The 135301-nt window shown below is 42.0% G+C and overlaps 4 protein-coding genes across 5 annotated transcripts; 2 read left to right on the top strand and 2 right to left on the bottom strand.

Annotated features, from left to right (window-relative positions):
* Positions 1-27080: 27080 nt before the first annotated feature.
* Positions 27081-73278, top strand: LOC125000172. Its single transcript, XM_047575568.1, has 12 exons — positions 27081-27223; positions 27734-28222; positions 32673-32819; positions 38445-38639; positions 40792-40868; positions 42855-42957; positions 50703-50912; positions 64025-64095; positions 64274-64384; positions 64463-64560; positions 70262-70331; positions 71199-73278. Exons 2-12 carry the CDS (start codon positions 27847-27849, stop codon positions 71439-71441), a joined length of 1701 nt encoding a protein of 566 aa, XP_047431524.1. The 5' UTR covers positions 27081-27223; positions 27734-27846; the 3' UTR covers positions 71442-73278.
* A 609-nt stretch (positions 73279-73887) lies between these two features.
* Positions 73888-75958, bottom strand: ascl1a (achaete-scute family bHLH transcription factor 1a). The gene is made up of 2 exons (XM_047575472.1): positions 74905-75958; positions 73888-74787 (listed from the first exon to the last, which is right to left on the bottom strand). The coding sequence occupies exon 1, from the start codon at positions 75526-75528 to the stop codon at positions 74920-74922; it is 609 nt and encodes a 202-aa protein (XP_047431428.1). The 5' UTR covers positions 75529-75958; the 3' UTR covers positions 73888-74787; positions 74905-74919.
* A 2537-nt stretch (positions 75959-78495) lies between these two features.
* Positions 78496-89608, top strand: itfg2 (integrin alpha FG-GAP repeat containing 2). 2 transcript variants are annotated; one of them, XM_047574657.1, is made up of 12 exons: positions 78496-78865; positions 79538-79633; positions 79720-79761; positions 79835-80012; positions 80275-80414; positions 80562-80710; positions 80794-80888; positions 81194-81247; positions 83016-83107; positions 83778-83895; positions 85193-85366; positions 89450-89608. In XM_047574657.1, exons 1-12 carry the CDS (start codon positions 78770-78772, stop codon positions 89515-89517), a joined length of 1302 nt encoding a protein of 433 aa, XP_047430613.1. In that variant the 5' UTR covers positions 78496-78769; the 3' UTR covers positions 89518-89608. The 2 variants fall into 2 exon arrangements, with proteins under 2 accessions (XP_047430613.1, XP_047430612.1); XM_047574656.1 differs by having other exon boundaries at positions 79504-79633.
* Positions 89609-104684: 15076 nt separating this feature from the next.
* On the bottom strand, positions 104685-134757 carry nrip2 (nuclear receptor interacting protein 2). Its single transcript, XM_047575836.1, has 6 exons — positions 134190-134757; positions 117068-117379; positions 112873-112955; positions 111958-112067; positions 109382-109434; positions 104685-107987 (listed from the first exon to the last, which is right to left on the bottom strand). Exons 1-6 carry the CDS (start codon positions 134343-134345, stop codon positions 107871-107873), a joined length of 831 nt encoding a protein of 276 aa, XP_047431792.1. The 5' UTR covers positions 134346-134757; the 3' UTR covers positions 104685-107870.
* Between the last annotated feature and the right edge of the window lie 544 nt (positions 134758-135301).

Raw genomic sequence — 135301 nt, 5'->3', positions numbered from 1 at the left:
TATGAAATCAGACCCTCTCTGTTTCTTACAGACAAAACAATAACAACAACAACAAAAAAAACTGTCAGTAAATCTGAAGACAAATCTCAATCTGCAGTAAAATTCATTTTAATCTCAGAAATAATCGAAACTGATAATGAAACTGACCTCACATCACACCTGAAGCTGATGAGACCCACATGTGCCACATGAGGGCAGTGTAGGTTTGGTTATATGTAGAGAAGAGGAGCAGAGTGACTCCTGTAGAACCCAGTGTAGATTTTCAGCCACCTCCTCCTCTTGTTACAGTAATCACAATATGTAACAGTCGACCTGTAGTGTGTGTGTTTATAATTTGATAACATTAAAATAGTTTTATTTATTTATTTATTTATTTTTTGCATCCATTGAAACTTTTGCTCTAGCGCCATTGTGAGGTTGAAGGTTTGAAATGGGGCGTCTGTTGGATGTTAAACCATTTACAGCCTAAGCAGTAATAGTACTGTACTGTACTGTAATACTCACAATAAGTCATATATTAATATGTACTTACTGGTTCATGAATGAAAAGTCAATGCAAACTATTTTCTTATTCATTTATTATTTTTTCAGTGCATAAAGACGACTGTGAAAGCTACAAGAAATCAAACTCAATTAGATTCAGTGTTGAGTTTTTGAGCTCAATAATTTCACATTTTAAGAATTATGGGTTTGTTTTGACTGAACATGTTTGCTTTTTGGTTACTGAGTACTTTTTTAAGAGGTTAGCCACTTGTTGTGTGCGTTAAAGTCACACGGTTAGCTAGGAGATTACACTACTGTGTAAAAAACCTAAACATCTTTGCTGAAATTTGTCTGAGAGACAAAATAAACCATCATGCAAAATGTCTGATGCCAAGTGATGCGTCTCACTATTTTTTAAGCAATTCTCCTCCTTCATGGCCTATGTCACTGTGACGTCACAGCGTTAGCTGGAGGCGAAACAGAGGGAAGCTTGAGGCGAACACTGTCACTGTCTGCTGTGAAAATGACATTGGGCTGTATTTTTGGGGCCAAAACAGAAAATGCAAAAACACTAACTTGAAGTTTTCCTGCACACCAGCCACTGCCAGTCCTAGACAACTTTGATTGAACACGATTAAAAAGAAAGGACTGGAGTGAGGCAATCATCAACAGCTCTGTTTGCAGCACTCATTTAATATTAGATTAGATTAATATCTAACATATAATAATTTTCAGCCTGGATAATGTTATGGGTTAGACTAAATTATGACTGAAATAACGTAGCGTATTATTTGGAGGATTCTTGACACATGCTAATACTAAAATATCTAATGCTAATGCTAACTGTGAGCTAAGGCTGTGTTAGTTGCACTTACTATGTTACCCTCCACAGTGGTTCCACTTACTTCTTGTAATATGTTTGTAGGAGAGGCTTCACATGATAAAGACAAGACAGGACGTCCCCTCTGTGTCCTCCTTTGGTCAAATCGTCAGAGTCAACTTTTTAAAATAACACTCACGGTCTCAGGGAGTGAGTTTATACGTTTATTCTGTAAAATATGCGTTTTGCTCGTCCTTTCTTGCCGTTGAAATATGCTAACTGTCGTTTACAGGCTATAGTCTTTGAGCTCTTTTGCCTCCAGTTAAGCCCCGCCCCTCAAAAAACATCCCACTGTTTACAAACTGTGAAGGGGTCTATATATCTAAAATGTTTTATTTTACCCAGAATGCATTACACACTATGGTATTTAACTGCAATGAAGGAACGCAGGGAGGTTTTTATACATTTTACACTTTAATATGTTTTCTGAGATAAAGTCGCTGAACACTGACTCATGCACTCATACATTTTTTCTTTATTATAATCAGTTATTCATTTCTTGTATGTATCTGTATCAAATTGCACATTTTGCACACAAACACGTCGTATTTCTGCCAATAACATCCCACAATGGACCTCTGTGTGCGCCTCCGCTGGTCAGCGATTTTGCAGATGAACCCGTCCGATGTCAAGTAAAACTCACATTGTACAGTGGATGGAGAGCTCCCCACTGCGTCATTTACTGTCATTAATGGTGACGGACACAATTGCTCATTTATCACAAGAAGTGGTGCAGTGTTGCGTCCACAAAGGCCTTCTCCAGAGGGCCTCAGTCTCATTCACACACTGAAGATCCATTCTCGGACTAATAATTAGCCAGATGCGAGTCACTTTTACTCGCTGCTAGACTCCCAAAGTAACGGGCTCTTTAATGCGCTGCAGCTGTCCTCACTTTTTTTTCGCTTTAGTCACGATTATGCAACTAATTTTTTCATAACTGTTATAAGAAAGATGGAAATCGGCTTTCAAGCATCGCGGAGCAGGAGGACGAGTAGCAGGGGTGCTTAGAGATGATAATCGGTTATAGAGTTGTGAAGTTCCTAATTGTGCTTTCATGAGACGCCGTTGATTAATGGACTAGTTGACGGACATCCTGTGAATGTTGTCCACATGTGCACTGTCCACAGGGGTGCTGAAGAATCCACTTCAGCCTTCCAGCAGCATTGTGGAGCTCCTTTTCTGAGAGCAGGAGAGCAAGAAAAAAGAGGGAGAAGGAGGGAAGGGGGGGGGAGAGGAGGAAGAATAGAAGTGGGAGCAGAGAAAGGAGAATGAAACTTGGAGGCTTTCGGGCAGTGCTGTTGTAAAAAGGGGAGTGAATGAGAGCGGGGGGCCGTGCAGCCAGCCACATGGGCCGTTCTCACTCGGGATAATGGAGGCCTTTCTGTGGTTCTTAACCCCCTTGTCGCACGCTGGGAACGGGCAGCCGCTCACAACAGACACGCTCAGACACGCTCACCCGCTGGATAATTGAATTTTACACCCAGGAAAGTCACCCCGTACCCCGGCCCGGGTCCCCCGCTACACGTGGCCCTGACAGGAACTCTCCCAGGATCAACATCTCACCCAGGGAATGAGCCTCGGTGCAGGGGAAAAAAAACTGACAGTCAACCAGTGCTACGCTAGATGTGTAGCATTTTGGTCCTGGCTGATTGACTGGTGAATTTTAAGGCCTCAAGCTCTCTGATAGTGCAGGAAAGGAAGATATTTCACATGATGCTTGTTTATATCCATGCTAGCAGCGTAGCAGCGCGTCAACTACACGTCCACCATTGTGGTCCATACCTGAAACTAAACTCTTAGATGGATTGTTGTGCTACGTGATTGGCTCCCCATGCTCCCCTTGGGGTGAAGTGTGCAAAGAATGAACGAAATCTTCTCCAAAGAGTCTGAACTGAAATATTTAAAGGCAACATATGACGCATGTCTTCTGTTTTCAGCTATGCCAACATTAGAGCTCTTTGGATCACAAGTACTACTCTCCTTTTATCCAATGGCCACTGTAAAATATGCATCCCAGTGACATTTTGTTTTGTGGTTTAAGTGGAATAACTGTTTTTAGTTTAGTTTTTACCAGTGGTTATTATGCTTTTTGTTATTTTAGTCTCGTTTGACATGCTAATACGCCTAGCTATGATGGTTAGCATTAGAATTATCATGTTAGAGCATCTTTACACACAATCTAAACAGTGTTGTTACACTTTAGCTTTAGATTTGCGACTCACCTGCTTCTCAGTACTGACATTTCTGCTTTGGGAGTGAAGTTTAACAGGATAAATCAATAATAGAATAGTTGTAAAAAAGGTGTAGTGTTTCCTATAAATACAGCAAAGATGCAGATTAGACTGAGGTTGACACAGGAGTAGATCTGAGGTGTCTTGAGTGATAATGTGAAGGGGGAGTCCTTCCTCCTCGGCCTCAGGCTGATGAGCTTGTCAAAAAGGGTGGAGGGGGGACCGTGGGGGGTTTACCCGGTTCACCGCCCTCCCTCGTCTCTCTCTGGCCAAACATAAAAGGTGTTTCCTTTCCTCAGCTGTGGTCACTTTCACCTGTCACTCAGACTGGCTCCAGGTGAGCGTTCAACTGTGGCTAATGGCTCATCCACTACAACCCCGGCTAACGTCACTGAAACTTCTGAATATCATGATAGTAGCATTACCGGGTTGATGAGTCAAGCAGAAACAACAGTTGTAGGTGTAGCTGTATTCAAATTGCATGCATACATTGTCAGGATATGGATAAACTTGCAGGAATAGAATACAGTATTCACGATTATGTTTTCATTTGCGTGCATTTACCAGTATTTTGGTGGTCTGCCACTGCTTAAGTGCTATATGATTATAGTAATGAATGTCAATTGTGCATATTCAGCCTCCAACATTACAGCCTTTTATTTAACTTTGCTTGGTATTTCACCAAACTGGTAATTAGTTATAGTGGTAGTTAGCTAGTTATTTACTTAAAACTTGATCAACTGTGTAAATAATGTTTGTACCTTTAATGTATTTTGTCCTCTTACCTTATTCTATTTAATGTCTAACTTGTATTTTTGCAGTGTCTTAGCCCCTATCTATCTCATTTTTATAAATGCTTGGAGAGGAAAGGGGTTGAGGGAGGTATATATTCGGTTTACTGCAATATGCAATCTCACCACTAGGTGGTATTAAATCATGCACACTGGTCCTTTAATCTGAATTATTTGTTGTACTGTAGAACTTCTCCATTAAATGATTACAAATCATTTAACACCTTTTAAAAGGTCACACGTGATCTTTTATATTTGCTATAAACTGTATGTGGATTTTATAATTTGCTGTCTCTAATTGAAATGAAACAGTGAGAAGACACAGTGGATTTCTCTTAATGTAACTTAAGCCTCAGGTTGGTCTAATGTGCCTAAATCAATAGAGATAAATAAATAAAAAACTTGGGACTTTAGATGACAGTTAATTAACGTCCTTTCCTGTTGTTAAAACAGTTGGGAAAAAAAAAAAAAAAGTGCTAATCTATCAGATCAAATGCTCACGTCACGGACCCAAAATGTTTCCCCAACAGTGCTGCTTGCTCGCGTGCCCATCGGCTGCATCTGAACTCCTACGTGTTTGCCTTTCAGGCTGTCCTCAGGTCGGTGTTTACCCAGCCGTCACTGCACCGAGCTGTAGGTGGAGGAACAAGGAGACTTAATGAGGAGCCTGTGACTGATCCTCATTGATGCTGCGCTCGTCACACGATACCTGCACGGAGGCACGCACAAAGGGAAAGTAACTCCGCAGCTGCTAATCACGCTCGTGCAAGACATTTCTCCACCTCATACACCGTGTTTGTTTACCACCTGATAAATGACGTGAATTCTCCACTGCATTCAGTTTTTTTTTCTGATTAACACACATGAATAAAATATGATGCAGTGTTTAGTTGTTAAATTATACCATTTATATAGCAAGGTGTTTCTGCATCATGAGTACTTTTTATATTGGGTGGTAATAATTCTGCACCTTTTGAATGAAAAGTGTTTTCCAGGCTGCAGTTTTTCCACTTTTATCTGAGCAAATCATCTGAACCCTTCCTCCAGACACACAAATTCATCATATAAACAAATGAAAAGGAGTCTCTAAAACACAAATTTAAGCAGTTAAAGGTGGAAATCTGCAACCGAGACAAACCTAGACACCAAAGCTAGATGAGAACTGAACTTTTAAAGTTTTCTGGTGTCATTTTTTTTATTTAAAACCGTGTCCAACAAGTAGTTTCTGTACCAGGAGATCCCTCCACTGCATGTTCAGTATCCTGTTGTAACACTCTCCTCCAGTAGAGGGCGACATTTATCTGGCTTCCTGCCCCTTCTATCAACCTTTCCTCTTCCTCTTCTTCCACCTCCTCCTCCTCCTCTCTGTTCCCAGTGACTGCCCCTCCCATCAAAGCCATAACATCTCCTAATCCCCCCCCCCCCCACCCCCCCACCCCTCCACACCCACCCACCACCCCTCGTTGCCCTGGAGACGGCTCAGACGAGCAGGTGATGCATTGACAGGGAGCAGATGGTTCCCTGTGGAGGTAAGCACGGCTGAACAATGCTTCCATATTCATCATAAAGTCTCGCTAAACTCGACCGTGCGCATAACTTCAAAGCTGAACAACACGTGCAGATATTTTTTTTTTTTTTAGGGGGGGGGGGGACAAACCTGAGCGAGGTGAGAAATTTGTGACGGGATAAAAAAAAAAAAAAAAAGCCATTCAGACGGGTTTACAGTATCTGGGATCTGGGAAGGCGAGAAAAAAAAAAGTGGAAGACAAACAAGCTCGTCTTCTGCAGGTGTTTTTTTTTTTTTTTTTTTTTCTCCGCCGCAGTAACTCACTCGTCTAAAGAAGCTCCTTCTTTTAGCCCCTTGTCTCCCCTGGAGATAAAGTACAGACACCCCGCTCTCCCTGCCTCTTTCTTTCAGCTAACTCCTGAATAATCCAGCAACAATGCCCGGCCTTCTGAGGCGGTGTGCAGCGATTCGCCGGAGGCCTGACTCGTTCTGGGGTGCAGCGGTGAGGGTTCGAGGTTCGAGGGGAGGGGGAGGGGGAGGGGAGGAGGGGAGGGGAGGGGGGGGGGGGGGTTATGGAGATCAGCTAATACATGTAAAACACTGCATCCATTTTTTTATTTGTATCTGAACAAGCGGTGGAGAAGAAGAAGAAAAAGCGTGTGGCATAATAGAGAGGAGGCCACGGAGCGCTTACGCTTAACCCACCACACCTGGAGCAACACAACAGGGGGTGAGGGAAAGAGGCACGTCTCCCCCCCATCTCACCCACCTCCTCCTCTGCCTCACCCATCATCACCAGCAAGCACCGCAGCACCTATCAATACAGGCTGTAAGGAGCTTGGCTTTGCTGCAGGAGGAGGGGAGGGGAGGGGAGTGTGGGGGGGGGGGCGCTGGCTGTATTCACGGGCCTGACTATGATAAAGACGCACAGTGAGGAGCCATTGAAGAGCCCTGTGCCCATAATGGAGTCACTAATAGGTGCCTATTCAGCGAGGAAAGTGTTTTCTGGAGGAGGAAAAAAAAAAAAAGTTTCAGGGAAGCAACAATCACTTTGTCTGCTGCCTTGTGTATGTAAAATTTATGCAGCCCTCTGCCCCTCCACCCCTTTTTCCAACTCTTTCTTTTATTTATTTTTTTTTTGCTGTCTTTTTTCTAACCCCACCTCCCCCCCCTCCTCCCTTCCCCTTTTCTTTAAAGAGCGTCACCGGTGAATAGGCGACATGCATAGTTTGGAGTCTTCCTTTCATCCCCGGCTCGAAAATAAACTGAATGGTCTGTTTCTCGAGTGAGTCCGGTCCAGCGGCAGGGATTTAAAAATAACAGGGATACTTCATTTAAAGTGTCGGGGGGGGGGGGGGGGGGGGGGGGCGCAGGCACAGGTGGTCATTATGTTTTGGATGTTTTTTCCGCATGGGATTAGCGGGATACGCACTGAACGTTTCGATTCGAGTTTGTAGTGTGAAGGAGGCAGATGTGTGACGTTAAGGTCGACATCTTTTAAAAACGGCTCAATGCGCATTTGCACAACAATGTTTCCGTTATGTAACTTTTTTTTTTTCCCCATCTCTTGTGTGCGTTGTCAAAACTACTGCAACACTGCAAATCTCATAATATCATAAATAAAACGTTGTTCAGGCCAAGGAGGTATGTGTTCTATATTAAACTCGGCCTAGTACTATTTATAAATACACATTATCCAATTTAAATTAAAAACTATATATGAAAACGTCTAATCAACCAAAGAAAGAAGCATATTTGGCCTCAAGGAAATCTGGAGGGAAACTTAGTTCTTTTTAATGTTTTAACCTTTTGATTCATGCCCAAATAATCAAAATCAAGATCAATTTCTCTTAAAAAACATCAAATTTAGCAAGTTGATACTCTTAAAGCTGTTGCTTGGAAGCCAAATGTGTGTTAAAATGTTCAAGGAACCTATGCCCGTGATAAAAAAACCCATATTATGTCTATGTTTATTGTGATATTTAACAAGCTGCATGCATATTATTGTGTAATGTGGAGCCAATTTAGCTTTTCAGACGTCAGGAAGTCACTGAGGATCATTTCTTTTTCCTGGCGGCAGAAAAGGGTCAAAAAACTTGCACGACTACGATAATGAGCTAAATGGTCGCTCTGTGTCGTGGACTGTTCTTTACATTCATTGATAAAATTGCTGACAGGAACTATTAGAGATCAGCGAAAAAAGAGAGAAAGGGCAAGTGTCCCCTCACGCCTACAACCGCTGTAATTTCATTACTGGCTGGTTTTTCGGGGTGAGCAGCTTCAATATAATCACCGCCGCCTCACCCACCACCACCTCCTCCCACCCCGCGGGTCCCGACGCACCGGGTGAGCCGACCTCGTGGGTGAGCCGGCTAATCTGGAAATGCTGAGGCCATATTGAAGGAGAGGGCATGAACTGAAAAAAATACTGGGACCATATTGTGCTGCGTGTCAAAGGGCTTATCTGACAGATTGATGAGATGAGGAAATAACGGCGCTAACCGGGAGGGGAGGGGAGTCGGGGTGGGGGATTGGGGGGGGGGGGTCCCCAGCATGGCGCAGCAGCCAGGGCTTGGAGTCAGCGCAGGACTCCCCGCAGGCCTCTTGGCCACAGCCGGCGCAGGTCACCGCTCTTTGATTCTGGGTCCCGCGGCCGACAAAGGGCAGCACGCTGTGGGCAGGGCCGCTTTCCTTAGAACAGCGTGAAAAGCCCTTGTAATGGTATTTTTATGTGTTTTGTGAGAGAGGCTTTGTCAGCTTTTGTGTGCTGATGTATGTGTTTATTTGTGTGCGAGAGCATTTGCATATGTGCACCATCCAGCTATTTATCTGGGCTGCGTTTGATCATCTAACAGAGGGACGTGATTCAGCTTTAAGTCACTGGGTTGCTTTTGTGTTCTTCTTGAGGGGAATTTAATTTAATTAGGGTTTTTTAAAGAAATGCCAAAACTTGTGATTTCTCAATGACGTTCGCGTGGGATTAGTTTTACCTGGAGACCTCCAGTAATTTCTAATAATCACAGAGGTCGTCTGTGATCTTAATCCCGTGTGAATCATCCATAACTCTCTTAACACAGAGGCCAACTGATAAAACTAATGCAAACATCTCTGTGATTTACGGGTGAGTTTTTAATTCTTTGCAACTTTTGTTTGATTTGTGGCCTTTTTTTTTTTTTTTTTGCCTCTATTCACTTAAGAATGATGAAGGATAATTCATAGTTTGCACAGATGTTACAGCGCAAACTATTTGCCTGTTTAGACAGATGAAACCATTAGATCAATCATTCATTTGTTCATCTGCAAAGGTGGAGCTGATTTAAAGGCTGACAGATCGTTGGTATCTATTCCTCCGGGATAAATAGTATCGATAACATATTTTTATCATCCATTTATTGGATTAAATTGTAATTAAACCCGTCTCTGACACGCAGTGGAGTGAAAGTAGCAGAGCCACAACAACGGAACCTGAATTTGAGTTAAAGCAGAGTTTGTTTATCTCGTGTGAATGCGCTACGTGAAAAACAGATGTAGGAGGTAATTGAATCACAAGACGCCCTCAGGTAAAACTAATCCCGTGTGAATAGGGCTTTACTATTAGCTGGTCAGTTATCAATGTTGTGTTTTGTCTTGTTTTGTTTTCGAAACCTAAATGAGAGAAAATGAATTCGTCATCTAAGAAGCGTTTTATCAACCTTCTGTATAAAGGTTCAGAGGAATCGATGCACGTCCTATGCTAGCTGTTAAATTAACTAAATGGAAAACGGTGAACATTCATTTATTTATTTTAGTCTAATTGAGATTCACTATTACTCAGGATAAGATGTTACAATCCCTTGTGCCAAGATCCCAGGTAAAACTGAAAACCGACCAGCTGGCTGGCAGTCAGCTACCAACAAGAAGACACCAGCTAACTAGCCTAGCCATCTGCAGTAGGCAGTATGCGGCATGTCATTGGGGTTTTCAAGTGCCACCGAGAGTTAGCTTAGCCCTTTTTACTGCTGTTCATCAAAATACACAATTGTGCCAGTCGGGTGTCCGAGCTACCTCTGTCCCCAGAAGGGAAGGGGTGGGATGAGGATAGAAAATAATAAAAATGGCAAATTATAATGTGACAAATCACAGTATCGACTGACTGCAGTTTTAGCATCTTCCAGCTAGCCTGCATGTCCTTCAGTGTTTTGGTTTTCTTTCACAACAACAAAAACTAAAATATTTTGTGTAGATCAAAAGTTTCGCAATTTCCTCAATAACTTTCTCTTTCTTCATAATATGATGAAATCATCGATATTCACAAGAGCTTCATTCTTTTTATTTCATTTTCTACATTAAGCTACTTGATCGTTAGCTAGCTAAACTATTAGCCAGATGCCAGCAGTTGCATAGTAGCGGTATTGTCACAATTAGCCAACTGAACGCCAAACATTTTGGTCGCATAAACTCGAGATTACGAGTTCCATGTCTGGGCAGCAATAGTTAACTACATGTAGCTCGCATTTATGCTGCCCCCTAGTGGCCACAAAATCAGTTAACCTCCAGAGACACGAGCTTTTATTTTCTCTAAGGTGTTTGGGATCCGTAGGACATAAGATGTTTAAAAACTAAGCATCATCTTTGAACAGGAAGTAGTAGTTTCTGAAAAAAAAAAAAAAGTCCTCATATGTGGACACTGGGATTATTTCATTATTTATATTATAATAAAGTCACCAACGTGTGACAACATGTAAAACTGTTCATTTTAATGAACTAACATAACAATGAAGTCCCATCGTCCTCAAACAAGTACTTGCTAATTAGCGACGTTGTAGCTCGTTGCTATTTATTAAATTTGTGTGTCATATCAAAGTAGAAATGTTAATAAATAAGTAAAATTCAGTCATGTTTTCTACCTCGTCGACTTCTGTCCCGTGATCGTCTGTAGAATGAATCTGCTCTCATGTTTTTACATCTAAAATATTAGTATACATACTAATATATCGGCCCTTTGCTGCCGCTAGATGGCAGACTAAAGCGTCCACTATTGAGGACAACGGGTTTAAATGAAGCAGAATAAGTTGCGATAAATCTGGGAGGTTAGGGCAAATTTGCAGAAGAGGAAACATATCAACGTGGCTCATGTCAATGTAAAGTTGCCAATGGCAGCCGTGCATTATGTTATATTAAACTAACAAATTACAAATAAATAAAAATACGTAACGTAAAACGCAGCTGAACAGCTTGAAGGGCAGGTGGGTGAAGGGAAGTCGACGTTACGAAGTAGCACTCTCTCTGCACAAAAAGTGGCATTCGAGTCGGCAAAAAATGCTGCAATTTCCAAACTTCCCGTCACACAATACATTTTCTGACAGTGTCTTAGCAACTGGCATTGTGGCATCTGGATTACCCAAAGTGCACTGCAGAGCCCCTGCAGGGTTGAACACACAGAGGGAGCTCAGGCAGAGTGTGCTTTTTGAAAGGAAATGTAAAGGAGAGGTCTTGATCTCGGATGGTCCCAAGAAGCTTTAGTACATGTCACAAGTTGGGCTCAGATGGGAAACTTCTCACCCCTTTGCTACTCTGCTCTGAGGAGAAGTGTCTCAGAATTAAGATCCGGAAAGGGAACGGGTTGTGTGTGTCGTCGTCGTCGACGACTGCTTGTGTCACCGCCGCAAGTGTTTGGTCTGGTCACCATGGAAATCACCACTCGCCCTCATCCCCTTGTTAATATTTCACCAAGAACATATTTGCAAGGATTTTCCTCCACTACAAGTCTGAAGATGGAAAGCTTCAGGCCTAAGACACACTCTAGATAATGAGCTTTGATTGCCGTTACAGATAGAGGGCTGTTCAAAACGTGCGCACACACACACACACACACACACACGGATGAACTCTGATTTGTGGAATTGATAGGGCCCATTGTTTCCACAGAGCTTGCCACTATATGCCCCGTAATGTAATTAAGGCCAGGAGATTTGCGCTGCTGTACAGAGGCCCAGAACCTGATCCGTGTTGTGTCTGGAGTCGGGCCGAAAAAAGCCGCCTCTTTCTCTGCGTCCAGCTGGTCCTGATTTCTGCTCTGGCTTCTGTCACTGTGTGGGGCTACAGTGCTGTTTACTCCTTAATTGGAAGCTTTGGTTTATTGCAGCTCGTTGTTTTGTGTCACAATTTTAGCAAAAAAAAAAAAAAAAAGGGGGGGGGTGTGTTGTGCTCAATCTCTTCGCTTTTGTGTTTGTGCCAAGGAACATGCTTGAGAGAGTAGCACCAGTTGAGCTGGATGGTAATTATTAACAAGCATAAGCTATTTGAACGGGCTGCGTTTTTTAAGACTCCCACGGAGAGGAATTTGTCAGCTCCCACTACGACTCCAAGGGGTAAAGGTGTACCTTCAACATTTCCTAGGTAAATGGCGACGTTTGCAAGCCACTTCGGTCGTGCAATTTGAAAATGGGCGAACTGAAACGCTAGAGCTTCTCGGAGATGTCTGCCGTCCAGAGGAGGGGAGCTCCGGAGCCTCGCTGGGGAAACAGACCTTCCAGAAACCGGGATTTCAGGCGTCCTCCGAGGCTTCTGGCCCGGCCCAGTCATCCAGTCAGCGTGAGCACCTGGCCGCCCGACAGCTTCGACTCGTCACGCTGTGCGCACAGGGTGAGTCCGTCCATGCCCACCCAGCTCTTTTCCTAAATCCACAGCTGAGTGGCCTGCTGCCGCCACCGCCCACAACTCCCGATATATCCGAAATGAAAGACACGTCAAACGCTGCAGAATGAGCCCCATGGAGAGGACATGAGAGAGAGGATCCGTAAAGACCAGGAGCATCTGTCCACCTCTCTGACACTAATGAATGTTAAGTAGGTTTGCTGCTGGCGTGCCAGTGTCTCACAGGTCATTGTGACCAGTGGTGGCAGCAGGGCTGTGCTTTTGTCAGGGTGCGCCAACCCCCTGTGAGACGTCTAAAAATGGCTGGACCGCTTTCTCCTGCACACAATCCCAGCACCAATAGTTGCCATATTGATCCTCCTTGCTCGCAGATTAAAGCATAAAGGAAGCTCTGTCCTGCCGGCAGGGGTCCGCACTGACTCCCAGAGCTCATTTCAGGGTCACGGAGCCCTTGCAGCCCCCTGACCCGGACCCCAACGTGAACACACAGGAACACCGGTGCGAGGCAGGACAGAAACCTTTCCAGGGATGAACCCCATTAAACAGGATTGGTCCGATGCTCACATTCATGGCTCATTATAGCTGACCCCGGGCTTTCTCTCTCTCTCAATCAGGTTGTCTCCTATTATATCTCTGGCTCTAACCTGGCCAAAGCCATGCTGAGGTGGTCGCCCTGCGCCTTTTGTTTCCATTGATAGCTCAGCCGTTAACTTGATTGTTTTTCTGAACTGGATCTTCTCTTCCGTTGTGTTGCGCTGCATTGTCGAGTTCCTGTGGTGTGCTTTTAAAGTTTTGCCCCGAGCTTTTGTGGCTCTTTTGTCTCAGTGATAGTTGGTTTATGGGCAAATCCGGTGCCCAATTTATTTGTTATGCTCCCATTTTTACTCTGGTGCACTCATGGTTGAAAACACAGATGTTTGGGACGATCGTAGCGGTCGGTCTCCAAAGATAGTTTGGGTAAAATGTAAGTCGGCCTCAAAACACTTGGTTTTCACTTTGCTGGATTTGACGAAAGCAACATTTCTGTCCAAAGTTTGATTGATATGTCTTTTAAATCATTATTTAAATCATCAAATACCATGTCTGTGACGGTTCTCAGTCATCCAGGACATGGAATATCCAAAAAAACCCTGAAACGAGTACAACTGGATTTGTAGAATATCTTCAATAAACAGTTTTTTGGATTGCAAACACCATGATTTTTCACACTATTAATACCAAGGTATGATAAAAGTACAAGGCTGCAAGCAGTCCAGTAAATAGGCAACGTAGTGATGGCGAGTTTTATAGTGGTTTCTTTAAAAGTTGGTTTAGCTCTCCAACAATCTCTGATTTCTGTGTTTGATTAGCTGGTGACGATATTGGCGCTTCCTTCGAGAGTTGGACCAAAGCCACCACCACAATACCAGTCTGAATACTTCTGTGTGCTACCTGGATTAGTCTGCATAATGTTCGTCCTTGGTGCTGACCTCACCAGGATGCAGTTCTATGCTCCAGTTCCCTGTTCGATGCCTGCTGCCTCAATTACCAGTTGATTAAATGCCTATTAATGTACGCTGACTCACAGACAGGGTGTAATCAGGTGAAACAGAATTAATAAAACATCCAGTGCGGTGCTCAGGGAGAGAAGGGAAGGGCTCCCATGAGAAAGACAGACAGATGGCGTCAGGAATCACCAGAGAGGACAAAGCAGAGTGGGAGAGGGGATAAAGCAAAGACCAGCCACCACTTTGGTGATTAGGTCCAAATTGGTAATTTGATCTACTCCGTACCACCTACTCATTATTGATAAGACTGACCATATTTGACCATATTCCCTCCCCCTCGCTGGCTCCGACCGACTGCACAGCACTTCCTGCCCACTTGAGTCCCTCCATCCCACGCCACGCTGCCCTCAATGGATCCGACAGGAAGAAACCTTGAGGTGGAGTTTGCGTGGAAAAAGGGGGGTACAGTGTTGTCGACACAGTGGAAGTCCCATCTGCCAGTAGTCGCCCTAATCTCATCATCTGAATTGAACAAGGAAAAGAGGAGCAGCAATCACTTTAGACAAACCCTCAGTGGGATTATGTGTTGTACTTGTGATGATGGGTCAAACGATGACATCAAAGGCAAAGAGAGGACACGACTAATGTCGTTTTGTCTGAGCTAATAGAGCACCAGCCTTTGGGATTGGGGCTTTTTGATTTCATTTTGATGCTTTATTCATTCTTCATGTCATAAATAATGGATACGTCAACGATAAACAAGCTGTTGACAGTTAATTCCTGGGACGATTAATTGGTTGGAAAAAGCTCATGAGCGCTTTAAGGACTTCCTTTAAATGGGACTTGTGACTGTGACTTAGTTAACAATTTATGTTCTCGGTTTCCTGTTTGATTGGTCAAATTCGACTGCTAGGCAACTGTCAGTATGCTAACAATTTAGCAAGATTTCATCTTTTCTTATCTTATTTAAATTGAAAACAAAAATTCTTAAAATAAATATCTAACTTGTGGGCTACAGTTAACTAATATTGTACTGTTAAGTTATACAATCTTTGGCTGTTTAGCTTTATGCTTTATGTGGCTATTTTGCAGTTTAAGCTTCTGCTCCCAGCTAATGTTAGGTTAGCACAGTTGAACTCACGGTAAATGGCAAAATACTTAGTTGTGGATTAGGTGTCATGATTGGTAATTTTGAGATTGAGTTGGCTAACGATGTGTTGTTTGTGTTGTTTATTGTTTAGGCTAGTGTTGGCTTGTTAGCAGGGCATGCTGACATTTTTTCAGCTTCTTTTAGCACCGCTTCAGTGTGTAGAGAAATCCAAACAAGTTTAACAGGATTTAAGCTAACGTTAGCAGGGAGTGGAAAACTATGGGTATGTGATAATTGGTATTTTTTTATTCTTTTTTTTTTTTTAAATCAGGAACTTAAGCTAACGTTGCCTCTCCCAGCTAACTTTAGCTTAACATAACTTGAGTGACCTGTAAAGAAAGGAGTTTGAGCTTACGTTTCCACTCCGTTAGCTAGTTAGCAGGGCATTTTCTGGTTAAGGAAACAGGTAAGTTGTCCAGTTACTAATGGTAGAGATAAAAGCAGGTAATTAAAGTGTTTTGTGCTGTGTTTTTTTTTTTTAATACAGATATTTCTCATGAACTCCAGAGGGCCTCACTGGACTAAGCGTTTTCCAAGTTTTTCCCATTTATTTCCGCTTCAGTTAATTTAATTTCTCTACATTTCAGTCATAGCCACCCCCCACCCCCCCCACACCACTTCATCCTCTGCCGTCTGAACAAGTACTTGATTTCACATTCTGCATAATTAGAGACAACAAGGTCACTGGGCCACAAGCATCCGCGATTCACCGGTAAATTGGTTGTTGTTCCCCGCCGGTTCATTATTTGGCTGCAATTAAGGCTTCTATTAAGCATGGAGAGCTCGTGGGGTATTTCTGGCATAATGCGTATAATCATACGCGATGTCCTTTGTTAGGTACAACAGGTACGGCTCAAATGAAGCCAGCAGACAAAGGCGGCGAGATGCCCAGACCTGACGCTGCCCTCTAGCCTCTCACAGCGGCACTGAAGAGCTTTGAGAGTCTGGCACAAGCAGCCAGTGCACTCCACAGCAAAGTGAAGCACGCACATGTACACACATCAGGCTCCATTGTCTTCCCGTCCCGTGAGCCACCTCTTGCCCCCCTGTCACCCTCTCTGGTTGTGAGGTTACGGCCCATGAATGAGGGGTGAATCCTGGGAGGATCTCCTCTCTTGCTCCCCGGAGTGGATCAACTCTGGAGCTGACTCGGTGCTTCTGGGAGCTGCCAGGAGCCGCAAAGAGAGATGGATGAGCTGCTGGGCTTTGGCTGGTGGTGTGTCTCCGATGATTGATGAGCGGCGCTTCTCGCTCCGCGGGGTCAAACTGACCATAAGATCGCCATGCTGTCCCGGGGAAGGCTGGTGTTAAAAGACGTGAGGAACGGGCGTCTTGTGAACTGAGCAGATGTTGGAAAGTGTTTGTGTGGGCGAGTTGACTTCATCATTGAGTCCTCGGCTTCTTAGTGTAGGAGCTCAAACCTCTGGAGGTGTTTGTCATCAGCTCAGTGATCAAGACAGAAGGGTTATTAATGCAGTGATGTAAATATCTCCAGAGAGAACTCTTTATATTTGTTCGACTATGCTTCAGGAGAAAGCAATGATCAATCTGATAGATGTGTTTTTAAATCAACCTGTTCTATATTCTCTTTTTTCTTTCTTGCAGAGACCAATTTACGTGTCTTTCGTCAGCAAGGCCATCTTGTGGGATAGAGGAGTCTGCCATGACACTGTGAGTGACCAAATATTAATAGACAACTCTGGATTTTTAGAAGATTTTTCTTTCACATTCCCATCTGAAATCTTTTTTTTTTTTACCTTTTTACCTCTGTGAGAGTGTTTGAAGCCTCCTGGCTGCACAAATCTTCAGTGGGATTAAGGATTAATATATTAGACTAGAATACATGTAGTTGTGCAATAAAATCATAAGTATTAAGTCTAATTATTGAGATATACCAGAGTTTTTCACTGTGTTGCTTCTAACCTGATTTATGCCACTTGTTCAACAGTACATTAGACTGACATAAACAATGTTCTGCCCCTTTGGGGTCAAGTTTCATTCATAAAAATGTTCCCTAAGTCAAGGGTCTTCAACGGTTTTCAGGCCAAGGACCCCCCCACAAAGAGATTAAGTAGGGACCCCCTACCTACAGTACTATATGTGTTCTATATTAAACTAGTGCTGATTATAAATATACATCATTATTATCGTTTTGCATTCAATATTAAGCTATTCAAACAATAGACAGGTTCAAATATTCTTTTTTTTTTTATTTCAAACGTGCAACAGTAGGGTAGATAGATAGATAGATAGATAGATAGATAGATAGATAGATAGATAGATACCTTAAAGACTTGTGCCCTGGGAAATAAAATTACAGCTCAAAAATATGAAAATATTACTAAACCAGAACTTCATTGTGAATTTTTTTTCTTCTTTTAAAATAATCAACTTTAAATCAGGTTTTTGATGTTAATTAATAATTTCTCACTTTAGCTGAGGCCAATAACTAATTTCTTTTTGACTTGTACTAAAGGGACACTATGTGAACTTTAGTCACTCACCGTTTTCCCCAGAGTTGGATAAGGGAGAAAAAGCGTTTTTTAAGTCCGTCCACGCGTTGTCCTGATCCAGCAGCGCTGCTGTTAGCTTTAGCTTAGCACAGACGCTGTAATGTAGAGTTGCCAATTAGCCAGTTGTTCGCAAAACTGATAAATAAAGTCAGGAATTTTTCTAATTATGTCTTGTGACCTGTACATTCACATCGAGTACCATCAAGTGATATCAATGCACGTGACGTGATTCACGTGATTCTTGCATGAGGCCTGTTCTTCTTCTATTTAGCATTTGATGTGCAGTATGTAAATGTTTGAAAATGGTTTACTACTTTTACTACTAATTTTCTAAGAACCAAGGCTGATGTGAGTCCAATAACCAAATAATCCAGACCTTTAAAGAAGATAAAACCTGCAAATAAATAACTCAACTAACTTCATTATTAAACTGAAATCTTATCTTCCTGTATTCGTGCCTTTCTTCTAACAAGCGTCACAAAACACACAAACACAACGCACACTTCTTCTCCTTCATCTTCTTCTTCTTCTTCTTCTTCTTCTCCTCCGACACTCGCGAGTCCCCACCTCTCTCCCCTCTCCCATGAAAGGAGCCCGCGAGTGGATGCGCCGCAATTAACAGTGGCGTTGCCGTGGCGACCGCGGAGCTGCGTGGGCCGGCTTCCTGTCTTGGCCTCTGGTTAAACAAACAAGTAAAGTTGGCGGACAAAAGGGGCCCGCTGGTCCTTACAGCCTCATTTACATCCTCAACTGCCTTCAGCACTCCTGCATTCAGCGAGTCCATCGGGCCCTGGCACCGACCTCTGCCACTCTCCACTCCCGCAGCCCGCCACAGCTAATAAATCACTCAGGCTTTGTGATGGTAAAAAAAACTGCTCCCGTCATACGGTGGCACAAACTTTTACAATGCGGGTGTCGCTGTCTAAACAGACGGGGGCCGGGCCCACGAGAGCCTGTTGACCCAGCGTCCTGATATTTATACGGGCCGTTGTCGCCCGGGACACGAGCTGCAATGTGAGGATGCAGGTCAGGATGCACAGGTGCCCAAACAAGGCTAATTTAAACCTTAATATATGAGATTTTTTTTTTTTTTTTTTTTTGCATAAGCAGCTTGAGGCGGGTTTTATTGCGAAGTCTGGGGAGCTGTTTTGGAGGAGGTCCCGATACTTTTTGTTGCAAGAGGTCACACATTCAGTTAAAACTTTAAAGAAAGGTTTAAAATCCAACGTCAGGTTCTTAGATACTGGGACACAAATCAACACAATTCTCATCTGTATTCAACCACAATGGATTTGAAATGAAAGTGCTTTAACTGCAGAGTTTCAGCTTTAATTTGAGGGTGTTTGCAGCAAAACGTAAGTGAAATGTTGTGCAATGGTCAAGTGAATCACCTTCAGTGACCTGAATCCAACAGAACTGAAGGGCGTAGAGGTCTGGCAGCATCACCAGGGTTGAAACCCAGCGTCTGGTGATGTCTGTGCATTTCAAACTTCAGGCTGTAAATGCAAAGAATCTGCAACTGAGTAAAAAGTGAAAGTTTTGATTTACGATTGTTAATTTTACTTTTGGGCCCTTAAAAAGCAGGAGGCACATACACAAGCAAACTAATTCCTGCACCGTTCACCTGATTTGGACGTAAATTCCCCTTAACTTCTGCTGGAAGAACGAGGATCCTGCTGTTCTTGTCGATGCTCTTTGACACAAACAACCTCCATAAACATTTTTCCACATCCTAAATGTCTTTGTGCCAGATATCAGAAGTAGAGAAGCTCCTGCCTTTCATTAACCCCTCTCACATCAAGGTTTGGATTGTCCACACCCTTAACTATGGTCAGATTTTAAACGAAGCTACATCCTGATTGGTTCATGGACGTGTGGGACGTTGCCTTTTCCCAAATTAGCCCCTAAAATCATCACAGAGAGCAGAATCATTAACAAAAAGTAGAAAGTTTTCTAGTGATCATGTCTCATTCAAGGTGCACTACCGGTCAAAAGTTTTACTCCGATATTTCTTTCTTTTTTTATTGAAAAGTATGTAAGTTTAATGTCTCATTTTACTCTAAAGTCTAGAGACTGGGCCATGGTCCACTCCATGTTCTCAAGCTTTCCATCTAGTTTTTATCTTGATGTAGTTCCGGTTTAGCTTGGACTAAAGTTTTGTGTCATCATCTTGCTGTAGGATGAATCCCTGACCATCTATACCAGAGGACACTGGTGCTTTTCGTGTACATTGAAGCCGTGTTTGCAGCGGCGTCGAGTCGTTCGGGGACGTGGAGGCGTCAGGCTTGAGGAGCCGCCGGGCCCTCTGGGGGCTGCGTGGGCCCTGCAAAGCGGGGTCATTGTCTAACCGCCGAAAAGTAGAAAGTTGCTCTGAATGCTAAGCTGCATCTGAGCCTGGCTTCTGACACGAGCTGATAATCAGATTTACTCCCCTGAATCCGCCGGACTCCACAAAGCGCCCCACTGTCGTCGTCGTCCCCCACTTCGCCTCTCGCCTCGCCTCCCCCCCCCCTCTCCACTCCCTCCCCCCACAGCAAAGCTAATTACACCCCGCAGAAACACAAATCTCCATGATTTAGAAAGTCACTCTTTTTCAGGGGTTTAACCTTGTTAGGGCCTAAGCCTGGCTTTCTTGTGCATCAGCTCTGTGAAGAATTCTCTGTTCCTGCAGACACTGGGACATAGACACACTTCTGTCTTTGCTCGCGGTCGTCCGCCTGTCAGAGGGTTCACTCGCTGGCAGCGTAATTAAGTGTGCATGTATGTATTCTTGTGTGCATGTGTGTGTGTTGGAGGTGAAGGGGGGGTTTAGGGTGGGGGGGGCGGCGGTGGCGGGATTGAAGGAGCACACGCAAGGCCGTCCTCTGCAGGCCATCTGGGACTCTGACTAACTAATAGACTTCCTACATTCATCGAGCAGCGCTACTTGTACGTCTCAATCAGGGAGCTGTTGACCACAAACAGGCCCGTAATGACATTAGCCAGCTCTGGCTGTGTGAGGACAGCGTGTGGGTTGCTTGACGCCAGGAGGTCAGTCGGTTTCCTGGGGGGGTCTGTAGTAGGGGGGCTCCCCCCCCGGAGGAGCCCACGCGAGTGTCTTATGGGCGTCTGCAGCTTACAGGCCTACCTACTGTCACTGCCGAGCTTTAATTTTCCAGCAGTTTTAGTTTGAGCGCGGCGGATAAAAAACATTTCCATCTGAATTGTGAAAACTTTCGACCTAAATATTAGATTTTTTTTTGCAGCCAAATGATGCGTTTCCTTTACGTCTTTTTCCAACCAGATCTTCCGAGGCTAAGCCGGTGCTTCGTGTTTCAGTTTGCGATAATTTGATTAAGCTTAATTAGGAATATGGGGGAATAGACGTCGTCACAGTTTCCATCTAGAGGACAGAACCGTGTAATCGGCTAATAACGCGGGGCCCTTTAGTTTGCTGGTAATGTTGAGATCACACAGTGTTTAACTGGTTCATGATCCAACCTTTGTTTGGACGAGAGGGGCAATAAAAAAAAAAAGAGAGAAAGAACATTGTGTCCTTTAAAAACAAACCAAGAGTGAAACAGAAGTTTCTCCGTAACTTTATTGACAAAGATGTTTCTTCATTCATGTTTCTGTTCCACCTGGAAAAAAGATTTAATTTATTCCAACCACGTGTTTATACGGTTTATTATGAAGTAATATCTCTGATCAGATTATTGAAAGTGATGTTCGATGCCACCGATTTCCTCTCCGATCCGATACTGATACAGGCTGATATCGGCAATACCGATCCGATACCGATACTTTGTGAAAATAATCCCTAATGTGTCTGTTAAACCTAAATAAAGTTGAGAATTTGAAATCATAGCTTCATAAAGAATACAAGACATCAGAGCAATTTATTTATTTATTTTAAACTTTTACTTACTTTTTAGTTTTTGGTGTTTGAAACAACATGTTTTGTATGATTGTGTTTGGTTTTTCTGTTGTCGTATTAGCTCGGCTATAGAACAAATTTACGAAGACTCTACTTTATTCAGGTTTACCAGACACACATTAAGGTGTATTTAGACAAAGTATCGGTGTATCGCCGATATCAGTCTGAATTTTTCTCGGTATCAGATCAGAAAGGAAATCGGTGATATCGAACATCACTAGGCTGTTTTCAAGTTGCACAAAACTGCAATTTTTCTTGAATATGGATATTTTTCCAACGTGATTTGTTTAGAAATAAACAATTTTTTATTAAGTTAAAACTGACAAGTCATCGCACTGTGTCATCATCAGGATGCTGATACACTGAATCATGGCTCATAAGTCTCATAATTCTGATACCAGATGTTCAAAGACACCTGACGAAACTCAGTTTTATTATTATTTTAGAAGCAATTTAAAAAGCTTTAAAGAAAAAAAAAATTAATTAAACATAATTAAATAAGGAAAAAATACCAATTAGAATATAATTAGAATTAATTAGAGTGGTTTTTGGTTCAAGTTGAAGAAATAGTCGTAGATGAAGATGAAGCATATTTATGAGTAACGTTATGTTGAAAGGTCAGTGCCTTTTAAAGGACACGCAGCTTTGTCCCGTCTGTGTTTCCATGCATGAATGTATCAAATGAGCGCGTGTGTGTGGGTTGTAATGGCTGCAGACCTACATCAACATTCATGCCCCGACCTGTTCTGCACGAGTTTGATGACACCAGTCGAGTCCAGGCTCAGAAGAGTCTGCATTCAGACCGGCCCGACTGAGGCCGTAGGGGGAGGAAGAAGAGGAAGAAGAAGAAGAGGAGCAGCCTCTTCTTCTTCTTCTTCTGCCGCTTCTTCCTCACAAGAATGCAAATCTCTAAAGCCTCCACATCTGAGAGAGGGGAATCAGTGGAGATGGTGCAGGGATTTAAAAGCTGATCCTCCCTGTGTGAGTCACAGACAGTCACCCCACCTCTCTGTCTGTAGCATTGTGTTCAGACAGATGTTGTATCTGTGCATTTTCTGTTTGTTTTTATTATGTGGTAAAAGCGTGAGGAGCTGAACTTTGCTTTAGATGAAGCCTAAATCCAAGTCAAATAAAAGCCCTGCGTCTGTGGGCCATTTATTACTGGTGTTTGCTCTCCGGAGGCCACGGAGGGACTGAATGAGTCACTCTGGACTGGTTTGGCAACCATCCGTCCCTCTGCATTTTCAATATTGACCAGCTTTTATCTGCCGTGTCCTGGCAGTGTTCTCTAAAGTTTTTTTTTTTTTTTTTTCATCAACCTCTAGGATGAGGCTGTTCGTGCAGGAGGAAAAAGCTCGAGTGTCTTTTTTGTGCTGATGTAGTTTATCAACACAAGGGGGCAGTGGCGGTCCCATGCATCATTTGAATTGTCCACACACAGAGTAGCAGGTTTTCCTTCAGGCTTTTATTTCACAGTGTGACTTTGATTACATTTTGTTGTTTAGCATTAGCGTTGCAAATCATCTTATTTATTAAAAAAAATAATAATTAATGCATCAAAGTAATCAGGGTTATTTCCAATCTTTGCTACTTCCTTTTTTTTTGTTATAGTTTCATTTTTCAAATATTTATTTAATATTTTTTTTATTTTATTCGATCAAATGTGGTTGATCTATTTGTTTTATTTTACTTTTTTAATATTTTTTGGAAGTTTTCTAATTCATTAGCATATTATTTTTTGTCTTTCTCTGTTCTTACTTATTTTTTTTTTACTCGATTATTTTTTATTTATTTTTTATTTTTAAAGTCTAGTGCTTTTCATCTTCTTATATATACAATTTTTTAAATGTATTTATTTCAATATTTTTTTAATGTATTTTATGTTCTTAATTTTGGTTTACCTCTTTTTTTATTTGTATTTATTACTTCCTTTTTTTAAATTATTTTATCTAAATTTATTTATTGTATTTTCTTTTTTTTTATTCCTTTACTGGGTTCATTTTATTAGCATCTTATTTATTAGCGTATTAATATTTTGTGTTGTATTTGTTCCTTCTTTATTGTTTTACTCTGTTAGTTTTTATTTTTTAGTTGAACACTCTGGTTCCTGTTCATCTTCTAACATTTTTATTTTTTTTATTTGTTTATTTTAATATTTATTTAATGTATTTTATGTTGTTAATTTTGATTCATTTTTAATTTATATTTTTGTATATGCTTTTTTTAGTTTTTAATATTTTTTTCAAATTTATTTTTGTATTTTCATGGTTTTACATTTACAGTTTATTTATTTTAATATTTATTTAATGCGTTTTATGTTTTTTATTTTGCTCTTTTTGTTTACCTGGCTCAGTTTGTTTTTTAATAACTAATATTTAGGTATTTTTTGTATTTTCATGTTCTTTTTGTTCTTTATTTTTATTAATTCAAAAATAATAGTTTGAAACCCTAAATAAATAAAATAATTGTTCTCAGGGGCCATATTAAAAGTATCTGTTTTTTCCTGCAGGTCCGTGATCGTCCGATGCATCGTTCCTCCGTGTGTCCACGTTTCCTGTCTCACATGAACGCTCATCCTGAAGACTTCCGCCCTCCCTGTTTCCTCAGCTCCAGGTCCAGACTGCAGCCTCCTCTTCCTCCTCTTCCTCCTCTTCCTTCTCCTCCTCCTCCTCCTCCTTCTTCTCGGCAGAAGAAGCTGCAGAACACGCCCACTCTCATCGCCCCAAAGACCCAAATACTAGAGGGTGAGGCCCGTCAGTAAAACACCTGTTGCTTTCACACCATCTCAGCGTCAACACTGGGAGGGAGGAGGGGGAGGAAGGGGAGGAGGGGTGACTCCTTTAACTCCCCAGCTCTGCTCATTATCAATTTTTCTTTCCTGCTCTCCCGTGCAGTGGAGGTAGAGGCCACCAAGCTCGTCGTCGTTAGCTCTTAATCTCCTGTGCAGTTGTGTTTGGTTTAAGGGGGCAAATCTCGCCTCTCCTCTCTGGCGAGGAAGTGTCCCACAGCGCCGCCCTCCTGGTGGTCGTACGGTGGGAGTGAAAGGGCTGCAGCCGGGAGACCTGCCGCTCCTTTCAGACCCGGGCCTGTGATGTGAAGGCATTTTTTTTTTCACAGCACACACCTCAGCTCCACAGCAGGGCACTGCTTTCAGCACGCTGTGTGTGTGTGTGTGTGTGTGTGTGTGTGTGTGTGTGTGTGTGTGTGTGTGTGTAGTAGCAGGGGAGGGGGGGGGCATTTCTCAGCACCGGGGTCTAATACTAATTATTCTACCATATGGTGGTCGCTCCCCTCACAATCGTCCTTAACCCTCCTCCCTGAGGAAACGTGCTGCGCCCAACGCCATGGCTTTGCACTTTGACTCATGTCATTCATATGCACATCAACACACACACACACATGCACCAGATGCACGTACACTTGTGTGTGTGTGTGTGTGCGTGAGTGTACAACAGATGGGAATGGCGGGGCTTTCATTGTAAGAGGAGGCAGTGCAGAAATGTGCTCTCCAGCGAGCTCTCTTTATCCCCCTGCGTTGACTCCTCTTGGCGGCAGACCCCCAGGAAACAGGAGCAGATTGTCCCTCAACACCCTCAACAACCACCACACACACACACACAAACACACCCTCAGAGTGGGCAACAAAATAAATAAATAAATAAATAAGAGGAGGAGGGATAAGGGGGAAATGGGCGGCGCTGGATGGATTTGAATTTTGTGTAAACGAACCTCAGATGAACGAAAAGTAAACGGGGAAAGACGTGGTTTATTAAGCAAAAATTATTGAAAATCTTTGGTTAGCATTAGCATTTAAGCTTATATATAAAATCTAGTATGATTGATTAAACCAGTCTTCTGATGTAGTTGCTAAGTTTTGGCTTCTTCTTACTCAGTTGAACTTTTGGAAAGAAATCTCTTTCAGACTTTAAACGTTCCACAATCTTGTTACTTGTTATCTTTACTTCATCTTCTTCTTCCTATCTCTTATCTCCAGACCCCCCCAACCTCTCCCGTCTCCTTGCTATGTAAGGTGGAAGGTCTGTCATTTCCTTTTCTCTGTCCTCTTGTTCTTTTCTTTTGCTTTTACGCATTTTAAGAGAATTATTTATTGACATTAAATCACAAAAAAGACTTTCCTGAAACAGGGTATTCTGTTTTCTCCAAACGCAGGACGTTTCCTTGAGCCACGTTTGAAGTGTCACAGACATAGTCACCTCAAAGTTATAGCAGTTTGAGGGATTATTTCATTATTTATATTATAATAAAGTCACCCAATGTGTGACAAAATATAAAACTGTTTATTTTAATACCTGAACATGGCTGAGCAAAACCAGAATTGCGAACAATGAAATCCCGACGTCCTCATATGAGTACTTGCTAAAATAAGCTCATTGTACACATTGTAGCTCGTTGCTATTAATAAAATTGGTTTTAATAATTGGTTAATTTGTCTTAACCATAGAATTCGACAGGGTTTTGTTCCTCGTCCACTTCTCGTCCTGTGATCGTCTGTAAAATTAATCTGATTAAATCTTGTTTTTACCGACTAATGTATTAACCCTTTGCTACAACTAGATGGCAGACTGAAGCGTCCACTAACAAGGACAACGGGTTTAAATGAAGCAGAATAAGCTGCAATAAAACCTAAAACTAAATGTCCTCATATGAGGACGCAGAGTCTCAGGAGGTTAAAACTGCATTTTAAATTTCTCAGTGAGCTGTGTAGAATATTGCAATATATCGCAATAATGTATCGTATCGTGACTCAAGTATCATGATACGTATCGTGAAGTCCCCTAGTGCCAGGTTAAGGCTAATAGTTTATGAGTAACATGACCAGAACTACAAAGAGTGACGTCTTTTCATTGCGTCCTCCTGTCAGACGTGTCCAAAAAATCTTTTTAAACTCAAATAATCAGTCACTTCTGGTTTGTTTGCTGGTATTCTCCAAACACTTGGCCGCCTGTTGCCCTGCCCTCAGGTCCCACTGCTATTGTGAGCGTAGAGTTGGGAAACAGGCAGCTGCTCCAGTGGGGAGATATTTCTCGCCGCCTTTGTTCGTGGGACCGACCCACTCAGCAGGGAAACGAGCGTGGATTTAAATATGACCTGCGACGAGTTGACGTCTCACAAAGAGAGAAAAAAAAGTTTAACGCCTGTTTTCTTTTCGTCTTTATTGAAGGACACTTCCACCTTAACCCCGTCAGGAGAACATGCGCCGTGCAGAATATCGCACTGACTGCAGGAATGCGCTCGGCTGTCGTCGTCCCCCATCGTCCCCGTCTTCCCGCTACTCCACCGCCATCCACCTTTAATCCAACGCCCCCTGAATGCAGCACACTTCACCCTGAGTCTGGAGGAAAGCAAAGCCCTGCACCGGCATCTCCCCCCTGCCTCCCTCCTCCTCCTCCTCCTCCCCCTCCTCCTCTGCAGCATCCAGACAGGGAACAGGTGTCACAACCTGTTGCGGTAAAACCAGACCGTGCTGCTGGGTCGACTCCATCAGCTTCACCCGCCTCCCTCTCACACGGGTCTCTGTCAGATTTGAGTCGGCCTCCTTCCAGTTTGTTCAGTCGGAGCACTGACCTCGCCAGCGGCAGGAGCAGCGTCCTGTCCGGCAGATCCACTGGTGAAGTGATATTTATATACTGTGTCTGATTATTCCACAGTTTTATCTCTTAAATGCAAATAACACGAGTTAACAAAACCCCAAATATTTACTTTCACATAGATATAAAAGAGTCTAAAGCTGAAAATATTATCTTAAACTAATGAATCTTGTTCTCATTTAAACATAATCAACAAATTGTTTTTCAGCCTTTAAAGTATTTTCATATTCCATGGAAGAAAGATCCAAATGAGATTTCCCCCAGTATTACATTAGTGTAAATACAAAGAAACAGGGACGAGTTATTCATTAATTAATTTGTCAGGAAGGTGTGGTTCCGTCTCCACGGCAACGTGAGCAGCTGGACTCAAATAATTTGGTAAATTTCTAACTAGATGTAATAGATATTACCATTTCTGAAGCAGTGCATGTAAAAAAAAAGAGGAGAATCAGCTAATCTGAACTCTTTTACAGTTTAGCCTCTTGATCGTTTCATCTCATGCGGGTTTGTTAAACTTCCTCTCTCTGCAGCAGATTTCCTGGACTCTGAGCCGGAGGTCAGTGTTAGTTCCTCCCTCCCTCAGCCTTTTCCAGTGGTGGCTTCCTACCCTCCTGCAGGATCGAAGCATCATCAGTCCTTCAAGATGACCACCATCGCCGCCGCCTCCACCTCTGCCATCACACCGCCCGTCTACGAGCAGGTCTTCGGTCAAACTCAACCCCTCTCTTCTCCCCCAGCGACGGGCGTCCGTCTTATTTCAGACAAACCTCTCAGCAGCAGAAGCACAAAACCCACAGAAGATCTCCACCTAAAAGCATCTGTAGATCCCATCCCCAACCCCTCCCTGGACTCCGATGAAGCCTGCGCCATGCTGGCGTTTCCCTCCGGCGCTTGGTCTTGGACGACTCCTCGCTCCGGGTCAGGAGCAAACCTGACCCCTTCTCCTCCTCCTCCTCCATCGTTGTCTCGACCGGAGCCTCGGCGCTGGCCCGTCCTGCCTCCCATCTCCCCCGTCAGAGGTGAGAAATGAGCCCTGCTGACCACATATGTGCCGTTCGCAGCCTCCTCCCTGGCCCCGTGCTTCGCTCCTGCCCACTCTCTTCGGGCCCCGATTGTCCTGAACATGGCTGGACATCCACCCCGGAGACAAAGAGGTTAAGCCAGACAGAGAAATCAAAGCCCTGCCACCACAGCGCGGCGTTAAGATGCTCCTTCCCCCCGTCAACACGTTGTGAAAGCGTCGCCGTCGGCGTGTTTTTTTCCTCCCCACCTCCTCCCACCACCTAATAAATAACCTAGAAAGCTTTTCTTTTTCCTCTAAATCAGGAGCAGAAAGGAGGGCTTTTGATGAAAAGCTGGTACCGTTTGATTCCTCGTTCAAAGGCATGAGGCCCCAACAATAGGAGTTGGGGTCCCTACCTCGTGTGCCGTGCCTCTCAGCCCTCACCCCTCCCTCGTATGCTTTCGCTTTTCTCTTGGCTCTGAGAGGGAGACGTGTCGCTGACGGTCATAAATCCACGCTGACCACCGCTCGCTGACGGCGGGAACACTGAGGAGGGCCGGCACAATAGAATACCTCCGTGGCTTTTCCTGCGGCCGCTAATTTACCGTTCCCAATGGGGATAAAGGACGGGGCCACTGACATCTGACTTCTCCAGGAACTTTATGAAAGAAAGCAAACAATGTGGAAATTGTGTAGGGATTTTCTCCTTTCCATCAGAGACATCTACTGTTCTCTGTGTGGCGCTGTGCTGCAGGGGTGGGGGGAGGTGGGGTGAGGTGGGGTGAGGTGGGGGGGGGGGGCCCATGCTGTATCGCAGCACGCTGTTCTCTTCACGGCAAACACAGAGCGAGTGTCTGGGTTCATTTATTTCGCCGCAGATGGAGGCAATTCAAGTTCAATGCGGCCTCAGTGAGGTGGCGTGTAAAGCCCAAAAGATAATTCCACACTTTTTTAAATTTTGTTTTTACAACTCTGTTCTCATTCGTGCAGGTTTAGACGTCATTGCCGCAAAGTGATGACACAGGTCGTGAACACATTAGCAGTTTAGCCTCGTGTGCAGCTAAACCCAGCAGGTGGATGATGGTGCAGCACGTCCCTGAAAGCAACATAAAATTCCCTAAATTTCTCCTTCAAATGAAGCTGACAAACCTGCATATTTGTGCATGTGGAAGTTCAGATGTAAGATGAGAAAAGCCGTCGGGATGACCTTTGAACTTGCTTACTTTCTAAACTTCTTCTCGTGCACGGGGAAGAGAAGTGACAAAAAAAAAAAAAAACTCATCTGATTTACTGCAATTTTCAAACGTTATCACTGTATTTATTTATTTTTTTCATGCATAGTCGCGTGTTTGCAACATTTTCCACTGGTTGAGAGAGCAATTAATGCAGTAGATTAACTAAGGATGGACTATTTTACTGTGATGATGAGTAAATATTGTAGAATAATCCCACACTAGCAGTAAAACAGGTTTACGTGGCCCCATATTAGCACGGACTACTGATGAGGAAATCTGGGGAAAAAAATAATTATCGAGTTATCAAGATGAAACGAAGAAACAGGGACAATTACAGTTTTATTTATTTTGAAATATTTATTCATATTTAAACTGCTATCTGCTGCTATCTATTGTTAACGTCAATAGCAGCGCAACCAGCTACCGTAATAACTGTAGTCTGCGTGCAACATTTTTTTTTCCTCATTCATAAAAGCTAAAACTGGGGACACTTTCGGGGACAGTTATTGCCGGGGGACAGGTCATCCAAAACGGGGACTGTCGTCTGAAATCAGGGACGTCTAGTCGGACCTTTCTATCCTCACCACGCCTCACGGTGACATAGTTGCATCATGTGGGTTTAGAAGCGCCACACTGAAAAGTGTCCGGTCTGAAAAAGTGTCTCGTGTTGCAACGTTTCAAACATTGTGCACTTACATTAAAAATTCATATCATAACGAGAAAAAAGTACCAGTATTTGGCATGAACCGGTATAAAAAACCAGTCCTACTCAACTGTCTGGGAAGTCTCCAACCAGCAGCAACGGTGCAGACGCTCACGGCCTTAACTCTGAGTTGAAGGAAACAGTTTTTGTCCAGGAGTGAGTTTGCGTCCACTGACACAACTCACCTCAAGAGCAAGTGTGACACTTTGTTGTGCGTGCACCTGCAAACCCTTACGTGGTATTAGCGCCGAGAACGCTAGCTGCACTTTGTAAGAAAACTGTAGATGAAGAAGTGGTTTGTATGAGGGATTTTCTGCCTCTGCATACAGTTCCAGACCCTCCTCATCTCGCTCAGCCCTCTGTGACCCCCATCGTGGTTTTCTCAGATCCCCTGCAGCCCTCGGGAGCGACCCAGACCTGACCCGTTTTGAGCAACATCTCCAGAGTTTAACTGTCCCTCACAAAAGAAGCGGGGGCACTGTCCCGGCCCGGCCTGGCCTCTCCACCCAGGGCTGGCACCGCAAACCAGGAAAAGACGTCCACGGCGGAACAGAGGAGGCGTTGTCCCCCCCCCCCCTCGCTCTGTCAAATCAAACCCTGCCGTCCCCCCCCACCGCCACCCTTAACCTCCCCGAGAAAACTCGCCCCGACTCAGCGCGGCCCTTTTCGGGGCTGAAGAATGACAGCTGAGTTGACAGCAGCAATATGCTTTGAAGTGTCCAAGTCAAGTCCTTCCATTGTCTCCGTGAGTAGAGCGCCGAGCCGCTCAAGTGCACAATGGTGCAGCGGTGTGTGCGCGCCGTTGTGCGGATACTTGACTGCGTGAGGGTGGCTTCATGTGTACGTTTATACTCGTCCGCGTGGGCAGACGCGAAGGAGCTGAGTTTGCCTTTTCCTTTTCGGAGCCTCTGTATATATTATCCTTTTGTCGCGGGGCCAAGCTGTTCTGCATTACTAATGTGAGAAAAGCCTCGACAAGCCTCTTTCAGGGCGACAACAAAACACACCACCCCAGCGAAACAGTTTCACTCGCTAATCCTCTGATTTTCAAACCCGGGCAGAGTGAAACGGTTTTGTTTTGGTGGTCTGGGAGTAGATAAGTAATTAGCCTGACAGTTTTTTTTTTTTTTTCTCTGAGTGAGGTCTGCGGTAATGAGGGCTTAAGGGAAGAGTTTCTTTCCCCGCGTTAAGTGACAGTGAGATGAGACTAATTTTGCCCTGAGGTCTGACTGTAACTCTGTCCTCACACCCGAGGGGCTGAACTCGTGGACGTCCTGGGTTCTTGTTTAGAAGAATGCGACGCCTGGAAGCAACAGGCTTTTACAAGTTATTTGGATGTAAATTCCTGCAAAAACACTGAATTTTTCGGTATCAAATCAAAAAACAAAACAATCCAGTCTTGCCTTTAAGAAGGAAAATTTTTAAATGATGTCACTCTAACATCTGCATACAAGTATATAGCCACATAATTATTTATGTGAAAATACACCTAGTTAAGGCTTGTTAATTTCACTATAAACAGTGTTTCAGAGTTGTTTTCTAGCGCAGTTTGCTAATCTAGCATAACTAGCTTGTTAGCTCAGGTTAAGAGTCCTTTACTGCAGGAATCTTCAAGGTTTTTCAGGCTAAGGATCCAAACTGGTGCAGAGATTAAGTAGGGAACCCCCTACACCTACTACATGTGTTCTATATTAAACTGTGCTATTATTTATATAATATGCAACATCAGGTTCAAGTTAAGTCCGTGTGCGAATGGGGAAGATTAAGCTCCATTGCTAGATCGTCTCTTCTGCTAATGTTGCAGCATGCCTCTAGGATTTCATCTGGGGACGGTGTAGGCTTCTGGCCAATTGTGGGGAACCTGACAGGGTCAGTGTGTAATGTGCAGCTTTGTGATTGGCTCAGCAGCGGTAGGGGCGGGGCCTACTGTGTGCAGGAGGCTTAGATTGACAGGTCTAGTTTAGCTCTCTGTGTGAAACGGTGCTATCTCCTGCCTCCATTTATCCCTTTACTAAAACATGTTGGATTCATGTTAATGTTTATTTAAAGAAATTACAAAAAATATATATGAAAAGTGTCTGATCAACCAACGATTTTGCGACCCCCCCTGCAGTACCTCTGTGGACCCCCTAGGGGTCGCCTACCCCCTGTTGAAGACCTATAGTTTACTGTGATATTTCAAATGCAGCACATGTTGTGAATAATTACCATTTACTTTATTAAGACATTCAACCGAGGCACAAATTTCTGCCATTTTCTAATGTTAACTATGGAATCTATGCAACGTTAGGGCTAGGAGATGCTAGCTTAGTTAGCATAGCATAAAGCCTGGCTTGTTTGTTTTGGGTTAAATTATATTAGATTTGATTTTCAGATAACACGACTTCCTTGTTGCTAATTTTGCCATTATTTTCTAATCCAACCATCCAATGTGCCCACGTGCGTCATTAAAAATGCATTTCATCCTCCTCATCATCATTATCAGTATTGTCATGATAACATGAAACTCCCACTCGGTGCCGTTGCAGGATTCTCTGCAGCTTCCCGCTGCTCTGAGATCAGCTGCAGTCAGAGTCGAGTGTTTGATGAACTGGAGGCCATCGCGCCCCTGTCAACTTCCTGCTCGTCCCTGGACCAGGCGTCGGATTCATCGGGCTGCAACTCACCTGTTACAGGTAACACTCGCATGCACTGAGAGCTGCAGCTAAAAGGTGTTTTAACTCTGCTGATCCCTCGTGTTGGTCATGCTAATGGTGCAAAGTCACCAGGCTGAAATATCGAAACCCTTATTAGATGGGTCACCATGAGTTTTGGTGCAGACATTCATGACCCGGTAATGATACACTTTACTGACTTTGATAATAATCTGAAGATTCTGCTCCACAATGAGAGGGAAGGTTGAGAATTTGGGCCAGAATTATGTTCCAGCTAGCTTAAAACAGGGCTGCTAGCAGCGTACGCACAAGAAAAGAAGAGCAGCAATGTAATATTTGACTCAAAGATATACATTTTAATACATTTACTGCAGGGAAACACCACCTTTGACTTTGGTTCTTCACACTAAATGCACCATACTGATGGAGGACTTAAACCGTTGGTGTCGTTTGTGGTATTTTCTTGTCAAATAGAGAAAGGTGGAGACAACAAGAGCTAACTAAATCCATATAGTAGCAGTATTTTTATGAACTGCTTGTTTCTATTCAAATATATTTAAAGTGGGAAATGTACAATAGGTTATATATAAGGTTACCTAGGCAACCAGAGTCTGAAATGTCAGAGACCAACAAAGCAAACAGGTGGAAAATGAATGATGCGCCCTAAACATCTAATATTATGAGTTGACCTTCCAAGCCAAATGGTTCGGTCCACCCATAATCTCTCCATAAAGTCAAATTCTTTTGTTATTAAACCGTAAATTAAAATGAAGCCATTGCTTCATTATCGTTTGATCTAATATTCATCTTTAACCCTTTTTTTGATAACTTAATGGTAGTTATGGTTGTTTTTTGCTCCATTTTTTACACTGTCTAACCCAAATTGTTACATTGTTACCATTAAGGGACGAAAATGTCCCCTTCAAAAACTTTTCTTATCATAAATGTCATAAATACCAAAAGTTTGATTAATTTCTGACTTTTAACCCTTTATATTAATGCCAGTGTTTTTGATGGCGTCAAAGAAAAATCCACCAAAATCAATGTTGCTACTAATACTTAACATGTCCAAGGCCCTTATTTTTTTGATGCCCTCACAAAGCATATAAAGGGTTAAAAGTCCGAAAACTATCTAACTGTTGATATTTGCGATTAGCAGTGAAGTGGATTAAAAGATTTATGTAAGAAAAACTAGAAAAAAAAATGCTATTTTTATGGTGTTTTTGAAGAAGATACTTTTGTCCATTAATGCTAACAATGTTAAAATCTGGTATGAGGGTCAAATACACATCCAGTTTTTGCTGTTCCCGTTTATTTAGAGTTGCCGTTTCTTCATTCTGGCCGTGAGCACGATTAAAACTCCCCCCAAAAGTCATGTTTTTGCTTATTATTGTTTTCATCTTTGCGTGGCTCCGAATAATGTCTCAATTAGACACGCTCTCCTTCCTCCGCGGCGTCTGCCCCGTTACAGACGGAGATGGTCTTATCTGAGCGCTCGCTGTGTGTCAGGCCTTTGTATCTGAACCGTGTTGGCCAACAAAAGGCGGAGTGAATGTGTGTGTTCATGCCTGTGGCAGTCGGCATGTGTGTGCGTCCTGGAGGTGGCTCAGTGAGCTACGTTTGGCCGGTGAAGACTTCCTCCACCTCCCTCATAGCCCTCTAATCCCCGACAAGGTGTTTAACCTGCTCGCTCGACCCGAGCCTCTGTCTGACCCCGGCGACCTTTGCCCCGAGGATGTGGAAGGATCAGGGCGGCCGCTGCCACGGCAACCGGCCTGATAAAATCAACGCAGGGCCGAGGCCAGAAGCTCCGTCAGATGTGAGCTAATGCTCCAGACTGATTTTTATCAGGCTGACATGAAGCGCAATTTACATCTGTATAGGATGGAGGTGATTTAACCGCGTCACTGAGCAGGATCGGTTCAAAAATACAGACGTCTTGTCAGAATGGCAACAACTTTCACACACATACAGTCATAGCCAGTTTAAGAAACATAAAATTTAACCCAAATGTGACATCTGACATGTTCCCAAAATGAACCAAAGTGAACTCAACGATGCTACACGTTTAATTTACAGGTACGTCTGTATTAAAACATTATAAAAGCACATGCTATTCTTATTAAAGCTGGTCTTCATCCACAGGGACCAAGCTCAAACCTTTCACACACAGGATATTCACAGAGGCTTTAAAACCTGCTTTTTTTATTGCAGATTTATAAACATATATTATGTATATATCCTTTATTTAACCAGGTAAAGGTTTTTCAAGAATGACCTGGCCAAGACGGCAGCACATAGAACACAAAGGTTTCTCAGAAATGCACAAAACACAAGTAAAATACGGACGCACACTACAGAAAAACAAGAGTGGGATGATATGATCACACAGTGCAGTCGCAACATCCAACTGAACATATTTCTGTGACTTTTATATTCCCCCAGAGATACAAGATGTGTCACATTCAAGTCCTTCGTCAGGTCGTTCCAGGTGGACGGAGCAGAACATTTAAAAGCCTTTTAGCCCAGATCAGTTCAGACCCTCGGTAAACCTGCATCTGTAGGATGTTGGCAAATATGTGGACAGAAGTCCAAGAATAAATTTGACATCAGTGACGTCTAGGACCTGAAAAAGTGAGGACTCAATATGCAAAAATGACCTTTTACGTATCCACTCATGAAGAATCCACAGTTATTTACAATAGCAGTGTCCTAGGGTTACATCCCACAAGACACAACATCCACCACCTGAGAAACTTTGCTGCACTTTCAGGCCATAATTTACATTTACATAGGATGAAGATGCAGTTACACACTTAAGACTGTCTCCTGTGTTCGATATAAAACACTGTTGCTCAATATATATTCTTGGACTAAAGCAGGAGTCTTCAATGTTTTTTTAAGGCCTCCGACCCCCAAATGTGCGACAGTACGGCAACTGCTGTAAACATGAACATACCTGATATAAACATACATGCACACATGGGATTTCACCTGGGGACTGAATAGACTCGCTTTAAATTTAGGCTTTATAAATAAATTTTAAAAAAAAGACACAACATCCCTCTGCTGCACATTATTTAGGTTGTGTTTCCAAGTAATATATCCAATTTTTTTAGTTTAAAATAGTTTTTAGTTGAGAATCATTTGATGTTGAATTGTTAGTTTGACAAAACAAGTAAAATTTCATGCAGTTAATTAATTGAATTTACAGTTAAATTCACAATAGATGCAAAAAAGTGAGCTGGAGTAAGATGAAACTCGACGGGTACGACGGACGCTGGTGTTGGATGCCATGAACTCTGGTCACTCGGACGTGTTTGAAGCAGTCTTGTGTCTCTGACCCTGAGTGGGTGGTAACTAGTGCGTCCAGCACCTTAATCACGGGATTATTCATTTGTTATCTGCCACTCTGTTTGCTAAGTGTCTTTCAATCTTGCGGCTACCTCTGGCTAATGATAGACTAATACCTGCCCTAACTGAAAGTGTGTCCCGTCACGTCACGTTACACTTCGCGGTTATCCCAGGGATTTCCTCTCAACGACTCCTTAATTTATCAGCAGAGGCAACAGTTCCTTTTTCTCGACCTGGACGGATTACTTTACCAGTCTGACTTCCCCAACCGAAAACCCAGGAATGTGCGTGCATGTGTGAGCGGACATCGAAAGGCTTTTCTTGCAGCTCTGGGATGTTGCTGGGAAAGTGTGCATGTGTGTGTGTTTGTGTGTGTGTGTGTGTGTGTGCAGCAGAGAGGCAGAACGTGTTGTGTGAAATCCCCTAGGAGAGGAATGGTGGCTCCACACCCTTCCAGCGTGGGCCGGGGATTTGCATGGGCACAGAGCCACACTGACACTGATCCACTTTTAATTGGGTGTGACGATGAGAACTTTGGAGCCTGAGGATGTGGGTGTCGGTGTGCATGAGGGAGAAGGGGGCGATGGGGTCGGTGTGACATGATGAAATTTATTCTTCTAGCTCAACAGGTCTGCAAAGCTCTGTCACTGCACATTCATTATTGTTATCATTACAAGTCGTTTCTTTAAAATCCGATGCTGGCGTCCATATGTTAAAACCCTGACACAGTTATTAAAGTTCAGCATCAGCTGCTTTGGGATCCTTAAATAATAGAGGCGTTGCTGTGAGTTCCCCACAGCTGAGGAGATGTTAATGCTCCAGGACGGGTCCTTCGACATGGTGGATGTTTAAAGTTAAACACTTTCTCCGCCACCTCACTGCCAACGGAGAGTGGAAAGTGGTTTTGTTGGCCCTTTCTACAGAAGTGCACAATCACTTCCTTAGTTTTTATTGAGAATTAAGTTATTGTTTTCACACCATGATGTCATATGTTGCACCTCCGTCCTGGGTGGTGTTTCCTTGTTGGTGCTGATAAGGCCGAGAGCGGTGATGTGTGAAGAGCAAAGGGGGATTTTTTTTTATCATCTAGTTTTACGGTTAGTTTTTTTTTTAGCCTTTATTTGTTAGTGTCATACATGCATGTGGAAAAAATGAATCATTGCCTTAATCCGACTTTAACTGGACAGTTTAAGTGCATGTAAACACGTTACTCCGACTAAAATCAGAGTGCTCCTTATTTGATTAATAAACAGATAATGCTATTAGAAATCAATTTTCTTAATCAGACTTTAACTGGACAATGTATGGATACCCCGGAACAAAAACATCCTAGAAAGCCGGTCATAGAAGAAGAAGAAGAAGAAGAAGAAGAAGGTAAACAGAGCCGGTAGAAGAACCACCTGAGGGATAGCGCCATCTTATCTGAACCATAAGTAGCGCACACTTTACATACAAGATTAAAAAGCTGAACTATTATCCATCTTGTTTATTATATGACGCAATAGGTCAACTGGAAAAGGGGGATGTATTAACCCTCTGAAAAGACACGTATCGCCACCTAGTGTGGAGGAGGAGGACATGTCCCCGTCTCCGCTGCATGTAAACTGGGACAAGTTTCAGGAAGTTGAATTTTGAGCACGATTTTCTATTTTAACCCTTTAAGACCTGGAAAACATTGGAGTGCACATAAAAAACAATTTACGGTATTTGAATTGCCGTAACGCACAGATGGACAAAATTATAAGTGTGGCTTAAAACTGGGAAGTTGCCATTACGGTAATTATGACACACGGCTGCTGACGGCTACAGGTCGGGGAGGGACACAAGACCGGGAAGAGAGAGTTGTTTGGAAGTTAGTTATATCCTTGAGATGTCACGAAGGTCTTCCAGACAAAAGCAAAACTTCACAGTGATACTTTAAAGGGTTAAAAAGAAACAGATGATCCAGGACGAGGTAAATGTTTGAGAAATTGTAGAATATAAGCCCACATGCACCAAACAGTAGCTCCAAATCTGCAGAGCAGCTGGACTCCACCAAGGGATCAGGACATGAATGTCTTTAAACCTGGGATCACCACTGACTCTATGGTTTATTCATTATTTCTGACCTGCAACGTTTTAAAGAGAATTTTAAGTAATTAGAAAGATCTCAGCTGCATAATATTTACAGAAAAAGCCAGTGTTTGCTTGTTATTAGCAGAGCCATCAGAGAAATAATTCACACGTGCAACCCTTTTTTATCTGCTGCAGGATATTTAATTTCTTGTGTTGTCTTCCCCCTCGTCCCTGCAGAGCTGTCTCCTGGTCTGGCGGCGCTGACGGTGGGATGTGATTCTGGAAATCTGGGCTCTCTGTCCCGGGTCCAGCTGCTCCTCCTGGACCGGCAGGAGCCCGAGTCTTTGCCGAGTCCTTTCGGCCTGGAGGAAGGGTTCTCCCCGGTGGAGGACTGGTCTGATCTGAGTATGCAATACGACCCAGGATCAGCAGGTATATAACTGATTAAGAAAAATAAAATTCTCCGTGCAAAACAAATATCCAACAGTCAGCAGTAGGAGATGTCTGCAAATTAATTTCATTTTATTTGGTGAACTGGTGGAAATTGAGCCAAAGGTGAACACTCAGACCCAAATAACAAACGTATTCACTCACCATTTATCTCAACTCTCTGAGATTTATCTGCGATAATGTGAAATCTCCATTTGTCCCGGGTGTATCTTTATGTCAGTCAAACAATCTCGGAGTGTAAACCTCCTGCTGCGACCGTTTGAACGAGATTGTTTGATAAGCAAAAACCGTCACTTTAATAACAGGGAGCAGTCAGACAGGTGTGTCCGTGCATGTTAGTGTGTGTGTGTGTGTGTGCGATTGTGTGTGTGTGTGTGTGTGGAGAAATAACACATATGGGGGGAAAAACACGACCCTTGAAGGTGTGTTCTCTTGGTCCTTGAGAAGTAAGCGATGCCTTTATGGCGCCCGAGCGGCTTTTTCTTTTAACGAGCTGCGATACCGGCTCTCATTTGCTCCCAGGCATGCCGCTGCGAGCTCTTAACTGCTTCTTACCCCCCCGTCGAAGGTGTGGCAACTCAGAATAAAGAAAGGTTTATAGGGATATCAGGATGTGCCATATTAATAAAGATCAAACCGCTAGAGTGGATCATTAACTGGGAAAGTCCGACCAAGATAGCTGGAAACACTTGGATCCGAGCACGACGGCGGATAAGGAGCTGAGAGGAGAGCGTGCAGAAAACTCAATTAGTCCCGCGCAGGTTGTTTATTGGCTGATAACGGAGGGAGGGAGATAAACACGGTGGTGGTTAAAGGTTCAGTTCATCTCTGAGTTCGGCGTGAAGCCGTGTGTTTCGTCCAGGTTTTGACACATTTGCAAGAACAGTCATTTTGTTTTTGCATTCAAGCTCCTCCCACGGCTACTTTTAAGGCAAATGTCTGCATCTTTTACATGATTCATTGTGTCTTTCTCGCCCCTTTTTCTGCTCTGGTTTTTATGTTGTTCTGAGAAGGTGGTAAATATGAATGTCAGTGAAAAATATAACTTTAAACCCGGCGTCGCTGCAGAAATCTCAAATCCTCCTGAGATCCTGTGTCCTCATATGGGGACATTAAGTTTTAGGTTTTATTGCAGCTTATTCTAGTTCATTTAAACCCGTTGTCCTCGTTCGTGGACACTTTAGTCTGCCATCTAGTGGTAGCAAAGTTGGTCAAAACAAGATAGCGGGCGTTTCGTCGGATTTATTCTACAGACGATCACGGGACAAAAGTGGATGAGGAACAAAACCTCATCAAATTCTACAGTTAAAACGCATTTATTTATGTTTATTGACGTTTCTAGTTTGATACGACGTGCAAATTTAGCACTTTTTAGCAATAGCAACGAGCTACAACCTCGCTAATTAGCAAGTGCTCGTTTGAGGACGCTGGGACTTCATTGTTAGCAATTCTGTTTTTTCTCAGCCATATTTTGTCATGTAATATAAATAATGAAATAATCCCAGTGTCCACATATGAGGACATTGTTTTTTTTTTTTGTTGTTGTCAAAAACTACTACTGATCCTAAATACCTCGGAGAAATTAAAAAGGCATAGCAAACAAAAGCTCCCAGGAGGATAAATATATATATATATATATATATATTCTTTATTACTCGGGCAGGTCCTTAGCCAGCCAAATATAAATACCACAATAACCAGAATATTTTTTTGCTATTTACACATGTTTGCCACCGCTGCTCACAATAAGATCAAATCTGCCCGAGTTTGCTGGAAGCTTGTCTTTCCTCTCTCTCTCCGTGTCTCCAGAACAATGTTTGCACCTGGCACGCTCCTGCAGACAGGTGCTCCTCTGGGGGGTTTGTTGCTCCATTTTCTGCCATTATTTGCTCAGAGATTAAGAGCCATAATTGGGACTACTACACGGCATTGCTCATATCTGTGCACACACTCTCAAGTACAAAAGACAAATCCATGGAAGTGTGTGCCAGAGGCCAACACTTATGTACACACACGCTCAGACACACATGCCTGCCTGCAGCGGCGGCGCAACTGCGGACACGCAGTTTCGTTCCTTCTCCTTTAAGCTCGACGTTTTCTGTGGCTTTTTCTTTTTTTTTTTTTTTTTCCTCAGGTGCTCTGAGGCCCCTCACAGCTGGCAGCATCTCTGAAAGGTGTGACTCCGCGGGGAGAGTCGAGGAAAACAAATCGGTGAGTGTCGCTCCCCCCCACCACCATCACCACCACTCCTCTGTTCATCTATCAGATTTCCTCCAAAAAAAGCGGGGCTGCGCCTCGTTGTGAGCAAACACAAGCAACCTTCAGGAATCAACTCCTATCGCACAATAAACCCAAAACCATGCGGACATGGCCTCCCTCCCACACAAAGACCCCTTTTACAAACTTGAACTGGCATGCATTTATAACTGTCATTCCAGTAAGTCGAGCCAAATTGTTGTTGATAATTGAGACACAATATAACAGAGGGCACGCGGCGTGCAGCAGGTGTGTGGTTAATCAGTCACGGGCTGCAGGAGGGAGGGGGGGGCGGACTGTATGGCAGGCTTTTACACCAGCTCATTGCTCCGCCGTCGCAGGGAGGGGGGAACGTTTAGTTAAACGCAGGACGCGGCGGGATTCTTTTGGAGGATGCGCCGCCGCTAGGATCAGCCAGGGGTTGAGGGGGTTGAGGGGTCAGGGGGGCAAACGGGGGCTTGCGCATGCTGGGCTGCAGCGGAATGGACGCAGGTGCTCCACGTGATCTTTCGATTAATCTCCCCTTTATGACGGATGAGAGAGAGAGCCCCCCCAATGAAAAGCATGAATGAGACTCGTAAGCCCCCCCCCCCCCCGCAATTACGCCAAACCACAATGAGGAGCTGGAGAGCTCGGAGCTGGGTTCATACGAAACATTTGCATAATTCACCTCATCGAAAAAAACGAGTATCCGCACACACTGGATTATTTATAATGGAGAGATAAAGCAGCGTTTTGAGTTGTAAAGTGGGAGGAACCTCAATTATCCACATACTATAGGTTTACATCGCGGCCATTATCATTTCAACCTTAAATCCGGTTCTTAAAGGAAATATCTTTGCACTTTATCAGCATGCACAGAGTCAGTCCTACACAGGGACAATCATTCTGAAATATTTAAGTAGATGTTTAATGGTGCGTTCTATTTGGACACAGATGTTGGGATTTTTGAGTTCTGGAGTCATGAAGTCAGATTTTTAAATTAAATATTGAACACACCAAGTTTCCACCAAGTTACATTCAGACAAGGCTTTAATGGACACATCTAGTTTTCTGACGTCTGTAACTGGAACGCAGACAACTCAGGTGTGACGTCATTCCCGGTGCGCAATTCCACTCTTTTACCGAGGTAAATTAAACGCACCATCTTTCTTTGCTGTGTTGCGTTTTATTTTACATGCACTCAGGGCTGTGTGACATTTTGAGCTTTAAATGTCTTTAACATATCCTCCAAATTAAGAAAAGGCTTGATGGAAACCAAGATGTGCAAATAACCCTTTAATTAACCCTTTAATTTGAATTATTATTTGAATTACCGTAACTCACAGTGGTTTGCTCTATTGACAAAAATCAAAGTGTGGCTGAAAACAGACTGAAAAAAAATCTGCTAATGGGTTAAACTCTTTTTTTCTTGTCAAAAAAATCTTAAAATAAGCACAAATTTCTTGTCTCTGATCAAAATATAAGATGTATTTCTTTGCTTTTTTTGCTTTCTTGTGCAGCCACACTTGGTGAATTACGGTAATTCGGATGTTCATGTCTTAGGGGTTTAATACTTTAATATCCATTAACCAATACACCAACAGTACAAAGAGAGATAATGCGAACTCATCCCTTTCTGCTCTCCTTCATATTCAAAGACGTCTATTTGTAAACTACTGGGAACGTGCAGAAAGTGACCAAACACGAACCCGTGCGGCAGGTGACAGGTTTGTTGCCGTGGTTGTTGCTCCTGCCGCGGCGCAGGCATCCAAACACAATGGAAATCTCACACAACCATCTTAAACTTGCAATCAGACCATCTGATATTATCTCACACAGCTGCTTGGTGACTCAACCAGGATGCTCTACTCCTCAGCCGAGCCTTGGAAACGCTCCAACTGATAACAAACTAGGAATAACTCCATTGTGATATTATTTTTTTCATTTGTTTTCTTGCAGGATCTGTCTGATGAAGAAGGTTCTGGGTCTCCATCTTCATGGATCATAGACTTGAGTCCATCGTTTGACATGTTCAGACCTTCTCCCTGCCGGTCCAGCCACGGTGCGTTATCCCCCTAAACCTGAACCAACCGAAATGTTTTCTGTTAAATGTGCGCTACTATGACGTGCCACCTCCGTGTTAAAACTGGCGCCCTCTTCTAAGGGCCTTTAACAACAATACTTAATCAATACAAGAGCCCGTCTTCACCATTAGCGTCTGATCCGGTAAAAGCCCTCTCAGTCCCTGTCAGCTCTGGTTTATTAGGAGCCATTGTCTCCTCACTGTCAGCGCTGTGTTTGGCGTTCTCTTGCCTCCGGTACACTTAAGCCCGTTAATCCTTGCTAGGGCCAGCTGGCTTGCAGTATCACCTTCACCTGTAGGGCCGGCTGTGTACATTCATGAGTGATGATGGTTCAGAGGCAGCGCTTACTGTACAGGCCACGAGCACAAAAAAAAAAAGAAGGTGGAAACCAAGAGCCGCCCGTAAGCTGATGGTTCGCTCCTTATTCCTCCCACCTTCATGTCCTGTTTCTTCTCGTCCCGTATCAGTCATTGTGCTGCAGTGCTAATGGTGCATGGCGTGCCATATTCCCCGAGGATGCTTGAAGTGCATCCATCACACCTGAGATTGATACGTCTGCAGCTGACCGATAAACTCAAGGGAAGCGGTGATACGTCTTTCTGATCCGAACGCTCGGCATAAATGATTGAATCACATAAATCACCTGTATGTTTCTGTTTTTGATTATTTATTTATTTATTTTTAAATAGGGGGCTGATAGGGAACCGGGAGGCACAAATTAGAAAATGAAAAACTGCAGTTCCACTACTGTCCACTAGTGGCTGAAGTCAATAGTGGTAAATTAGGCCACAAATCGCTAGCGCTAAATACAAATTCCCCTGTAGTCAGTGTTTATTTGTTGTGTTGCTAGCATTTGGGTAAAATGGCTACTGTTTGTCAGACAGACACATAATAAATATGTTGTTGCTTAGCGACGACCGCCAACGATTACGCAGAAAAACGGGTGAATGAGCCCAGTCAATGGCTGGAGGTGTCATACGGGGAGATTTACTCTTTTACGTCATTGAATTTCTGGGTAATAAAAGACATCTGTCGTTAATTCATGATCATTCCATGATGTTAAATTAATGAATCATGGCGTAAATACAGCATGAAGCTTAGCCAACGTTAAACCTTTCATTAAAACGCTTATTTTTTAACATTATAACTAACAACTCCGATGACTGATATTAGCATCATATTGTCCATCTTTTTTATGGCCTGGAGTCATGAATGTATTCAGTTTTTATCCCTCTTTCTTCAGGAAAGTGCAGAGAAAATCCCAGAGTTTAATCTTTTAAGTGTCCAAAGAACGATACACAACACGATACACAACACGGCAACGTCTGTTAAGGGGGCGTGGCCTCACCAGTGACGTAAGCTTGCTTTCTTCCATGCTACGGTGGCCAGGAGGTGCAAACCAACACTTTTACAAAGCTTGAGACAAATTTACATTCTGGAAAACATTTTTACATATTATAAAACAAAATTGTATCACTTTAACATATAACATATATAAACAAATTAATAAGACTTTTGCAAACGGCGAAACAAATTTACAAACGTCACCATCGACCGGAAAGGGACATTTTAACATTTTAACCTGAATAGCAAGCAAAGGTCCATTTCAAAATAAAAAGCTATTGACATTCATTGACATACTTTAGATAGGGGGCGCTATGCTGCACTTCCAGCTGTTGAGATGCGTTTGGTCCATTGGTCTGATCCATGCCATTTAAAAAGTCTAAAGACCGACACCACGAAAAACAAAACAGGGTCAAGTGGCTCATATGTTTCCAACAAAACGGGAAAAAACGTCACCTTATCGCTGTCCATCTCTGGTCACCATGGTTACCATCAACAGTCGACAACAACAACTCCTATTGGCTGCTCCTGTTACGACCTCAGCTTCCGTCCGAGAGTTGGTACGTTCCCTTTCCGGGTTGATGGTGACGTATGTCAATTTGTTTCAGGACTCTTATGATATTGTAATTTGTTTTTTATAATATGTAAAAATGTTTTCCAAAATGTAAATTTGTCTGAAGCTTTGTAAAAAAAAGTGTTTCACATTTTGTGATGTCCATGTTTCCAGCCTCTATATCTAATTTCTCATTTTTAAGGCGACTCACCTGTTTTTATGACATGAAGGACTGAAGTTATGAATAATTAAGGGAGGGGCCAGTTTGAGGGCACTTCGATACTTCCGACACCAGGTCTTTATGCTCTAAAATCAATTCTCAAATCAAAATATCGATAATTTCGATACTTCAGTCATTGGAGGTGATGTAAGAACACAGTGGAAAGAAACTAAAATATTGAGTTGTGGCAACACAACAAACCTCAAGGTGATAAAATAAGTAAATACTTTACGCTGATGACATAACGCTGAGACCCAGGACTAGATAATAGTTTATTAAATCCAAACATTCTTCTAATTTACTTGTTCTTCTTTGCACTGAAATAAATGGAAAACCAATCTGGAGTTGTCAGGGAGGCGTTTCAACGCGATTTAAGGGAATTTCAGGTTTATTAGCCTGTTAAAAGTATACAATATACATCCATTGTCTGCACACACAATGAGCTAAATTCCCTTCAGCTGTAAAGTGCAGCTTTTCTGGGCCCCCGACACATCTTAAAAACAAGGCTTTCCTCGTGTGACGGCCCTGCGAGAATCCGACACGACGTGGAAAAAGAAGAAGATGTCACACGGAGGGTCCCGGTGATGGCTTGTGTGCTTTGACCTTTTAGAGGCCAAAGGCATGGTCACCCTGTGAGGGAGGGGTCATCAGCAGGGCGTGGGGAGGTCGCTCCTGAGGTCGCCGAGTCTCTAAATGATGCCCAGTGTGTGGCATGTCTTTGTGTGGATAGGTGAGATTTTGTTACCCTCTCAGTAATGCTCCTAAGTAATGGAGGGGCTGACCTCACTCTGACTCCGTGGAGAAAACGACAGGATTCTGCTGCTCAGTCCAAATTACCAAATGTGCTGATTTACATTTAGATGAAGGGAAGGATGTTGAAATAACCAGTCAGATTTGTTTAAAAGGTGCTCTAATATTTTTATATTAACTGCATAACTGGACCTAATGTGAAAGGGACCAACCCGCAGCAGCATTAACTTATTATTATTTTCCTTTTTTGAACGTTGCTTTAGTCGTAAAAGTTTACAGATGAAACAAAAGGAGCTGCTTAAACATGTGTGCTTCTTCTTCTAGGAGCCTTGACTGGATCAAATCTTCACCTGCAGATATATATAAGATATAATACACACCTTTTTTTACATTTAGTCCGACTTAAAATCATTAATATCTTGAATAAATGTCCTTAGAGTTGCAGAAATTGTCGTCCTCGTTGACCAAGGCTACGTTTGCAAATCTTTAACCCTCTGCGGTCCAGAGTATAATTGGCCATTTTTGACTATTTTGGTTTTACCTTTATATTTCATCTTAAAAACGGTTTACATTGTCGCCTTGTTTGGTTTCATTGTTTTCACCACAACCAACCTTCACATTGGACCTAAAACCAGGCTAAAACCATGAAATCCGAGTAGGAAAAAGTTTGATTTTTCACTGTGAAAACCACAAATATATTTGACAAACCAGTTTTATGACTTAGAATGCAAAACTTAAGTGTAAATTTCAAAAGCTTATTTAGAAATTTAACAAACAATGTAGTTAATTTTAACTATTCCAATTAAAATGCAGGAAATGCATCATGCATTTTTGTCCAACTATTTACCATTTACAAAACTACCCTTAGCAACTTTCCTTAGCAAGGAAAGGGGCTGTCATGTTTTTCTTTTTTCTTTCGAGCATTTGAAGCTAGCTAGCGATCTGTGCTTGCTAGCATTTTGCTTTTCACCGTTTTTCCCATACACCAGATGCAACGTGACAGCAATATTCAGGAAAACATGTGGTTTAAATTCTTCATAATAAGCCTAGTTTTACTTTGCCTGTCACAGGCTAGCAGTCAGCTACCAGCTAGCAACCAACAAGGAGACACTAGCTAACTAGCCTAGCCAACAACATTAGGTAATAAGTGATGGGACATGCGACAACATGTCAACCAACACTTCTCCCCTCTGCAAAACACAAGGCTAGCCCTCAGCTATCACTAGCAACTAACAATCAGACACCAGCTAACTAGCCTAGCCAACAACAGCAGGCAGTATGCAGCTCATCATTGGGTTTTTCAAGTGGGCACCTCCCGTCACCGACATTTTGTTGTATATGGTTTTTAAGTTAGCACTTTCTACAAAACGGAGACTCAGTCTCGCTGTGTCTTGCTGCTACGTCGTCTTAAATCGGTCATGTGATTTGGACGCACTCTAGTATTTCTGGTCTCTAAGATTTAAGATTCTATAACCCACCCTATCCGACATTTCTTAATCGAAACAACATTTGCTTTAATCTTTCGAAAGCTCTTCAAACGCCATAATTTTATTCTGATCCTCCTTCTCATCTTTGGATCAATTCAAAACATTTCACAGGTTTAAAAGACCCAGAAATCGGCCGCGATAAGATGCTCCTGCTCCCCGGCCGGGCTCACGATAAGACCTTTGTTCACGTTAGCTCATCGGGAATTCATAGGTAGAATAATCCCTCCCCTGCTCATAATTATTTCATGGTCACTCCAGAGTTTAGCATTCAGCTGCGAACTAAAGATGTCAGTGTCCGGGTGAACGTAGCGACGTAGCGGGGCCACAAAGACCACTAATCTGAACTGACCCTGGTGGATTGTTTGGGGGCTGAGGAAGCTACAGGACAGATTAGGCCGCAGAAAGACAGAGATGATGCGAGCAGAGATTAGTTGTGTACTAAGCAAGGATCGTTTCCCCCCCAGAAGACCACACACTGACAGTGTAGCCATGTCGCTATTGTCTCTAAGCCACCGCCGCTGTGGACTCATTGGCTATTGTTTCCGAAATCCTCCAGGGTTTCCCCCCCCCTGCAAAATAAAAAACCTGGACTCAAGCCCTTTGATTGGCACTTGTCACTGCTGATAGAGAGGGTGACGTGTTGGGAAAGGCTTCGATAAAGGAGGCCTGAAAGGAAAAAGGAGGAAAATCCCCTCCCCATGAATAATAATTTGGCGAGGATTTTCTCTTTTTACTCCAGCCCGCTCCCATTCGAGCCATTCTTCCAGGAGATAGAGGAGTGGAGGCTCTGGGTGGCATCGCTGAATAGCCTCGGCGCGGCGATTGTCTCGCTGATGCTCATCCCTTTCTCAAACACGCAGAGAAAGAGATACAAGTCCAACCTTCTTGCCTGCGCCTGGTGCGCTGGATGTTAAGGGGCAGGCAGTGTGTGTTTTTTGTGTGTTTTTTTTTTTTTTTGTCTCTCGTGGCCTTTTTTTTGAGATCAGCGAGGGGATTTGACTCGGGCCGCTCGCTGCCAAATCCAGCTATCTGCTGCGTTCAGATGCTGTGGTTGGTATGGTAACCTGCCCTGTGTGTGTTTTAGACGGAGCTCTTGTTTCCAGCCCGAACTGACCAGTAATCACCGCAGAGCATTCATGGATTAGGGCCGCGTTGGACGTCAGGATAGGAGCGAGGAGGAAGGAAAATCCTGAATAATTTCAGTGGCGGCTTTACACACAAATAAAAGATGGTAAAAGGAGACGGAAGATTACAGTCTGTGCAGAAATCATTAGACGTTCTTTAATCTACTGAGATGCATAATAAAGAAAGAAGTTCCAGCTTTTCTCGTTGTGTAAAAAAAACAGGGTGTGAGATGAGATTGTTCTGATTTCTATTCTCCTTGGTCAACCGAATATTGAGAAGCATGCGTTTCTTTTGAGTCAGCATCGGGAATGAGTTATTGGCGTTCCAGTTACAGAAGTTGGAAAACAAGATGGCCGCCTCCATGAAAGCTCTTGTCCTAATATAACTTGGTGTGTTCAATATTTACATTTCTGAGTAAATTATTGAAAATTCTTGATATTATTGCTATAATGTTAAACTAAAGGTTATTTTAGTTGTAAATCGAACCGATAACTTGAACCAACTCATGAGTTTTTTACTATAATTATTTACAGTGATGAAATTTACAAGACCACACGAGGCAGGGATTTATAAAAAATATTCAAAAGTTTTAATTTTTTTAATTTAAATTGCCACAGTGGAGTTTGGCTCTGTTTGGTTTTACCAGGCTGTTGTTTTTTAGCCGTTGTTAGCGTGACACAGGCTTATAGTTCCCATATAACACATGAAAAACTTAAATTACACTATAACAGAATTTCAACACATGTATGTGGAAAAATACTGTCTGTACGACCGATTTAATGCAACAAAAACTAATCAGAAGTGCTAAAAAACAGAATATTACAGGAGCTTCTAATTAGTGTTAACACACGGGGCGGCCATCTTGGAAACTCAACTCGGGGGCAGTGACTTTGTAGTTGAAAATTCCAACTCGGAACTCGGAAATTCCGACTTCTGAGTCCGATGTGAATGCACCACGAGTCTGGATCACCTCAAGAGTCAATCTAAGCTCTTATAATGTTACTAACACCTGCAGAAAGTACTAAACACATCACAGAAATACTCCGTCCTTCTGCCTCGGACAAATCACATCTGTTCAGTTTTAGTTGTCCACGTTTAAAGTGCAAAGCTTTAAATAAGGGCTAAACCAAGTATAAACCCTGAGCTTTATAATGTAATGCAATAACTGTTTGTACCACGTTGATCGTATCCCGTGTAAGTGGAGTGTACTTCTGGTAAAACTTGCCTTACTTTTAAGGAAAGAAAACCTGCACATATCCAAACCTGAAGACATCAGCAAATTGGGCTCTGTCTTCTATTTGAAGTTATTTAATATTATTTTGGTAAATAAACTTAAATTACATTAGAAATTTCTTTTTTTTTTTTTTTTTTAATTTTTACTCCATTACACAGGCGTTGTTCTATTTAGGTCACATTTAAACAAACCTTTCATTTGTCACCGTGTCACTGTAGAAGTTTTTGGATGAATTTCGCGCTCTGCCACCGAATACATTTCTCAACCTGTCGTCCGTCGTGGTGACATTGGGGACTGGGGTAGGACACAGAGGCGGCGGCGTAGATTGTGTGCAGCCTAGTGGAAGGCCGCTCTGTCAAATGAGACGTGTCTCCATCAATCTGGGACCACGACCTCTGCGCGCTCACCGGCCCGGGACAGACGAATGAACGCCGCCGCGTTCAGGGAGGCCTCAATGAATCCGCTGGTCAGGCTTTCTCCTCCTAATGGATGGAAACCATCTCCAGATGTATCACGTTTTGAATTATCGCTCATGCGCTAACACACGAAGCACAAGTGTTCGCAAAGGTGGAGCGAAGAAAAGACTCAAATGGAAACTGTTACAAAAGACAATCCGAGGCTTCTTTAAGCTGGAGTCTGCATTGATGGTTCCCTTTGTCTCTGCGCTTCCACACTAAGAAGTGTATTCTGTGGACTTTGTGTTCAGAGATAATGGGGCTCTTAATTGGCCGGCCAGTGGTAAAATGGAAGTTTGAGGAACAACGTCCGGCTCTTTAGTGAAGCTTCGAAAAGGACTGAGAGGAGATGTGACTGTGGCATTTAAGAGAACAATGTGATGAGAACTAGTGTTTAGAAAAGTACTGGAAATGGATTTTAGTGCTTTTTTACTAAGTGGCTACTTCCACATAGATGATCATGAATACGAATGTGTTTGCTCTTCTTCGAGATTAGGATAATTGTGGTGTTAAAATGTAAAAAAGTAACTTTTTGTTTTTTTTGTCTTGTTCCAGGTTCTCACACAGATGAGGAGGAAGCCAGAAGTTACCCAGAATGGAGCGACCGAGCTGAGCCGTCGGACGGAGGGAGGAACAACGAGACCGAAGACAAGGAGCGGAGGATGGAGGAGAGGAAGACGAAGGTCCTGAAGGTGCTCTCCAAACTGGAGGAGGACACACCTCGTCAGAGCAAAAGCAGCAAAGGACGCTCCGACTTCGAGGACTGTGAGTTCAGGCTGATTTGATTGTGCACATTGAGCACATTGAAAGCACAGAAGTGCAGCAGTTCCTCAAATGTCAACTTGATACCCACCAGGGGCGTCACTAGGTTTTAAGCCCCCCCGTACGTAACCTACGTACGTAGCCTACGCCTTCTAACAGATTTATGATCATAAGTTAAGTTACCGTACAGAATTATATTATATAATCTTTAATTTAAACTCTTATTCTAGCCACTTTACTTTGAATTTGTTGCCACTTTTTTGTAAAAATAATTTAAAAGATAAATAAATAAATAAAACACCAAATTATTTAGGGGGGTTTAAGAATAAAACAGACGCCAGTGATACCCACAGACCTGGTGGTGACATTTGGTGGGGGTGCTAACAAATGCATAATACAGAATAAATAGTGAACACAGCAGCAAAAGGAACATCCCCAACAATACACACAGTTACATCGTTTACAGGCACATTATTTTTTTTTACTGCTCTACATCGGTGGTTCTCAACTGGTCTGACTTCAGGACCCATTAATCACCCCTTAACACCAAGATTTGACTCAAATCAAAGAGGATTTTCATCTTCTCGTGCAGAAGAACGTGAGTCAAATGTTTCAAACATACAGTTCCTCGTTGGGACCAGGCTGCATCTCAAAACAGAAAAGTGAATTAGTGGCTTCACTTGCTGTTAGCCAGTCACAAACACAGAACTTACAATTTTAACCGTTTGTCCCTTTGAGTTATTGCAGCATCGTTTGGCCGATGTGATCCAAGCATCTTAACTTCCAACTTTTCCTCCAAGGACATTGAGGAAAATGAATTATAAATCAAGTGCTCCACCTCGTTCATGCTAACGGCGCCATAGCTGAACTTCTTCTCCCTCCTCCCACTGTGACACCAGCAGCACTTTAGACCAATGACCTGAGGCTGACTGGATTTAGCCAATCAGTGAATGACGGGGGCGTGGCTAACACCTGTCAATCACTTACAAGAATTATATAAATGGAACTGACCTGGGGCTGTAATAAATCAACCCATTTAGAGATATTCTATGTTTTTCTTTTGACTTCTTGGTTCTTGGTGTTGCTACCACCAAAACTTAAAACAATCCATTATAAGTTATTTAAAACAATAATTTTCTCATCTTTTTTTGTGTTAGCTTGGGAGGGCTTAGTCGTAATAGCTCATTTATACCAGCCATCCCTGATGTCAAGACTTAAAGTTGTGCATAACTGAGTGAGAGGTGTACCTGCCCTCACAGGTTCTTTTTCTCACCTCCACATCTTTGACCACATTAAGCATCAAAACCAAGGAACCGAATGTTCAGAGTAAAAATCAACCACTGAGAACTCGAAGAAATGAGAAGAAAGGTGCAGAAAAGTTTGAACTGCATTATACAACCTCAAAATAGATTAAGACATCAAACACAAAAAGTGCAAATAAAAGAAAAGAAATCTCCCCAAAATGCAATTTTAATACGTCATATAGATACTTTATTTATTATATTGAAGCTAACGTTAATTTTCTTGACGTCATTCCAAACTGGTAGCTCATTGGATAGCTAGCCAGCTTCTCAAATCTGTGGTTAAATAAAAACATTTCTTCCAATAGAGTCTGCAGTATGAAAACGTGTTGGTTCCATCTCCTTTTTGAGACTCCAGCAGAGGTTCAGCACAACCAGACGTCAACTGTGCAGAGTCTCGAACTTAAAAAAACCCCAAAAAAAAACAAATGTTAAGTGTTGACTCTTAGCAATTAGATGTTTAAACACTACGTCCTCCTGCCAACTCTCTTCGCCTCCTTTTCACACAATTGGCAATTCAGCAAAAAAAAAAAAAACACAAACACATTCACAAACACTCCTCTCAGCTCTAAAAAAAATTTACCCTCAATTACAGCACTTGATTTTTTTTATTTTTTTTTGGAAAACAGGAGGAGTTCTAGTCAGGAGTTCTCCAGTTTCCCTCAAGTGCCTCATTTCTGGCATCCAAGCCTTTGTGCGAGCGCCGGGGCTGGCGGGTCCGACAATAGGCGTCCACACCTAAGGTCAAGGCTGAGAGGCCGGGCCCTCGGCGCAGGTCAGTCGGGTCAGAGTTAACCCGTGAGCGCTGGCAGCGATGAATGGCGCTGATTGGACAGGTTACTTCAGACGGTAATCAAGCAGGATGGAGGAGCCTGCAGCTGGCCGGGCTGCTCTGCAGCGAAGGCTATTAGACGGCTTTTGTGCTGGTACAGGAGTGAGGGCTGAGGTTTATGTGAGTGTCTCCTTTTATTTTTTTGTGGAAAAACGACGACAATTTTTGCAAAGTGATGTAATCTCGGTCGCAGCTCATTATAGTCGTAAAATTCCTCATATCACTAAACCTGCAGTGATTTGATTTGTGTTATTTATTAAGACAAAGACCCTTCGGTGATTGTGCACGTGTAGGCGTGGTGCGTTTCCAAAGACTGTCCTGGTACAGTGTGTCGTTTATTCATTCTTTCCCCCCTGTTTTCTCGTGTTTATCTCATGTGCGATTTTGTGTTTGCACAAAAAGTGTTTGTTTGTCTCGTCTGGGCTCTCACAAGCGCGGCCCCTCATTAGTGTCTGAAAAGAGCGTGCGGGGCATAATTGGTCCTGTTTGGTCCGACGCCGACCGCACGCCAAAGGATTTCCCAAAATCCACACACACACAAACATGCGACTACACACCTATAACTTCCCGTTACTCTATCGCCCGTCTTCTGTTCCAGCCCACACACAACCCTCCTGGTTGTCATTAGTCATTCTGCAGAGACGGGGGAAAGCAAAGAGAGCGTGTACAAAGGAAACAGAGGTAATTATGTGCTCAGGACGAGGTGAGTCGTGTCAAAACAGCTCCCGTTGTAGACATGTGATAAAGTGGTGACTGCATCAATGAGCTGCTCTTTAAACTTCTGGTTTAAAGAGGTGTTATGATGAATGTTAAACTGTTGAAACGACATGTGGCATGTCGGTAATTTAACACTAATTAATTCATTTTTATAACCTTGTATAGGTAGATTCCCTCCCATTGTTTTAAATCAATCGTAGCTACTGTTGCGATGCTAATTTCAAGCTGCAGTAGATCTCACGAGTCATTATTAGATGGCTTTCCACGTAATTACATGAAATTATTAATCACGTCCAGTGTCAGTTTACACATTAGCATGTTCACAATCTTATTGCGCATATACGTTAGCTTTTATATTAGCAGTGCATGACTCAGCTTGACTCCTGGCTAAATTAAAAAATGGTCAATGAGTCATTTTAACACGTGAGTTATATATTATCCATCCCTGTACAGTTGTCAAGAATGGAGAAGATGACTGTAGTTGGAGGTCTGTGAAGATTGACCAGAGTGGTATATTTAAACTTTTAATCCAACTTTATTCTCTGTTATTGCCACTTCTCTATGGGTGAATATGGGTTAGATGTATCTAACATGGCGCCCGTGAAACACGTGACCAGCTAAGAACCAATCAGGATAGAGGAATAGCTCTGGGATTAACTTGCATTTGGAGCCTCTAGTGGCTGAGTAAGAGTACTGCAGGACGTAGATGACGTAACCTACGTACGTAGCCGTTTATGCTTGTGCACTGGTCATTCTGTAAAAAACGCCACCCAAATGCCAGCCTTTCCTCGATGTGTTCCATCTTTATTGATCCAAACCCATCAATTCAGAGAAGCAGCCGGAAATACTAAAGCGGAAACATGCTACTACCAAGAGAACCAATAACCACTCTTTTTGTGCGTCGCAGCAGCTCGTAGTGTACTTTTCTGTGGAGGAGCACGTCAGACTACAGCTTTAAAGTCTGTGTAAATTGGTGTAGAAGCCAAACCACCTATAAGTTAGTTAATTAAGAATAATACACTTATGCAGATGATGTTATGATGTATGCTGTCTATAAAAAAAAAGGCTCAAAACCTAATCGGTTTGCACAAAATGAACTTTCTCTTTCTTTCTGAGAGCAGTGGATGAAGCAGGCTGTAAGGCAGTGGTGATTTCCTTTGTGTTGCCACAGAGTGCTTGTTAACCAGCCATTGACTGGCGTGTTGCGAGTGACTCTGTGGGCTGTGGTCTCTGATGAATATCAATGTTGGTATGGAACACCTGCCGGCCTTGGAGCCAGCCTGCCTTTTGACCCCACCCAGTAACACCGTCTCCACCACCACCACCACCAGCAGCATTAGCAGCAGCAGCAACTCACAATACTGTCGACTAATTGTGGGTGGAGGTGGAACAGTTTATTTCCAAAGAGCTGATGATCTATAAGAGGAAAAATAGAGCCGGCCCAAATGAGCAAGAAAGATCAGTCCGTGTCATGGCAATAGTGTGAGGTGTGTGTTTGTGTGTGTGTGTGTGTGTGTGTGTGTGTGTGTGTGTGTGTGTGTGTGCAGGGGCATGTTCCTAGTGTGTTTGTGTGTTCAGGTACAGTGCCTTTATGTTGCCCCTGTTTGCTCAGCCTTTTTAGTCTGGAATACCTCTATGTATTTACCACCCAGTCCAAAATGACTGGGCAAACAAACAGCGCGCCTATTGATGAGCAGCGGCGCAAACTATGCCCCGTTGTATTCACAAGAGAAGAGAAGGGAAAAAAAAAAAAAGGGTAAGAGGTAGAGGGAGCGAGAGCAAGTAAATCTGTCAAAGAGTCTATTATACGATGTCCAAACAGAGAGTCGCCCTCCACAATGGCCTTATTAATGGCACAATGTCAAGGAGCGGCGGGGCAATAATAGCAGATGATTTCGCTTTGTGGGGTTATCTCTATAGGGATCTGGTGTATATGCAGTAAAGCAGATGATTTGGACTCTGGGGGACGTATCAGAGAGGATCTGCGGCAGGAGTTGATTGGTGGTAGGCGTGTGTATGTTGTGGTTTGCGGTGAGGCCGATGGCGTGCAGCCAAAGAGTGTGGCCACTACGTGTGTCTTTGTTTGTTTTCCTACCAAAGCTTTAAACACCCCCCCCCTTTCCAACACACACACACACACACACTCATACACACACCACCCAACCCCACAGCACACGCACAAACCCACACTTTTTCTTTTTTTTTTTGGAGGGGGGAGGAGTTTTGTGTTCGTGCAGCGACAACAACGCCTGCAGGAGAATGCTGCCAAATACTGTCACCCTGTTTTACATTGTTGTACCCGCTCAGGAAGAAACCGGCAAATTCTGCCCTGACAAAAAAAAAAAAAAAAAAAAAAAAAAACAATGTTTGTGGACAATTCACTGCTCACCTGCCTCTGTCTGCTGAATTCACACATAGGTGCGTCTTTATAATGTGGCGCAACGTGAATTTGTTTACTGTCTGGAGCTAAATACACAACATTAGTCAGAAAACAGCTCATCTTACTTGGATGTGATCAGTCGTAACCTCTGCAGTGCACCACACGTGACATTGATCAACAAGTAGAAGGCACAAATACACAGGTGACAAACTTTAGACTTGAGTGGTTACTGACATCCTCGAAGATGTGCAAGCTGTAATTGCTTGGCAAATGGTCATGTATGTACTGATGACAAAGTTTCTAATGTGTTTTTATCACACTAACAGACACAACTAGACTTATTTAACCACAACTGATGCAATGAGGAGCTTCTCATTTCTTAAACAACCACGTGGAAAAGATGTTTGAGACTACTACTAAAAGGTTAAAGGGTTAAAAACTGTCCAATGCATTAGTGAAAACTGGAATGATAGTAAGACATCTTTTCAGACATCTTCCCGGAAGAAATGTGAAAACAATCCCGATCAAAAAGAAAAGCAGCTGCAGAACTCAGGGCCGTGTTTAATAGCGAAAGTAAAAGCATTTCCACATGAACAATGTGAAGGGAACTCAAGGGACGGGGACTGAACAGCTGTGTAGCCTTAAGAAAACCACTAGTGAGTGAGGCTAACCGGGAAAAAAAGGCTTAAATTTGCTGGGGAGCATAAATATTACGTTTATTTCATTTATATAGCACCTTAAAAAGCAAAGAGCATTTGCACCAAAGTGCTTCGCATTCAACATGTCATTATAAATGTGCAACCCAAGGTGACCAGATGAGAAAATAAAACAAATCAAATGCCACTGAAAGCAAGGAAATAAAGATGAGTATTGAGGTGCTTCTTAAAAGTCAGAATTCCTAATAGTCTCTGGGAAGCTGGTCCACCAACATTATGCTCAAAGAACCAGGTTATTCCAAGGTGACAATGCCGGGATTCATTGAGCTCAAACTGTGAAACAGTGGTTCAGGGAGCGTGGATGGATTGGCCGCCACAGACTCACAGAGAATATTTAGGATGTCCTTTTTAATTTTTGGGCAAAGGCAGTGTATAAATCAACTGCTTTGTCAGTCTGAGTCCAGTATGTTTCCCGTAAACACTTTCGTCGGATAAGATCTCGATCTGTACCTTTCATGTGGAGCCCGTTCAGGACGCACAACAATGCCTCATTCTATACTATTGTGAAACGACACGCCTGGCCTCGTTTAAAAGTCTGCGCCCGTGCTCAGACCTCTCGCCTCCTTATCTCCTGGACCCACGCTCCATATTTTTACAGCTTCTTTTCACACTGAGGTAGTAGATATTTAAGAATGAAACCCATCTAAACATGACATAAACCTACCTCTCATTTACACTCCGGTAAACGCTCTGTTTATGTGTGTGTGTGGAGGCATTCTGCTCTAGATTTGTGCTCTTAATCACGTATTTTAAGTCCGTATATGTGGGGCGCGTAGCACTATTAAAAAAAGGGGGTCACCTCTCTCTCCGCCGCTGAATGTGACCTTTGTTGAAGGAATTACGGGACAGTCTATACAGTGTGAAGATGAGCATAGACAAAAGTCTGGGATTAAGCGGGAAAGAAAAACAAAATGAACACGTTAGGACGAAACACAATGGACCCCTTCTGGGCTCTCGCATTGTTTCACAGAGATGCCTTTTTTTTTTTTTTAGTGTGTGTGCGTGTAGGTGCACACAAATAAACTTTGTGTTATAGTGTGTGTAGTGTACTGTAATCCCTGGTTTGGCGCAATGTGTTACACCTTCCTGTTACTGGTTTATGCTGCTCTAAATTAGAGGAGTTGTGTTGTTGTTTAGCATTAAAGGCACTCACATGATTCACAGACATTTAAATAAAACACAAAAATATGTACAGAGAAAATATAAATAATGTAATAATGTATATAAAGTGCAGTTCTGATAGTAAACAATATAAAGGCATATACACACCTGTGAAAACAATAAAATAAATAAATAAAATAAAATAACGTCCCGATAATGAAAGTTAAGATTAGATCTTCTCAGTTTCAATAAATATTAACATCATATTATTTAACTTTTCTTGCAACTTTCCAACTTTGCCCAAATCAAGCCTCTAAATGTGCAGAATTACTATTTGTTTTCAAATTATCTAAACAGCTCCGGCCTTCGACGCTCGGCGCTACAGACACGTTTCAGTTGCTACCAAAAAAGCGTAGAATTCCGAGAAAGAAAATATAAATCATACACAGATGAGCACCGATAGCGGCCAGACGACAGACAGACAGACAGCCAGCCGTGTTTTTCATCCGTCAGCTGCAGACGTTGGAAACGACGTCCAAGTGTGTGTTAAATGAGTTGTGACCCGCGGCTGTTTGCCGCCTGTGGACCAGCGCAAGAGCAAGTGACTCTGCGAGAGAAAGGGAACAAAACAGAAAAACAAACGCCAGTGAAAGAGTGAACCTCCCTGCTCATCATCATCATGGCCCCATTCTTCCTCTCTCAATTGCAACTGAATCGCCTCGGTCTCATTACAGATTACGGCCTCAACAGAGTGACTCTCCCCTTTCTCTCGCCTTTCTCCACACAGTCCCTCTCTTGATTAACATTTTCTGCTAGGCTTCACACCAAAGGCACAACCTGTGCGCTTTAAAGCCAGGGTGAAAAAAAAGCCATCAAGCGCTGGAGTGGAATCAGATAAGGCTATCAGGCAGGAGGCTTTACTGCCTCGGCTTTGTCCTGCTCCTCCACCCGCCCTCGCTTCCTCCCTCAATCTCTCACTCCACTGCACCTTTTGTGCGGCTGATTCCCCGGCGGAGTGCTCCCCTCAGCCGGGGACCTCCGACCTCCTCCACCACCGTTTGTGTGAGCGCGGTACACGGCAGCAGAAAGAGCAGACGGGGCTGTGGTCAGGGCCGATTGGTGAAGGTGAACTCACCTCACAGACCAGACCTTAGGCTCAGACGGCAGAGATCTTTGCAACTTTTGTTTTGTGCGGCAGCAACAATGATTTTGATGCATTCAACAGAGCTCAGAGTTTGACTAAACTTCACTAAGTCCTTGAGGTTTATCGCTGCCTTCAAATAGTACTCGTAAATCTATGATGAACTCTTGAGAAAACTGCTCAGTTACCAAAGCTAACAGCTAATAGCAAGGCAACAACCAGGTCACTTAATGAAAGAAAGTCAAAGGCACAATGAAAGCATTAAAAACTGTAAAGAAAACTGTATCTAACATTTTTCCCCAACATATTCCCTTGCGATCCACTTTCATAATTTCTGAAATCTACCGTTCACATAGAACTTTCTTGTGATCACAATAAATCTGAACCCCATTTAAAGGGAGGAGAGAGCTGGTAACAGCAAAATAAATAAAGTAAAACGGCCTAAACTGCAGCATCAGAAATAGTTCTAATCTGAACTTTGCTCGTCATCTGGAACAAAATGTGTGTGTTAGAGGAAATCCAGTATTTCAAATGGAGCTCTTTTAAAGATTTGCTCTTCATCTTGGCCGAATGTCCACTGTAAATACCTGATTTAAACACAAATACAGCTAGAGCTAGCTAAATATATAGTGGAAACACATGCATTCAAGTAGGGACCCCCTACCTACTATATGTTCTATTTTAAACTCAACCTAGTGCTGTTTATAAATATACCATATTATTATCATTTTGCATTTAGTATTAAGTTATTCACAGGTTCAAATACTCATTTCAAACATGTTCAACAGTAGGGTGATAGTAATGTTTTCTGCCTCCATTTATCCCTTTACTAAAAAAGGTTGGACTTGTTTTAATGTGTAGTTGTGCAGTGTCAGCAGTGCAGAGACAATATCTTTTATATAAACTGAAAATAAAGCAGGTGCCCCTAGGGGTCCCGCAAGGATCTCTTGTGACACCTGCTTTATTTACAGTTGATATAAATGATATTGTCTCTGCACTGCTGACACTGCACAACTTGCATCTGAGAACCTACAGCTCTCCATTATTACTCAAAATGCACTTATTGATTTAAAAGTGGTATTCAGTGCAAGTTAAACAAAGCAAAAGACAGTTTCCACGTTTCAACACTGAACAGTTGCTATATTGAAAGAGTCAAGTATAAATATTTTGGTATCTGGCTTGGTGAGTCATTTACTTTTAAACATCACATTGAAAATTTTACCACGAAACTCAGGCAAAAACTTTTTTTTTACACAGAAATAGGTCCAGTTTCCCCTTCAACTCACTGGTTGAAGGGGACCCTCACTGGTCATTTACCACCAATGAGGGAAACCTCAACAATTTCCGAGACTTAAATATAGAATAATAATAATAATAATAAATGTCCAGTCAATCAAAGATTTTTTGCGACTCCCCTTCAGTATCTGATCTAGACTGTGAATATGTCCTAAAAGTAGTAATATTACATTATAAAAATACTCTATTACAGGTGGTAGTAGTAAATATGCAAAGTTTACAGAAACATTGTCACATCGTCTGCGTAACATGATACACAGCGACAGAATACTATACTATTAATACTGTACACTTAACCTCTATCACTTTATTTATAAAACACCATTCAAAGTTACAAAGTACCTTACGACAAAACAGAGTAAACATTAAATCTAATTCAATTTAATTTTATTCATACAGTGTCACAAATTTACACAAATTGTCTCAAGACGCTTTACAAAAACCCACCTGAAACCTCCAGAGCAGCCTGAAGGTGACGGTGGCAAGAAAAACCTGGAGCAAACCCTAGACATAAAAACAACAAAATAAGCTCATTCAAATAAAACAAGCGGGTAAAGGGAAGAAGAAATTTTAAAAGGTGACACCAGGGATTTGGACCAGCTGCCTTTAGTGACCAAGAGAGATTTTGAAACCAATCACGAGGCAAGGATCTGGCTGATAAGAGTTATGTAAATCAGAGATGAACATCAGCATCCTGACCATTCACGGCTTTAAGAACACGGTATCTGTGGAGTCTTGAAAGCTGATAATTCAGTTTTGGGGAAATTAAGGCCCTTAAAAAGTATTAAAAAGTCTTATTACAACCTTATGAGGGCTCAAAATTTGAAGGTGTTTTTTAGGTAAATTTTGACTTTAAGTTCAAAAACATTGAAAAAGTGTGAGAATTTATTAGTTTATTTAAAAAACAAAGATGAACCGGTAACATAGAAACTGGACTGGACAACAAAATTTATTTGTTGATGTATTTCTGTTAACTTTAAGCACTATTAGCGCAGTAAAAATGCGTTAATAGTGTCTTAACAAGGAAAGCAGGTAGAAATCTTTTTCCTTGTGTTTTGTTTTGCTCAACAAAACAAAAGTATTTCTTATCCGATTATTCATTTAATAGATGGAATAATTGTTAAGTATATGCATTAAACTAGTTTTGAGTTCATGGAAGTGTTATACAAGTGTTCATACACTTATTTGAATTATATTGTATGATAGTGGTCTGTAGTTTTTATCGTGAACTAAAACTGTAAAGTTAAAGTGTAAGTGATGTAAGTGGTATTAAAAAATATTGAAAAGGCCTTGAAAAGGTCTTAAAAATGTACTGAAATTAACCTCAACTTTCCTGTATATACCAAACATTGGTTTAATGTGATCTCGTCTTAGTGCCAGGGAAATATTCAAGAATAAAGTGCATGTAACTACATCTCCAAAAGATATTCTATGACATTCAAAGTGAAACTATTTGACTACAGTTGGACGCCTCTTGTCAATGAGTGTATAACCTCGCTTATTATTATAAAATCTATTTTCATGCTAGTGTCGTGGAGCTCACAGACATCACCAGAGGTCAGCCGCTAACTCCTCCAGATGGTCAGTGAACCTCAACCTCGCTGTGAAAAAGAGAAGGAGGATCCATTCACTGTGTCACACAAGGTGCCGGTTCACTCCAGCAGATTGACCGTTGCGCTCATCCAGCCACTGTGTGTCTTTTCAAGTGACTTTAAATCCCCCGGTCCAGACCCTCGTCCTCATCGCCCGTATTTGCAAACAGATGCGAAGAAGGCAGACCCGCGGGTTTTTTGATCAATCAAGCTTTAACAAGTCAAGTTGACTGGATGCGAATGTAACATTTTGCATGTGAAAGGACGAAGCCTGGTTTTGATTAGGCCTAAGCTGATAAATAGCGGATTCAAACAGCCCCCCTGCTATTGCGAAGAAACCCCAAAGGTCCAGAGGTTTAAGTCCAGACTGATATCAACTCTGTTGCTCCTCTTTCTTCTCCAGACCAATGAATAGATCCATTATTCAGTAGACTCATTCTCATCTCCTAAATTGAAGTGGCAGGAGCTTAAAAGAGCCATTTTCTAACCCCCGTTAGTCGCTGCCTCCTAAATTTTCCTACTGAAATATTCATGGTTTGTCTCATTCTGTGCCCCTTGTGTAATCATTGGTTTTCTATTTGAGCTAATTTATATCTAAAAAAAAAAAAAATCTGAGAGGGCTTGTAACACGTGTTCTAAAAAGTAACATTACAGTGGATATTTTTGGATATTTTTACAGATATATCCTCTACAAATAGGACAAAAAGTCAAAATTTTAACCCTTTTTTTTTCATTTTTTTAAAACTGTTTTCTACTGACGCTACATTGTCTTCTTACGATATTTTCCGCTTGAGGAATGCATGGCCTGGAACTTTTTTGGATTTAACGTGTTTTTTTTTTGGTTTTTTTTGTTTGTTTTGTGTAACTTTGGATGCATGTATACGTTTACAATGATATGCACTACCAGGCAGGCTACTGCTTGTTATGAGGTATAAAATACACAAGCTTTTCTTGAGAAACATTTGTACATTTGTAGTCAGAAAGTACAGTTTAGATGGATTCTCTGAACATTTCTTAGTTCCGTGCATCCCTTTCAGCTGTATCTAACAGTTATTATTATTATTATTATTATTATTATTATTATATATATATTTTTAAAGTCTATTCAGTCCCCAGGAGAAATCCTTTCTATGTATGTATGTTTATGTCAGGTAGGTTTATGTTTACGCCAGTTGCACGGCCACCCTACTGTTGCACATGAAATGAAAAATTAACATGTTTGAATAGCTTAATATTTAATGCAAAACAATAATAACCATGCATATTTATCTAGGCTGATCCCTGTGCTAATGAATACATGCATTCTAATTCAATGTACCTGCATTAAGGTTATAATGTTCACTTTATGTTGAACTGCATCAGAAAAGTAGGAATTTCAGTCTCTGTGGACTAATATGGGGATACAACACAATACTATTCAATAGCACTACAATCCACAGTCTCCAAAATTAAAAGCTGAACACCCCTGAATAGCCCCAACCTTCATGAAGCTGAAGATTTATTGCAGGATATTAGAAGGAACTGGCAGGCATTCATAATCCACCAGTTAGTAATCTGGTCTGTAAAATATCACAAATCTGTGAAAAGCTCAAGTCAAACTCAAATAATTTGCTCCCACACTGTACCTTTATTGTGATAAAGCAGAATAATGCGGTTCATTTCGGGGTCTTGACTGCTGCAGCTTCCCCAGCGTCTATTCATCTCACTTTCTGTCGTTATAAAAAGACCCAGCAGCCAAGTGCCAACTGGACGCCCTGTGAACCTCTCGCCCTGTATTGTCCCCCCTCCCCTGACCCCGGTGCGACCAGAGGAGAGAAATATTGCTCTAATCCACTCTGCACACACACACACACACACACACACACACATTCACACAATGAGAAACCTAATTTTGTCTCCGCGAGCTGGAAAATCACCTGCAATTAAAGAAGAAAAATGAAGATGCTGAGATTCGCCGTTGAGATTTGACGTCAGGTCTGTCTGTGGTTAACGTGGATTCTCCGAGCTCTGAACTTTTTGTTTTCTCCTCTTCTTTCCAGTCGACTTTTTGGCAAAGTATTGCATTTTCAGTCAAGAGAAGCTGGCCGAGTACAAAAGAGCTTTTGAAGCAGTAAGTGAAAGGGGATTTAAACCCTTTATATTCCCTTTCTCTTTCAGGATATTCAGTTTCACTCACTGTAATATGTTGCACTGCCTGTCAGACAGAAGGAGACAACCCCCCCTTCCCCCTCCACACAAAAGTAACAACAGTCAGAATGTTTTTCAGATTTTTCCATCTTTGTCTCCAGGAGGACAGCGACGCAGACGGCTACATCTCCTGCCTCCAGGTCCTCCTCGCTCTTAAAAGCATCATCCCTCCGGAGCTGCTCTCCGACGAAGAAGAGATCTACGTCTACAGGGTCGGGCCCTTTATCTCCACACTTTGAAACGCACACAATCATGACACTCACACGCTCTCTGTAACGTCCTTCTCTTAGATCTTGGAGATGGTCGACTTCAGAGTGACAGATGGCCTCGTGGACCTGAGGCTCTTTGCTGTGATTGCAAGTCTGGCCCAGAAAATAGCCTCCATGGAGTAAGTGGCCGCGGCAGACACGCTCCTCAGTGAGGCCGGGATGAGGAGTCACTGACCTCCCATAAATAAGGATAAGAGAGTGTACCCAAGTTTGTTCCGGCGATTTTGTCGTCGTGTGTGGGTCGCGCTTTGATCCTTGTCTCCTTGTGTCGTCTTAGAAGCATTTTTATAGAGTTCAAAGATGAGGTTTTTGATGTGATAATGGCATCGTATGCACCACACATCCATAAAAAAATTGAAATATGACCAGAATCTGACGAATTGACACCTCATCTTACAATAAAAATATATTCTAACATGGAAAGTTTTAGTGATTTTCAGGATATAATGTTAAAAATAACGACTAACAGGATGTTAAATTCATTCCACGGTGCTTACTAAATGCTAAGGTTGCATCCTTTTCTGTTTATTGAAATTTAAAAGTCAAATGTGACCCTTTATCGCAGGGATCTTCAACATTTTTCAAGCCACGGACCCTCAAACTGATGAAGAGATTGGGACCCCCCTACCTACTATATGTGTTCTATATTAAACTCAGCCTAGTTCTGTAAAATCTAATGTAAAATCTGATGAGTAACAAAAGTGCTAAATTAGATGGTAAAAAGGTGAATCTGAACAATTTTAGAGATGTTTTAGCCCGTTTATGTCCAGACTGTGTGTAAAAGGATGCCTTCGGTGAAACTTAAAGGAGAATATTTCCACAACCGATTAGTCAATTTTAATGACTGACACCTCTATTGACCAGTCAAAGTCTAGAAAATCGAACGCCATGCTCAATTTCACCGTAGCAACCACCAATGACAATCCAGAGCGAAGTAAACACAAAGAGCTGGAATATAACTTTTAATCACAAAACAGCAAAGGTTAGACAAACTTTATGATTTTGAGAATGTTATTTTCGCAACTCTTTGGCTTCTAGCTCTCTGAGTTTTTGTTGCACAGTGAAGAGACTGTTTGCCGTATTCGTGTTTTCATCGCATTCCCAGTCAGTTACTTGGGGTTTTATTTGTGTTTCATTTGGGTGGCAATGCCTCATTAAGGCGTTTAGATGAGTTTCTCCCCGTCATTTTGGTGTATGACATGTTCATGATGGTGCATGCTATAAATGCGTTTAGACCATCTGACGACAGGTTGAAGAAATGTCTAATCAACCAAAGGTTTTGCGATCCCCCTGCCATAGCTCCGCGGACCCCCTAGGGGTCACAGACCCCCTATTGAAGACCTGTGCTTTATTGCATTATGAATTTAACTCATAAATCCACAAGCTAACTAGCCTATATCTGAACGGATCAATGACACCTGCCTCTGCAGACTTTGACTCCATTAACGTGATTTATTGCAGTCAAGCACCTTTAAAACAAGAGTGGAGGATTACTTTGTTAAACCAGCTCATTAGTTCGAAGCTGAACAACAAGTACTTATTTTTGTGTGCGTTATCCCTGCAGCCATTGTAAGTTTCATTTTAAATGTTAAGACAGTTATCAAAGGGACAAAAAAATTAAGCTTTACCAACACTTATATCTACTAGAGAACGCTAACAGGAGTCTTTTCCATGAGTAGGACCCTCTTTCCACATTTGGAGGATTTGATGATTAATTTACTTTTAATTTGAGTGGTGAGACAAAATATGGAATTTAAGTAAAATTGTTCGTTAATTTGCATTAATTGCATTTAAAGAAAAAAAATATATGTATTTTTATTTATTTCTCTATTTATTTTCATTTTTTTCTGTTCAAGAGGCAGGCCCTGTGAACAAAATGAAAAGGGGGCCCCTAGATGACCACCCTTTATTTTCCAGTGACATCCATAAACCCTCTTAAGCCTTTGAAGGTCCTACAGTGGACCAACAACACTCCACAACCCCCTTCTTATCCCACCGATGATAGATTTCACTAGTTTGGACTCGAGCGGTAGCACATGTTTGTCTTTACCCATGAAAAAAGACAAAATAACTAATAACTTTTTTTTGTAAAAGACTTAAATCTTTGTAGTTCAGATGTCTCACTGGGAACCGGTTAGGGATGATTTTTTAGTGTATTGATGTTTTATTGATTGAATCTGATAATGTGAAAAAAGCCTCAAAATATACACGGTTTAATAATAGAGATAAGAATGTCCATCATACATATAGTGTATAATTTATATATATATATATATATATATATGTTTTATCTCTCATTCAAATTAAACTGAATCCAAAAATATTTTTAAAAAGATAAATCAGTTCCAGATTAAATTAAAGTTTAACCCTGTGAGACCCGGTGTCCTCATATGGGGACATTACGCTTTAGGTTTGTTACAGCTCATTCTGCTTCATTTACACCTGTTGTCCTCATAAGGAGACACTTTTGTCCACCATGTACTGGTAGTGAAGGGTCGATTTTCTAGTTTGATATGACGTGAAAATTTAACAAATTCAATTTCCTCAAATGGAATTTCCTCGTTTCCAATTCTGATTTTTGCATTAAAATAAACAGTTTTATATTTTCAAAAACTACTTCCAGTTCAAAGATGATGCTTAGTTTTTATACTTCTTAACTTTTTATACTTCTTATACCTCTTCTTCTTATACTTCTACTAATCCCAAATACCTAAAGATCTTAATCTTATCTTAAAGAAGTTAAAGTGGATTCCAAACAAGTGCTTGTGTCTCAGGAAGTTATATTTGTCCTGTTTAATGATAAACTGAATATTTAATTTCCTCACATTTTAGGAACCAAGTGGTCACGGAAACAATTAGCAGATTAAGTGACGACGGAAAACAACCGAACGCTGAACCCTGCGCTCGCTGGGCGAGACCTCGGGCCTCAGCGTCCCTGTGTCTCTACTTTATGCCCCATATGCCGCAGATTCCCACACACAGAGCTCCCTTCCTGCCCCGGGGTCCACAGCTTCCTACAGACAGGAGCGTGTGGAGCCAAGCCTGCTCCGGAGGTCCCCGGGGGTCAAGGCCTGCACCCGGAGCCCTCGCCCCTCAGTGAGAGCTCCCTCTCAGCGAGGACAGGGCCAGGGTCACGGGTCCTCTGATTTACGGCCAGCCCTTTGTGCCGAGGCCTGTAGACTGGCCGCCTCGCTGGCACGGAGGAGACCAGGGTGTCTGCTCTGTATAGAGGCAATTATAGTAATGATAATGAATGTCTCGTATTAAACCTCTTTCCACTAAAACTCCGTCTTTGGCCATTTAAATAATAGGAGGAGGGGAGATCAGCGTTCATAACGCCGCCTCCACGAACAAGGGGGGAAAACAAAAGCATCCTTCTGTCATCTCATCCCAACTGAACTAAATTGATCCTCTTACCTGTCTCGGTTAATCCTGTTGTCTCTAATCCGAGCTTAGAAATGAAACGCTGCAACAGTAGTTACACAATCAGCTCTTCTGATCGCATGAGGCTTAGAAATCTGAGGAGGTGTATCCCACATGTTCTTATATGTGCAGTTTTACCTCGCTCTAATTGCCCCCCTCCCTCCCTCCTCCACATCCTCCATTCTCTTTTCTTTCTGCACCGTCCGTCCCCCCTCATCTCATGTCTCTCGTCTCCTTCCTATCACCTTCTGTGCCTCTGCCGTCGTGGCCCTTGACTCGGCCCATCCCCCCGTTGTCCCCCTCGACGAGTCCACCTCACACGGAGCCACATTCCCTTGAAGGGGGGGGGTCCCGTCCCCGTCACGTGGTCTCCCAAGAAGCACATTGCTGCACAGTCATCGCTCTCGTCCCTGTGTTTTGTTTTAGTCGTCAGCGAGAGTTACCGCAAGTCATTCGGACTAAATGAGTCAGCGGGTGATTGTGGACCACCTAAACTCTATCTCCTCCTCCTCCTCCTCCTCCGACCACACACCGCAGCCCGCTCAAAATATCCCCCAAAACAGCTCTTTAATTCTGTCAGATCAAACTAGGTCAGGATGCATCCCTTCGCCCCCCCCGTCCCCGCCTCCCCAATGTGGAGGAGACCGCCAAAAAATTTTGGGCATTACGTAAGCGAGAAGTCTGCTGTGTTGCCCTCAGCGGGGTGCCACAAAAGAAAACGGGTTAGGCTGCTATTATCCGCCCCGCCGTCCATCACCGCCCCCCCCCCCCCCCCCCCCCAGCCCCTCGTTTACGCCGGGCCATTATCACGCCGGTGTCCACCACCAGCGTTTGGACTCTTTTACTGCAAACCAAGTGCAATTAATGATCATTAGCTGCCCCGTCTCGCCTCGTACCCATCAAGCCCCCGACTGAGCCCCCTGAGGTCGGAGGACGGGGGCCAATCGCGGGGGCCGGGGAGCGCTCATGCGTTCGGCTTGCACTCGGCGGGCCCATTCTTCGCTCTAACAGGCTGAGGAGGGGCTCATTAACACCGGGCCCTCGTTAGAGAGAAGACGGCCGTCGCTGTGCCACACGCTGGACAGGAGCGCTCTGTCCCACCACGGTCTCCTCCAATTATCCGAGCGGACCCAGATTTTCGTTGGGTCGGGCAAAGTTGTCACATTGCGCCAGAGCGTGCCTCCGCTCCGGTCGCTCCTCCTCCTCCTCCTCCTCCTCCTCCTCAAACCTCCACGCGAACCCGGCTCACCCCGCTTGCCCCCTTTGCTTCCCCCTCCCCCTCCATTCGCTCCCACCAAACCAAACCCAACACCCGCCGCCCCCGAAAAGCAGAGCAGTTTTTATCCGTTACTGTGGCGGGACGGCCCCGTGTGCCCACGCATTGTTTGGCAGGCAGGCCGCTGTGAGCAACCACAAAGGGCTCAGAACCCTTTACCATCATCATCTCTGCAAACACGGCGCAGCACCCGCCAAAAAATGACCCCGCCAAAAAATGACCCGCCAACACCACCAAACTTTTAACCACATGAGAGTGATTTAATTGTTTTTTTGTTTTTATTGTGGTTACTTGTTTGCTCAAATTTTAGTTTACGATTCGTTCCATTTGTACTCAGAATTTCCTAGGTCTGAGTTGGAATTTTCGACTGGAATTCACCTCGAAGTCGGACTTTTTACTCAGAAAGTCGTAGATTCCTCACTCTGCTGGAGTTGAGTGACCAAGATGGCCGCCCCGTGTGTAAACAGTAATTAGAAGCTCCTGTTCCGGTTATTAGCACTTCTGATTAGTTTTTGTTGCATTAAATCGGTCGTACAGACAGTATTTTTCCACATGCATGTGCTGAAATTCTGTTACAGCGTAATTTAAGTTTTTCATGTGTTATATGGGAACTACAAGCCCATGTCGCGCTAGCAACGGCTAAAAACAATAGCCTTACCTAAAATCAGAGCTAAACACCATCGTGGCAAACTGGGATTAATAGTGGATTTTTTCTAAAGTTAAATTAAATCAGGAGTCTTCAACGTTTTTCCGTAAATTTCTGCCTCATATGGTCTTGTAGATTTTATCACTCTAAATAATTCTAGTAAAAAACTCACGAGTTAGTTCAAGTTATCTGTTACATATAGAATTTGTGGAACCTAAATAGCATATATTTAGTTTAGCATTATAGCAATAATATTAGTTTATATGAAGTCATTTCTGATTATTTTTTAATTCACTCTGCACTAAAAAAAAAAAAAATGTAAATATTGATCAAGTTTCCACCGAATTATATTCAGGTCAGACCTTTCATTGTTTCCTGTAATGTAACGCACCATTAGCGTTAGAACAGTCTTCTGTGATTGTGTCTACAAAAATCATCCTTGGGGTTGTTTGAACTTTTTGTCTGTTTCTTCCAGTGAGTTTATGCGGTCGCTCATCAGCAGCATGGACCTGCGCTCTCTGGAAGTGAGGCTCTTCAAAGCGAAGGTAACGTGACCGCCGCGCGTCTACATACCTGAGTTTGCTTTCAGCGGGTTCTGCTCGGCTACCTCGACGCAACACGAGATTAACTCCCACATTAGTCACATTCGTGCCACAAACGCCGTCGCCGCCTCTCGTTTGATCGGCCCGCGGGTATAATTAGAATGAAATAAATCCTGGCTTTGAAGAGCAATTCCAAAGCATGCTTTACACAACAAGCTTCTTCTTCTTTTACATGTATATATATATATATATAAGAGGCACTCAGGCCTCATGCATAGAAATGAGGGAAGCGAGCCAGAGAGAGAAAGAGCGGGGCGCTTTTCCCTTTTCATAGATTAGCACGGCCTTAATCTCATTAAAGTGCCCAGCAGTGAACATGCCGTCCACTCCGCCCAGCCCTGTAATCAGCCCGAGACACACGGCTCATCTCAGATGGACCGGGACTAGCCTACCAGCTGGCCGCTCACAGGCAGGCCCGGCCCTCATTCATGCGAGGGAGCACTGAGCCCGTGAAAGGCAGGAGGAACATGAAAGCCTGTGGCCATGGGTGTGGAAACTGAACCCCTGGCCAGGTAGGAGAGGCTTTGTAATTACAAAGCTGTTAGGGATAGGGTTGTTAACTGGAGAGGCCGGTGAGGGGAATGGGCTAATTGCCAGAGGGATTATTCCCCCCACTTCCCCCAACAATTATTACCTAGGCTGCATTAACTGTGCAAACAGGTGCGTTCAAACAAGGCTAGAAACAGGCTGCGGTAATCTGAGGCTGCCCGAAGAGGGAGAGCAACACACCCACACACTCACCACGAAAACAAGTCCACAGCCAGATTTTCCTTGTTTTAAGTTTTTTTTTTTTATGTCCCTCATCATCAGCAACTCTTCCTGTTCCTCCTGGAGGAGCAGCAAGGAGCTCAGCCGGGCTTCATCAGCGCCGAGCAGCTGCTGCTGGAGCTGAAGGCCGGAGGGATCCGCCTGGAGCAGGAGGCGGCCATCAGGCTGGAGCTGCAGCACATCCCGCCCCTGGACCTGCTGGACTTCCTGGCCTACCTGCCGCTCTTCATGCTCATTCACAAGTCGGTCATCTCCAACCCCCTCGACGACTCCGGCGACCTCTGAGCTCGGTCGCTGCGCGGTGCACGGTTCAGGTATTGGCAGAGCTGTGTGAGAACGGAGAGGGTTCAGTTAAAGGGAGACGTCTTAAATGGATTAATTAACAATTCTGCTGCAGATTCTCCTGGTAGATCTGAAGGGAGTCTGAAACATAATCCTTTGGGGTCCAAACTTTATGACAAGACAAAATTACTCTTCTTCATATTTATTTTTGCAGAGGCTCCTTCTCAGTTAATCCCCTGTTGTATATATTTAAAAGTAAAGTCCTGTGCACCATGTCCTGGAGCTGCAGAGTGCTGTCTGTGGTCCTGAAACCTCCTGCAGCAGCTACATTTATTACTTTAAAACTCTTCGTAACTGCTCCGTGAGCGTTTTCTGATGCAACAAGTGCTTATTGTTCTGAAGCGAAAAACAGTATCAGAGCAGCAGCAGCAGCAGCAGCAGCAGCAGCAGAGATGTGAGCCGTTGTGCGCTTCCATCCAACTCAATCAACACTGATGAATGATATTCAGTGAGATACTCAACTAATGCAGTTTGGGTCATTGTTTTGCCTCGGCTTTGCCAATTAGACATGGCCGCGGTCTCCTGCCGTGTGTGCACGCTTGACAGACCGCCGCGGAGGAAAACATAATGGGCTCTGACAGGCAGCAAAGCAGGACTGTTAGATCAGGAACGTCCTGTAAGCGGCATATGTCGTCGCACGGAGCCCGGAGAGAAAAACTGTCAGAGCTGCTTTAGATGAACGCCTCCAGTCGAGGAGGGTTCGGGTTTACCTTGACGTCTACTGTCTCCACCCACAGCTGCAGCGTCTTTATTCAGGAGCCCAAAGAAGACATTCAAGTTCTTTAGAACGTCGTGAGTTCCTTCGTAAGGACGCTCTTAACTGGGGGATCTGCATCAGAACGTGTAATAAAATTAGTTTGATACGTTATTTTCCGATGAACTAAACAAACTCATCGTCATATGTGTCCTGGAGGTTCCTGCTGTGCTGCATTTTATCCACACTTTACGCAACTTTTGTCGTTTTTGTTCAAGTTGCAGGCAAAATATAAAGAAGAGACGCGAAACTGGAAGGTTGGGATGATACTTTCCTTGTGTTTGCGACTGGAAACATGTTTACGGAGTGAAAACTTTAATCACAGCAGAAAACTTGTACATTTTAAGTTTAGAAACTGTGCATGAAAACGTCTGTAGATGATTTTAAAACCTGTATCACATTATGGTCTGCAGGGTTGGAGGTGAGGATTTTAATTCTTTAATATCCTTCAATAACAACTTTTAAATAAAAACGTTTTGGATTCTTTAAGTTGAATCTAATGGTTATAATTATTTGAAGTGTCTGTACTTTCTGCATTTTCCAGTGAACCCTCTGACCTCACTCTCCGGCCCCCACTGTGGTCCATGAACCATCCTTTGAGAACCACTGAGCACTTGAGTTTTTTCTGCTTATTATTTCTCTGTGTGACCCAAATATTTTATCTGAAAATCAGAGTCTAATGTGATTTCTTGTATGTCAAAACCACTGCGCTAAAAATAAACAAATACAAATTAAAGCATCTTAACTTGAGCCACACACGGAAGCGTCTTTCTTTTCTTTTTTTTCTTTCTTCTTTTCTTTTCCCCCATTTTTTCCTCCCAGGTGGCGGCGGTTGTTCAGTGGCAGGCTGCCGTCAGGAGGCACACGCCAACAGCCAATTCAGCTCCGTGTCTCCACTCGACCACCATCCAGACCCCATTCACTCATTAAACCAGACACGCGTCCGGCTGCAGCCTCCGCCCTACCTGTCAAACTTAGTTGTGCAGAAACACAAGCTCTACCTCGCAATCTGGCCTCCGACGGGGGGACCAATCCGCTGAAATCACCCCCCTGCGTGTGTGTTCAGTTTAAAGGACGTTCCCGACCGAGGAAAATGTTTGTGCCACTCGGATCTTAAAGTAGAGACATTTATGTGCAGGTTTTGTTGCGTTGTGGACATTCAAAATAAAGTTTAGGTAGCTGCATCGCTCCTTTATTTTGTGGCGTCGTTCAGAATATGAGTCTTAACCAAAAAAAAAAGTTTTGTAAAAAACATTAGAACAATTTAAGCGGAGATACGCTTAGAAAATTTTGCTTTTACGCATTTGCGCAAAAAAGAAGAAAAAAAGTATATTATATATTGTGTCTTATGTGCTGTCCAGCAAAGAGAGCTGAGATCAGCATTAAGGGTCCAGAGATGGATCATTGACTAAAGGCTTTAATGAGCCACAGTGGCGTGAATTTCAAAAATGGAGCAAGAAAATATATCGTGCGTAAAATGTGCGGAAGTGTGCGTAAAAGTGGGCCTCGTATGTCCTCACATTCCAGCTTCATTGTTCCATCTTACTTTGTGTTTCAGTGCATTAACCACATGTTGGCATCTGTAAGTGACCACCCCGACCCAAAGAACCCAAAGAAAAAAGACATGCAAAGTAATTCAGTAGCATCTCATTTTATTCTTGGACTAGAGTGTAGAAAATATGGTTATAAGACATCTTTCAACATCTGTGAACAGGATATAGAGCTGGCAGTATAAAGAGACGATGCATGGCTATCGCACCCCGTTTGGACAATAGCTGCATAAGTTTTGATCATTGTGACATGACATAATGCAATAACATGTTTCTTGCTATTAAATAAGACACGTTGGTGCTAGGATAAAACGTCGGAGTGTCAAACTCCGTCTGGAAACCTCATGAACAAGAAGAGCCAGAGAGTAATAGACTACACGTCTACGTAGGCAGGAGGTATAGAAGCGACTTCGCAATATATAGACAAAATATATACAAAAAAAAAGGATGTGTACAAAACATCTATAAATCTCTTACATACAAAAATATCTTAATATATTTCAAAAAAGCGTTTGATATAGAATTTAATAGAATAAATCCGCGACTTGGAAGCATTTTTTTCTGAACTCATCGTCTGAGAGGTTTTACCAAAGGGTTGGTGTTGTGTGATTGGATTGGCATAGTTGAAGAGCGACGTATTAAATAATGTTTTCTCTGTTTTTTCTGAAGAGCATGAATTCACTTTAGTTTTTTTGTTTTTGTTTGTTTGTTTGTTTATCATGGGCAAATGCACAGAAGCTGGGATTCCCACGCTGTCAGGAGACCCGTCTTCCTTTAATCCTTTGGCGCTGATCTCTGGCCCTGATTTCCCCCCGAGTTGTCAGGACGTTAAGGCCGTGTCTGTCCGTGTCTGGGAGGAACCGGGCGCGGAGGACGCGGGACCGAAACGCGTGTACAGTGCATCGTGTTCTTGAGGACACCCAGGACACCTCCTCCGGGACCATCCCAAGCGCAGGACAACAATAAACTGAGCTGATCCATATTTCTGTGAGGAGGAGGAGAAGAAGAAGAAGATAAAGTTAATGACACAGTTCGGGGAGTTCATCACGAATGATTACATGTAACAATATTTGATGTTGATTTGGGTGTGATTTATTCTCACCACGTGTACAGATGCTCAGAACCAGTTGGTGAAGTCGAGCAGCTCCTGCTCCTCTGGGCTGAGGGGGTCGTAGGAGCCCTCGTCGGATGAGTAGGAGGACACGGGCGAACCTGCCATGGAGTTCATGTCAGCGGAGTATCCCTGCGACATGGTGGGCGACAGGACGCCGGACTGAAACGCCGCACTCACCGCGTCGTGCTCGTCCAGCAGCTGCTGCAGCGCGCGGATGTACTCCACCGCGGAGCGCAGCGTCTCCACTTTGCTCATCTTCTTGTTGGCGGCGCCGTTGGGGACGTGCTCCCGCAGGGTGGCGAAGCCGTTGTTGACCAGCTTCACCCGGTTGCGCTCCCTCTCGTTCCTGCGGGCCACCGCGTGCGGCTGCTGCTGCGGCAGGGTGTAGCCGAAGCTCGCGAAGTTCAGCCGCCGCTTGCACCGCAGCAGCTCCGGGGAGGAGGAGCGCTGCCTCTTGGGCTGCTTGGACGCGGACTTCCCGCCGCCCTGGCTGCTGCCGCTCGGGCTCAGCTGGATGCTCTGCGCCGCCGCCGCCGCGGAGAAGAAACACGCGGGCGGCATCAGCTGCTGCTGGTGGCAGATGTTAATTTCCATTTTGGCTGTGAGGTCCATGCCCGAAGTAAAAAAAAAAAAAACAAAAAAACACAAACTTATAAAGGAGTCTCCAGTGGGTGCGTGTCCCGCTCGTGCCGTTCACGTGGTGTGGCCGCTCGTTTGAATGGGGGCAGTCCGCTCGGCCGCTGCCTCGCGCGCTCCTCAAAGCTGCACTGAGTCCTCGAGGAGAGACGCCACTGCTTTTCAATGCGTCTGGTGGGGGGACTGGCCACGCCCACTGGTCGCGTGGATTCACCTTGGGCTCCTGCCCCGGTACCGGTGCGTTACGCGCGCCAGACGCGTGCCACTTGAAGCGCTAAACAAACAGTCAGAGGTGTTTTTTTTTCTTTCTTTCTTTCTTGTTTTGTTTGTTTTCTCTCTATCGATCACTGGCGTCAGAAGGTGCGCGGCGCAGCGGACAGGAACGTTTTCAACACGAAAGAGAAAAACGACAAATCTCTTACTTATTATATCTGCTCAGTCTGTAGCTGCTGAAACTTCTGCCAACTCACACGATGCGTTTAGAAAAGTATCAGCTTCAGACACTGAAATACAGTTTAAAAATTCAAACGTCCGTCGAGTTGTAGGTGAAAGAAAATATCTTTTTAAACACTTTATTAAACAACAATAAGAACATTACAGGGCGTTTTTTTAATCAGTGTCAACAATAAATAAAGGAAACGTGTTGTTGAATGAAATCAGTGTTTGTTTTCTTAACATCCAGACCTTTAGAAATGACTTTAAATGGAAAATAAACACGATTTTTCTTTCTTTTTTCTTCTTCCTCTCCGCTCTGGACGCACCGCACCGTGGTGCTGAAAGACAGCTCAACCCCGAGACCAACCATCCGGACTCGAGCGCGTCCGTGGGCTCCTCATGTAAATCAGCCGCTCGCTGTCATTCCACCTCGAGCTTCATTGTCACCGTTACAGACGCGCCTGGATGCCGCTCATGTTTGAGCCGACCATTGTGCGTCCGGGGCCGAATTTTCCACTTTGATTAGCGCCGATCATCGGCCGCACAGGCGGAACGTAGATGCGCAAATCTGCGGAGGGGCCCCCTCTCTAAGACGCTTTGTGTGTGATTTGATACACCCGATGTGGTTACAGTAGCGTGGACGCGGAGTGTTCTGTCCGATTATTGTCGCTTTTGTGGAGTGGGGAATAATAAAACACGTCTTTCAGAGTGGAACAAAACGGGACCTAACTGTACTGCCCTCCACTCTGGTGCGCGTGTGTGTGTGCGTGCGCGTGTATGCGCAATAGAACACGGGTTAAGGACCAGTTTTGCGCATGAAGTTCTTTTCTTTCCATGTTTACGTCTCTCTCTCCCTGTCTATCTGTGTGTGTGTGTGTGTGTGTGTGTGTCCTTTTTCTTTTATCTCTTTGCGCGCGGCCACGTGCACGCGCGCCTTGTGGAGGGGATTGTAATAAATTGTGCAATTTTTCTGTGCTGGCAGTGGCATTCAAAATCAAGCTTGCATTGAGGAACACTCCACACACACACTCCACACACACACACACACACACACACACACACACATATACACACCACCTATACTTTCTTTTCTTTCCCTCCCCCCCCCCCTCATTCTCCTCTTCTCTCCCTCTCCCCCTTTTATTTTTGGCCCAGCAAGAGAGTTTAGAAAAGAGGCGTGGGTTCTATTCAGCGTCCCCCCGCACCCCTTCGCCATCGCCAGGCTTTCTGAAACCTATCCATGGCCTGTCAGTGCGCTTCCAGGGTCCAATTAGCGCTTTGTGAGGAATTTCTCCCTCTCCCTTCTTCTGCTGCTGCCGCTGCTCTTCCAGAGGCTGGGAGGGCGCTCGCTTTACTCGAGGGGGCTTTCCAGTCATAGCCGTGTGTAATAATTAATATGACATCTGGGTGACCGAGTTTGCATTTAACCACTTTCTTTATTTTTCTTCTTCTTTTCTTTTCTTCGGGGAGTCCGCTGTGGGGGAGATAATATAACCGAAACTAATGGGTGTATATGTGTTTGCGTGTGTGTGTGTGTGTGTGTGTGGGATTATCTTGCAATTTGTTTGTCATTAAAAAGAGGTTTCTCAGTGTTTAATAAAAGGCTGTTCATGCAACACAACAAATGCATAGTGTGCAAGCTGCTGTATAGTTTACTGTATAGTTTAGCATATGAAGGAAACAAAACAAGTCCAATTTACGTTTTTTTTAACATTTTTGAATTAGCTTTTCTCTCATTTATGCAGACGAAGACTTGCACACGAGGTAAAACTATATATAAGTTTATATTGTTTAATTTTGTAATGGACTTCTGCCTCTTCTGTCTGTCTGTGTGGTTTTTCTGCCTTGCAGGAAAAGTTGTAGTTGAACAGCGTCCTCTGGAGGACAGATGTGTGCGTTAAAAAACAACAGGAATCTGTGGATACAGAATGTTTCAAATACATTTTTGTTAACAAATAGACTTGTGAATAAGATAAAAAAATATGAAAAGAGGGGTTGCTGTTATGAATGATATCCCCAAATCTACCGATATATATACTTTTTTCCCGCAAATAATGTTCTGTTGACCACAAACAGTGGAGAAGTTTAAGACGTATTTGTTATTCCTTTATTTTGTAGCATATTTATGCAGACAAACGTTTCAACGTAACAAACTGATTAAATGTAGATAAGCAGAAGTGTGTGTGTGATCTTTCAGTTTCGGTGCCTTTCAAAAAATAAAGGAGAAGAAGCTGGAGTAGAAATAGCTGTACGCGTTTAGATGCTATTGTTGTTTATGGCCGTTAGAGGTCGTAGTTTCACTTCGAATAAAACAAATATATATCGGCGTCAGTCCAACTTCATTTCATCTCCGTTGTCAAACAGATTTGTAAATTATGTATATGTTTTTTCATTAATTTTAAATTACACTGAACTAAACCGAGCATCAAAAACACTGAAAACATCCGTGTCGCGATTTTCGTTTTCCGCTTTTTTGTCCATTCTGAGCTTCTGTAGTTTCTAAGTCACGTGGTTTTGTTTATTAGGAAGAGGCTGGCGTTTAACTGAGTTAGTGACTATACCGCTATTTAGCTATTAAATATAACCGCACAGACTCGAAAGAAATAAGAAAAGGGCCAGTTTTAAAAAGAAGTTTAAGGATAAGTTCGCAGGTTTATTATATTTTACCGTCTACGCCCAATAATGGTTCATTTTAGCTTCTCAGCCTCGAAGAGCTAACTGCAGCTACGTTTCCACAAATCATAAATGAAGTGGAGACTAAATTAGGAATAGAGCTTAAGATATGCGGTCTCTGAACTATGTGCAGAGGGTTAGTTTGGATTTCACAGGAACCCTGTTTCCTCATGCTATTTGTCTCGGAGACGCAGACAACGACTCGGTAATGAAGCTAAGTTTACATTTAATTAACTTTCCAACATTACATCTAGAGGTGCATCAAATTGGTTTAACGTTGCTTTTGTGTGTCGAGCAGCAAAACCATCCAAACAGTCATAACAATTCAGATTTTTATTTCTTTGCAATTGTTGCAATTCATCACTGCCACACCGTACATACAGTGTCTTTATATTTTCTATATTCCTCAGTGTTGTGTTTATTTGTATATTTTTCTTATAATATTTTTCTCTCAAAGTCGTCATTGTTTCTTGTATATATTCTTGTCGAATTGCATGCTACTGTGACGTGGAAATTTGCCATATGTGGGCTAATTATTATTTTGCTCATTTGTTGCTTAATTATTGCTCAATAGTTTCATCATCTTTTTGACAGAAATATAGATCTTGATTCACTGGAGAGAACTGAGTAGTTTAGGATAAGATGTAATAATCCTTTATTTATCTCACAGCAGTTGACAATATAAAGACAGTAGCACAGGAAATAAAAGGAAGTAAACATTAAATAAATACAAGAAAGCGAAATGCAACAGAAAAACTCGCTAGGAGTTAATTTAGTAAGGACCTAAATTGTGACTAATATCAATGATTATTATGTGACGATCTGTGTTTGGTGTTATGTCAGAGTGAAACTGTTTGTCTGTCTTCGTTTGCTGAAGCTGAACGAGCTGGTTGTAGGAGACACGAGCGGGAAGCTGCTCATTTACAAGAACGATGACTCCAAACCGTGGATCACTAGAACCTGTGTGGGAATGGTTCGTACAGAAACCAAACAAACCAACAAAACTTCTCACAGTGAATGTGACGTCCGTCTCATGTAATGTGCTGTTGGTTTTTTCAGCTGACCTGCGTCGCAGTCGGAGACGTCTGCAACAAAGGAAAGGTGAGAAATTAATAATGAATAGCTGAATGTCTTTAAGGTTCACTCGTGATGTAACATTTTTGTCCTGCGTCAGAACCTCGTGGTCGCAGTGGGCGCTGAAGGCTGGTTTCACCTCTTTGACCTCACGGCCGCCGCTCCAGGCAAAGCAGATTCCTCCAGTCAACACGAGTTCCTGTCGTTTGACGACCAGAAGCCCTTCTTCACCCAACACATTCCTGCCAACACCAAAGTCATCCTCATCAGCGATATCGGTAAATGCTGCGTTTCCCTTTCCCACACTGTCCCAGCATAGCCACAGCCACAGAAACTTCGCGCCCCTGGTGCTCCAAACCTCCCCTCACAGCGCTGTGGCAAAGTCCCACGGCACTCAAGCCTCCTCACCTCCGTCCTCCAGCCTCAGTCCGCTCCACCAGCAGGTCCCCGGGGGGCTCCTCACTTAAGCCCCACCGCCACTGCCCCCAGATGTTTATTTGTGCTTTTGAGTTTGACGTCGTTGTGTGTGTTTGTGTGCAGACGGAGATGGGCGCTGTGAGCTGGTGGTGGGATACACGGACCGAGTGGTGCGAGCGTTTCGATGGGAGGAGCCGTCGGACGGTTCGGACGCGGGGTCTGGTCAGTTGGTTCTCCTGAAGAAATGGCTCCTGGAGGGACAGGTGAGTCTGAGCTCAAACCATCAGTCAGGAGGAGAGAATAGCTCTTTCTTTATCCTCGCCAATACCGTAACACCTCTAACAGGATGTGAATTCAGTTCTGCGGCTGATTTAAGCGTCAAACACAAACAGAGTATAATGTTGCTGCAGGTGGACAGTCTGTCAGTGAACCCGGGTCCTGAGGGTTTACCGGAGCTGATGGTGTCTCAGCCGGGCTGCGGCTACGCCATCCTCCTCTGCTCCTGGACGCAGCAGGACTCCACGGGCTCCGAAGACGACGGCCCTGCCACGCCCGGGAGGTAAACCCCGTCGTAAAATAATAAGGATTAATTAAAGACTCAATTAATGACTCAAATAAACGCTTTGATTTGTTTTCTCCCAGCGAGGGGCCGTCCAGGGACGTAGTTCTCCATCTGACCACCGGGCGGATCCACAACAAAAACGTCTCCACTCATCTCATTGGCAGCATCAGTAAAGGTGGAGTATAAACCTTTTACCAGGTTTCACATTAAGATACACTGTGTTTTATTGGAATTAATTCTATAAAGGAAAGAACAGAAGTGTTAAATAAAAAACAAACCAAAAAATAGTGAAATAATGTTGATAAAGTCACGTTCTTCATTTTATTTTCCATAATTTTTTGGTACAAAAGTGGAAAAAGGTGCTAAAATGTGTTCTATACCACGTTAAAAATGATTTTAAAAGGCTTTAAAAAACATCTACAATAGCCTTAAAATATTAAGTTGAAAGTAATTTAACAGAAAATCTCCTTTTTCCATCAGGTTCAAAAGAGGAATCTTCTAAATGTGGACTATTTGCTCTCTGTACTTTAGACGGTAAGTCACGTATTTAAACACGTTTAAAAAAAAAGAAAATCGGGAAAATATTGATATGTTGTGTTACTGTAACTATCAACCATCAACACTAAAAAGATAAAAGACTGGTTTTGGCAAATGTTAAAGCAAAAAAAACAACAAAAAAACAATCATTGCCACATCGTTCTTGTCTAAATGTATAAAAACACACACATTGAACTGGTACTAATCAAAAAAATCTGACTTTATACTCATTTAATTATCTTTTTATTTTGCTCATTAAATGCCTAAACATTCATTAATTCCAGTTATCCCACATAAGAAGAAGTAAATATAAGAAAATGAAATACAATACAAATCATATGTATATTGTAAATGAGAGAAAAAAAGGATAAATAAAATAAAAGCACAGGAAACGTTTCTGAGAAGTATTGATTAAGTTGTAAAGCTACGGTCGTACGTGTCTCTCGGCCGAGGTTCAGGATCTTGTTGCCGGCAGCAGATAAGTGACAAGAGCAGCTGGAGAGTTCATCAATATTTAAAGCAGAGAGGATCCAGAGGGATCATCAGCATCATCAGTGAAGTCTTCTGGCTTCCAGCGTTACTTTCACGGCCCTTCTCTCTTTTTTATTTTACATCAAGTTAGGAAATGATTCAACTATCACAACACTCTAGGAGACATAGTTTCTATCTGTACGTCAGAGCTGCTTTAAATATTGATTTTCATTAGGAAGAAGACGTAGAGTTGGAACTGAATTCAAGGTTAAAACGATTTTCTGAATAATCCTGAAAAGGAAACGTCTGAATCTTAGAATTAGTCAGAAAGTTTTCAGGCTGGTATCAGCGATACTGATCTGATACTGATACTTTGTGTAAATACATCCTAACAAAGTTCAAAAAATGTATTCTAATAAGTCAATGGAACACTGTGAGAAAAATGTACCACCCTCTTGTAACCTTAGCGGACAAAAATGTCTGTGTCCAAAAACTGCTACAATAACTTAACGGATTCATTTTTTGTGTTTTTTTTCTAAGTAAATCTCTTAAAGCACTTCAGCACTTTACAAAACGACCAAAAAATCAACAATTTTGCAGAATTTAAACCTTTAAATGCCAGTTTGATTACCTGAAGTCACTGTTGTTTTTATGAAAAATTTAGCAATCAAAATGAGCTATTTTCCATAAAACTCATGTTAAAATGATTGGACATTTTCTCAGATCAGTCTTGGGTTTGACCACGATTATGTAAAATACTGACTTGATTGCATTATTAGTTTTTGTGTAGCATCAGATTTAATATTTACGACCGTCTTATAACCTTAGCGGACAAAAATGTCCCATTGACTTCCATTATAACTACATTTTTTGATCTCTCAGCCGTGACACAATAAAATCATTCATTCTGGAATATTAGGGTTTAATTTATGAGAAAAATGATCAAATTTGTCATTTTTAGTGTATAAAATGTCTGATATTGTATTCGTTTTTGTGCTTGTGTTATTGAGCTTCGCAGGCTATTATAAAGAGTGTGTGTGTATTCAAAGCCATATATACACTCTTTTTTCAAGAAAATCAAAACCCCTTCTGGTAGCAGAAGTGTCGATATTTCAGTATCGATCCGTGCGTCTCTGCAGGAATCCCAAACACAGACATTGACTCTGACTGAAAGATAAACTGACTTATATTTGGACCTGGACAGACGTCGACGTGACCGACCGGAAGAATCGTTCAGCCGTGAGTTTTAAAGGTGAAGCTCACTTGTGTTTTTTTCTGCCTTCGCATGTGGAAGGAACCCTGAAGCTGATGGACAGCTCGGAGCAGCTGCTGTGGTCGGTGCAGGTGGATCATCAGCTCTTCGCCCTGCAGAAGCTCGATGTCACTGTGAGTTGGTGCACGGTTGCTTTCACTATGGAGTTAATAAAATAAAGTTTCAAAAGTATAAGAAAGTTACAGAAACAATGAGGTCTAATATAAAGAGCGAACAAATGAAATGAGGTCAAGCAACAAGGAAACTAAGACTTCAACTTAACTGAACCAAACGAATGAGACACGAGGGTTATATAGACTTAGGACTAGTCCAAAACAGACACAGGGGGAAATTTTACTAACAATTAACATAAAACAGCTAATAAACCTACATTAAACATAAACTTAATGTATAAAAAGATAATCTTTGTACAAGAAAAATAATCTTTTAACCTAATAAATCCTATTTAAAGGAAACTTCAAAGCTTTTCCAGTCCAGTCCCCCCTTCTGCCACTTCTTTAATGGTTTAATCCACTTCCTCTGGACCATCCTATTTGTATAATTCAAAAACCATGAAGGGAATGCCAAATTGTGTGTACCCAAATCAACAAACTAACACCAACAAACAAAATAAAGTGTGATTTATGACACCAAAAGACTATGTGTAGTGTTATTATCTGTAGATAACGACACTTCGACTGCCACATGATCTCACACGGTCTCTACTAAATGCTGGAACCTGAATTGGTGACTTTGTTGTTTGAACAGTTACAGGTGTGATCACGTTTATGTGTCTGTTTCCAGGGAGACGGCAGAGAGGAGGTGGTGGCGTGCGCTTGGGACGGTCAGACCTACATCATCGACCACAACCGGACGGTGGTGAGGTTCCAGTTCGACGAGAACGTCAACGCCTTCTGTGCGGGTGAGAGGCCTCGTGAATTCTACAGCTCAGAGTCATCTGCATTTACAGACTGTGTGATGGGAGATGACGACATGAAAACAACTTTGATGACAACCAGCGTCTGATAACAGCTCAGTTAGAACTGAAAAGCTTCTTGGATGAGTTGCAAAACATTTTCAGTCCAGTTTTTGAGCTGAATCTTTTATCATCTTTTTATTGATATTAAGCCGTAATTAAAAAGAAGAAATTAAATTAAATGATGGAAAAATAACAGACGTGTGAGAACAGAGAGAGAAATAAAGTCTTGAAATTTAGTTTCTTAATAATGTTTTGTCGTACTTAGAGTTTAGTTTTTCTGTATCTTATTTTCAGAGGTTTTCAGGTGATTTACTAAGTAATCTACTACATTTTTAGCAAGAAATATAAACATATATATATGTATTAAATAGTTGTATATACAGATTTCTGATTGTCTTAGAAGTGTCTCTAAAATCACATCAAAAACAACCAAATACTCACTTAAATTATAGGACTTTATCCACATTAATCCAACTGAAGTCTTTCATAATTAATTATTTACCAGCGCTCATCGACGTTTAAACTAGAAACAGTTGAATGAAAAGTCTTAAAGAAAAGTTCGTCTGTGCCGTCCACCACATGTTCACGAAGCTTTTTAATTTGAGCCTCTTACCACGGAGCATTTCACCGTCCAGGATATTTCCCACAGGAGTTGTTGGAAATGAAAAGCGTTCTTCGGGTGCCCGGAAACTAAAACAAACAATAATGTTGCTCTGTAGCTGCTCCGTGTGTTAATAAAGCAGCCGTTTGACAACACATCCATCACACCCACTTACATGTGAGGCTTAACTCTGTTTATTAATGAGTTAAACTTAAAGTTAGATGATTTATAGTTATTATTATTCAGGCGTCTTCCCATCCCAGAGTTATATTCCTTGACGCTGTTTGTCCACTAGGTGGCAACATTGAGCTTCAGTGTCTTCTCTGAATCTCTGCAGTGTTTGAACGAGTAGGGAGCTAATGTGACATGTGCAGCAGTAAGTGGATTAAGAAAAGAGACCGTGTTTGATCTGCCTGATTCCTGCCACGTTTGTTTCTTTGCACCCACTGAGTGTATGAAAACAGCCGTGCCCTCCCCTCCTCTCCGTTGGATCGTCAAGACGGATTAAATCGGTTTCTCTCTTTGTGTGGAAGCTGGATGCAGGACTGTAGCCAGGCAGCAAATTATTTCTAGCAGGATGCAACACTGCACGACCACATGTTGGGTAAAAAGTTATTTTTTTTGTGTGTGCGATTTCAGGTCAGTATACGTGTAAGGAGGGTAAGAACAGCCCCTGTCTGGTGTATGTCAGCTTCAACCACAAAATCCACATCTACTGGAAGGTGGAGCTGGAGCGCATGGAGTCCACCAACCTGCTCCGGGTGCTGGAGGAGAAACCGGAGTTCAGGAGCCACCTGAAGATGCTGGGAGTCGGTGAGTCAGGCATTAGGAAGCTGGTTAGGACGTCCGCTGTTAAATTCAAACCGACATCTCCTCTGTTGGAGGCTGTAATTGAATAAGAGACCGACTGTGACTTCTTTGTTGTCAACACTTTCTCCATCATGTTGTTACACTCTGACCTGAATACTAATGAGGAGGAACGGATAAAAATGGTCCATACATGATCGCAGTGCCAACCCTGAGGTTAATTGTCTGTACTTTCATTCATTTCATAAGATGATTAATACAGATCTATTGTAAACCTGTTAAATATTCATATGAGGTTGAGCCATTAAGCGCTTAGCTCACCTTAGAGGTCTAGCAACACAGCTTCAAACTTCAAACTATCAGCAACGTTGTCTCTCTCCGTCTGGAACATACCACAAAGACTACAACAAACAGTCAGCTGGTACATATGTCCTGCATCGGTGTGACAGGAAATAACTCTTCATACCAGGAGGTGGCAGTAGTCTGTAGTTGTTATTTAAGAAAAGAAGTGCTACTAGCCAGGAGGCTAGGAAGCCAGGAAGAGCTACTATCAGCTAGGAAGGACTACGATTAGTTGGGGAGCTAGGAAGAGCTGCTATTAGCTAGGAAGTGCTACTATTATCTGGGAGGCTAGGAAGAGCTACTATTAACTAGGAGGCTAGAAAGAGCTACTATTTGCTGGGAAGCTAGGAAGTGCTACTATTATTTGTGAGGCTAGGAAGAGCTACTATTAGCTTAGAAGTTAGGAAGAGCTACTATTAGCTAGGAGGCTTGGAAGAGCAGCTGGTAGCAAGGAGCCTATAAAAAGCTACTATTATACGAGGAGCTGCTATTAACTTAAAGCTAGGAATAGCTACTATTAGTTAGGAAGCTATGAAGAGTTAACACTAGATAAGAAGTCAGATAGAGCAACTGTTAGCAAGGAGGATATGAAAAGCTATTATTATCGGTGAGGCTAGTAAAAGCTACTATTAGCCACTAAGTAAGGAAGAGCTACTGTTAGATAGGGGGCTAGGAACAGCTACTATTTGCTGGGAGGCTAGGTAGAGCCCCTGTTAGTTAGGGCGCTGGGAAGAGCTACTGTTTGGGAGGCTAGGAGGAGTTACAATTAGCTAGGAAATTAGGAAGAGCTGTTATTAGTTAGTAGGCTAGGAAGAGCCACCGTAAGGGGGCTAGGAAGAGCTACTATTTGCTGGGAGGCTAGGAAGCTAAGTAGAGCTACTTTTAGCTAGAAGGCTAGGAAGAGCCACTGTTAGTTACTGGGCTAGGAAGGGCTACTATTAGCTAGGAAGCTATGTAGAACCACAATTAGCTAAGAGGTAAGGAAGAGCTCCCAACCATCGTACAGAGCTATCCTCTCCCGAATCAGCTGATCAGTCACTTGATACAGTTTATTTATTCTACAGGATCATGTTGTTGTGGAAATATTTGCGAGAAGAGCCCTTCAACACCTCGCTAAGCTAATTCAGCCAATCACAAACCAGCTTATTACAGATGTTGAATGCTGTCAAGACTTCTAGATGTAGATTAAATGTTAATTGCTCATCACAGATGGAGTCCATTAAACCAGCGTATTCCCCAGCAGTTCACACGTCAAAATATGATTCACCTTTCTCCATCTAGCAGCACCTGTCGTCTGACATAAAATTCCTACTCAGGAAATCACAGTGGCTCATACATTAGCATGAGGAACAGCTGCTAAGCTAGCTCTTCCTGCTAAACCATTTCTGTGACTGACTTTGTTCCATATTTTTCAACATATTAATAGTGAAGTCATTTTAAAACCCTTTCTGGTTATTTCCGGTTGAACTATGCTAGCTGTTTTCTAGCATTTATGCTAAGCTAAGCTGAGCTGTAGGTTTGTTTCCATCAGACTAATAAGAGAGCGTCCTCATTTTTCCTCTGTGATGGAAAGTGAATTTACCCAAATATAATTACAGCTTTTAACGGCCCACACTTTCTCCATGTACACTACTATTAATAGGTCATGAAGGAAATGAGTTCAGGAAGACTCTAATCTGAGTCTGTTCTCTGTACATTTAATATAAATCCATCGCCTTTCAGTCAGCTGAGCTGTAAATACTTGAGTATTTATAGCGAGGCGTAATCCGTAAGCATGCAGAGAAAAGAATGTGAGGATGCTGCCTGATCTCTGACTCTTTCCTGATCCTTTCCTTCTCTCCACGGAAAATTGTCTCTGAGAAACGCCAACATCCTGACAAACTCAGTAACTTGGTTAATCATCATGTTTATTTCCTGTTAATTTCCTTTGTTAACGGCCTTTCGCAGTAGAACATTAATCTCGCATCCGTCTCTTTCAGTCTCGTCACTGCTTTATTGTGTTAAAAAAAAAGAAGGGAAAAGTCTTACAGAACAAGACTGAAATGATTAAATTACAAATTAACCCGTGCTTTTTGCTGCACATGGATGACCGCGCCGTCAACCGTTACACGCCGGAGTGTGGAAGCCAATTTTGAGAGGCAGAATATGATGAGGAAACAGGATTAGCAGGATGTAAATGCAGGTTAAAGCTGATTCTGTTTGAAGCTCGGTGGTGGTGGTGGTGGTGATAGCGTAGCTTCCTGGATTCAACGCCTGGGCCTGTTGAGTTTGTTTTGAAAATGAATTCAGTGTCAGATATGTAGATTAACTGAGAACACGCATAGCAAACACTGAAAGAAAGAAAGGTAATTATAAAAAAAAAGCTCATCATTGTACAGTTTGCGTTAGTGGCCTTAGCTTCCCTCACCCTGACCTCATACGAGTGACAAGTACAAAGTGTGGATCTCCCCCGCTGTCTTTTCACCTTCACGGCTGCTCTTTAGCTGACGACCAATTAAACGAAGTGTCTGTCAGTTCTCCATCTCCACAACATGAGCAGCTGGGCCTTTTCCAATCTGTGATGGAGGAGTTGAGGCGTCGGCTAGTTTGGACTCAGGCAGAGATAGTGTTGAGCTATGCAAGGTAAGCAGGAGCTATGACATGAGTTATTTGTGCTGACAGTGGGGATGGCAGCCAGGACTGAATATACTGTACATTTAGGTCAATGCATGTGTGTGCACACTAGAGTGTGTGATTATGTAATGATTATACTATAAAGAGTCCCAGCTTTAACTTGAGGAAGTACAATTATTCTTTTCGCATGGTCCTCTATTTTTAAAGGCTTATCCGCTCTTTTGTTTGCTAAGTAGGTGAACAAATATTTTCAGGAATACCTTGCATCTGTCCATTAAATAGTTTTAGATTGCCTAAAAACCAGGAATGGTTGTGAAAAAGCTCTGATTCTGCACTTTAACCTCCTGAGACCACATGTCCACATATGGGGACATCAAGTTTTAGGTTTGTGGCAGCTTCTTCTGCTTCATTTAAACCTGATGTCCTCAGAATTAGAAATTAGTCAGTGTAAAAACAGGATAGCAGTCGTTTTACTGAATTTATTCTGCAGCCAATCATGAAACAAAAGTGCAAAAATGTGCAAAATTCTATCAAATTCTAGAGTTGAAACTTGTTTATTTATGCTAATAAACGTTTGAATCGATAGTAACAAGCTATAGCTTTGCTAATTAGCAAATACTCGTTCATTATCTGCAATTCTGTCTTTGCACAGCTGTGTTCGGTTTCATAATTTGTTACATATTGGTGACTTTATTGTATTATACAGTGAAATAATTCCTGTGTGAGGGCATTTTTTTTCCAAAAATTACTTCCTGTTCAAAGATGATTGGGTTTTAGTTTTGTTTATCCATTCTTTACCCTGATAAAGAAAAAATGTCTTGAATTTCACTTTTAATTTTTGAATTTTAAAATGAAAATCAAATAACCACCATTGTTTTTGTTATAAATACACCGTGCTCTGTTGATCAGGTCAACCTTGTGCTGTTCTTCATGCTTTTTTTGACTTTTTCTGTTCTTCTGTGCTTGTGTGTGGGTAAATTGAATTGTCACAAGATGGTCAATGTTATTAACTTCACCTGTCAGTGGTATTAATGTTGTGGCCGTTTAAAATATCAGGCTAAGGGGAATAAAAATGCTCTCCCTGTATTTATATTAGAGCTGTGATCATGATGTCTTTGTGTTTTGCCTCCACAGATCCAGAGAATTCGGCTGCAGTGAAAGCGCTGGTGGCCAATGTTCTTTACAAGGATGCCGGGACGTAGCTCCGTGACACAAATCCCCAATGCTGCCTTGTCTGTTTCCCCCCCTGACTGTAAATACTCTGTTAATAAACACTGACTGACTGTCCCCCACGCTGCTGGTCTTGTTATTTGTGTTCCCCGCAGATAGACGTGTTGGGTTAGGGTGTCCTGATCTGCTCACCGCCGCCGGCTGTAATCTCAGAGCGACACGCCGCCTCTGTCGTTGTTATTCTGTCCGGCCAGGTTTCTCTTAAACAAGACTGATAGAGGATGAAAGGCAGAGACACAACGCTAGGGGGATGCTTAGTGTTTAACCCGCTGTTGTGAATGTGTGAGTGAGGAGGCATTATGCTGCTGTCAGTCAGCGCTGACAAGCTGCTGAAAAGAAACTCACGATTAAAACGGCGTCGCCTCCTTCCCTTTCCAGCATCTCATCTCGGAGATGTAAAGATATTACACAAGACAACATTTGTTGCATAATGGGATTTGCGTGGCACCAGGACGGCAGCGTTGTTTGCCAGCCGAGCAGCGTAGCGCCTGCAGGGCGTGATGATTGGAAGGACTCGGGGAATCACCCACTGTTCCCAACGGGAGGATCCGATAACCACCTATGTTGACTGCCTCTGTCTTTCCCATGCAATATAAATGAGTTGTGTGTGTGTTTGTGTCGGTGTAGCTGAGGGCGAATGGAGGCTCAGGTGTCCTAATAGGCCGCAACCTCTCATCCCTCTTGTGTTTCTGCCCTTTAGAGACGTGCTGAGGAGAAGGTGTTGCTTCACAGATCAGCTTGTTTTGTTTGCAAGTCCACCTCATTACAATTAGCTGCTCATGGACATTAACATTCTGCTGCAGCTACATTAAGCCGAGGATTGTGTGCAGCCTACTGTGTTTTTCCACAACATTTCCTCGTGTGCTTGGATTAAGTGATAGAAAATCTAAAGCTGCGTGTTAACAAATCCCATAAAAAGCTTTTTTCCCCCCATTTTTGCACAATTTCTAACCTTTATTTGTCCCACAACGGGGAAATTGCAGTTTGCAACAGCATACATTGGGGGTAGAAGAGTAAAGAATAAACTGTGTAAAAGCTAAATAATACGATAAAAAAATAAATAGAATAGAATAAACAATATACAAGTATTGATATATATATATATACCTTCATTGTCTGTAAACAATGTGATGTTTTTGGGGGGCGGGGCTTAACTGGATGCCAAACATTTCAAACATTATAGCTTGTAAACGTCGGTTAGCATGCTTCAGTGGACTGTTTTGGCAAAAATTAACGAAGAAAACTCATATTTTAGAGAATATATCAATATACTCACTCTCCGAGACCGTGAGTTTTCTTTTAAAAAGTTGACTCTGGCTGATGGGACTATATTCACCGACTCCTACACTCTCACTACCTGGTTGGACGATTTAACCAAAGGACACCGAGGGGACGAAGTCTGGTCTGTCTTCATCAAGTGAAGCTTCTCCAACAAAGATATTACAAGAAGTAAGTGGAACCACTGTGGAGGGTAACGTAGTAAATGCAAATTTTGCTTGGACACACCGGAAACACGCAAGTAAAGCTGCGTTAGCTCGCGGTTAGCATTAGCATTAACGCGTAACAAGAATCCTCTAAATAAGAATTTAACGTAATTTCAGTCACCATTTATTCTAATCCATAACGTTATCCAGGCTGAAACTGATGATGTATTACATATTTATCTTACCTGATAAGAAATTGTGTTGATTGTCTCACTCCAATCCTTTCTTTTAATCGCCAAAGACAAACCAAAATTATTGGTTTTTGGTTTGGGCACCAAAAACGCAGCAAGAGACATTTTCATTGTGTTAAATTGTTGTAAAGTGCCTCAATTTTCCCTCTGTTTTGCCTCCAGTTAACATCGTGACATCACAGTGATGAAGAAGTCTGTACAAAAAGTATTGAATTGTAAACAGAAGGAAAATACATCACTTAGATAAACTTTTAATTCCAAAAATCAGGATTATATTTCACATTTATTAGTTTAAGATGTAGCTCTGGTGAATGTGAGAGGATAAATAACCAGAGTTTGGCTCACTGATGTATTTTTAATATTTTTTTAATGACCGTGGAGCTCTGCTGCACAGAGGAGGAGATATATTCCTCCACTGGACAGTATCTTGGCGATAGCCGGTTATCACCAAGTTCTTATTGGCAAGCTTTGCCAGTTGGCAGCCATCTTGGTAGCAGCCTCCAGACACTATTTAAATGGGCTTACAAGACTAGACTGATAACTACAGGCAGCTGTAATTTAAGTTGTCAACATGGCCTTAAAACTGGAAACTCATGAGTCAAATCAGATTTTTAGGAATAAGGTTTAAAAGCCACCTTCCTTGTTAATCTTGTGCTTTTGCCTGATATGTTCATGTTTCATAATCAAAGCTACATCGTCTCCTTCCTACCTCCACGCACACGAAACCCCAATAATCTTGGCATATTTCCTAGTTTGGTTCCTGGTGAATAACAATAATTAATATAATTAATCATAGATGAAGCAGGAGGTAAATGGAGCTGCCAATTATCTGAACTGGGATGAAAGAAAAAGAAGTTCAACAGGAGTCCTGCCATTTACAAATCATTTGGATTTGTCTTCATCCCAGATGTAAAATCTTTTCCCAACTGGTCTCCTTGTGTTAATCTCCTCCTTCTTGATTGGCGTCATTTAAATTGGAGGATTTAATGAGGGCTCAGTTGTTAATATAATCACCACAATCGCAGTTATATCACAAAATCAACAGTGTGTGTGTGTGTATAGCTGCAGCTTCTCCTTATAAGCGATGGGCATTCCTCTACCGTTAGCTCACAGTGATTCATGTTTATGACCATCAATGGTCAAACAGGACCAGGCTCATATTTTGTCGTTCTTATATCTTATATCAGATGCTAAGATTTAGTTCGGTCCATTAAAACCAGCTTCTCCTGTTCGCATTCAGATTTTCCAGAGAGAATATCAGTGTGTTTATTATGCAGAGTCCTGGTCGGCTTCCAGTCATGAATCCTGTGTGACTGTGACTTTTGCTCCGACATTTACCCCCGAGCAGGCCGCCCGGACATAAAACACGTCTCGGACATGTGACCCCGTGACATGACGACGCAAGGGTAACGGCCTTGACATCATCGAACTGACCTTGCGTGTGTGTGTGGATTCGTCTGCAGCTATTTAAGCCTCATTATCTCTTAGCTCCGTTTGCCCTTTTATAGCAGAAAGATTGTGGAAGTTGACCCATGAGGGATATTTTTCTCCGGAAGATTGCGGATATTCGTCTTTTGAGGTTATCGTGTAGTCGTAGCACATGTTGAAAATTGAAAAATTGCGGCTTCCTCTTCAGTTTTTATGAACTAAATGTTCAATCCTGGATTTCCAAAATAAGTATGTTGTTGCTCTTTGAGATTACGCAGGCGTGGAGGTTGTCTGGTGTCAGCAGCAGCAGACGTCGATGAGGACGTAGATTTAAATGAAGCCAAGGTTTCAATCAAACAGACTTTATTTATAGAGAACTTTTCATACAAAAGAAGAAGCTCAAAGTGCTTTACATGGAAACGACGACAAAAGAACAATAGACCCAAGAGACCACATACGTATTTAAACACACGCACACATATGAATTTAAAGGATAAACAGGAATAAAATTCAATTAAAAGCTTTACTAAAAAGATGAAATATTAATAAAATAAATATAAATCAATTAATAACCAGACTAAAAGGATCAAAATTATAAAGAAAATAAGCAGAATTCAGTTAAAAGTCCAACTAAAACATATAAAATGATAAAAATAAATAAAACTGAGTAAACTTTGGTTATTGTGTGGTAGCTATTGGTGTTTAATATAAAAAATACGCAGGTTACAATATAATATATTCCGTATTTTAAATGCTTGTTCTGATATTTTAAATCATTCTATTTATATTTTTGGTTATTTTTTGTTTTATTACATTTTTTTTTATTTTTAATTAATTTAATTATTATTATTATTATTATTATTATTATTATTACTATTATTATTATTTAAATGTAGTACCTGTGATCCTACATTCTTTTGCAATCTTACATAAATATTATATAAAATATTTCCATTTAGTCGTCGTCCAGTGAAATCGGTAAATTAATTTAATTGAATTACTTTAATGTTATATGTAGCTTTGTTTAGGTCACAAGCTTTAAAATGTTGAGATGTCAACACATGTGCAGACTATAATATCTTATGACCTCTGCCATGAGACATTTCCCTGACTAATAAACCCGTCATTAAGACCCTGTGTATAGGACGTGACAGTCGGCTGCCACACTCCCCTGAGGCTGCTCACTGAACGCTCTCCCATCAATGGACACTTGCTTCGTATCACAAATGCTTCCATACAGTCACGTTACGTCATTTAAATTATAGTATTACACATCCGTTTTGCAGCTGGACCTTGTCTTTATGTAAAAATGACAAATATAAGCATGAACATCAAATAAATTCAAGACGTTAAGCTCATAAGCTTTAATGGCTGGAATATAAAAGGAGTTTAATCCCACTTTAAAAGGCTTTTATAAACTTCCTTTCCAGTGTCTTGAAAGCTTAATCTGCCAAAAAAAAAGAGTGTTGGCGCTCACACAGGCTGTTGCCTTTTGTGAGAAAGTAAGAACATATATAAATCAGGGGAAGAAAAGCTGCTGTCGTTGTTCCCACTGATCCTCTCCACTAAGAATAGACGTTGTTTACTATAAAATGGTTATTTATAGGCAGAGACACATTCTGACTATTTAGCTGAAATGTATAAAGGAATGTGCAACCGGTCACTAAAAAATGATCCAGACGTTTTCAGATTAGGATAAAATTATACAGAAAAAATCTAATATTGATGCATTAAAAATCAAAACTCATTTATAATATGACACTATCGGCAATTGTTTAACCTCAGTGTATATACATTCAATTATTCTCATCTCTCATATTATTCTAATCCTTTGTTTTTCCAGGGAATAAATCTCTTCCTTGGTATTTGCTATCCTCGCCAGTCAAACTACTTTCTGACCACTAGTCTAATTTGCTGCGGCACTTTACATGAATGAGAAGAAGAAAGTGAAAGTGCCTTGTTTCAAAGAAATAAACGCAGCTATTATATGTGATTGCACGGAGAAGGGTGAACCCGACCGAGCGATGGGAGTCCCCATGTCTTTAATGTGACGCTGATGAATCACATATGTCATGAATCAGTTTGGAGTTTCAGCAGGATGAGAAGGAAACGACAAGAACGAATGAGAATGCAGTAAAAATATATATATGTATATTACAGATGTTCAGCAGCACATTTCAGGTCACATACATTTGTGTTTTCTTTTTAATTCTGTTTAATACGCAGATCAGGCATAAGATTATGACCACGTTCCTAATACAAAACAGTTGTGACTGGGATCTAGTGAATTTGGAGGCCAAGTCAACACTTTGTGCCAGGTCCAAAGTTTTCCCAACAGATCATGGAATTGTCACACGATGGTCTGAGTCTTAAGTAAGAGGACATGTGACTGTAGAAGGAGACTTTTTGTTTCTTCAGATGCTGACTAGCGGACATGGGACCACTTAAAACTGACCTTTGGACTCATCCAAATGTGCTGCCTGCTGCTAAAATTAATAACTGTGGTTTGTCCCAGATGAGCGCCCCAAGTACAAACTAGAATCCACTGTGTTTATCTATATGAAGCATATGAAACTAGCTCAGATAGCAGGTTTCCATGTGCACACTATTAAACCACTAATGACGATCTTAAATCTGGGCTTTGGATTTGCTTGTTGTTGCTTTGTAGCCGAGAGTTCGACGCTAGTCGATATTACAGGTTCTGGTTGCCTGAAATAAACACACTGAAAAAAAAAAAAGTCTGTTGGATTTACATAAAAAAAATATGGACATCGGTTGCAAATATTGAAGTTATGTTTACTGAAATCGATATATTCATGTTCATGTAAATTATTATTTGTTAAACCAACATGACTTTCTTATATTAATTAAAAATATTGTCTTATGCTAAACTGACTTTGTTTAATGTATATTATATATAATTATCATCAGTTAAATCGGACACTATTAAGTTTGGTATACTTCAAATATTTAAATCACTTTTATAAGCTCATTTATAATTTACAAAAATCATTTCTACACCTCCACCCCCACTTAATCTAGTCCAGTCTTTTACCTACATTTACATAACATGAAAAAGCACATGTGGCCAACGAACACATCATTAATTATTAATCCCAGACTGTTCATAATAAACATCCATAACTACTAAAAATACAACCTTGCTGGGTGATCTAATACGTACAGTAAATCACATGCTGACAGTGGAAAAATAAAGTAAACACTATTTAATTGAAAATTTCCTTTCATATTTATTGGGACATTGTTTCAAGCAATAGCAGTAATACTGCAGTAATCTGTGATAAATAAATAATAGTGGGGGGTGGGGCCTAAATAAATCAAACTGTTGGAAGAGGAAGATAAAATACAGTATTATCAGCAAACAAGCGGAGGATTTTCATCCCCATCAGTGAACCGTGCTTTTCATTGGTTGTCGGCTCAGAGTTGAAGTTACACACTCTGCCTACCATTGCCAAAACACGAAAAGGTTAACTGAGTTTTCTCAGTTTTTTCTGGGTACTTCCTGTTTTCAAGATGTCTTCACTTCCTCCTTGTGGTTGTTGCTCCTGATTGTTTGCCCCACCCTGATATATCTCACCTATGGCTCATTGTTCCACTTGTATTGAGGCTCCAGAAACCTACCAGCATGTTTCAAGCGTACTTTTTTATTTTGATCTGATCCTTGGGATTGTTCTGACTCCACCATGTACCAGTTCTTTGCTTCACTCTTCCTGTGTGTCTATACGGGGGTTTGGGTTTTTAGTAAGACCCTCGTATCTTAGTTATGGCGCCGTTGGTTTGAGAGTGTGTCTGTGAATGAGGAGATATTGTAAAGCACTTTATACCACTAAGCTTTGAATAATGATAAGTAAGTGCCGACCGATTCCCATTTTACAATTTTATTTTTACTCAAAGAATAATTCCGCTCTATTTCAACCTGACGTATTTTCCATTATCGTAGCTATCATGAGTACGTGGGCGTGTAGTGAACTTTCTGCCCTTCACTTCCGTCCTAGAGATTCAGGGAAACCAGGAGAACATTTCCTATTGAGTCTGACTGAAAGTAAGTCATTCAATAATTACCAGTCACTTTAATGCAACGTATGACAGGTTGAAATGATCCCTATCGTCCTTTATAAGTCGAGAATCTGAATGAAATTCACTTTGCCCACACGTGGTCACAGTAGGAGTGTGGATGTGGACGTGATTGTAACAGACAGCTGGACCTCCCGTCAAAGTGGGTGAAGACTTGGACCGACACCACCGATTAGCGGCGCCCGATTTTGCCCGTGTCGGGCGTAATTGTTCGGCGTTTCATCATCCCCTCACGCTCGCTGGGGGAGATCTGCTGCATGAACAGCACAACAGGAGCCGGTTTAATAGCCGGCGGCTTTATCTCAGCAGATGCAGGGAGGGTTTCAGTCTGACAGGCTGCTTGATTACGTGCAGGGCTTTGACTGGATTTTATTAAATGAATTCTTTGACTGCAGCGTTTTGATCAGAGGACCCGTGCGTCTGGATAATGGTTCTTTTTAAATCAGTGACACTTTGAGATTGATTGTGAAAGAGAGCTGGTTCATTAAGGACTGAATAGGAGAGAGAGGAAGTCTTTTTTTGTTTTTTTTCTGCATGCTGGAAATGATTTCTGAGTGCCTGTTTTAAAAAAGTGCAGCACAAATTCAAATGTCACAGTTTGTTCTTATACTAGGAATAAGACCCGTGCTATTGCTTTGCTATGTTTGTACTAGAGATCGACATTATTGATTACTATTTGCGTTTTTTACTGGTATCGGTATCGGTAGATGCACGTGTGCGTTTGCAGATGCATCCATTTATTTGCAAGATTTACAGACAGGTACATCCACAGGCAGCCTTGTGCTGCTGCTGCAGACTGTGGACTCGTGCAGCCCATACATGGCCCCTCCCCCACTAGCAGGGTGCATGCAGCTGGAAGCTGGAAAATGCTTGCACTCATGTCGAGCACCCTTCAAAATGGAGTTGAATAAAATGTTTTTTATTTTTTTATTTTTAACAGTTACCAAACAAAGATCTATTTACTTTATCACTCGGTACCAACACATACAGTCTCTGGCAGCAGCCCTAACTTTTACTGTTGATGTTGTAGCTGATGTTGTTTCTCTCTCTCTGGCAAATTAAAAGTGCAGGTTGTCAATCAACCACTGTCCACAGTTTAGATTGGAGCTGTTGTGCTGTTGTTGACGTTAAAGCTAAGGTGTGAGACTAATTCACTAATTCATACTTGGCTGAGAAGGACCCTAGAATCACCGCTCTTCTATGCATAAGAGCTTTAAATATTTCAGTTTCAATAAATGTTCATGTTTTGGGTTAAATTGAGACTTGCAACATTTGTCCCCCTTGTATCATTTTTATCTTTTCTAAGTAGAGGGAGGAAAAAGCAGCATCGACTCCAAATATCGGCCCTAAAAAATCCATATCGGTCGATCTCTACTTTGTACGTACTGTGTTCAGAAATTGTATGCTACCTAATTGAGAAAAACAACTATAAAACATTGACACTAATATTAGCATTCTCTTGTACTAAACTAGTCATTAGCTAAGTACTACTAGCAAAATCCAACACTATTTATTTTACAAATCAGTTTTGATTCGTGGTTTTTAATGATCATTACAGCCTCATGATGATGCTGTACAGTTTGGAAGTAGCAGCAAAGCTAATTGGCTGCTAATATAAAAATGAAAGATGAATGAATGGAAAGCTGCAAATGCTGACTTTTAATTTAACTTAACTATTAAAAGTATTTAGTGGTTGCATAGTTATCGTACACTAGCATGTCCTGCGAGGCTACGTGGCCACATAATATTCTCAGTAAGATTATTGGAGAAAGTTGCACAGTAAATTTTACTGAACCACACAAGACTTGTTGTTATGCCGCTCTGTATCCATAAAATTAGCATTTAATTACCTTGAAAAGAGAGTGACTCAAGTGGGGTTTTTGTGGTATTTCTGTGGCTCTCAGAAAAAATTTGAATAACCACATGTTAATTTGGAAGTCAGATATAAATGCACCGTTTTGCACCAATTTTGTTGTTGCAAGTATTTCCTACAGCCTTTAAGTGATGGATGTTTCCTTATGTGCACGACAGTTTGCTGCAAACGAAGAGGTGGGCAGGAGCTTAAATGTTTGCATCGTCTTGTTTGAAATACTCTCTGGAGAATCCCCCACTCGCTGCATGTTGCATAACATGATGCATCACCACAGAGGACCTGATCTGATCAGCGTCCCCACCTCGCTCTGTGGGGCTGAGGCCAGTGGGTCATTTCCACCGTGTCACTCGAGCCTGCGGGGATGCACGGTGCGCGTTTGAATCCCTTCTCCAGATGGAGTCGATGGTAACGACGAGGAGAGGAGAAGGACAGACAAGACACGGAAAACTATTTCTGGTGACAGGCAAAGTAAATAATTTCTTCAGTGACAGTCTAGCTGGTGTGGGTGTGAGCAGGCTGTGATGGAGGAGTGGGTTGTGTGTTTATATCAAAGGCCTGCGACAAAAGCAGAGTCCTTCTGCCCACACTAACCTTCCACAGCCTCTAATCATGTGAAGTAGAGCGCAAATCCAAAACCCTATTCCACACGCCTTAAAATATTCTTCTTTTTAATTCATTTACTTCTAGGAAAACGTGCTTTGTATGCAATGTTGAGAAATGTACTGATTTTACAGCTGTGTTTTACATTTGAAAAACCTTTTAGACGTCTGACTTTGATTACAAATAAACCGTCATTAGCATGAAATCCCTGCTGCACGAGTTAAGATCACAGGTGCAGTCGTTCCGGTTATCGTATCTGTGACATGAGCATGAAACCATTCCCCTCCAATACAATAGTCCCGGGCTCTGACCAGATTGCTGCAGCTAATGGCTAATTACGCCCTTGGAGCTAACGGGGAGCTCCCCCTTCATGCGATAACAAACATTTTCCACTCGTTATTTTTGCACCAAGTTATCTGCTGCTCCTGTTTAGGCTCGTGCATGCTTTCAAGTTTCTTTGCAGACATTTGCGGCCTAGTCCTTTTAAAACTCAACCCCGAAATGATTATGTGTTGGAAGCAGGAGGCTATAACAGTGGTAACACTCCAGCCTTACTTACCAGTAATTATCCACAAATACAATCACAGGGGTTGCTAAGCAAATAGGTAGTGTACTTTTAAGTCTGCGCCACCTCAGAGAACTCATCCCTCTGGTAGTTAGAGCCTGGGGAGCTCATCGTGTAACACTATGTTATTATCTGTGCGCTTTTAGTCCTCGGGCTGGAGATTTATATCGGTCATTCTCTGCTGCAGATCAGTGCTCCTCCTCTGCTGCAATCTGTATTCCAGATCTGCCCTCTCAATGATAACCGCGCATACAGCGTGGTAGGATGAGACACGCTGCCATATGCAACACCTCTGCTGCAGACGGGAGCGTTTGCTGATCCTGAAAGGTTTAAGAGTCAACACATGCTTTCACTTGTTTCTCTTCAGTACGAGCAACTGAACTGTTTGTGGTTTTGAGGTAAAGCGTCTGCTGTGCATTTGCCTGAAGAGGTCAACGCGAAGAGAGAGTCCAACCATCCGCGTTGTGTTTTTCTGAAAGAAATACTTGACTAATGGTACTTTCCAAAGCAGAGTTGTTAACAGGATGTGGTGTGTGCGAAGTGAGTGAGAACAAGCGAGGGGGCGGATTGAGGGGGATCTTCTTCTAACAAGGTTTGTTGAAATGTTCCTGTAATGTTGTTCCCGGGCATACCGGTTCAGGGGGCTGTCGCACAAAGCGTCGCCTGACAACTCCGGCAAGCTATGTGTGAGGAAACAGCCACATCAAAGTAGAAATAAAAGAAATAAAAAATAAAAAAATGCAGATGCAGGAACAAAAACTAAATCAGGCAGAGCTTAACTTTTCCTTTGCTGTACAACTCTAGGTTTCCAGAAGCGGTTCTATAAACTAGTCGACTAGTCGGTTTGTCGACACTTTAAGCAACGAGTTGACCTGTGGGTCGTTGCAGCAAACTAGTGGTTTATCATTATCAAGATGAAGCCCTTTTGTACCGTGACGTGCAAAATCTGTACAGTAGTCCTGAAATACCACAAATGTACTTCTGCAATGCACCCCTGCTACTGCCAAGAACCCTGACCACTTCCCCTCCTATATCACACCATACATCACACCATATGTCAAGAGCCTGGGTGTCTCATTTGACAGCAATTTAAATTCTATTGTCAGGTCCAGTTTCCTTCAAAAGTCAGACAAAAAATCTTCCCATCACCCTCCGACCTAGAAACAGTTATTCACGCATTCATATCATCCTACTGCAACTCCCTCTACTCCGGTCTTACCCAGACCACCATCTCCCATCTCCAACTAGTCCAAAACAAGGTCAAAGAAGACCACTTCTTGCATCATTACACAGGCTCCCTGTTCATTTTAGGATACACTTCAAAATTGTTTATAAATCTCTTCATACATCTCTGAGCTTCCCACCACCAGAACCCTTACATCCTCAGACCATGGTATGTTGGCTTATTGGGGCGGCTGGGCCTTTTCAGAGCATCCAGCCAGAAGCCATTAGAAACTCTGTTGAGGCTTTTAAGAAACACCTTAAGACTCATCTTTATTCCTTGGATTTCAGTATCATTTGTTTTTATTTTTTCATCTGGTCACCCTGGGTATTATAGCTTTTCATATGTTGATACATCGATGTGTATTATACATGTTTTATACAACATGTTGAAAGTGAAGCGCTTTGGTTCAAATGTTCATTGCTTTTAAGGTGCTATATAAATGAAATATGCTATCGGTGGTGCTGAGTTAGAGCCAATTTTTATACAGGCTATACATATCTGCGAGTGTAGTGCATGAGCTGTCTGTTCTCAGTATATGTATTCAGGCCAAGAATATAGATTTAAGTGTTGCAAAGCATTACTTTCAACTGTGTCTTCATTAGTCATGCCATCAGTGACTAGCTGGTTCATCACATGACAGACAACTTTAAAAAAATCAGATCCCGTCCAACCCCTAGTTTCTAATCTTGTTCAGTAATGAACAAGATTAGTAGTATTATCCAAACTTCTGTACTTTTCACATGACTAACCTTTCAACTTAATTTGACACTTGACAGGCGAAAGATTTGAACTTGTTGTATTTCTGCGCATGAAAGTCAAAAGAGAGTGCATGGTAGGGGTGGGAAAAGAATATCGATATGGCAATATATCGCAATAATGTATCGTATCGTGATACGTATCGTATCGTGAAGTCCTTGCCCATACCCACCCCTAGTGCATGGTATTAATTAACAAGCAAGGCATGAATAGGGAACTTGAATTAGGACTTCAACAGTGATTACACTTCATATCTATTGCATTATCTAATAGCCCAAGATAAAGTGTTTATATCTGGTGTTTGTCATTCAAAGGCTCCAGTTTATTGCAATATAAGAAAGTCACTAACCCTTATGCAGTCCTTCACCTGGTTAAATATCCACCCTAGTCTTTTTTCCTGAATTATTCAACAGTTTTGTGTAATTGTGAGGCAGCTGGATTTCTGTAGGACCCATCAGACCAGATCACGACCACCCATGGTCCAGACTTGTGCAACTACCAGCAGCTCCGTGTGACTGTAGTAACTCCTACAAGTGGCTTTTATTTGTAAATTTTTCCCAACAAAGACGCGAGAGGTCGCAAGCTGTTGTTGTGTTTATCCTCTTCAGCGATGTGCCGTGATAAACAGATCCGTCTGCTCACTTGAAGTTGATAAATAGTTTTCTGAAAGGGCTCAGCGTTCCCAAACAGTTTTCAGTTCCGACTTACAAGATGGCTCCAATGCAACGAACCACCTGGCGCACCAGATCATAACAAGGTTGTCTTCAGAGAGGTTGTCGGGGTCGATGACAGGCATGCCAAGAGCAGATTTAGGAAACCGCAAATAAATTTGTGGTCAGAAGAAGCTGTAAAAGACTGTGGGTTTTGGTTTCATGCTTTGTCTCTGTGTGGATATTTTCTCCAATAAACCAAACCACAGTCGTCTTCTCACCATAATCACGGCCTCTGCATGATTTAAAGTTTAATATCGCTGTGCGCACCAAAGAGGGATATTGCTTTTCCAGATCTGATATTGTGCTGCAAAACACATAAAAAACATTTTGCTGATGTCGTTCATTAACGGCGTTTCATCATGATATTAAAAGAAAACACAATCTGGCTGGAATTACAGTTCTTGCAAGATGCGTTTGCAAATTAGTTTGAAGAGAATGTAATTTCTTTGAGACAAAAAAAAAAACCATGAACAGAACTGAAAGTAAAATTATTGACGTATTTTATAACTTTGATCAGCGTTCAGTGCCTTTAAAGACTTTAATATTTTCTGTTGATTTGTGAAAGAATACCCAGGACATCAATTAGTCTTGGCCTCCGAGACATTCATCCTAGGGCTGGGCGGTTTACCGGTTCATACCAAATACCAGTATTTTTTTCGTTATGATATGAATTTTAAACATAAAATGAGACACTGTTGAGACACCTGTCCCCAAAAGTGTCCCCAATTTTAACTTTTTATGAATGAGAAAGAAAATGTTGCGTGTGTACTACAGTTATTACGGTAGCCGGTCACGCTGATGACATCGACATTACAGACATAGCAGTTTAAATATATTTAAATATGAATAAATATGCCAAAATAAATGAAACGGTAATTGTCCCTGTTTCTTCGTTATCTTGATAACATTTAATTATTTTTTTTCCCCAAATTTTCTCATCAGCAGTTAGTGCTAACATGGAGCCACACAAACCTGTTTTACTACTAGCATGGGATTATTCTACAATATTTACTCATCATCACAGTAAAATAGTCCATCCTTAGTCAATCTACTGCATTAAGTCCTCTCTCAACCAGTAGATAATGTTCTGAACACGTGATTATGCATGGATGCATGTGATATACATTTTTTGGTCATACTGCCCAGCCTAAGAACATCCGCCTAAATAAGAGCTTCCGGTATTTGAATTACCGTAACTCACCGATGGACAAAAAGTTTGACTAAACACTGGGAAGTTGCGCTTTCTCGAAAAAAAAGCTGCCATTACGGTAATTATGACCCATCGCAGCTGTTGGTTTCAGGTTGGGGAGCGACGCAAGGCCTGGGAGCCCCAGGTGGGGAGAGTTGTTTGGAGGAATTTGTTGGTAAAAACAAAGTTAGTTAAACCCTTGAGATGTCACCAAGGTCTTCCAGACAAAAGCACAACTTCCCAACATTCAGCCACACTTTGAATATTATCAGTAGCCCAAACCACTGTGAGTTACGGTAATTCAAAATACCCTGTGTTTTAAGGCTTTTAAGGGTTAATAGGCAGTTTAGGCTTATACATCAATCTGACGACAGCCCAGACTCTACGCAGCCTGACATGAATCTCCCTAGAAATGTAAATTTGCATCACTCAGACAAGAGCTGTGATTGGTCCGCTTGGTAGCAGCATCTTAACCGCTTTAGTATTTCCAACTTCCATCTGCGCAATTGCTTTTCAAACTGATTGTTTTGGATCAATAAAGATGGAACCCATCCGGAAAAAAGGTTAACTGAGGAGGTTTGGAGATACTAACATTGGTGTGACTCGCCGTTGTTGAAAGTGAAGCAGGAAGTAGAAATCAAAACGAACCTGACTGGCAAACTAGCACAAGCGTAGGCTACCGCATCTAGTCTGGTACTCTAAATGAACCTTAAGACATGCTCCGACCAACTCGACTGTCTTATGTCTTTGTCATGGGAAAAAAAAACAAAAACAGCAGTACAACAGGATGGGAACCTTCACTGATAAGACAGTCAAAGCCCTACGGTGCTGTGGGAACATCTGCTTTCTCTATTCTAGTATGACACGGTTCCTTATATAGTAGGACGTACCAGAGAAGGGCACATGCAGGGGTGTTTTTCAAGCTCTGAAGATGGGAATCAGTGTCTTCAAGTGGATCCCTCCCACCAACCGTTTGTGGTTTGCAGGCCCACATATTAAAATCATGATTACAGACAGAGCTAGCCAGAATACATATTTTTATTAGGCAGAGAAAATACTGTTCAGAAGAAGAGAAACACCAAAAATAAATTTCTGTCACACATCGATTCCTCTCGCACGGCTTAGGAAGGTCACTAGTACACCAAAGAGAAACAAACATTGTCAACCTACGCGCGGGCGGACGGCCGCTATGAAGAGGTTAGATGATACTGCAGCACTGTCAAAAAACAAAAAACAAAAAAAAACAGCTCAGGTGTTATTAAAGCGTGGGTACGACGGCCTTCGGTGGGCGCCGGTGAGGCGGGTTCCCGATTCTCCACATCGTGAAAAACAGAGTCAAGAGAGGCAGGTGGCACTGTAGTGGGGGAGCTTTTGTTATTTTCATTCTCTTGTGACGAGCAACTCACAGCAAAGATGAGGTGTCAGAGTGAATAACATCAGCCAAAAAAAAAGGTGGTAAATGGACAAAAAAAGAATAAAAAACTGAAGAGGAAGATGAAGTTGAAGAGGCGCCCTGGCACTGAACGCAGCCACAGCCGGGGCGATTAAAATCTCCTAGAAAAAGAGGCAGAGAGGGAAGGCAGCTGGGGTCGGCTTTTGGCAGCTCGCTCTGACCGGGGAAGATGGGAACCTACTCCGCTTGTTCCCATGTGAAACAGGAGCCGTTACAAGGCAGAAAACCCTGCTTTGACTCATAACATGCACACACAACACACACACACACACACACACATCCAGCCTCTTCAGACTTTGACACACGTCAGACTAGTACACTAACATGCAGACTTGTACAAAGGCAGATCTTTACAAAGTCATGCAGATGGAATGTTTTTTTATATTTTTGTAGCCGAGTCTGACTCAAGTGTGTTTGACTGGTTGGCCTGAAGTCTATTTTTATTTGGAGGGATTTTGTAACAAACTATTATAATTCAGTCTGGCCCATTGTGACATCCTGGAAAGTACGCTCCTAGGAAAACTGAACCATATCAGTCTTTGGATGAGGAAAGAGTGAGGGTTCTCGATGCAAATTCACCCTCGTCTCTTAAGGAGGTAGCCACGTCCTCTCCTACTTGCAAAAGCCTTAAAAAAAAAACAAACAAACAAAAAACTCAATATTTGCTTTGAACACACTGGAAAAAGGCATCATAACTACTTAAACTTTTTAGATGAGTCATGTTGATTCTTAAAGGAACAGTCTGACATTTTGGGTATTTACATTCTTGATTATCAGATGAGAATGAACGCCGCTCTCATTAATAGTAAATATAAGGTTACAACCAGAAGATATTAGTTGGAAAAGCTCTTTTGGTGATAAAATACTTTTACCACTTCCCCAAAAGCTCAATAATTAACATGTTATAGGGATAAGGAACTAAATAATGCATAAATGGTTGTTGTAGTTAATGTAAAGCTAATTAGCTTTAAGCTAACCCTGACAGCTGAACGAGTTAGGTTACATTATAGATAAACAGTTGAAATATTTGGTTACATTTGATAGATTTATAGTAGAATAGAAGTGGACAACCTGTCTTTAAAATATACAGATAAAAGCAATGAGCAACGATTGGACTAGCAGGTCATATTATTAGTAAACAGATATCCCGGTTAGCTAAAAGTCAGGAGAAATAGTGGACATAGCTATGGATAGTTTAAACTAATGAGCTCAAAGATAATGAATAAACAGTTGACTAGTTAGCTAAAACAAATGAGTAAGCCACTGATCGGTCGACATTGCTAGCTGAAAATGACGTTTAGCTAGTGGCTTGCTAAATGTTGTTAATAAATGCCTGACGTCAGTAGCTAAATACTGTGAAGGAACGGCTAGCTTTAAGAAAATGTCATGAATAAATGGCTGACATTGTTAGTTAAACATTGTGAATAATTCCCAGGTGTTTAAGCTAAATGTTGCGAATGAACAGCTGATGTTGTTAGCTAATTGTTGTGAATGATGGTCGTTGTTAGCTAAATGTTGTTAAAATATGGTTGACATTGCTAGATAAATGTCAGAAATGAATAAACAGTTAATCTTGTTAGCTACAGGTTGTGAATGAACAATGGGGATGGTTTGATAAATGTTAATAAATGCCTGATGTTGGTAGCTAAAGGAACGGCTAGCTTTAAGAAAATGCCGTGAATAAATGGCTGACATTGTTAGCTAAACACTGTGAATAAGCCACAGGCGTTTTAAGCTAAATGTTGCAAATAAACAGCTGATGTTGTTAGCTAACTGTTGTGAAAGAATGATGGCCATTGTTAGCTAAATGCTGGTTGACATTACTAGCTAAATGTCCCAAAGGAACAGTTGACGTCATTACCTAAATTGTTAGCTAAATTGGCCGCTGTTAGATTAATGTTAGCTGGCATTGTTAACTAAATGTTGCCAATAAATGGTGGACATTTGTAGATGCTAGGAATAAACTCTTGACATAGCTGTCAGATGTATTGGTGAAGTAGCTGGAAGGAAAAGATAATTTAGCCTTAAAAGCTGAAATATATGGTTTAATGGTTGAAATGTTGAGCCTTTTCCCACCCAAGTGAAAGTAGTATCTTGAAAACCTGACTAAACTGATTCAGTTTTGAAATTAATTCAGTTTAAATTAGGTTATTTTAGGACAAGAGAGGTAACAAACATTGATGAAGGAGAACATAAGCTGGGAATGTTGAGAACCGCTGGTTTAATCAATAAAAACACAAACCATAATGGTATTAATCTGACTGTTTATGTGCTTGTTGATAATTAGCTTTAGAGATGACGTTGAAGGATAGTGTTGCTTTATGTCCCCAAATGTAAAACCATTCCTTTCGCAGAATCAAAATTGACATGACCTATTTTATATTTTACAGTCAATTCACGAAAAACGTTGCCTTTAAATGATTGTTTTTCCCTTTTAGAGACCGTCAGCGTACCCAAGCAGCTGAACATTGGAATTGAATTTGAATATACAGAATGACCATAAAGAATGATTAAACTTACAGAGATTGGATTTGGCTCTGCAAACTAATTTAATGTAAGAGATTATCATGACAAATGTCTCAACTCTACGGAACACAAAGATGTAAACTCAAGAACGACAGATGCGAACGCTCATCCATGTTCTGGCAGTGAGAAACACTGTGATCGGACAGTCCAGACACAAACGGCACCGCGCCACGTTGCTGCGACCACTTCAGGCTTCAGGAGAGGTGGCGGCCGTCATTGAGTTGTGCTCACAGGTTCTCATTGTTGTCGTGTTGGCACTGGCTGTCGGTCGTTGGGTTCAGGAAGGGCAGCTCGTCGTCGCAGCCCTGCAGCTTCAGGACCCGACTGCTCAGATCCAAGCAGCACTAGGAAAGGAATCACATGGCGAGATGTACTTAGTGGAAACCTGAATAATGAATGCATGTTGCCAGCTCAAGGTCGCAAGTCTAATCTGAGGGAACATTTAATCATATATTTTGCTGCACAACATTACCACACTTTTACATTAATACTCCATGGTTTCACATCTCTAAACACACTAAAATTTAATGTTATTTAAGGAAACAAGGAGAAAGTTGAAATTTTTTTTAAAAAAAGTAAAAAATTTTGGGGGAAAAAAGTTAAAATTTTGAGAAAAGTTGAAATACAATTTTGAGAAAAGTCAAAATTTTGAGAGAAAAAAGTAACATTGTTGAGAAAATAGTTGAAATAAAATTTCGAGAATAAAGTCAAAATTTTGAGAGGAAATTAAACATTTTGAGAAATAGTCAAAATTTTCAAGAAAAAAGATGAAATTTTGAGAAAAATGTCAAAATTTTGAGAGGAAAGTAAAAATTTTGAGAAACAGTCAAAATTTCAAGAAAAAAGACAAATTTTCCAGAATAAAGATGAAATTTTGAGAGAAAAGTCCAAATTTCAAGAAAAAAGTCAAAATTCTATAGCTAAATTTATAGTTACATATATTAATAACTTTCAATAAATGATCGTAAAGAGACCTGTCTATGTGTTAAGTGAACTTATTATAATTTATCGTGGTGAAGACACTTAATCAACTGATAATTTAATAGTTTTGTAATCAGGTGCTAAACGTAACATTCAATGTTGTTAGATAATTATTTTTTAAAGTAAAGTTAATGTCATTTTCTCACCATATGACTGAAAGGGATGTTATTTTTACGCGCCCTCTTTATTTTTATTCATATTTTCTTATTAAAAATCTCACTGCGTGCAGCTAATTAATTAGAGCTGGTGAGAATGTGCGTAGACAGTAAAGAAGCTTGAAGCTGAAATGTTCATCTCAATGCGTAAATTCCTGATTTACAAAACAAGCTCATCTTCCTTTCACACCCTGAAGTCCCACTTTACCCAGATTCTTCAGGAGATAACCAGACACACTTTTCTGTATGTGCTGCTGAAAAATTAAGAGTGCTGCCTTTAAATGTGTTCTATTTCACATCGTATAATGTCCTGAATCTGCTTTTATCTTGGTTTTATCTGCACAGCGGGACGACTGACAGACGGCTGCACCATTATAATAACTCCCTTTTCCTACAGATAAAACCACATAGAGTACATCTGTTTCTTTCAGATTTTATGCCTCTACATTTCTCCTTGAAATATTCGCTTTAGTATAATATTTTTTTCTTCCATTTTGCTTATTTAAAACCATGTGGCCATTTCTAGTTAGCTCGTCCCTTTTAAACACAAAAGCTGCACGATAAGGCTCGCAGAATATTAGCAAAGCAAATGAAGACCTTACTTTAAGTTCCAGCAGAGTCTGCAGACCCAGGCACAGCTCAAACGCCTCATCCTCTGAAAATGGAAAAAAGGGGAAAGATTAGGACGGAGAGAAGGAAAAGGAATAAGCTGAATTTTCTCACTGCATTTTGAAAAGCCACTTTTATTTGCATTCATGAACACGCTCATCTTAACATGCATACATTAGCCTGGAACCAGGTTGGATAAAGTGTTCCCTGCTTGTTCTTGTGATAATGAGAGCTGTAAAGCGTATGTACTGTGAGGCAGGTTGTGAGTTTAGTGAACTGAATGTAAATAAAATAGGTCTGAGAGGCTGAACTGGAGTCATTATTCACCACCGAGGAGGGATTAAGGAGGAACTGCTGCATAAATAATAATGGGTGGTCTCTGGCTTTTATCTTTAAGAGGACTAAATGTCCTCAATACAAACAAAAGATAAATAATAAAAGTATAGATATTTGCCAGTATAGGAACTGTATGGCATTTTAGAAACGTATTTGTCTTATGTAATTCTCATAACTGTATGCTGATATGAAGCCCACAGATCACAGCCAAGCTAGCTGCTTTTCCATGCTAACCGTATCATGTTGTAGCATCATTTTTCAGATTTAGCCGAATTCCACATACCATCAGAACAGAAACGCAACTTAAAGCTACATTACTGCTGAATGTTAAAATAGGCCACTGTAAGCCAGAAAGTTAGCCTTGTCAGCTAACAAATTAATGTCAATTTCTAGCTTCACAAAGGCCAAAGAAAATAATTTATAGCAGATTTAAAGCAGAGGACTGTTGACCAGCTAAAACGTTTGATATTTCATCCCTGGAGTTGGTGTAGACCAAATACAGAGCTAAAAGTAGTACTAAAATGAAACACAACAGGCCACTGTAGGCTAACGTTTTAGCCTCGTTAGCTTCCAAACAAATGTCAGTTTTTTGTTCCAAAGTGAACAAAACTAAATTATTGCAGGTTCAAAGCAGTTCAACACTTGCAGTCAGGAAACAGCTAGCTTAGCCTAGCTTAGCTTGGCTTGGTTTAGCATAATTGAAGGAGCTAGTGAAAAATCTAGCAAGCTAGTTCTGTCCAAACCTCCAAAACTACTCGTAACAACACCGTTAAAGTGCATTTGGTTTAAAATCTATTTCCAAAAATACAGATATCACTTGTAAAAATAGTAAGTTAGCATGTTAGCCTTGTTAGCTAACAAAGTCATTTTCATTTATAGCTTCAAAAGTTGCAACAGCTACAGGCAGGCGACATCTAGTTTAGCTTTATTTAGCTTTGCTTAGCTTAGAGTGGAAACAGCTAGGCAGCTATCTCTGTCCAAACTTAAAAAGTAGCACTCCTACCAATAATTACACAGCTAACTAATATGTGTTATATAATCATTTGTTTTATCCTTACACAAATGTTGATGTAAAATCTTTGAACAATCGCCACATTTAACTACTATTTATGCTAATATAAGCTAACCGGGCCTAAAACCCCAAAGACGAACAAAACAAAACCGATCAGTCGTCTGAAGGAAAGTGTCCTTAAAAGGGATGTGACTTTTTTTGTGACTAAAATAAACTCTGGTATTTGCTTCCAGAGATGGAGAGTGATATAAAGAGACACAGATGATGAACAGAAAGTTTATTCCTCTAGCTACTTTTGGACAGCTGCCTCCACCGGCACCCGCAACGAGACAAATGAAAGTATGTTAAGCACTTGTCTTATCTCTATGAGGAGTTTTGTTCTTGTTGTTCGTTCTTTGTCTACTCAGCCAAGGTGACGATCACAGCTCATGATAATTATCTTCCCACTTATTCTATTTCTGCACCAGGGAACCTCTAAATACCTACCAGATGTTATTGGAACAGCAGATCTGAACTGTTTCTACAGAATTATTGTGTAGCATCGATAGCAAAGAGTAGAAAAATATAGATTTATCTACCTGTAAATGTTGTTTTACGCGTTAGCATGGCTAACCCTTTACTACATTTCTCCTAAGGTTTGGGTTTTAACCACCGCTCAGGGGACGAAATAGTTCAGTACAAAAACAGATGCATGACAATAAAATTTGTTATTTGCAGTCTTAAAATATTAGGGATCCAAGTTAGGAGCCAGGAGGATTAACTTTAATGACTGTAGGGACATTTAATGACATTTAGTCTGGCATCAGTGACTAATTCCTAAAGGTTGGTTTGGTTTTCTGTGAAAGAAGTTGTATAAAAGACTAAATAAATAGCTGCTGTTATGCTCATGCTCCCTTTAGGATGTAATCCATGTCTCATTTAGTGTTATCGTGTGGGCTGATTTATCAAATACTTTTAATTTAGAGCAAATTCTGCTCTTTCTATTCAGCTTTGTTAGTTAGCAAGTACTAATTAGCAAATGTTACCATGCTAAAGGTGGTGAAAATGACTAATATTATACAATACCTGCTAAACATTAACACTGTTATTAGGAGCCTGTTTGCTGATGTTAGCATTTAGCTCCAAGACTAGTTCCTCCAACATGGCTGCAGACTTTAGAAATTCAACTCTTTCTGGGCGTTTTGCTCCATTCCTGATGAATATTGTGCCGTATACTCTCACCTCTGACATATGCCGAACACTGGACCGTCTGTCTGCCCAGCTGCAGCTGCAGGTCCGTCACCACCGAGCTGCTCCCACCACACGGTGAGCTGTCCTGACTGGGCACCAGCCTAATGATGCACAGACAGACACACACACACACATCTTCAGTAGTTCAAACACAAATTAGGTTTAATTTGAGCAGAAAAGATCAGCAGTCTTACTGAAATGTCAGTCAAATGTTTGAGTAGCTGAGACTTGATTAGCTGGGATTATGAAGAGGAGCGGTACACGGTAGAATTGATTATGGAAGTCATCAAATTGTGTCTGTCTCAGAGCTTTATTTAGTGTTTTAATGTGTTAAGATGAAGGCAGCAACTTAGGAACAGTGAAAGAGCTTCATTTTTACGCTACATTTTTAACCTCCTGAGATCCTGAGTTTGAGGTTTGTGCAAAACCTCATCGAGTTTGTACGATTGAAACTTGTATATTTATGTTTATTTACTTTTCTACTTTGGTATAACGCGCAAATTTAACAAATTCTATCAGTAGAAACGAGCTGCAGCGTCCCGAATTAGCACGTACTCGCTTGAGGACGTTGGGATTTTACTGTGTGCAAATTCTGGTTTCACATCGACATGTTCAAGGATTGAAATAAATACTTTTATAATTTCTCAAATAACTCAAAAACGTGTTTCTGCTCAAAGGTGCTTAGTTTTTATACATGCAACCTTAGAGAAATTAAAAATGCATAGAAAACAAAAGTTCGCGTCTCAGGAGGTTAAATCCAGTTCACTTAATGTTTCTTTCTTGTTCTTTTCTCACTCTTTTCATCTCTTCACTGTTTGATTTTCAGCTGTTTGTGAAAGCCTCCACAGTTTTGTCAGATGATGCAGTAGCCGTTGTGTTTGCAGTCAAGAGGCGGGTGTTTCTTACCCCAGCCTCTGGCAGCAGGAGGTGGAGATGTGGTTATGTTGGTTGCCAGTGTTGATGGACGCCTTGACTTCAGTCTCGCAGCACTGGTGAGGGGGAAACAGAGACAGAGAGTGGGGGATTTTAGCGTCACAGTTTTTCCACTTCACGTCTGTTGCTGTGGAACACGAGGAAAAAATTGGTCACAAACAGCACATTAACACAACTCTGGGGAGCCTTTGAAAACAACCAATAAATTCACTCGGCTGCCGTGTGTTCTCGAAAACTGCCAAAGCGAAAAATAAAGTTGACTGCTTATTAACTTGGTCCGCGCTAAACAAGTGTTCCATTAGCGAAGCATTTCCAACTCTTTTTTTTGGAGCCATGTGTTTAGATTGTGTTGCTCCAGGCATTAAACTAATCATAAACCAGCAGACATTTGTTTTTGCTTTTTTTTTTTTGGTTGTTGGCTGATGTATTAGACTGTTGTCGCTGACTGCAGTTGCTGATTGTGTAGTTTGTTGTGGCTTTTGGTTTTGCACACTCACTAGAGCGTGACAAGTGGTCAGACATTGCTCAGAATATCTGTCAGTGAAGAGGAAAGTGACGTTTCTTTATTATTTTGATCTTCAAAATCTATTTTTTTATATCCCAGCAATTGATCCCATGTAGTTACATTTTTATTTACCAGCTTTTCAGTTTAATTTCTTATCTTTTATGGTCCCTTAAATTTATCATTTTGGCAAAATAGCTCTAAATCTGCATTTTACCACCACACAGATTAGCTAGTTAGCAATTAGCTTGTGGGAACTGTTGAGCAGCTAAAACTTAAGATATTTCATTGCTGGAGTTGGTGGAGACCAAAAATAAAGCCAAAAGTAGTACTAAAATGTCGGCCATACTTTTGCTGGGCGACCAGAAACACAACAGGCCACTGTATGCTAACATGCTATCCCTGTTAGCTTCCAAAGGAGTGTCAGTTTTTTGTTCCAAAGCGAACAAAACTAAGTTATTGCAGGTTCAAAACAATTCAACACTTACAGACAGGAAACTGCTAGCGTAGCCTAGCTTAACTTAGCTTGACTTAGCATAATTGAAGGCGCTAGTGAAAAAGCTAGCAAGCTAGTTCTGTCCACACTTCTAAAAGTGCACGAATTAACACTTGAACATGGTTTAAAATCTGCTACTTCCACCTAAGATAACTGATGCACAATGAGAACAGTGATACCTCATCTAACTCCAGAGGGGGCGAAAAAGAAAATCAAGGTATTTCTAAGACACATATTCTCATAATCTTACAGATTTTTCCAGCCCGTGTTAAAGAGTAGTGATAAGAGCAGGCGTCTCGGCCCTGATTTCCCCTGACATTTGTCTTCATCTCTCAGTCGCTCGGCAGCCTGCAGGGCTCTTCACGTCACAAAGACATGTTTTCATGTGTGGTAGCTGCAGATTGTTGCGGGTTTTATGGGAACTGTTGTCTCTGAAGGCTCTTCCCTGTAAATCGGAGCAGGATGTTCTCGAGTGGGAAAACAAGAATGTATGTAAGAACATATGGCAGCTCTGCGTGCATGTGAGATGATCGGCGTGACGCCCGCCACCCCCCCCCCATGCCGTAAACCGAGCATCAGACAGTGCTTAAATTTGATGCAATAAAATAAAAAATAGCTTTATGGGCTTATTTTCAACATTTTTAGATGTGCTCCATCAACAGGCTGCTCCTGTAGGAGGAATTAGAGACATGCAAGGTTGAAATATATGAAATACAAGAACACTGGTTTCATTTCCACTTTTCCTTAGTAATATAAAGCAGTAAAATAGTATGATTTATCTTCACTGGTCATTTTTTACGATACGGCTTAAGCGTACGTTACAAGTTTTAAGGTTTATGGCGGCTTTGCTGCCGTTTTGAGACCTTTTCTAACATCTGCCGTGGTTTTTATTGCCCGGATAACGTCTGTACATCCCACCTTCTTCACAAATGAAAACCTTTTCCTCTTGACCCTCGGATATTTCTCCCCCCCCCCCCCCGACCATCCGCCTCGGAAACAAACACGTTGGGTTTCCATGCACCTTGTTTTGATCCGTCTGACTCCGCACAGACTGAGCCTCCTTTGTCCTCGCAGGCCCACCGGCTTATCAGCAGACCCACAAACCTGCTCTTTTGTCTCAGTCCCGGTGGCGTATAAAAAATAAAAAAATAAAAAAAAAACCCCTTCTCTATCCCCAAAGTTTAAAAATAGCATTTGAACAAGCGAAGTCGATGATAAAAACCCGGCGGAGCGATAGAGGAAAAAAACGCTGAATCCACCATAAAGACGACCCGATTCGTTGTAATTACGCTCACATATACAGGATTCACAGAAGCTGTTGTGCATATTTTTTAACACCACGGGGAATAGACAGTGTTTGATCTATTTCTTTAAGAGGATAAAAAAAAAAAATAGTTGTGGTTGCACTTCTCTAATCTGAGTCTAAAAGGCCACAGAAATTACCTCGCCCCTGGTTATAAATTAATGATGTGTTATATTTTGGCACATGTGCATTTATGATCTAATTTCTTTGTTCTTGATTGGATTTCATTCATGAATGAGGCTGCTCACACTGCCATAAAAGCCAATGAAATTCATGAATGCGTTTTTTTTTTTCTCCTCTAATATGTTTGCACAGTTAAAAATCTGCAGATGCACCGGACGACATCTCGTTTTTGTCCAAAGACACACGTGTCGGGTTAATTGGTTCTAAATTGGCGATAGTGTGTAGGTGAGAGGTTGTTCTTTCTGTGATGGATTGGTGATCTGTCCTGACCCCATTGGAGCTGGAGAACATTTTTTTAGATAATGGATGGATGGAATTCATAATTTAGTTTGTAAATGTGAGGAAAATTCGAAAAATTCTACAAGTTTATAACTAAAAGAGGGTAAACAGAGTATGTTTGGACGTTTATATGATTTTATATGTTCTCTGTAACACCGGTTATTTATCTGTTTATATTTCCTGACAGCAGATGTATTTTCCTGCAGCCAAATATCACAAATCTGTTGAGGAGGGAGCGAATTAGTAAGTAGTAGTCGTAGTAGTAGTGAGTGTTTTGCGTGACCTTTCTGCATACATTAGTCTTTGGACTTTTGAAGGCGGACCACGGGGAGCGTCTCCACGTGAATCCAGACTTCCATTAATGGCTAATGTGCTTCCGTAAAGACAGTTAATAAAAGCCACGAGTACAGGGTGTGACCTGGTGCTGGTTCTGTATCATAAATACACATTAAATAGTTTGTTTTTCAGGTCTTGTCTTGAGATTTGTGTAAAATTAAACCAAAAGCATCTTTCAGCGACACCAGTTCATCCCTGACCTCAAGTCAACATTTGTGCCAACTACAGGGAAACGTTCTCAAGGCGTTTTGTGAAGACATCAAACTAATCAGACTGAACCGAACGGACAGACGACCTCAAAAAAACAAAAAACAAAATGCCTCCGTCCACAAATCAGACGACTGCTCCGGTTAGAAGAGTCTGCGATGATGTCGTCATGCTTCGAATGAACAATGAGTTCTTGCTACCAACCACTCAGGCTGGATAAAACATCGCTGCACCACAAAGTGCAAATGCAAACAGCAATGCTTAATATTTTATCTTGCGATCAGCCTGCAGAGCCACAGTTATGTAATTGCAGGAGTCTGCAGCAGTGGGCATGAGAGCATGATGTATAACCTGCATAAGATCTGAGATACATAACAATCAGCCAGATTGTTAGCCTGGAAGCTAAAGTATTTTGAAGGGGGAAGTTGCTCTGGAGTTTCTCCTTTGGGAAGTGATTATGCCTTCGGGTTTCGATCATGTTCAGGTTATTGGGGCCGATGTTAGGGATAAAACTGGATTTGTCTTTTACGCTGAAGCCCACACAGTTCGTCCATTTCCAGCTCCTGCATACTTGCTCCTAATGCAGCCCTGAGCGGATCCATTGTGGGCTCGTGAGGACGTGTTAACCAGGGTGGACCTTCAGTCGCTGTGACTCAGTTGTCTATTGTTTCGGGTCCTGTCTGACAGCTGCTGCTGCCGAGCTTTTCACGTGTTGTAAAGGGAAAGTAAAATGAAGAGCCGGCGTTAACGTGGTGAGTCACAGGAGCAGAGTGCTGCCGCCTTTGTGTCTTTTCTTGTTTTCAGCTTGAATGCTGTAGTAGAAAGTGGAAGACACAGTTTTATTTTTTATTTTTTTTTGTACCTTGCACTGGACGACCAGAGCCGTAAGGAGGAGGGTCGATCCGTCGGGCTTCTCGGCCGCCGTCTGCCTGGCTCCGGCCTCGCTGCTGTCGTCCTCCTCGTCCGACCGCAGGCTCCGCTCGCTCTCCTCCAGGGACTCCCTCTCCTCCGTGGAGTCGTCGGCCGTGCTCTCGCTCCTCTCCTCGGCGTCGGCGGCGCCGTCCTTGGTGTCGGCCAGCGGGGAGCGGACCCTGGCGCTGGCGTCCCGGGCCTCGCCTCGCAGCCGGGTGATGTTTCCCTCCAGCAGGCGGCGCTGGACGATGCTGTGAGGTTGCTTTAAAAGGAAGAGACAAGTGGAGAAGCTATTAAATATAAAGGATGATCATTAGCATGACAAAAGGTTAAGTTATCGCCACACAGAGAACAGGCTGGTGTCCTTAAAGAGCTCAAACGCACAGTGAGGTTCAATTTTAAGGGTAAACTGACTCTTTATTAAATCTTCCTTCAAGTCGAGCCCTGAGCCAATAAGATTTTCTGTTTGCTCATTCTCCAGCTCTCCCACTCTCTGTTGAATGAAACAAATATATATATATATATATATCTACTGTATACACACTCAGTGTGAGGCAGTTAATAATGTGTGCCAAAAACAAATCAGGGCGACTTCCTTCTCAGACGAGGCCGCGGGATGGAGCGGAAACGTGTCGCCTGCCGAAGTGTGAGGACGCACACGAGGTGTCGCTTAGTTCAGAAATTAGATTTCAGCTCGTGCCTCCGGAATCCTGCGAGTGAGACAAGGAGGAGATCGTCTCCAATTCGTTCAGATCGTTAGGGGCGGGGAAAAATATTCGATATGGCGATATACCGTTCTATCGGTACGATATCGGACATTTGGATTAATTTTGTTTTTTGACTCCTTTTGTCCAGTTAAGTATCTGATGTACATATATACAACTTGTATTTTAAACTGCATCAAATTTCTCAATGAACTACGTAGAATATTGCAATATATCGCAATAACGTATCGTATCGTGGATCAAGTATCGTGATACGTATCGTATCGTGAAGTCCTTGCCAATATCCACCTCTACAATTCATATTCTGTAATGCATAGGTCTTCAACAGGTGGTCCGTGACCCCTAGGGGCTCTTCGGAGGTACTGCAAGGGAGGGGTCGCAAAATCTTTGGTTGATTAGACATTTTTTTTATCTATATTTGTTTTTTATTTCCCCCCACAAATTTATTTAATCTTGGTCCAGAAAAACATTGAGGACTCCTGCTTTAATTAATAACTTATTTGCTTGTTTTCTCCAAATACTTTGCGGGTTTCTGTGCAAATTTGCTAGATTTTTGTCTTTGTTATTAAAATAGTTCAGACGTGGCATCAGAAACAACAACAATGAGGAAAACCCCCCTGCAGAGGTAATTCCTTCCCAATTAGAAACAGCAAATGAAAAATGTGCAAACGCTTTGATGGGTCCGTACAGGATGTTCTGACACGTACAGAGTGAAGTTAGAGAATAAATAACAATGATTGATTTATTTATTTACACACAAACAAGGAGTTAAACTCATCTCATCAGGCAACGGTGCACAAGCTGAAAGCATCGCACCGTTATTAAAACTAAAGACTGATTTTAACCCAACACATCCAGGTTGTTTAAATGTGGATCCATCAGACAGGTAGATATATACCGATCAGGCATAAGATTATGACCACCTTCCTAATAATGTCTGGAGAACTTGGAGACCAGATCAGCTGGGATTTGAGTTGTTCCTAAACCGTTTTTGTGTCTTTCCCCGGCTGCATCGACATCTTCGACACATTTTAACATCAGAAGTTCCAAACGCGACTGTGCAGCCTCTCTCTGCACGGCGTGGAAATGAAAATGAGCAAACAGATTACAGCTCAGCTGTGTCGACGATGAAAACGCTCGCTGTGGAACGGAGCCGAGGCTGCAGCAGGTTGGGGTTGTGGGTAGCAGATAAAATCTCTTTATGGGACACTGCTGCCTGCTGTCTCCATTAGATTTCACGGCATTAAATCTACGAGGAGGCGCCGTGATCGATGCCAGTTCACAGATTTTCAGTTTGTTAACAAGCAGTCAGTAAAGAGGAAAGACTGTACAACGCCTGTACTGTACGCTGTTGTAAACTGCTGTTTCCCCACTGAGGGACGAATAAAGTTTTAGGGTTGGGGTTATGGACGGCTAGGGGCTCTACTGCGCAACATGACCACATCCTAGCTGCAAACTTCCAGCTCACGCCCTGAGGAAGGCGTTTTAAAGCTCCACGTAGGAAAACAAATCGTTATTCCAGATCTTTTATCTCCTCAGTTATTAGACTTTTAAATCTTAATCCGTCCGTGTGGGAATGAACCTCGGTTTCTTATATAAGTAAATACTTATATATTTGCATCGAATTGAAACATTGGATCTTTAAAATTTGGAATGACGTTTCCCATGATGCTTTGCAGTCGGCCATGGATTCAGTGAGTTACCCTCTGTGTTACAGCCAGTAATTCCTGCGTTATTAGTCCACATTTGTCGATATCTTGGGCCATTTAACACTATTAAGAGTATAACAACATATACACTGGTCACATGATCGCTCTGATTCTGCATAAAAATCAAAAATAGAAGTTGGTGAGCGCCTGTATTCTGCACCAGTAGGAAAAGTTAATATTTTTCTTTTAATTTGATTATTTCTAAGCTTGAAATCACGTTTCCCATGATGCTTTGCAGTATGTAAACACAGAAACTAATGTTGCTATGGATTCAGTGAGTTATCCTCTGCATTACAGCCATTCATTCCTGCGTTATTAGTCCACATGTGTCTATATCTTGGCCATTTAACACGACTCTACACTATAGAGCATAACAACAGTGGTCACATGATCATTCTGATTCTGCATAAAAATCAAAAATGGATTCTCTAAAGGGCCAAGACAAACCAAACCAAAGTTGGCGAGCACCTGTATTCTGCACCAATGGAAAAAAGTTAATATTATTCATTTAATTTCATTATTTTTAAACTTTAAATGACATTTCCCATGATGCTTTGCAGTACGTAAACACAGAAACTGATGCTGCTGTGGATTCAGTGAGTCATCCTCTGTATTACAACCATTAATCTCTTAATCTTTATTCTACATTAGTTTATATTTTGGCCATTTATCACCACTATACATGTACTGAATTAACCAGATCCAGATTTTTGGAGTAAAGGCCTAAATTCTGCATGTTTCCCTTTGAACATCCCACCACACAACTAAAAGCAAACTCTGCATTCTTTAAAAGTGCCAATTCACCTCTGAACCGTAAAGACCAGTGAGGTGAGTTTGCACCTGTTTGCAGCAAGATGCTGCTGCTGCTAACGTGTTTTTGCTCGTGCGTTGACCCCGGAGAAGTCAGGACTACGAAGAAAACAGATGTCGCCCATCACAAGACGCATGTGGAGGCTAATGGCTGAAATCACATTACGCTCGTCGTCTGCATCACATCCAGTCGTCTCTGCAGCCTGACGAGAACAAAGGCCTCGGAGAAGAAAAGAAGGAACCTCTTCATCAAACTCTCAGGACGAGTTTGACGCGATTGAAGCGACTTCATTAAGATAACGCGGCGCGTTTGTGAAAAGAGGATAATTTCTGCTAATAAGTCGATGAATCAGCCGGCGCGTGCAGAGGTAGAGACGACGTCCGCGGTTTAGAGAAAATGCCAGAGGATGAAAAATAAAATGTGGAGAGAACGTCAGCGGAAAGAAAAAAGAAGAAGAAGAATCAGGCCGCTCTGAAGTGGAGCCGCTGATTGAATTTGATTAGTTGATGTCGAGGAGTTCAGCGTCAAGGATCCTATTCTGACGGAGCTCCTGCAGCGAGGAGGAGGAGGAGATTACTCCTAGATTAGGATTATTTTAGGCTTCGGGCTCGTTTACAGAATTATTACAACCAACACAGACTGTGGTGAGGAAATAAAATAAGGAAGGAAATGAATGAAAGGAGGCTGATGGAAAGATGATAGAGAGGGAGGGGAGGGGATGATAGAGGAGGAAGGAGGGGAAGAGAGGAGGAAAAAGGGGAGGAAGGAAGGAGGATGGTAGGAGAGGAGGAAAGAGGGTAAGACAGGAGGAAGGATGTGGGCTGAGGAAGGGAGGGTGAAGGGGGGCTGGGGAGGAAAGAGAGGACGAAAGTTAGAAAGAGGATGGGAGAGGAGGAGGAAGGGTAGAAAGAGGAGGGAGGAGGTGATAGGAAAGAAGATTAGGGAGGGGGAAGAAGGGGAAGAGAGGAGGAAAAGGGGGAGGAAAGGGGAGAAAACAAGAAGAAAGGGAAAGGAAGGGGAGGAAAGAGGAGAAAGAGGTCAGAAAAGAGAGGAGGAGAGTTAGAAAGAGGATGGCAGAGAGGGAGGAGGAGATACGAAAAAAGATTGGGGAGGGGGAAGAAGGCGGAGAGAGGAGGAAGGGGGAGGAAAGAGGGAAATGAGGTGAGGAGGAAAAGGGGGAGGAAAGAAAACAAGAAAAAAGGGGAAGGAAGGAGAGGAGCTGGGAGGAAAGAGGAGAAAGGTCAGAAAAGAGAGGAAGAGGATGTAAGAAGGGGAGGAGAGGAGAAGAGGAAAGAGGGGAGAAAATAGGGGAGGAAAGGGGGAGCCGCCTGCTCGGCCACAGCTGTAGCTCAGAGAGGGAGGAATGGGCCGAACTGAAGCTGCTGACATGATGGTGATGGTGGTTATTACTGGCTGAAGTGTTGCTGAGGCTCAGTCTATGAATACCAACCGTCTATTACACGGAGCCTTTACTCACTCTGTCCTCTCATTCATTCATCCATTCATTCATTCATTCATTTATTTAAAAGCTCGACGTCCTGACGAGTGGACAAACTGACTCCACGTTGACAGAATCAGAACGAGACATGTCCAGGCATGAGATGACATTATTACACCAGTGTTGAGGTCACACGGCCTCGTCTCTCGGGCGCTGAAGCCTTTTTTATTTATTTATTTACTTATTTATTTATTTATTTGTTTTTCTGTCCGTCCTCTTTCCGCCTACCGATCCGTGAAATCCTCTTTGTCTTCATTCATATTCTGCTCAGGAATACTGTAACAGCAGAATCCAGAGTTTGCCGTGCGCATGTTAATCAGAGCAGAACGTTAAGTGATGATCAGTAATGTGGAGAAAAAGAAGAAGAAGCATCATGGAAGAGAACAGCAGGCTCTGTCTTTTCTGTCCCTTTTCGTCTGCATAAGCTGTTTCTTAATAGAGGTCAGCTGCAGACAGTCGGCGCGTGGACACGAGAAGGTCGGCCGCCGCGGCTTTTAGTGCACGGTCACATCTGAATGCGCCGGTAACAACATGAGTCATGCATTCTTATTTACAACGGAATATTTTGCATATTTGCTGAAATTAAAAAGTTTGAATGGCCGCCGCTGCATAGGGAGCGGGAATAGTCACTTGTAATAACAGACGGCTTTTCAGTAGGAACACGATTAAATGGGTTTTTTGTTTTAAATATAATTAATATAAATGTGTAGCTACTGCGAGGGTCTTTTATTTGACTTTACAGCTCGTCAGATGCCACCGTTGTCCGGTGATACAGGTTTCTACTAGATCCCTCCATGAACTATAGTGATCTCACACTGACAACAAACACTAGTCCAGCTGTGATGCATCCACTTAGCTTCTTCTGTCAACAACAACAATTTGTAAACACAACTAGAAATCAGTCACTGAAACATACTAGATACTGAAATATCGATACTTCCGATACCAGGTCTTTATGCTCCGAAGTCGATTCTCAAACTAAAATATCGATACTTGCGATACTTTTGCTCGTTTGAGGTAATGTAGTAACACAACAAACCACAACGTGAAACACCTCAAGTTAAACCACAACACACAGTGTCACAATTAACATGCAACTTTTCATTTTATAATAGTTAAACAACAATTTATTCCAGAGGTTGGAGAGATTAAGTAGGGACCGACGACCTACTATATGTGTTAAACTCAGTTTATTTATAATAAATATACATTATTATTGTCATTTTGCATTCAGTATTAATCTATCTCTAATCCTTTTACTAAAATATGTTGGATTCTTTTCAACATGCAATGAAAGAAATTTAAATTTGAGGAAATTTGATTAATTTTAGCCTGAATTTTACTCAGAATCAGATCGAAAATGAAATCTTAAAAAAATAAATAAATGTCGCAATAAAAAAATGTAAATGGAAACACTTACATTTTGAAAAACCTCTCAAGTATCTAAAGCTAAAACACTTTCACGCTCGTAGGAGGTGTTTTTTTCAGACAAATCGATATAAAAGTTTCACCGGAGATGACGAAGGGGGTCATGTGACCAGTTCATCTTCCTCAAAGTGAATTTACGAGATATGACTTTTATTTTGTGGAAAAAGTGGGTCCCTGCTTAATCTCTCCATCAGTTTGGGTTTTCTGCTCCGTAGCGCGACTCGTTTTTCTGATAATCATCCTGAAGAGGAGGAGAGGGGAGAGAGGCGCCGTCATAAAACTTCTCTGAATTCATTTCATTTCTTAGAACAGCGACCGGCGCACTGCTCAAACAGGACATAAAACAATAAAGTCACTTTTTTAAACATCACTTCTACTGAATCAGTTTAAATAAATGACCAGACGGACTAATTGATATGTGAAATTCATCCTTTTTGTCTGACAAACACCATTTCTCTGGTTTAATATGTTCGTAGACAGATGCTAATGAGACGAACACGTTTAAAAAGCAGATGTCTAATTAGATATTTTATTGATGATTTAGTGTTAATAGTTAGTCTGAGGCATTTTCCCACCATGCCTTTAATTTCTCTATCCTGCTCTGGTGATACAGACACATAATTCATTATTATTTAATCACAGAGTTATAAACCAAATCTGTTTTCAGGCTCGTGTTTAAACTCAATTAAGACAAACAGCGCCTCAATTTCTTTTTAATGAATCCCCATTCTTTGCTCCGAGTATAAATAGGTGATTACAATGTTTTTATTTATTTCCCGACGCATGTTTTAAACATCTCTTAAAATCCTGCCAGTGCCGCTGCTCAGAAAAAAACCTTGAAAGGAAACCAAATGCTTTGTGTTTTATTAATGCAGGTGGTGCTGGTGTTGGGTGACCTGCTCCTTTCAGAGCGAGCTGTTTGAAAGTCTGCACCCAGACTCTGAACATGCAGAACAACAATGTGATTACGGAGGAGCAGGGAGCATAAATAGGATTTACTTTTTATACGAGCCAGAGGGAACAGGCAGCCGCTGGAAACATGAACTCTGGCATAAATCAAAGACACGAGTATTGAATGTTTACAGTAAAACTCTAACATATACAACTGGCAGGCTGCTGTAGGATAAAATGTTGAATTTTAGGGCTTTGTAGGAGTGTAAATGGTAATAAAGGGTATTAGCAGATAAAATGATGGCCACCGGCTTCACGTAGCAAAGAAAAACACTCGACCTGAAGGCTTTAATGTGCCCCTTGAGTTGGCTTTTAAATATGATAATGTGACCTTCTTTGCAGCTAATTTAGTTGTCACTTAAGCACTGAAGCTAAAGCTTCATGTGGATGTTATTTAGGCATGTATTTAGACCAGACCAGACCAAGCGGAAACCTCCAGGTCTGAGCGATGATGTTTGTAGCAGGTTATATTTTCAGCAACTTTGATGTCAAGCTCCTTTCTGTTTTAAAAAGGGCAACCTCATATTTAGAGATAAAATATCGGTATTTGCCAATATGCAGATGACACCCTTGTTTATTTTACTATGAGTGCTGCACAGATGAGAGTCTAAGATTTATCTGGGCAACTGTAAAATAAGGTGAATAGTGTTTCAACCAAGCGGAAACCTCCAGGTCTGAGCGATGAAGCCCGTGTTGAAGTGCAAAGAACTGCAGTTCATGGAGTGGCCACTAGAGGCTCTAAAATGGAGCAAATCCCCATAAACACCTATGTTAAAAATCCCAACTTTACAGCATCATTAAACAAGTTTACAGCCTGGTACAAAACTGATTTTGATCTCAATAGTTTATTAATAGTTTATAACTATTCGTGACAACTCTACGGGGGATGAATTTTGTTTCTAACTCATTCATTTATATTTTATTAAGATTTAATATACTGCATAATTAAGGGTGTTCCCACTGTGAGTGACAGGTGGTAACCTGAGCTAACAGGTAGCGTTGATTTGGGTGGGCACAACACCCCCACGTCCATATTTGGAATATCTGCGTCATCCAACATGGCGACCACAGGCTCCGCCCACTCTGGGATTCATTTCCGAAGTTCAGAATCCAATGGGTGACGTCACGATGGGTTTGTCCGTAATATATACAGTCAATGGACCAGACACCCCATAGCAATAACACACAAAACCGCTCATGCAACCTCTACAAAAGGTGTTGACCTGACCTCCAAATTCATTAGATCCCAAACTAATCAAGTATCTGTGGGATGCTCCACCATAGAGGCCCAACGCTGATCGATGTATAACCAGGAAACTACTGATCTTGTGAACGTTGCAACAATTAAGCCTAAAACTGTTCCCTCTCTTCCTGCTGATGTGTGTGCTATGCCGACCTCTGATGAACACGAGCCAGTCCAAACTAGTCCTCTTTTATATATACGATCCTCTTTCTTTTCTCGTCTTTGTCTCGGTTTCTCTTCCTCCGTGAGTCAGATTAGAGGCTGATTGCTGCCGCGTGGACTAATTATCTGACTGCAACCGGCTCGTCTCTCTCTCTCTCGTCTCAGCCGCTCACGTGATCCTCCTAATGCCCTCTTTCTTATTCTGACGGACGTCCCCAGCGGCTGACTTTCTGTCGCGCCGAGCAGGAGGCTCCGGCAGCTTCACATCTGCTGCCTTCCTGCTCTTCCTGCTCCCTCTTTATTCTCATTCCACATCTTCCTTTCTCCAGCTATATTACACCGATTTAAGTCTCCCAGCTATAACCTGTAATCCTCTGAGGAATATCATCATGTGCAGCCAAAAGGCCAGAGTAAACCCCAAATCTGTACCCAGTCACTAAGATTTTAAATATTTAAATAACATCTTTTATAAAACACTGACCTTAATTTTAAAAAATGAGTGTGATTATTTAGAGGTTATGGTCCCTTTTCGACAATTTTTCTCTTTGAAATGTGTGTAGATAAGTAAAAGAAAGATAAATAAGTGTGGATTTCCCCTCCGTCCTCCAGCAGGCTGTATTTAGACGACCTGGAGACGTCAAGCCGCATAAAACACGTGGACGCTCTAGTCTGCCATCTAGTGGCGTTATAAATATACGTTATTATCATCGTTTTGCATTAAATATTAAGCTATCCCTTCTCCCTTTACTAAGATATGTTGGATTCATGTTAATGTGCATTTAAAGTAATTTAAATCTGTATTAAAAAATACATAAAAAACGTCTTATTAACCAAAGATTTTGCGTCCGTCCCTGCAGTACCTCTGCGGACCCCTAGGGGTCGCAGACCTCCTGTTGAAGACCTATGGGTTTAACTCACGAGTGCAGCTTTAGTTGATTGACAGGAAATTAAAGAACAACAGCTTTAATAATCGTGCAGAACATTTACTTCTTCTCCACTATGAAGATTTTTATGAAGTTTCTGCTTAATATAAATGTAAGTTTAATATTTTTGGGTTTTATGCGAAAGTTTATACAAAACATCCTGATGTGCACTTGGCCATTTTTAATTTTAATTTGACATAAATACAAACAAAAAGAAAATCAGTATTGAACATTTTGCTTCATCCCTTTTTTTTTCACATTTCTGGGAGTTTTACTCTCTTGTTTCCAGTTATAATGATTAAAAATACCTACACATTCAGAGGTGGAGTCGTGGTGAGTCTCCCCTTTGCCTTTTACCCGACAAATATGTCACGTCCCCACTTCTGTAGTTTGGGCTGTTGTGTCGTTTTGTGTGTTTGCCGGGGTATTTTTAGCCTCCTGTCTTCCTACAAGGCACCGAGGGAGCAGCTGAGGGGTTGTTGCCGCCCATCGACAGCCCCAGCTGACAGAGAGGGAGACAGGTTCACGCTAACCCCTCTCTCCTTCCCACCTAATTGTGCCGGAGCTAATAATAAAGGCCGCATCCGAACCGATTTAACGCGTTTTTTGGTGCAGGACGAGCCAAACTCCAGAGGTTGTGAGTGCTACTTCACCTTCCGGGGAAAACAAACAGTTGGGAATATAAAGAATACAAATTCATGACTTCTTGAAAGGACTTATCCTTTAAATGTCACTCAGGGTTTATTGGTTTTAAATAGACGGTGTTTCAACGTCCACACCAAGAGAAGCTGCTTCTTTTTATTTCCGTCCACACACGCCTTCTAGTGCTGTAGCTTTTGATCATCCTCAGATGTACCCGGAGACCCCGGCCTCTGTTAGACAGGCCTTCACACGCAGTCACAGGTTTCAGACTCGGTGAGAGTGCGACGCCAGCGAACCGACAGCAAAGCTGCAGGGGATGAGGTCTGAAGGAGCGGCTGAAGTGAGAGCAGTGAAATTACACCAATATAATGGGAGCTATCTTCATCTGAAGTCTCCAATGATTGTCCTGCTTTTGTGTTTCAGCGTTTTGAGTAGACGGATAAACCTGCTTTTCAAGGACTTCTATCTCTTCATGAGAGAAAGGACTCGGTATCAGTGGTGATTTCCATTCTTAAAATTGAGACGTTTCCAGACTGTTTTAGATGTGGTCAGATTAATGACCAATTTTCTTGGTGCTATGTTTGAAAAAGTATAAAAGTATAATTTTACTTGATAAAAAACAGCACAATTATTAGAAGAATCATTTAAAGTCGTTGCTACACATTGTGAATGAAGCCTTTTAGTATTTTAGGCCATTTAGAGCAACTAATACCTAATATATGCATCCTATATTAAACCCAGCCTAGTGCTGTTTATAAATATTATTATCATAGCTTTAATGTGTAATTAAAGAAATTTAAATTTATGGAGGGAAAATTTAAAGAATATATATTTATATATAAAAAATGTCCAATCAACCAAAGACTTTCCAACCGCCCCTGCAGTACCTCTGCAGAGCCTCTAGGGGGCTCATTCTACTTGTTTTATGTGTTTCTGTTTGGGTGAATTTAGATTTTAACCATGCTATATTGAAAATTATCCAAAATCCAGAACCAATCATTTAAGATGCATGCTTTATAAAATTAAATAAATAAACATGCATCATTATCAGTATTTGGACTGTTACAGTGAGTTTTCTTTGATAGTTGCGATCCAACAAAGACTCCCAAGAGCAGATGCTAATGGCTAGCATGCTAACACAAGCACAGACACACTTGTACCACATGCACAAGAAGTTAAATCAATGCTACATATGCTAGCTTAGACATATAAACATAATAGATGGATTAATTGACTGTGTTGTTAAAATCTTCATGCGCAAAGTGACTTAAAACCTCAATATTTCACATTTTAGGTACTCAAATATTTAAATATACTGTAAAAGTAGTTCTAGTTAGGGTTAGGGCCCCTTCTACTAGATTTCTCTCACTGGAGCTCATGTCGAGTGTGCAAGCAGAAACACTGAGGTCACACGGTGGTTACACAATAACTCGTCCCATGCTGATCTCAGGTGTTAATACAGCACTGCTCTGATTTTTCCAGTCCACCCCCCCACACACACATCTACTCTTTCCTGTTTGCTCCTCTTAAATATCCACGTATCCAAGTGAAGACACTCGCGCTGCGTTACGTAAAAACAATCCCAACTAAACTGTGGATCCTCCCTGACCCCGTCTCCAGTCGCTCTTGTGTTAATAGAGGTGTATTTTTTGCCCTTTTCATGCTCAGTGCTCCCTTGAGTCTGCAGCAGAACATGGCTGGAGTGATGCTGCTGCTGCCGCTGCTGCTGCTGCTGCTGCTGCTGAGAGTGAGAGGACCTCAGGCTAAAGAGCAGCAAAACAAATTCACTCTTACGTAACCGGGCTCTGCTGCTGAGTTACACACTGGACAGGAGCGGCCAGCCAGCAGAAATTAACAGGAAGAAAAACAAGGTTAGGGCGAACAATCAAACATTATTGCACCAGTTTATTGATTTTAAATTAGAGTGGCGGGGCGGCAGCATTAATTAGAATATTTAAAGGGAGAGTTCCACGAATCACCCTAGGTTGCTTTTTGGTATCACCCAGCTAACTGTTTCCAGGCTTTACGCTGAGCTAATGCCACGTACATGTAGTAACATTCCTTTCATCGTGCATGTGGGAATCTTTCTGTTAGCTGCAATTTATCTGACATGTCTTTACATGCTCATTAAAATGTGAATCCTTCCTATGATTCCCCGTCACATGACTAAACCATTCACCACTGTATATAAAGAGGGAGGAACCCTCCATTTCTTTTTGAAGCTTAGTGCAGTTGTTCCTGTCGCCGCCATCTTAATTTTTATTTCAATCGAAGCCTCTTGTTGAAAGTTAAAACTGTCAATCAAGATTAATTAATTTTCTTAACAGTTTTAACTTTAAATATAGCTAAATACTAACAACAACTACTAAAATATGTTGGATTTTTGTTAATGTGAATTTAAAGAGATTTAAATTTGTGGGGCAAAATTGTGGCGAAAATTAAAAAAAAAATAGAAAAATGTCTAATCAACCAAAGATATTGTGATCCCCCTGCAGTACCTAGGGAGTCTGCGGACCCTCTTTTGAAGACCAATGCTGTAAAGTTTCATCTTTGCACATTTGTCATGATATTAGCCATATAGACCAAAACCGTTTTTTGTACCAGGCTGTAAACAAGTTTATTTCTACTGTGAAGATTTTACATAGAGGATGGACTCATTTTGGGGTTTGGAGTCAACCTCAAGTGGACGTTTGGGGAACTGCAGGTTTTGGCACATCGACATTGGCCCCATTTAAAAAACAAACAAACATATAAATGAGTTGAAGAAATTCATAAATCTTTTAGAAACCCTAGAGAACATCCTGGAAGAGGGGAAGGTATGACGGAGGCATGACTAGGTTCTCAAGGCCGTCGCCGAAACCATTGCTGCAGGAGTCGAGTTGGCCAAGCGTTCCCGCCCCCCTGCGCAAGCCATCACCATCATCAGAGCTGGAGAGCAGCCAAGACCAGCTGCAAAAACATCTGATGGCATCCGAGCCACTGCGAGAGACTGGCAGCGGTTGGTGGGCCTTGGCGCGGCAAATCATGATCCCCAACCACGTTGCGACCACCACCTTAAGACCAGATATTGTTCTCTTCTCTGAATCCACCAAACAAGAGGTGATTCCAGTAGCGTCAGAAGATGTATAGTGTGTAAACAGAAACAGAAATTCAGTAATCTGTCCTCTCAGACTGACTGAAATACGTCAAAAAAAAGTTGTTGGCACATAAAACTTCCTTTAAAGAAAAGGTGTAATTAAGCTAAAAATAAATAAATAAAGGTATGAAGGTGGAAATAGTAAAAGTGCTGACAGTCTGCAGACAAACAAATCAATCTAACAGCTGGTGATTGCGTCTGTTGTCTGTGAGGGTTTGCCTCAGAAACACATCAAGCTTTCTTTCCACATATCCAGAGCCTGAATGAGCAGTCGGATATCTGAAGAGGTGATATAAAGGCACGGCGGATGATTGTTGGCAATTTCACCTCCTTCCTCAATTTACCCAAGCTACTCTTGCATCAAAAACCAATTGCTACAGATGCCGTATGAATCTGGCTGTGCTCCCTGTGGCCACGTCTGAGCCACAGATTGGGTTTTTTTGATAGCTACTGAGATGAGCTTCACTCTGTCTTTAAGGAGGAGATAATTGGTATTATGATGACAGGCTTTTCAGACCCCTGCAGGAGATGTGGGATCACACACTAGATGAGTGTGGTGGAAATCTTATCCTGACTTGTTTTTTTTTTTTTCATTTTTATCCGTAATAGTTGTGTGGAGTTGTCTCTGTTTCCTTTGAGACTCTTTCATAACGAGCCTGCAGTCATGCTAGCAGGTAATGGCTAATCCCAGCATCCCCACAGCAACAAAGCTAATATGTTGATGTTTAGCAGGTGTAAAGAAAGAGACGTGGCAACAGGAGACAAAAGGAGTGATACAGCTGTCACATTTGTTAACTTTCAAAGACCAAAATTCTGCATCTTAGAAAACAGCGTCATCTGCATATAGTCGAACAAATTGCTTTGCGTCACAATCAAAGCTCACGATGAGACTTTGCTGCTGATCGCGATCTTGGAACGTTTTGTGAACCCAGGTGGAGCAAGAGGAACCAGGGAACCATTTGGGATGGGACATATGTACAAGGGGTTACCTTGGCAACCAGAGTCTGGAACATCTTATTTCATAATAAAAGCAGACTTATTTACCTTATTGCACGTTCTGTTTACCCAATAATTAAGTTTTTCCATCAACTGAAAACTGACCAGCGGGCAAGCAGTCAGCTACCAACTTGCCATTAACAAGGAGACACCAGCTAACTAGCCTAGCCAACAGCAGTAAGCACTATGTGGCACATCATTGGGGTTTTCGGGTGGGCGCCTCCCTTGAACGGATGTTGCATTAAGTGAGGCCCACGACACCTCAAGAAGAATTAACAGTGAGTTCCAGCGTCCTGGAGTCACCCAGGACGCAACCATGTGACTTTCAACTGAGAGATTAGCTTAACCCTACTACTAACTATTAAAACCACTCAGCTAGCCTTACCCTTAGCATGCTCCCCAGCTAGCATGCTAAAGGTTATAAATAAGTTATAAATGACAACACCTCTGAATTGTTTGACACCCCTTATCCACACCATACCTTACTTATTTTTAAAAATAGTTTTTACAACTTTCATGCTCCCACAAAACCAGTTTGCAGAGTGGTCGGCATGGAAACCAGTGGTCGCCATTATGTCACATACCAACTTATACAAAAAAATCACACTTTACCATGTATCGCCAGTATATTAACTACCAGAAATGACAGAAACCATCCCTGGAAAAAACAAAAAAACGTGTGTTTTAGTATTTTAGTTTGACCCATCCACTAACATGGAGGGGGTGGAGCTTATGACATATACTGCAGCCTACAGCCACCAGGGGGAGCTCTACTCCATTCGGCTTCACTTTAGAGGAGCAGTTCCTCAGTCCATCTTTATATTATGGATTATACCTTAAATAACATCTACTTGTTGTTGCAGAACTTTTGTGTTACATTGGAAACACGGTGGAGAAAACAGTATAGAGGGTGGAAACGTATCTGTCAGTAAACCGCAGTAAATGTGGCCCTGTCGAAGAAAGACTGGAGGTGGGGGAGGAATGTTTATCTAGTGGCAAATGTTGGTTTTAAAATCTGGCAGACATCGACGCATCACAGTGTGATAATCGCTGAGCACAGAGCGCTGCGAGGGCTGCTTCTAGGTGCCAGAGTGATTGTGTTGAGGTTCTTAGACGAGGGAGGGAGGGGGGGAGGCGGTGGGGGGGGGACCTGGGAGGCCGCCATCAAACCAGAAGTGTGTCAGAGGAGAGTCGGAGTAATAAATTGTTGAGATTATTACAGGGAGTTCCTCCGCGGTGTATATAACAGCTTGACTTTAGGAAGCTTCTAGGGGGGGAGAGGAAGTGGAGCTGTGGCCCACTTTACATGCAGGGCTGTCTTTCATCTTATGTGTCGACACTGAATGTGAAACGTCTATAATGAAAGGAGTTTCGCTTTTTTTTTTTGTGCCACTGCACGGTGAACTGTGGCCGACTCTGACAAGACATTGTCTCCGTCTGCGTGCAGAGTGTCTGAATGTTTCATGAAGCTTTCTGTTGATGACGGATGCATATAGTAGAGTAGTGCCTTAGTGCCTGAAGCAAACTGTGGTCGTACGCTCTGTCGGGGAGAAGATTGGTGGATTGTGTCTGAGCACATGTTAGCTTTGGTGCAGTTAGTTCAAAATGAACTCTATATATTCAGTCAGTTTGTAGTGTTGGGTGGACATTTTTACTATTAACCAACAGTTAATTTAAATGGTTAATTAACAATTTGAATGGCTGATCAACCGTCAATTGTAAGACGACGTAGCAGCTCGACGCAGCGTCACTGAATCTCCGTTTCAACTTTTATAGAAGGTGTTAACTTCAACCTATCGATTTAAAATTGTGTTGATAGGCCAAGTAAAACTAGACTTATTAGAAATAATTTACAACAGACTTTTTCCTGTAAATTTCCGTCATATTGGTGAAAAGCAAAAGGTTAGCTAGCATAGATTGCTAGCCAGCTTCAAAAGCTCGAAAGTAAAATTTTAGATATTATTACTTATTGTTGCACCTGATAGTTTTGTAAATAGTTGTACAAAAATGCATTTGCATTTTAATGGAAATAGTTATAAATAGGTTTGTTGTTTGCTAAATTTGTACATGAGGTTTTGAAATTTATACTTTAGTTTTGCAAGTTAGAAAAGAGGTTCATTAAACTTGTTTGTGGTTTTCACAGTGGGAAATCTAACTGTTTCCTGCTCTTATTCTGTGGTTTTAGTCTGGTTATAGGTCCAACGTGTTAATACAGTTTGTTGTCAAAATGAAAAAAATAGCCGTAAAATGACACGTGTGCGGTTGAGCTTGAATGAATGAAACCAAACAAGGCAACAGTGTTTTTAAGATGAAATAAATAAAGGTAAAACCATGTGTAGTCAACAATAATACTCTGGACTCCAGAGGGTTAAAGGTAAAACTAAAGCTTTTAGAAACCAGCAGAGGGCGCTGTTTGTAATCTGACAGTGTTAGTTTGATATAAGGTTATTGAATTCAGGATTATGTCTTAATTTTGGAGGCTGTAGTTTCTCATACTACTGAATTATTTTAGCCAGTGATCTAGACTAAATAACTAAATGATCATATTGTTGAATTACCACCTTTCTGTCGCAGTTTTAACATTTTCACAAGTTGTGGCAATTGCATGTGAGTTAGAAAATGCAGAAATCTGTGAATTTGCCCGAACTTTGTCGCTGCTTCAGGCTAGCTTAGCCGCCGCTAGCACAACACATGTTGATTGTTTGAGTTGCAGAAATGCAAAGATAAAAAGACGAAGAAGGACGATTTTCTGCCCAATCAGACGCAAACTCGACCTCAACGGCAACTCGGCAACTGCCGCCCAAAGCCTCCGCAACAACAATTTAGATTCTCCAGAATCTCCACTCACCAAGTCCTTGGACGTGCCCAGCCTCTTGAGCCCGTCCAGGGGCAGGAGGTCAGCCGAGTCCTTGTGCGTGAACTGGGTGGCCTGCTTCAGACGCCTCTGCTGGTGCAGGATGGCTTTATCCCGGATGGCTAGCTCACCTTTCTTCGCCTCGCTCATGGTGTCGGGAGTGTGAAGCAGTCTTTTTTTTTTTTTTCCTCAACGCGGAGCTGGAGGCTGAGAGGAGGAGATGAACCTCCAAGAAGGAAGGCAGCTTTTTTTTTTTTATTCCCCTTTTATTTCAAAAAGCCGGTCCTCAGTGACGGAAAACAAAAACCTGCAGATGTTTCCTCCTCCAGCCTGTTTTGTCCGTCTCTGGAACGCTCTCCTCCTCTGTGTAGTTCCCTGGCATGTGCTTGTTTGTCTGTCTCGGGAGCTTTAGGAGCTATTTTCCTGCCCTGATGTTGCTCCTCTGGCGTGGACACGCATCTTCCTCACGGCGTCAAGATATGTGCTGCTCGGTCTGAGGCTGAAGCTGTGTGTGAGGCTGAGGGGAAGGTGTGATGTGTTTTCTCCCCTCCCCTTAGTGCTGTCTGTCCTTGGACCTCTCTCTCTCTCTTTCTCTCTCCCTCCCTCCCTCTTTCTTTGAGCCCTCCTCTTTCCGTCACACACTCGACTCACACATGCTCACCTCCGAATGCTAAACCCACAGAAAGAAAAGACTCTTGACGCCGAAAGCCTTCAACAGTACCAGGCACATCCTCTTAAAAACCGAAGCGCTGATTCTGCTCCTGAGTTAGTTTTTATTTATTTTTTTCTCTCCTGGGCCTCTCGCTGTGGAGGTGTTAGAGAGAGAAACCACTGTGATCTGACCCCACACACAGAGGATCAATCCGGACCACCGATGGCAACGATCGATTCCCTCTCCCCTCCCGCGTCGGTGTCAGCCACCGTGAATTAAAGAATCCGATTTCTTCCGTGGAAAGCTATAAATATCGAATCCATCTGTGTTCGTGACCTCCAGACACGTTTATTTATATTCCTGGTGGAGACTCTACAGGTGTGAAGGGGTTCCTGAGACATTTTAAGATTATAAACAGCTAAAGGATGAATTAAAATATATAGCGTCTATGTGG

This window comes from Mugil cephalus, chromosome 22 (genome assembly GCF_022458985.1).
Source record: "Mugil cephalus isolate CIBA_MC_2020 chromosome 22, CIBA_Mcephalus_1.1, whole genome shotgun sequence".
NCBI classification, from domain to species: domain Eukaryota; kingdom Metazoa; phylum Chordata; class Actinopteri; order Mugiliformes; family Mugilidae; genus Mugil; species Mugil cephalus.
The sequence above is the reverse complement of the archived record's forward strand: the minus strand, read 5'-3'. Positions and strand labels throughout refer to the sequence as shown.

Coding starts and splice junctions, on each gene's coding strand:
- ascl1a (XM_047575472.1), bottom strand. CDS start 75,528: ATGGACCTCACAGCCAAAATGGAAATTAACATCTGCCACCAGCAGCAG.
- LOC125000172 (XM_047575568.1), top strand. CDS start 27,847: ATGACCACCATCGCCGCCGCCTCCACCTCTGCCATCACACCGCCCGTC. Junction 64,096..64,273: donor ACAAAAGAGCTTTTGAAGCA/GTAAGTGAAAGG, acceptor CTTTGTCTCCAG/GAGGACAGCGACGCAGACGG. Junction 70,332..71,198: donor TGAGGCTCTTCAAAGCGAAG/GTAACGTGACCG, acceptor CCTCATCATCAG/CAACTCTTCCTGTTCCTCCT.
- nrip2 (XM_047575836.1), bottom strand. CDS start 134,345: ATGAGCGAGGCGAAGAAAGGTGAGCTAGCCATCCGGGATAAAGCCATC. Junction 117,380..134,189: donor TGGGCACGTCCAAGGACTTG/GTGAGTGGAGAT, acceptor TTCCTTTTAAAG/CAACCTCACAGCATCGTCCA. Junction 107,988..109,381: donor AGACTCTGCTGGAACTTAAA/GTAAGGTCTTCA, acceptor TTCCTTTCCTAG/TGCTGCTTGGATCTGAGCAG.
- itfg2 (XM_047574656.1), top strand. CDS start 78,786: ATGTGCAGAGGGTTAGTTTGGATTTCACAGGAACCCTGTTTCCTCATG. Junction 79,762..79,834: donor ACGTCTGCAACAAAGGAAAG/GTGAGAAATTAA, acceptor GTCCTGCGTCAG/AACCTCGTGGTCGCAGTGGG. Junction 83,108..83,777: donor TGCAGAAGCTCGATGTCACT/GTGAGTTGGTGC, acceptor GTCTGTTTCCAG/GGAGACGGCAGAGAGGAGGT.